The sequence below is a fragment of the Pristiophorus japonicus genome, chromosome 19 (assembly GCF_044704955.1).
Source record: "Pristiophorus japonicus isolate sPriJap1 chromosome 19, sPriJap1.hap1, whole genome shotgun sequence".
Lineage (NCBI taxonomy): Eukaryota > Metazoa > Chordata > Chondrichthyes > Pristiophoridae > Pristiophorus > Pristiophorus japonicus.
Genome location: NC_091995.1, coordinates 4,290,557 through 4,414,349, shown reverse-complemented (window position 1 = coordinate 4,414,349; position 123,793 = coordinate 4,290,557). Strand labels below are relative to the sequence as shown.

The 123,793-nt window shown below is 47.8% G+C and overlaps 5 protein-coding genes and 1 pseudogene across 9 annotated transcripts; 3 read left to right on the top strand and 3 right to left on the bottom strand.

Annotated features, from left to right (window-relative positions):
• Positions 1-16,622: 16,622 nt before the first annotated feature.
• On the bottom strand, positions 16,623-28,030 carry LOC139229644 (E3 ubiquitin-protein ligase TRIM39-like). Its single transcript, XM_070861163.1, has 2 exons — positions 27,758-28,030; positions 16,623-17,360 (listed from the first exon to the last, which is right to left on the bottom strand). The coding sequence occupies exons 1-2, from the start codon at positions 27,825-27,827 to the stop codon at positions 16,840-16,842; spliced, it is 591 nt and encodes a 196-aa protein (XP_070717264.1). The 5' UTR covers positions 27,828-28,030; the 3' UTR covers positions 16,623-16,839.
• Positions 28,031-28,210: 180 nt separating this feature from the next.
• LOC139229639 (zinc-binding protein A33-like) lies at positions 28,211-45,779 on the top strand. 4 transcript variants are annotated; one of them, XM_070861153.1, is made up of 9 exons: positions 28,211-28,273; positions 30,266-30,400; positions 30,497-30,607; positions 40,076-40,653; positions 40,744-40,839; positions 40,933-41,166; positions 43,031-43,053; positions 43,140-43,255; positions 43,455-45,779. In XM_070861153.1, exons 4-9 carry the CDS (start codon positions 40,243-40,245, stop codon positions 43,985-43,987), a joined length of 1,413 nt encoding a protein of 470 aa, XP_070717254.1. In that variant the 5' UTR covers positions 28,211-28,273; positions 30,266-30,400; positions 30,497-30,607; positions 40,076-40,242; the 3' UTR covers positions 43,988-45,779. The 4 variants fall into 4 exon arrangements, with proteins under 4 accessions (XP_070717254.1, XP_070717257.1, XP_070717256.1 ...); XM_070861156.1 differs by lacking the exon at positions 30,266-30,400 and having other exon boundaries at positions 28,248-28,273; XM_070861155.1 differs by lacking the exon at positions 30,266-30,400 and having other exon boundaries at positions 28,254-29,036.
• Positions 41,198-72,570, bottom strand: LOC139229645 (E3 ubiquitin-protein ligase TRIM39-like). 2 transcript variants are annotated; one of them, XR_011587767.1, is made up of 6 exons: positions 72,524-72,570; positions 68,113-68,324; positions 63,101-63,610; positions 54,539-54,643; positions 45,685-45,891; positions 41,198-43,679 (listed from the first exon to the last, which is right to left on the bottom strand). XR_011587767.1 is itself a non-coding variant. In XM_070861164.1 (5 exons), exons 3-5 carry the CDS (start codon positions 63,513-63,515, stop codon positions 45,860-45,862), a joined length of 552 nt encoding a protein of 183 aa, XP_070717265.1. In that variant the 5' UTR covers positions 63,516-63,610; positions 68,113-68,324; positions 72,524-72,570; the 3' UTR covers positions 41,198-45,859. The 2 variants fall into 2 exon arrangements, 1 of the variants encoding a protein (XP_070717265.1); XM_070861164.1 differs by having other exon boundaries at positions 41,198-45,891.
• An 899-nt stretch (positions 72,571-73,469) lies between these two features.
• pfdn6 (prefoldin subunit 6) lies at positions 73,470-83,753 on the top strand. Its single transcript, XM_070861165.1, has 4 exons — positions 73,470-73,594; positions 75,311-75,381; positions 81,091-81,215; positions 83,161-83,753. Exons 1-4 carry the CDS (start codon positions 73,531-73,533, stop codon positions 83,279-83,281), a joined length of 381 nt encoding a protein of 126 aa, XP_070717266.1. The 5' UTR covers positions 73,470-73,530; the 3' UTR covers positions 83,282-83,753.
• A 90-nt stretch (positions 83,754-83,843) lies between these two features.
• LOC139229642 (uncharacterized) lies at positions 83,844-95,544 on the top strand. Its single transcript, XM_070861160.1, has 3 exons — positions 83,844-86,919; positions 90,418-91,521; positions 93,467-95,544. The coding sequence occupies exons 1-2, from the start codon at positions 86,039-86,041 to the stop codon at positions 90,557-90,559; spliced, it is 1,023 nt and encodes a 340-aa protein (XP_070717261.1). The 5' UTR covers positions 83,844-86,038; the 3' UTR covers positions 90,560-91,521; positions 93,467-95,544.
• A 43-nt stretch (positions 95,545-95,587) lies between these two features.
• Positions 95,588-113,537, bottom strand: LOC139230630 (zinc-binding protein A33-like; annotated as a pseudogene).
• Positions 113,538-123,793: the final 10,256 nt, after the last annotated feature.

The following is a 123,793-nucleotide window of genomic DNA, read 5'->3' as shown; positions in this document are numbered from 1 at the left end:
CAGGACCACCGGCCTCTCAAAGCGCTTTACAGCCAATGAGGAACTTTTTGGAGTGTAGTCACTGTTGTAATGTGGAAAACGCGGCAGCCAACTTGCGCACAGCAAGCTCCCACAGACAACATTTTGTTATGTTGATAGAGGAATAAATATTAGCCCAGGACACCGGGGAAACCTCCCCTGCTCTTCTTGGAAATAGTGCCATGGGATCTTTTACATTCACTTGAGAGGGGGTGGGGTTGAAATGTTACATCATTGCAGCCTCGCAGCAGGAGGTGGGAGTTCGTGAGGCCTACAAAAGGCCAAGCTGGAGTCCGGGGATCGGTGGCAGCTTCGCAACAGGAGGCGAGAGTTCGTGAGGCCTACAAAAGGCCAGCTGGTGCAGGTGCAGGGGCAGAAGGTAAACAAAGAAATAGAAAGAAATCGAAAGGTGATGTCACAGCCAAGTGGGTAAGTGATTGGCTGGTGATTGGTGAGTAGTTTTTCTTTTTATTTTCCCTATCAGTAGGTAATCTTTATCATTGTTGTTGCCAAATTAAGTTAATCTAGGAGTTAAGTCATGGCAGGAGAGCTCGGACACGTTTTATGTTCCTGTTGTGCTATGTGGGATCTCAGGGACGCTACTACATGTGTGGGAACTGTATCCGCCTGCAGCACCTGACAGACGGCATTGCAGCACTGGAGCTGCGGGTGTATTTACTCTGGAGCATCCACGAATTAACTGCACAGGCAGCAAATAATGAATATGATATCATTGGCATCACGGAGATGTAGCTCCAGGGTGACCAAGACTGTGAACTCAACATCCAAGGTTAGTCAACATTCAGGAAGGATAGACAGAAAGGAAAAGGAGGTGGGGTAGCATTGCTGGTTAAAGAGGAAATTAACGCAATAGTAAGGAAGGACATTCGCTTGGATGAAGTGGAATCTGTATGGGTGGAGCTGCGAAATACCAAAGGGCAGAAAAGCTAATGGGAGTTGTGTACAGATCACCAAACAGTAATAGTGAGGTTGGGGACTGAATCAAACAAGAAATTAGGGATGCGTGCAATAAAGGTACAGCAGTTATCATGGGCGACTTTAATCTACATATAAATTGGGCAAACCAAACTGGTAGCAATACGATGTATAGGAGGATTTGCTGGAGTGTATTAGGAATGGTTCTCTGGACCAATATGTTGAGAAACCAACTAGAGGGCTGGCCATCCTAGACTGGGTGATGTGTAATGAGAAAGGACTAATTAGCAATCTTGTTGTGCGAGGCCCCTTGGGGAAGAGTGATCATAATATGGTAGAAGTCCTTATTAAGATGGGGAGTGACACAATTAATTCAGAGACTATGGTCCTGAACTGAAGGAAAGGTAACTTTGATGGTATGAGACGTGAATTGGTTAGAATAGACTGGCAAATGATACTTAGAGGATTGACGATGGATAGGCAATGGCAAACATTTAAAGATCACATGGATGAACTTCAACAATTGTACATCCCAGTCTGGAGTAAAAATAAAATGGGGAAGGTGGCTCAGCTGTGGCTAACAAGGGAAATTAAGGATAGCGTTAAATCCAAGAAAGAGGCATATAAATTGGCCAGAAAAAGCAGCAAACCTGAGGACTGGGAGAAATTTTGAATTCAGCAGAGGAGGACAAAGGTTTTAATTAGGAGGGGGGAAATAGAGTACAAGAGGAAACTTGCCGGGAACATAAAAACTGACTGCAAAAGCTTCTATAGACATGTGAAGAGAAAACGATTAGTAGAGAAAAGACGTAGGTCCCTTGCAATCAGATTCAGGTGAATTTATAATGGGGAACAAAGAAATGGTGGACCAGTTAAACTTTGTTTCAGTCTTCATGAAGGAAGACACAAATAACCTTCCGGAAATACTAGGGGACCAAGAGTCTAGTGAGAAGGGGAAACTGAAGGAAATCCTTATTAGGCGGGAAATGGTGTTAGGAAAACTGATGGGATTGAAGGCCGATAAATCCCTGGGGCCTGATAGTCTGCATCCCAGAGTAATTAAGGAAGTAGCCCTAGAAATAGTGGATGCATTGGTGATCATTTTCCAATAGTCTATCGACTCTGCATCGGTTCCTATGGACTGGAGGGTAGCTAATGTAACACCTATTTTTAAAATAGGAGGAAGAGAGAAAACGGGTAATTTATAGACAGGTTAGCCTGACATCAGTAGTGGCGAAAATGTTGGAATCAATTATTAAAGATGAAATAGCAGCACATTTGGAAGGCAGTGACGGGATTGGCACAAGTCAGCATGAATTTGTGAAAGTGAAATTCTGCTGGACAAATCTTCTAGAATCTTTTGAGGATGCAAATGGTAGAGTGGACAAGGGAGAACCAGTGGATGTGGTGTATTTGGACTTTCAAAAGGCTTTTGACAAGGTCCCACACAAGAGATTGGTGTGCAAAATTAAAGCACATGGTATTGGAGGTAATGTACTGATGTGGATAGAGAACTGGTTGGCAGACAGGAAGCAGAGAGTCGGGATAAATAGGTCCTTTTCAGAATGGCAGGTAGTGATTAGTGGGGTACCGCAGGGCTCAGTGCTGGGATGCCAGCTATTTACAATATACATTAATGATTTAGATGAGGGAATTGAGTGTAATATCTCCAAGTTTGCAGATGACACAAAGCTGGGTGGCAGTGTGAGCTGTGAGGAGGACTCTAAAAGGCTGCAGGGTGACTTGGACAGGTTAGATGAGTGGGCAAATGCATGGCAGAAGCAGTATAACGTGGATAAATGTGAGGTTATCCATTTTGGTGGCAAAAACACAAAGGCAGAATATTATCTGAATAGCGGCAGATTAGGAAAAGGGGAAGTGCAGCGAGACCTGGGTGTTATGGTACATCAGTCATTGAAAGCTGGCATGCAGGTACAGCAGGCGGTGAGGAAGGCAAATGTCATTTTGGCCGTCATAGCTAGGGGATTTGAGTATAGGAGCAGGGAGATCTTACTGCAGTTGTACAGGGCCTTAGTGAGGCCTCACCTGGAATATTGTGTTCAGTTTTCGTCTCCTAATCTGAGGAAGGACGTTCTTGCTATTGAGGGAGTGCAGTGAAGGTTCACCAGACTGATTCCCGGGATGGCAGGACTGACATATGAGGAGAGACTGGATCGACTTGGCTTGTATGCACTGGAGTTTAGAAGGATGAGAGGGGATCTCATAGAAACATATAAAATTCTGATGGGACTGGACAGGTTAGATGCAGCAAGAATGTTCCCGATGTTGGGGGAAGTCCAGAATCCGGGGACATAGTCGAAGGATAAGGGGTGAGCCATTTAGGACTGAATGAGGAGAGACTTCTTCACTCAGAGAGTTGTTAACCTGTGGAATTCCCTACCGCAGAGAGTTGTTGATGCCAGTTCATTGGATATATTCAAGGGGGAGTTAGATACAGCTCTTATGGCTAAAGGGATCAAGAGGTATGGAGAGAAAGCAGGAAAGGGGTACTGAGGTGAATGATCAGCCATGATCTTAGTGAATGGTGGTGCAGGCTCGAAGGGCCGAATGGCCTACTCCTGCATCTATTTTCTATGTTTCCCCCTCTCCCCATCACTTACCCACCCTCTCCCGCTCACCGCCTCTCCCTTCTCCCGATCACTGGCCCCTCACTCTCCCCATCACTGCCCCCTCCCGCCCCCCATCACTGCCCATCCCTCTCCTCATCACTGCCCTTCCCTCTCCCGATCGCTGCCTCCAGCCTCTCCCGATCGTTGCCTCCACCCTCTCCCGATCACTGCCCCTCCCTCTCCCCGTCACTGCCCCTCCCTCACCATATCACTGCCCCCTCCCTCTCACGAAGCATTCCCCTAGCTCCTCCCTCCCCGCTCCAACCACCTTCACTCACCCTGCAGCGCCCCTCTGCTCTGCAGTTAAACACCAATTAAAATGAGACAGATCTGATAAGGTTGGGCTCAGAACTCACCTTTGACAAGATCATTGTCACTGGACGCGTGCTTTTCTATTTCAGACTCTGAATCTCACACATCCGGGTCGCTGAACAGACTCAAGAATCGCTTTTGCGAATTATTAATTTGAAATAATTATTACTATGGTTTTTCCTTGGCTGCAGTTTAGGTCTGTCTCTGACCCATGAGGAGTGAAAGTGGATAGACGAATGTCTGGAAGCCATGCCCAGTGTCAGTACTTCCTGATTGAAACTGCTGGACTCATTTTTCTGTGGGCGGATCCAGACCCGGTTCCAGTCACAGGTCACTCTTTGAGTCCCTGGAAGTGCTGTTCACATCTGGATGAAATACTGTAACATTCCCCATCTATGACGTTTCACTTTGCACCTTGGATCAGACTGAGAGACAAATGGGCATTGTGCTGAGCGTGGCGGGCGGGAAGGGGCGGGGAGCGTGGCGAAAGGAGGGGGGCAGCGGAGAGACCAATGATTGGAAATAACTTGATCTTTTGCATAGATTTTTTATGCAATGCCATCATGCAAAATGTTCCATTTGGATCATGATATCCAACATTGGAATGATTGTCGTCTTTACCATCCGATATTGCGGGTCACTTGAGCGGGGAGCAGAAAGGAACATCTGCTCAGCGGATCACACCCCGGTACAGAACAAAAATTCATTTCAACTGAAATGAATGGGATGAAATCAGGCGGTTTCTGTTATCAGCGTACGGTGCCAAGACAGACCCGGAAAAGCACAGACGGTTTACGCTGCTCGGTAGTCACATTTAAGTAAAGACCGAGTACCAATATTTGAAAGTTCAACGAACTGCCCGCTCCCCTCCGCACAGGAGGCCCAAAGATCAGGAGTGTGGGACTGAAGTGCAACCAGAATTTGAGGAGCAACCCCTTCAAATATTGCAAGTGGGGCTGCACCCTTGCACATTCAAAATAAATACGGAACACGGACACCACCAGATTCGCTGCCGACGACAAACCGTCTGGTGAAACACGGTGTGAGATAGAGATCCATAAACTGAACCGTGTTAATGATTACAGCCGCTCACCCTAAAACACAAAGTGCCCTCAATGTCAAGACGCTGTCTGGAAGCCAGGGCCAGTGTCAGTACTTCCTGATTGAAACTGCTGGAGTAATGTTTCTGTGGGTGGAGCCAGACCCAGTTCCCAGTCACAGATCACTCTTTGAGTCCCTGGAAGTGCTGCTCACATCTGGATGAAATACTGTTACATTCACTGTCTATGACGTTTCACTTTGCACCTTGGATCAGACTGAGAGATAAATGGGCATTGTGCTGAGCGTGGGGGAAGGGCGGGGCGAAAGGAGGGGGACAGAGGAGAGACCGATGCTGATTTTAAATTAATTTTAGCAATGCCATCATGCAAAATGTTCCATTTGGGTCATTATATCCAACATTGGAGTGATTGTCGTCTTTACCATCCGATATTCCGGGTCACCTGAGCGGGGAGCAGAAAGGAAAATCTGCTCAGCGGATCACACCCCGGTAACAGAACACAAATTAATTTCAACTGAAATGAATGGGATGATATCAGGTAGTTTCTGTTATCAGCGTACGATCCTCTGTGCCACATTTTTCACTGTGCACTTTGACTAGCAATACATAACACCCCGCCGTGAAAGACTAAAAACTACTTCATTGTAAGCTGGAACATACTTTCATCAATTGTATATAATTTTGGCGAATGTTGAGGTAAATCTGGGAAACATTTGCGTGTTGAAATTCGATGGCGCCGTGCCCACAGAGCGAGCCGTATTGGGAAAGGCAGTAAAAGAGGTGTCCAGGTTCCACAGCTGACACAAGTGTGAGGGCCTTTTGCATCTTTTAACAGATGCTTGATTATCGACCCGTTTGTAAAATTGGGCCAAACTGAACGCAGCCGGCGCTGGGCCAGGTCAGTTCAGGAAGTCTTCATCAGGTAAGGCTTCAAAACAACAAACTAAAACTGCCTCCCGGTAATGATTGGACCAACCCAGATCCACGTCCTCAGGATCGCCCCTCCCTCTCCCCATTACTGCCCCTCCCGCTCCCGATCACTGCCCCTCCCTCACGCCATCACTGCCCCCTCCCTCTCCCCATCACTGCCCCCTCCCTCTCCTGAGCACTACCCCCTCCCTCTCCACATCACTGCTCCCTCCCTCTCCCCATCACAGCCCCTCCCTCTCTCCATCACTGCCCCTCACTCTCCCGATCACTGCCCCCTCCCTCTCCAGATAACTGCCCCCTCACTCTCCTGATCACTGCCCCCTCCCTCTCTCCATCACTGCCCCCTCCCTCTCCCGATCACTGGCCCTCCCTCTCCCGATCACTGCAACCTCCCTCCCTCATCATTGCCCCCTCACTCTTCCGATCACTGGCCCCTCCCTCTTCGAATAACTGCCCCCTCACTCTCCTGATCACTGCCCCCTGCCTCTCTCCATCACTGCCCCATCCTTTCCCCATCGCTGCCCCCTTCCTCTCCCAATCACTGGCCCTCCCTCTCCCCATCACTGCCCCCCTGCCTCTCCCCATCACCGCCCCTCCCTCTCCCGATCACTGCCCCCTCCCTCTCCCCATCTCTGCCCCCTCCCTCTCCCGATCACTGCCCCTCCCTCTCCCCATCACTGCCCCCTCCCTCTCCACATCACTGCCCCCTCCCTCTCCCCATCTCTGCCCCCTCCCTCTCCCGATCACTGCCCCTCCCTCTCCCCATCATTGCCCCTCCCTCTCCCCATCACTGCCTCTCCCTCTCCCGATTACTGCCCCTCCCTCCCCCATCACTGCCCCCTCCCTCTCCTGACCACTGCCCCCTCCCTCTCCCGAACTCTGCCCCCTCCCTCTCCCCATCACTGCCCCTCCCTCTCCCCATCACTGCCCCCTCCCTCTCCTGACCACTGCCCCCTACCTCTCCCCATCACTGCCCCCTCCCTCATCCCATCACTGCCCCCTCCCTTTCCCAATCACTGCCCCCTCCCTCCAAATCCCATCCCCATACACCAGGACAGACCCGGGAAAGTACCGAAGGTTTATGCTGCTCCGCAGTCACATTTAAGTACAGACCGAGTCCCAATATTTGCAAGGTCGTCGACCTGAAATATAAACTCTGTTTGTGTCTCCGCAGATGCCGCCTGACCTGCTGAGTGTTTCCAGCTTTTTCTGATATTTTAGATTTCCAGCATCAGCCGTATTTTCTTTTTGTATTTAAAACTGGAGTAATTCTGACCTTTAAATAGCAGTTCAATTAGCCTGCCCGTGTGTGGTAGGAAATCCAATGGCCGGTGAAATAGATGTACTGCACCCAGATACAAATTCCCCCTCACTCCCCCCAGCCCTACCCATTAATTGCCAGAGGGAGGGTGGGAGGTCACAGCCCAGGAATTTGAGGCTAAACTCCACTGGTTTATATACTGCATCTCCCGATAATCTCACAAGGATCAACTGAGCCGCTGATAACTTTATCGTGGCAACTATTTTTAAATCTGTAAACCTCTGGTCTGTGTGATAATATCTGCTATTTAAAGAGAGTTTAGTATTGTAGGAGGAGACTAGATTGAATTCAGTCAGTAAATTACAGCCACTGAGGTTTCTGTTAACGCCCCAGATGTGCGCTGCTGTGAGGAGCAAATGGGAAAAAGTGACAGCATCTGGATGGTAAGGGGAAACATCTGTTTACAGCAGGGGTGTGGGATCAGACCCTGGAACAGGTTCATCCGGCCCGCGGACTTACCCTCAGAGGCGGACTGACTCTCGGCAAATGTCCCCGAGTGTCCCCGGAACCCCCACCGATGTATTTGGACTCTGCACCTTTCTAAAGCCGGTCTTTCCCGGGGCTCTGAGGCTTTCCCCGAACTCCCCCCTCCCCGCTCTTCAGCCGCCTTCACTCACCCTGCAGCGCCCCTCTGCTCTGCCAATGGCCATGGTGGTAAAGCAGCTGGAGTGACCCGGACAGCGGCAATCCACCTGAGACACGGCGGTGTAGCGCCACCTTCCGCCTGTGGAGCAACATTACAGGCAGCAAGGTCCCCGGGTTCCTGCAGCTCACAGCTCACTTTGGTACAGGGCTGGGACATTATTTGGACTGGAGGGCCACTTAACAAGTTTTGGTGAGCTGTTGGGGGCCGCCCACCAACCTTGCACCAATCGCGGCCGGACGGGCAGCAAATTTAAAGGGACGTGCGTGAAAACAATTAGAGCCAACATTGCACAAACATAAACGTTGCATAAACATAAATTCAGATTGTAGTCAGGTTCTATTTTACACACACAACGGGTGTTCGATACTGCTTAGAAATGGATCAAATATAAAAGTTGATAATGTTGTGGTATCTTTGGTGTCTTTAACTCAGTGCTGTGAAATAGAACTGTTCCCTCTTTAGACCCTGTGTCAGCATCAATTCCCCACCTCAGACATCCTCATGTCCCGCTGCACAGATGACTAATGCCGTTCCAATTGGTGGCAGATGAGAACTCCCCTGTCGTCGTACTCTGGATACAGCGAGAGGAAAGATGCAGCGCGGTAAATGAGTTGTGGCGATGAGCAGCCATGACCCAACTCTAAAATGGATAGGGCATATTCCACTGCGCCGTGCATACTGGGTACGTCCATCCGCCATTGGGGCCCAGACTCGCGGAACGGTCCTTTTCAGATTGGCTCAGGGAGAATCGCTTTTGCGAATTATTAATTTGAAATAAGTATAACTATGGCTTTTCCTTGGCTGCAGTTCGGGTCTGTCTCTGACCGATCAGAAGTGAAAGTGGATAGACGAATATGCAGCTCGAGCTCCTGCTCGCGTACTACTTCTGTCCCATCCAGCGGGCCGGATCGAATGACTTCGCGGGAGGGATATGGCCCGCGGGACATATTTTGCCCAACACTGCTCCAGACCCAACTCGTTACCGACTACAAACGGTCTGGTGACACACGGTGTGAGATAGAGATCCATAAACTGAACCGGCTTTGTGATTGCAGCCGTTCACCCTAAAACACTTAAAGTGCCCTAAAGGTGAAGGAGCTGTCTGGAAGCCATGACCAGTGTCAGTACTTCCTGATTGAAACTGTGGGTGGATCCAGACCCGGAACCCAGTCACAGATCACTATTTGAGTCCCTGGAAGTGTTGTTCACATCTGGATGAAATACTGTTAAATTCATTGTCTATGACATTTCACTTAGCACCTTGGATCAAACTGAGAGACAAATGGGGAGAGGGAGAGGTGGTGATGGGGAGAGGGAGGGGGCGGTGATGGGGATAGGGAGGGAGCAGTGATCGGGAGAGGGAGGGGCCAGTGATGGGGAGAGGGAGAGGGCAATGATCGGGAGAGGGAAGGGTAGTGATCGGGAGAGCGTGGGGGAAGGGCGGGGCGAAAGGAGGGGACAGAGGAAAGACCAATGCTGATTTGAAATACATTGAATTTTTACATCGATTTTTTATGCAATGTCATCAGGCAAAATGTTCCCCTTGAGTCATTATATCCAACATCGGAATGATTGTCGTCTTTACCATCTGATATTCCGTGTCACCTGAACAGGGAACAGAGCGCAATACCTGGTCAGTGGATCAAACCCCGATAACAGAACACAAATTAATTTAAACTGAAATGAATGGGCTGAAATCAGGCGGTTTCTGTTATCAGCGTATCTGTGCAACATTTTGTCATTGTGTGCTTTGACAATCAATACAAAATACCCCGGCGAGAAAGAGTAAAATCTACTTCATTGTATGCTGGATAATACTTTTACCAATTGTCTATAATTTTGGCGAATGTTGAGGTAAATCTGGGAAGCGGGTGCAGAGCGAGCCGTATTGGGAAAAGCAGTAAAAGAGGTGTCCAGGTTCCACAGCTGACACAAGTGTGAGGGCCTTTTGCATCTCTTAACAGAGGGCGTAATGCTTGATTATCGACCCGTTTGTAAAATTGGGCCAAACTGAATGCAGCCGGCGCTGGGCCAGGTCAGTTCAGGAAGGCTTCATCAGGCAGGGCTTCAAAACAACAAACTAAACCTGCCTCCGGGAAATGATTGGACCAACCCAGATCCAAGTCCCCAGGATCGCACCTCGTTCTCCCGATCACTGCTCCTCCCTCTCCCGATCACCGCCCTCTACCTCTCCCGATCACTGCCCTTCCCTCTCCCCATCATTGCCCCCTCCCTCTCCCCATCACTGCCCCTCCCTCTCCCGATCACTGCCCTCTACCTCTCCCGATCACTGCCCTTCCCTCTCCCCATCATTGCCCCCTCCCTCTCCCCATCATTGCCCCTCCCTCTCCCCATCACCACCCATCACTGCCCCTCCCTCTCCCCATCACCATCCCTCCCTCTCCCCATCACTGTCCCCTCCCTCTCCCCATCACTGGCCCCTACCTCTCCCCATCACTGCCCCCTCCCTCTCCCCATCATTGCCCCCTCCCTCTCCCCATCACTGCCCCCTCCCTCTCCCGATCACTGCCCTCTACCTCTCCCGATCACTGCCCTTCCCTCTCCCCATCATTGCCCCCTCCCTCTCCTCATCACTGGCCCCTACCTCTCCCCATCACTGCCCCCTCCCTCTCCCCATCATTTCCCCCACCCTCTCCCCATCACTGGCCCCTCCCTCTCCCCATCACTGCCCCCTCCCTCTCCCCATCACTGCCCCTCCCTCTCCCCATCACCACCCATCACTGCCCCTCCCTCTCCCCATCACCACCTCTCCCTCTCCCCATCACTGTCCCCTCCCTCTCCCCATCACTGGCCCCTCCCTCTCCCAATCACTGCCCCCTCCCTCTCCCCATCACTGCACCCTCCCTCTCCCCATCACTGCCTCTCCCTCTCCCCATCACCACCCCTCCCTCTCCCCATCACCACCCCTCCCTCTCCCCATCACTGCCCCCTCCCTCTCCCCATCACTGCCCCCTCCCTCTCCCCATCACTGCCCCTCTCTCTCCCCATCACTGCCCCCTTCCTCTCCCCATCACCACCCCTCCCTCTCCTCATCGCCAACCCTCCTGCTCCCCAACACTGCCTCCTTCCTCTCCCCATCACTGCCCCATCCCTCTCCCGATCACTGCCCCCTCCCTCTCCCCATCACAGCCCCCTCTCGCTCTCCCCATCACTGCCCGCTCCCTCCAACTCCCATTCCCCGAACCTAGGACATACCTGGGATAGCACAGAAGGTTTCTGCTGCTCGGCAGTCACATTTCAGTAAAGACCGAGTCCCAATATTTGAAAGGTTATTGATCTGAAACATTAACTCTGTTTGTGTCTCCACAGATACCGCCTGACCTGCTGAGTGTTTCTAGCATTTTATGATATTTCAGATTTCCAGCATCAGCAGTATTTTGTTTTTGTATTTAAAACTGGAGTAATTCTGACCTTTCAATTTCATTTCAATTCACCAGTCCGTGTGTGGTAGGAAATCCAATGGCCGGTGAAATAGATGGACCGCGCCCAGGCCCCACTCACTCCCCCAGCCCTGCCCATTAATTGCCAAAGGGAGGGTGGGAGTTCCCAGCCCAGGGATTTGAGGCTAAACTCCACTGATTTATATACTGCATCTCCAGATAATCTCACCAGGGTCAACTGAGCCGCTGGTAACTTTAGCGTGGCAACTATTTTTATATAGATCACTCCGTTAGACTTTGCCATATTTCAGTGTCTCACACCACTGTTTAATTTCAGCTAAATATTTCAGTCATTTCAATCGGTAAACCTCTGGTCTTTGTGATAATATCTACTATTTAAAGAGAGTTTAGTATTGTAGGAGGAGACTAGATTGAATTCAGTCAGTAAATTACAGCCACTGAGGTTTCTGGTAATGCCCCAGATGTCCGCTGCTGTGAGGAGCAAATGGGAAAAAGTGACAGCATCTGGATGGTGAGGGGAAACATCTGTTTACAGCAGGGGTGTGGGATCAGACCCTGGAACAGGTTCATCCGGCCCGCGGACTTACCCTCAGAGGCGGACTGACTCTCGGCAAATGTCTCCAAGTGTCCCCGGGAACCCCCACCGATGGATTTGGACTCTGGACCTTTCTAAAGCCGGTCTTTCCCGGGGCTCTGAGGCGTTCCCCGAGCTCCCCCCTCCCGCTCTTCAGCCGCCTTCACTCACCCTGCAGCGCCCCTCTGCTCTGCAGTTAAACACCGATTAAAATGAGACAGATCTGATGAGGTTGGGCTCAGAACTCACCATTGACAAGATCATTGTCACTGGACGCGTGCTTTTCTATTTCAGACTCTGAATCTCACACAGACGGGTCGCTGAACAGATTCAGGAATTGTTCATTCAAGGAAGCTCCATCTGGCTCCTTCCGAGAGTGAGTGAAGCTGGCGGCCCCTGGGGAAGTGTGGCCAATGGCCATTGTGGGAAAGCAGCTGGAGTGACCCGGACAGCGGCAATCCACTTGAGACACGGCGGTGTAGCGCCACCTTCCGCCTGTGGAGCAATATTACAGGCAGCAAGGTCCCCGGGTTCCTGCAGCTCACAGCTCACTCTGGTACAGGGCTGGGACATTATTTGGGCTGGAGGGCACTTAACAAGTTTTGGTGAGTTGTTGGGGGCCGTCCACCAACCTTCCACCAATCGCGGCCGGACGGGCAGCAAATTTAAAGGGCCGTGAGTGAAAACAATTGGAGCCAACATTGCACACAACATAAACGTTGCATAAACATAAATTCAGATTGTAGTCAGGTTCTATTTTACACACACAACGTGTGTTCGGTATTGCTTAGAAATGGATCAAATATAAAAGTTGAAAATGTTGTGGTATCTTCTGGTCTCTGTAACTCAGTGCTGTGAAATAGAACTATTCCCTCTTTAGAGCCTGTGTCAGCATCAATTCCCCACCTCAGGCATCCTCATGTCCCGCTGCACAGATGACTAATGCCGTCCCAATTGGTGCCAGATGAGAACTCCCCTGCCGTCGTACTCTGGATACAGCGAGAGGAAAGGTGCAGCGCGGTAAATGAGTTGTGGCGATGAGCTGCCATGACCCCACTCTAAAATGGATAGGGCATATTCCACTGCGCCGTGCATACTGGGTACGTCCATCCGCCATTGGGGCCCAGACTCGCGGAACGGTCCTTTTCAGATTGGTTTAGGGAGAATCGCTTTTGCGAATTATTAATTTGAATTAAGTATTACTATGGCTTTTCCTCGGCTCCAGTTCGGTTCTGTCTCTGACCGATCAGAAGTGAAAGTGGATAGACGAATGTGCAGCTCAAGCTCCTGCTCGCGTACTACTCGTCCCGTCCAGCGGGCCGGATAGAATGACTTCGCGGGAGGGATATGGCCCGCGGGACGTATATTGCCCAACACTGCTCCAGACCCAACTCGTTACTGACTACAAACGGTCTGGTGACACACGGTGTGAGATAGAGATCCATAAACTGAATCGTGTTAATGATTGCAGCCGCTCACCCTAAAACTCAAAGTGCCCTCAATGTCAAGGAGCTGTCTGGAAGACATGACCAGTGTCAGTACTTCCTGATTGAAACTGCTGGACTCATGTTTCTGTGGGTGGATCCAAACCCGGTTCCCAATCACAGATCATTTTTTGAATCCCTGGAAGTGCTGCTCACATCTCGATGAAATACTGTTAAATTCACTGTCTATGACGTTGCACTTTGCACCTTGGATCAGACTGAGACAAATGGGTATTGTGCTGAGCGTGGGGGAAGGGCGGGACGAAAGGAGGGGGACAGAGGAGAGACCGATGCTGATTTGAAATAAATTAATCTTTTGCATAGATTTTTTATGCAATGCCATCATGCAAAATGTTCCACTTGAGTCATCATATCCAACATTGGAATGATTGTCTTTACCATCCGATATTCCGGGTCATCTGAGCGGGGAGCAGAAAAAAAAATCTGCTCAGCGGATCACACCCCGGTAACAGAACACAAATTCATTTCAACTGAAATGAATGGGATGAAATCAGGCGGTTTCTGTTATCAGCCTACGATCCTCTGTATCACATTTTTCATTGTGCGTTTTAACAAGCAACACAACACCCCGGCAAGAAAGACTAAAATCTACTTCATTGTAAGCTGGAACATACTTTCACCAATTGTATATAATTTTGGCGATTGTTGAGATAAATCTGGGAAACATTTGGGTCTTGAAATTCGATGGCGTCTTGGATGGAGCCTTTGCATGTTGTCATACACAATCTGATCATTCAGCGAATGTAAACCCTTTGTGTCAAGGGGGTAAAATGTACGGGTTTACCCAGCAATGTGGGCACCATCTGTGTATCTGGGAAAGTCAGTAACCTCATAAAACAGGGTGACGAATAGTTTTTGCCTTGCGCTGAAGTTCACATGAATTCATCTGTCTTTTAAAATGCGTGTGAGATACATCTCTGATCTAATGGCTTCCTTTTAAAATTCGTGTTACCTCAACCAACCTTCAGACAACGCCAGAGGGAGATTAAAACAGGCTCTTTATTGATGTACAGGGTGATTACAATTATCAAAGTCAGTTAATAGATTTCGAGTTTACTTTAATTGAGAAAATTGTTTTACAATATTTACATCAATTATGATGAAAGTAATTGATGTGCAAAAGGAGACATTCAGTAAATGGGCGAAAATAAAGTGTGATCCAATAGTGGGAGCAGGGTTTCAAATCCTTACCATTTACCTGTTTAAAGAAAGAAAGAGTAAAGCAAATAAAAAATACCAGAGAGCTGGTCTGTAAAATCACAGTTTCCTGATAATATTTTCATTCCTGACTCCGAGGTGAATCAGGAAATGTAGTTTCTAAAACTGCCGGAGAACAACACTTTGTAAATGCATTGGAGACTGTAAGGGAGATTTCAGTCCAGCTTAGAGGGCAGCACAGCTCAGACTGGGAGATCCCCATGTGTGGAGTGCAGCGTGCACCGTGGCACAGTAAGCAGAGCACCAGCACAGCCAGTACAAAGCCTGTTTATACTGTGGCTTTCTTTGTAGAAGTCCCTCGACCTCACTTTCCCCGCCTCTCCTCCTGAAGGCACTAACTAGAGGCTCGGGAACAGCAGGGCTGAGCTCAGTTGTGTCCTCACCTGCAAGAGGAGTCACTGGATAGTCCCCGGCCTGGGGCTCTTTTATCTAGAAAGGAGAAGGCTGAGGGAGGGGTGACCTGATAGAGGTCTTTAAAATGATGAAAGGTTAGGGTGGATGTATAGGAGATATTTCCACTTGCGGGGGAGATCAGGATTAGGAGCCATAAATATAAGATAGTCATCAATAAATCCAATAGGGAAGTCAGTAAAAACTGCTTTACCCAGTGAGTGATGAGAATGTGGAACTCGCTCCCCTCTGACAGCCGTAGTATCCCCACCATTGTTCTGTTAATTCAGTACAGGCTGGGGCCCTCCCAGCTCTGCACAGCTCAGTACCACACACACCAGGCTGAGCATTTACCCACTGAGCCATCAGGGCCACACACAGGGAATTCTAAACTCTAAACTGTAATCAAATAGTAGCAACTGATCCAATCAGCACAGAGAGACGTCACAATCATCTCTCTCTCTCGAAATAAACTACAATGGAACCTCGACCGTATGCAATGATGGAGCGGACCACCAATAGAGAGTGGAAATGGGTGGATAATCCAGCACCCCTTACTTACACTGACAGAGTTTTTTAACCTTTGGTTTATTTTGATTCCATAATCAAGTCTCAGTGTCTGCACACAAGATGTTTCCATTTTAAATGCAAAATGCATTTCCTTGAAATCAAGTGTTGGCAACCTGACACTGCTGGTCTCCGACATGAAACTCATTCCCCTGGTGTCCTGAATTGACCTCAATACAGGAACAGTAAATTACATCCGGTACTGGCCATCCAGATAACAACTACTTATCATATTTATTCGTTTTATTTAAACCCAGCCTGACTGCCAACTTTCTTGTAAATTACCGAGATCCAGCTGTAAATTTTTAGACCATTCACTGAAAAACCCACCAAATTACCATGTCAGCTTTGTAAATAAGGGCAAGTTCCATTGGCCAACTCCCCCAGATCCACCAACTGATTGCAGAAGGAATGTTGGCCGGGACATGGGTAAACTGCCTGCCCTTATTTGAATAGTGTCTCCTGATCTTTAATATCCAGTTGAACAGGCAGACAGGGTCTCCAACAATTCAACCTAAAGATGGTGCCTCTAAATAACAGTGACTGCACTTCACTGCGCTGTGACGTGTTTTGGGATGTCTTGAGATCCTGAAGGACTGATATGAATGCAAGCTCCTTCCTTCTGATTGTTTCAGTGTTGCACTGGAATGTCAGCTCAGGTTATGTACTCAGGGGCTTTAATCTTTCTAGGCCCCTGTTTAGTTTACGTCCTTCTTTCTGATCCAATTATCTTTCAGTTCTGCAGAAAGATCTGACCTGAATTGTTAAGTTAGTTGAGTGTTTCTAAATTTTTTGGTATGTCCGCAGTACTGATTTACTCCAGCAGGTGGTGATATTGCACTGTAAAACTTTACAGAGCTTTGTTCAGCTCGCCATCACCATCTCCTGGCTGAAAGCGGCACTACAATGACGTGCAGCCTTTTAAACTTAAGATTTACAAACTCCCCTCTTTTTGAAAAGAGATAGTTTGTGTGTTTCTCATCACCAATGCTGTGTGGTGCTGAATACCTGAGGCATGTGCTCATTTTCAGAGCACAACTTATACCTGCTTTTTAATACAAAGGAGCAGGGCAGTGATGAGAAAGGGCTGGGATGGAGTTGCTGTCGGCTTTTACTTTTTATTTGAGTCTCCTCACATTTTATATTTGTATCGGTTGTATTTACAGTCTCATTGGGATTTTACAAGGCATTATTTGGAAATTACATTTTCTAACAACTGATCCCTGACCTCTGCTCCTGACCCTATCCGTGCGGGGTCAAGTCATTGTGAGGTCATGGATGTCGTGGGCCGGCCTGAGGCCCCGCCCCTTTTACAGACTGGAGCAGATTCTCAGACACTTGTGCTCATCCCAAATCCCAAAGAAAGGATAAAGTTTCTCCGTGAATTTATTCCCAGTGAAGGTGTGGAGATGGGACCGGGTGTCCAAGGCGTAAAATGAAAGTGTCCCGGACTCGTAACTGAGATAAACTCCCACCTTCCCGGGGATCTTACTGACATGGAGAAGGGATGGACGGGAGGAGTTTACAGTAAACCGATCATCCTCCCGCCCGATGGTCCACAATCCATTCTCCGGGCTCAAACTGACCCCTCTCTTCCGCTCCACAGACTCTGCGGCTACTCCCAGAATCCAGCCCCGATTCATTGCCACCTCCACTTCCCAGTAATGTCTCCCCGATGTGAATCCGTCCGATCCCAGCACACAGGGCCGGGCTGTAAACCTCTTCTTGGTGTCAGGGAGATTCCTCCTGGTCCAGGTCCATCTCACACTCTTCAGATCCTCAGACACCTCAAGATATGGATTCGCTGTTTCCACATCCAGGATCACAGAGACTGGGAGAAAAAGCAGAGAGTTAGAGAGATTCACCCGGGATTGGGGGAGAAACTCGCTGGCGATCAGGGGAGGGATGCGCCGGGGATCGGGGGAGAGATGCTTTCACCAAGATCCCCCTTTCTGACTGATTTCCTGTTTCTCAACAGGAGAAAAGAGCCGCCCCGAGGGGAGGAAACGAGAATCTGAGAACAGCAGAAAACACCGGGACTTCCAGCGAGGGAGGTCACAGTTTCTGAAAATCACATTACACCCACCCGCCTCAGCACTGTGGTATTTTGTGGTAATGTAAAAAATAAAATGAACAAAATCTGGAACTGACGCCTCAATGTACAACTGAATACTGTTCCCAGTTTAATGCACCACAAATTGGGGTTTAAATACCTGGGGGGTTAAACACCTTCCATACTCAGCAACAAGAACAGCAACAACTTGTATTTATATAGCGCCTTTAATGTAGTAAAACATCCAAAGGTGCTTCACAGAAATGTTATAATAGAAACATGTGGAAACATATAAAATTATGACGGGATTGGACAGGTTAGAGGCCTGTTGCTGGCGAGTTCCAGAACCAGGGGTCACAGTCTAAGAATAAGGGGTAAGCCATTTGGGACCGATGAGGAGAAACTTCTTCACTCAGAGAGTGGTTAACCTGTGGCATTCTCTGCCACAGAAAGTTGTTGAGGCCAGTTCATTAGATATATTCAAAAGGGAGTTAGATATGGCCCTTATGGCCAAAGGGATCAAGGGGTATGGAGAGAAAGCAGGAAAGGGGTACTGAGGTTGAATGATCAGCCAGATCTATTGAATGGCGGTGCAGACTCGAAGGGCCGAATCCTGCACCTAATTTCTATGTGACGTGCCTACTAGTGCCTGTATCCCTAAAAACAGGTTCAATTTGAAGAGTATCCTCAAACGGGCACATAGAAACATAGAAAATAGGTGCAGGAGTAGGCCATTTGGCCCTTCGAGCCTGCACCACCATTCAATAAGATCATGGCTGATCATTCCCTCAGTATCCCTTTCCTGCTTTCTCGCCAGACCCCTTGATCCCCTTAGACGCAAGGGCCATATCTAACTCCCTCTTGAATATATTCAATGAACTGGCATCAACAACTCTCTGCGGTAGGGTATTCCACAGGTTAACAACTGAGTGAAGAAATTTCTCCTCATCTCAGTCCTAAATAGCCTACCCCTTATCCTAAGACTGTGTCCCCTGGTTCTGGACTTCCCCAACATCGGGAACATTCTACCCGCATCTAAACTGTCCCGTCCCGTCAGAATCTTATATGTTTCTATGAGATCCCCTCTCATCCTTCTAAACTCCAATGTATAAAGGCCCAGTTGATTCAGTCTCTCCTCATATGTCAGTCCAGCCACCCCGGGAATCAGTCTGGTGAACCTTCGCTGCACTCCCTCAATAGCAAGATCGTCCTTCCTCAGATTAGGAGACCAAAACTGAACACAATATTTCAGGTGAGGCCTGTACAACTGCAGTAAGACCTCCCTGCTCCTATACTCAAATCCACTAGCTATGAAGGCCAACATACGATTTGCCTTCTTCACCACCAGCTGTATCTGTATGCCAACTTTCAATGTAGACAGAACTCTGCTCTGCGGACTGTTCCCAGGGACGCACACTGAGACAGACATCATCTGCAGCTGGAGGGCCATCAACTCGGTGAAAGACGCACTTTGGTCTTCCCGAAACTTGCTTGTCTTCCAGAGCAAGGAGATATCCATGGCCGAGTGTTGCAGACTGGCGCAATCCAAGGTCCAGGAGTACGTGCTGAGGGACGCACTAAAGATTGGTGCAGTTGCCGCAAAGGCACGATGGGGAAGAGCCACAGTTTAAGGCCCTTCTGCCATGGTAAACCCAGGGGATGGAATCAGACTCCCCTCGAGATGTACTTGTTAAACTGCTTGTATACATAGAGCACCATGTACTGAAAAACATCTGTGCTGAAAAACATGTGTGTGTGCCATGTATAATGAAAGTCTCTGCACTGTTTAGTAACTCGTAAAGAAATGTAAATGTACCCCCATCCGGTCCGTGTACTGCATTCATCTTATTAGTGCTACATGTAATGTGATTTGTGATCAGGACTGAAATGTATCCTGGAATCTAATGTAAACCAGTTCTCATCTCTGCTCCATGTAATACCCTCATTTGCACAGTACTACATGTAACGTGATTTACGGAATGTACTAAACTGCACCTTGAAATGAAATGCACACTAGTGCATTGTACGGAACGGCTGTCAGCTTCCAAACGAATTGTATGGAATTGCTGACCGCAAGGCACTGAACTATTTTCCAATGTATTGTGAAAATTTTATATGAATAAAGTATATTTTTGAAAAAAAAATCCCTGAAGACCAGTTAAAACAGCAAGCCGTGTGTCCAAACCAGTCAGCAAAAGGGAAGTAATCGCTTGTTATTATAACCTCATTGTAGTTCTGTTATAACATAATTGACAACTGTTGATAATGTGCATGTGTGTGTCTTTTTAAGATAACTGATCACTGCTGCTAATGTGCATGTGTGTATGTTTTTAATAAACCCTTCCAATTGTTTTGAACGAATCGTCTCACCATCAAATATAAACCCAGAGAGATTTAGAAATCCTACATAGGGTAGAATGTGGGAGGCCAGCCAGGAGTGCTTTGGAGTAGTCAAGTCTAGAGGTAACAAAGGCATGGAGGAGACTTTCAGCAGCAGATGAGCTGAGGTAGAGGCGGAGGCGGGCGATGTTGCGGAGTGGAAATAGGCGGTTTTAGTTATGCTGCAGATATGTGGCCGGAAGCTCATTTCTGGGTCAAGTATGACACCTAGGTTGCGAACAGTCTGGTTCAGCCTCAGACAGATGCCAGGGAGAGGGATGGAGTCGTTGGCTAGGCAACGCAATTTGGAGAAAATTTCTGCTCATCCAGTACTGGAGGTCGGACTAGCAGTCTGACAATTTAGAGACCGTGGATGAAGTGGTGGTGAGGTAGAGCTGGGTGTCATCAGGATACATGTGGAAACTGACACTGTGCTTTCGGATGATGTCGCCAAGGGGCAGCACATCAATGAGAAATAGGAGGGGGCTAAGGATAGATCCTTGGGGGACACCAGAGGTTACGATGTGGGAAGAGAAGCCATTTCAGGTAATATTCTGGCTACGGTTAGATAGATAAGAATGGAACCAGGCGAGTGCTGTCCTATCCACGATGGCGGGGAGGCATTGGAGGAGGTCAACCATGTCAAAGGCTGCAGACATGTCGAGAAGGACATGAAGGATTCACTTGCAATTGTCACACACTCAAAGGATATCATGTGACTTTGATGAGCCGTTTCGGTACTGTGGCAGGGGCAGAATCCAGTTTGAAAGGATTCAAACATGAAGTTCCGGGAAAGGTGGGCACAGATTTGGGAGGTGACAACGTTCAAGCACTTTGGAGAGGAAAGGGAGGTTGTAGATGGGGCGGTAGTTTGCAAGGACGGAGGGGTCAAGGGTTGTTTTTTTTGAGGAGACGGGTCATGACATCAGATTTGAAGGAGAGGGAGACAGTACCTGAGGAGAGAGAACCATTAACAATGTCTGCCAACATGGGAGTCAGAAAAGGAAGTTGGGTGGGAATAGGGTCAAGGGAGCAGCAAGTGGGTCTCGTGGTCAAGGGGAGATCAGAGAGAAACTGGAGAAAGATGCGAGTTCAGGGCTAAGGCAGGGGGAGCCTCAGAGGAAGTTTGGCCCGGTGGGCTAGGGGAAGGAAGGGAAGTTGCAGAGGCAGCTGAGTGGATGGTCCCAATCTTTCAGACAAGAAGTCCATGAGCTCCGAGCGAACACGGATGAAATGAAATAAGCATTATTAGTTGTAGGTTTAAGTTTGTATTTTTTTATTTATTCGTGGGATGTGGGCAAGGCCAGTGTTTATTGCCCGTCCCTAATTATCCTCGAGAGGCTTTCGGCCATGTCTGAGGGAAGTTCAGAGTCAACCACATTGCTGTGGGTCTGGAGTCACATATGAGCCAGACCGGGTAAGGACGGCAGATTTCCTTCCCTGAAGGACATTAGTGAACCAGATGGGTTTTTAATGACAATCCGATAGTTACATGGTCACCATTACTGATACTAGCTTTTTATTCCAGGTTTATTTAACTGAATTTAAATTTCCCAGCTGCTATGGTAGGATATGAACTCCTGTCCCCTGATCATTAGTCCAGACCTGCTGGATTACTAGTCCAGTAATATTACCACTATACTACCGTTCCTTGTAACTGTTATCAGTGCATGCCGATTCTTAAATAATCATGCTTATAAAGTAGTGTAACATGCCTTGGGTGGACCCAGTTAGATTTAACATGGAAGACAGAGGCATTGGGCCTGCTTGACCAAATATTAAAAATGCAGACTTTAACAAGCCTTGTTAGCAAAGCGACAACCAGTCTGTGAGAAAAGCTGAGAGAATTCATGGAATTCCAGAGACTGAGATAAGAGACAAGCTTTTCGGCTTTGCTCATTTCATAGAATCATAGAATGACAGAAGCTGGCCCTTTCGGCCCATCGTGTCCATGCCGGCTAACAAGAGGCTATCCAGCCTAATCCCACTTTCCAGCTCTCGGTCCATAGCCCTGTAGGTTACAGCACTTCAGGTGCACATCCAAGTATGGTGTGGGTTTCTGTCTCGACCACCCTTTCAGGCTGTGAGTTCCAGACCACCACAACCCTCTGCGTGAAGAAATTTCCCTTCGAATCCCCTCGAAACCTTCTACCAATTACTTTGAATTTATGCCCGCTGGTAGTTGACCCCTCTGCTAAGGGAAATAAGTCCTTTAACCGACATATCGATTGGTCAAATCAAATCGCACGGGGTAGCCTTGAGGAGGAATTCATAGAATGCATACGGGATTGTTTCTTAGAACAGTATGTTACAGAACCTACAAGGGAGCAAGCGATCTTAGATCTGGTCCTGTGTAATGAGACAGGAATAATAAATGATCTCCTAGTAAAAGATCCTCTCGGAATGAGTGATCACAGTATGGTTGAATTTGTAATACAGATTGAGGGTGAGGAAGTAGTGTCTCAAACGAGCGTACTATGCTTAAACAAGGGGGACTACAGTGGGATGAGGGCAGAGTTGGCTAAAGTTGACTGGAAACACAGACTAAATGGTGGCACAATTGAGGAACAGTAGAGGACTTTTAAGGAGCTCTTTCATAGTGCTCAACAAAAATATATTCCAGTGAAAAAGAAGGGCGGTAAGAGAAGGGATAACCAGCCGTGGATAACCAAGGAAATAAGGGAGAGTATTAAATTAAAAACCAATGCATATAAGGTGGCCAAGGTTAGTGGGAAACTAGAAGATTGAGAAAATTTTAAACGACAGCAAAGAATGACCAAGAACAATAAAGAAAGGAAAGATAGATTACGAAAGTAAACTTGCACAAAACATAAAAAGATAGTAAAAGCTTTTACCGATATATAAAACAGAAAAGAGTGACCAAAGTAAATGTTGGTCCCTTAGAAGATGAGAAGGGGGATTTAATAATGGGAAATGTGGAAATGGCTGAGACCTTAAACAATTATTTTGCTTCGGTCTTCACAGTGGAAGACAAAAACCATGCCAAAAATTGCTGGTCTCGGGAATGTGGGAAGGGAGGCCCTTGAGACAATCACTATCACTAGGGGGGTAGTGCTGGATAGGCTAATGGGACTCAAGGTAGACAAGTCCCCTGGTCCGGATGAAATGCATCCCAGGGTATTAAAAGAGATGGCGGAAGTTATAGCAGATGCATTCGTTATAATCTACCAAAATTCTCTGGACTCTGGGGAGGTACCAACGGATTGGAAAGCAGCTAATATAACGCCTCTGTTTAAAATCACAGATAGATAGATTTTTAACCAATAAGGGAATTAAGGGTTACGGGGAGCGGGCGGGTAAGTGGAGCAGAGTCCACGGCCAGATCAGCCATGATCTTGTTGAATGGGGGAGCAGGCTCGAGGGGCTAGATGGCCTACTCCTGTTCCTAATTCTTATGTTCTTATGTTATGTTCTTTCTATCCACAAATCCAGACCCCTCATTAAGGTATATAAAATTATGAAATCTCCCCTCAGCCTCCTCTGTTCCAATGAAAACAATTCCAGTCTATCTAATCTGTCCTCATAGCTCATCCTCGTAAACCTCCTCTGTTCCCTTTACAGTGCAATCACGTGCTTCCTGTAAGGCGATAACCAGAACTGCATGCAGTATTCCAGCTGTGGCCTAACCAGTGTTTTATACAGTTCAAGCATTACCCCCCTGCTCTTGTATTCTATGCCTCAGCTAATAAAGGCAAGCATTCTGTATGCCTTCTTAATTACCCTATCTACCTGACCTGCTACTTTCAGGGGTCTGTGGACATGCACTCCAAGATCCCTTTGTTTCTCTACACTTCTCAGTATCCTATCATTTAATGTGTATTCCCTTTCCTTATTAGCCCTCCCCAAATGCATTACCTCATACTTCTCTGGATTGAATTCCATTTGCCACTGTTCTGCCCACTTGATTGATATCTTCCTGCAGTCTGCATCTTTCTTCATTATCAACCACACAGCCGATGTTAGTAGCAGCTGCAAACTTCTTAATCATACCCCCTATTTTCAAGTCTAGATCATTGATGTATATCACAAAAAGCAAAGGAGCCCTGCAGAACCCCATTGGAAACATCCTTCAGTTGCAAAAACACCCATCAACCTTTACCCTTTGCTTCCTGCCTCGGAGCCAATTTTGGATCCAACTTGCCACTTTGCCCTGGATCTCATGGGCTTTTACTTTCGTGACCAGTCTGCCATGTGGGACCTTATCAAAAGCTTTGCTAAAATCCATATACATTACATCATACGTTTTCCCTTCATCGACCCTCCTGGTTACCTCCTTGAAAAATTCAATCAAGTTAGTCAGAAAACGACCTTCCCTTAATAAATCCATGCTGACTGTCCTTGACTAATCTTTCTAAGTGAAGATTTATCCTGTCCTTCTGGATTTTTTTCAATAATTTTCCCACCACTGAGGTTAGGCTGACTGACCTGTAATTACTTGGTCTATTCCTTTCTCCCTTCTTAAACAAAGGTACCACATTAGCAGTCCTCCAGTCCTCTGGCACCAGACCTGAAGCCAGAGAGGATTGTGCTTCGCGTAACAACCTGGGATTCATTTCATCTGGACCTGGGGACTTATCCACTTTCAAAGCTGCTAATCATAAGAACATAAGAATTGGGAACAGGAGTAGGCCATCTAGCCGCTCGAGCCTGCTCCGCCATTCAATAAGATCATGGCTGATCTGGCCGTGGACTCAGCTCCACTTACCCGCCCTCTCCCCGTAACCCTTAATTCCCTTATTGGTTAAAAATCTATCTGTGACTTGAATGCATTCAATGAGCTAGCCTCAACTGCTTCCTTGGGCAGAGAATTCCACAGATTCACAACCCTCTGGGAGAAGAAATTCCTTCTCAACTCGGTTTTAAATTGGCTCCCCCGTATTTTGAGGCTGTGCCCCCTAGTTCTAGTCTCCCCTACCAGTGGAAACAACCTCTCTGCCTCTATCTTGTCTATCCCTTTCATGATTTTAAATGTTTCTATAAGATCATCCCTCATCCTTCTGAACTTCAACGAGTAAAGACCCAGTCTACTCAATCTATCCTCATAAGGTAACCCCCTCATCGCCAGAATCAGCCTAGTGAATCGTCTCTGTACTCCCTCCAAAGCCAGTATATCCTTCCTTAAGTAAGGTGACCAAAACTGCACGCAGTACTCCAGGTGTGGCCTTACCAATACCCTATACAGTTGCAGCAGGACCTCCCTGCTTTTGTACTCAATCTCTCTTGCAATCTCTGATAAGCCTCCCTTTTTTTCTTTATCCTCCCTGAAACCAGGGGGCAGGTTATCTTAGATCTGGTCCTGTGTAATGAGACAGGATTAATAAACAATCTGCTAGTAAAGGATCCCCTTGGAATGAGTGATCAGAACATGGTTGAATTTCAAATTCAGATGGAGGGCAAGAAAGTTGGAACTCAAACCAGATATTTCATAACTCTAACAAAAATGCATTCCAGCGAGGAGGAAAGGGTGTAAGAGAAAAGATAGCCATCTGTGGCTAAATAAAGGATGGTATCCAATTAAAAACAAGGTCATACAAAGTGGCCAAAATGAGTGAGAGGACAGAAGATTGGGAAGCTTTTAAAGGCCAGCAAAGAATGACTAAAAAAATGATTAAGAAAGGGAAGATAGACTATGAAAGTAAACTAGCACAAAATATAAAAACAGATAGCAAGAGTTTCTATATGTATATAAAAAGGAAATGAGTAGCTACAGTAAACGTTGGTCCCTTAGAGGACGAGACTGGGGAATTACTGATGAGAAACATGGAGATGGCAGAAACTCTGAACAAACATTTTGTATCAGTCTTTACAATAGAGGACACAAACAATATCCCAACAGTGGATAGTCAAGGGGTTATAGGGGGGAGGAACTTAACACAATCACAATTACTAAGAAGGTGGTACTCAGTAAGATAATGAGACTAAAGGCAGATAAATCCCCTGGACCAGATGGCTTGAATCCTAGGGTCTTAAGAGTAGTAGTGGCTGGGATAGTGAATGCATTGGTTGCAATTTACCAAAATTCCCTGGATTCTGGGGTGGTCCCAGCAGATTGGAAAAGGAGGCAGACAAAAAGCAGGAAACTACAGACCAGTTAGCTTAACATCTGTGGTTGGGAAAATGTTGGAGTCCATTATTAAAGCAGTAGCAGGACATGTGGAAAAGCATAATTCAGTCAGGCAGAGTCAGCATGCATTTATGAAGAGGAAGTCATGTTTGACAAATTTGCTGGAGTTTTTTAAGGATGTAACAAACAGAGTGGATAATGGGGAACCAGTGGATGTGGTGTATTTGGATTTCCAGAAGGCATTTGACAAGGTGCCACATAAAAGGTTATTGCACAAAATAAAAGTTCACGGGGTTGGGGGGGTAATATATTATCACAGATAGAGGATTGGGTAGCTAACAGAAAACAGAGAGTCGGGATAAATGGTTCATTCTCGGGTTGGCAATCAGTAACTAGTGGGGTGCTGCATGGATTAGTGCTGGGATCCCAACTATTTACAATAGATATTAAACAACTTGGATGAACTCAGCCAGGTTTGCTGATGATACAAAGATAGAAGGAAAAGCAATGTGTGAGGAGGACACAAAAAACCTGCAAAAGGACATAAACAGGCTAAGCTAGTGGGCAAAAATTTGGCAAATGGAGTGTAATATTGGAAAGTGCGAGGTTATGCACTTTGGCAGAAAAAAAAATGAAGAGCAGGTTATTATTTAAATGTAGAAAAATTGCAATGTGCTACAGCGCACCAGGACCTGGTGCATTAAACAGAAAAGGTAGTATGCAGGTACAGCAAGTGATCAGGAAGGCCAAAGGAACCTTGGCCTTTATTGCAAAGGGGATGGAATATAAAAGCAGGGAAGTCTTGCTACAGTTATACAGGGTATTAGTGAGGCCAATTACAGTTTCTGTCACAGGTGGGACAGACAGTCATTGAAGGAAAGGGTGGGAGTGAGTCTGGTTTGCAACGCGCTCCTTCCCCTGCCTGCGCTTGGTTTCTGCCCAGATGAGGAGGGCCCAGTGGCAGCATAGACCAACCCACAAGGCGATCTATGGATAGTAGGTGCGTCCGTGCGCACTAGGTCCGTGCAGCAGAGCTTGGTCTCCAGTCGTCTTGGTTAACCCTTGCCACTGGATCAAGACCTAGCTCTGTCAAGCCCATGTGGTGGCTGGTGTGCAACAACAACCCTACATTAAAAGAATCCATTCACAGGCATCTTCCATCCTTTAGTATGCAGTTCTGGACCTAGATTGTAGGGTCCCTCACTGAAACACCTGTGAACTCATCTATTTTTGGTGTGGAAGCAGGTTATCCTCGATATGAGGGACTGCCTAATACTATACTATGCATGCTCTCAGCAACAAGACTCGAGGTACTCAGTGCCCTCTCGGATGCTCTTCCTCCACTTAAGGCAGTCGTTGGCCAGGGACTCCCAGGTGTCGGTGGGAATGCTGCACTTTATCAAGGAGGCATGTTGAAGGGTGGAAGATGCCTGTGCCTGGATTTTTTTTAACGTGTGGTGACCATCGCACATCAGCCGCCACACGGCCTTTACCCAGTGGCAAGGGTTAACCAAGACGGCTGAAGACCTGCTCTGCTGCACGGACCCAGTGCACTCACATATCGCAGTGTGGGCTGGGCCCGTGCTGCCTCTGGGCCCCGATCACATCTCTCTGCAATCTCTCGTCGCTCCTGCTGTACCTGCCCACCTCCAATCAGCGGCCTGGATTATGGTAACCTGGAACTTGCACACTGTTTAAATACTGTCCTTACCGCAGCCACCGCTCAGCAGGTTCCCGGGGATGAAGCGACTGTCCACCTCGCTCACCAAACCCGTTGCCATGACGCCCCGGCTCCCCCCGAGTGAATAATAACAAGAATAATACAAAGTGTGAAATTAAATCCCCCCCGGAGTATAAAAGCAGGCGGCGGCCGCCGTGAGCCGCTCCCACCGGCTCTAACTCGCCGAGACAAGGGCCCAGCGCTGCGTCACTGGCGCTCAGCCCAAACACACTGCCCGAACTCCGAATCCAACTTCCAGTGAGGTCCGGGCCCACCCCGGAAACTAGCCTCCCTCGCTCTGAGTGACAGGCGCTCTGGCCAATCCGCTTCCCCCAGGAGAGCCCCGCCCCGGAAACCCGCCTCGCTCGCTCTGAGCGACAGTCGTGATGACCAATCCGCTTCCCCTAGAGCTCTTCACCATGCCGCCATTAGCCAATCAGCGCCGCCGGGAGGTGGGGTTTCCGGCCATGATTTCGGTTGAAAGAGGCTCGAGCTCGGAACTTGCCGGTTGGGTTTAAATATTTAATGTTTAACGGCCGTCAATCTTTGCCCCTGTGAGCGGGCGCGGGGTGTGTGCTGTGATTGGCGGGGAGGGAGAAAAGAACAACTTGTGTTTATATAGCGCCTTTAACGCAGTAAAAGGTCCCCAGGCGCTTCACAGGAGGCTCACAGATTGTTTTGTCTATTCCGGGGCGGATCTGCGATTGTCACCGAACTAGGCCTCCCACAATATCTACAGAATCCCGGGAATACCCGCAACCTCCCCGGGAATGGTCTTCATCATCATCATCGGCGGCCCCTGGAACCAGGAGAACTTGCTTCCACATGGGTTCACAGATGTTTCAATGAAGGACCTAATATTCCAGTCCTGAACTCCAATTGAAGGGTGGAAGATGCCTGAGCCTGGATTGTTTTAACGTGTGGTGACCGTCGCACATCAGCCACCACACGGGCTTGACAGAGCTCGGCCTTTATCCAGTGGCAAGGGTTAACCAGGACGGCTGGAGACCTGCTCTGCTGCACGGACCCAGTGCACTCACATATCGCAGTGTGCGCTGGCCCGTGCTGCCCCTGGGCCCTCGGCTCGTCTGGGCCCCGTACCCTCAGTCGCTGCACCTCTGCCCCGACCTTCCCGCTCCTCTGATGTACTGGACCCCACTGATGTTGCTGCCCATGCTCCAAACCGCGACCTGGGTTTTGATGACGTCATCCAGTCACCCACCTTGAAGCCATCACAGTCTTGAAGCAGTTCACGCTGGAAGCTGCAGTGGTATGCTCTTTATCCTCCCGAATTGCGGTGGTGTCCTCTCGCAGGTCGGGATGGCCCATGATGTTTCAGGGCCTGCACTGCTCTTTTATCCTCCCAACCTGCGGTGGTGTCCTCTCGCAAGTCGGGATGGCCCATGATGTTTCAAGGCCTGCACTGCTCTTTTATCCTCCCGACCTGCGGTGTTGTCCTCTCGCAGGTCTGGGTGGCCCACGATCAACGAATGACCCGGGGAATGAGTTGCCGTGATCTTGACACTCGGCTTGTATTTATTTCTGTGGTGCCCAACTTTAATATTCTCCTGAAAGTCCCATTGCAATCCAGTTCCAGTTCCATGTTGTGAGTGTGTGATGTGTGTGGCACGGTGGGTATGAGAGGCACTGTTTCTGTGAGTGGGGCTGATGTTGGTTTCCAGTATTTGACACAACTCCCATTTTCAACTATATCCTTTTTCTATTAGCTGCTTTAAATACTTTGGGTGTAATATATTCAAAAAGGAGTTAGATGTAGTCCTTGCTACTAGGGGGAATCAAGGGGTATGGCGAGAAAGCAGGAATGGGGTACTGAAGTTGCATGTTCAGCCATGAACTCATTGAATGGCGGTGCAGGCTCGAAGGGCCGAATGGCCTACTCCTGCACCTATTTTCTATGTTTCTAATATCTACTGTCCGTTTTTCAAATATATTCAACAGAGAATTACATAGATTTTACAGCACAGAGACAGGCCATTCGGTCCAACAGGTTTATGCTCCACACAAACCTCCTCCCACATTACTACAGCTCACCCGATCAATATATCCTTCTGTCCCTTTTTCCCTGATGTAATTATCTACCTTCCCCTTAAATACATCGATGCTATTCGCCTTAACTACTCACTGTGGTAGTGAGTTCCACATTCTCACCACTCTCTGAGTAAAGTGATTTCTCCTGAATTCCCTTTTGGATTTATTAGCGACTAATTTATATTTATGGCCCCGAGTTTTCGACTCTCCCACAAGTGGAAACATCTTCTCTACATCTACCCAATCGAAACCCACAATAACTTTAAAAACCTCCATCGGGACACTTCTCAGTCTTCTCTGATCAAGAGGAAAGTTCCCCAGCCTGTTGTAATCTTTGCTGACGGTTGTACCCACTGAGTTCTGGTATCATCCGTGTACATCTGTGTTGCACTTTTTCCTGTGTTTCAATCTTGCTTTTATTATAACCTCTTTCTATCTGTGTGTCGGCAGCAGTGAGAATGCAGAATGATCAGCAGCTTGTAATTACCTGGGTGTATTTCTTCTGTCCGGATATAGACGCTCAGTCTCTGGCAACTCAGATTTGTATTTTCTAATATTTCAGGAGGAAGCTTGTCAGAAGATGAGGTAGAACTTGCTCTTTACTAAAACTCTGCACAGTTTGGTACAATAGCTGAGAAAAGTGTTTATGGTCAATTTATAATCATTGTTTGATATTTGCAGGACTGGCGAGGACTATACTGATATTATCAGATGCTGCCGTGTCCTTGGAAAAATTCAACGGCCCTTTACAGTGCACACTGTGGAGAGAAATGATATTCACCATTAACCCCGGTAAAACTCATAGGTTCCTATGTTCTGATTTATAACTCACGTTATGTACAATGAACAAATCATATCAAAGACGATTTTTAAGCTATTGCAATGTATCGGGGTTAAAAATGGCGCTGAGTGGAATTAAACTTATTCCTGCAACAAAACCACTTTCTAAAACAGTGCCTCAAGTAGTCAGCTGAAATTTCAGCTCTCCCAATATAACAAATACAGGCTTCCTTGGATGAACCACTGCCTCCAGAGACCTGCAATACTTTGCACACATCATTCTGCTTGAGAACTGCAGGAGACCGGGGGCCGCAGGGCTCCTTGTAGAGGTCAGGGTCACAGTGACCACCAGTGGTCAGAACATTTTTATGGCACTGCCACCTTGTTTGCAGCAGTGGTAGGCTTCAAAATCTCTCCCCACCCCCACCCCAGAGTCATCACAATGTGGAGTGAAGTTCCAGATAGAGTGATGGAGACACAAACCCTGGAATAATTTAATAAACAAGTCTTTGGTACAATGGGATGATGTGAAGATCTCTCTGATGCCTCAAGATGGGCAGAATGGCCTCCCTCATCTGTAATGATCTTGGAAACTTATTTTAGTTCCAATGTATGTTTCCAAGTGTCAGTGGGACTAACTTCCTGTCAATGTCCATAACGACACAGAAATATAACTTTCCAGAGGGACCTCAAAAGTAATCTCAGGATTGCTACGAGGGCCATGTGCTAGTCAGAGTAAGAATCGCAGGATAGCTCAGATGAATATGTGGCTTGAGGAGTGGTGCAGCAGGGAGGGATTCAAATTCCTGGGACATTGGAACCGGTTCTAGGGGAGGTAGGACAAGTACAAACAGAATGGTCTGCACCTGGGCAGGACCGGAACCAATGTCCTAGGGGGAGTGTTTGCTAGTGCTGTTGGGGAGGAGTTAAACTAACATGGCAGGGGGGTGGGAACTTTTGCAGATGTTAAGTCCTAGTTCGGGTGGTCAGCTGCATTCGACAATAATCGAGTCAGATACCTTCAATCTTTACGTCTTTATTGAAGCAGCTTCGGACCTGTTACCAAACTGCCAGCACAGAGTCTACAGATTCCGGGGCAGGCAGACAAAAGGTCTGCCTATCCTCACAGACGCATCCCTTTTATTCTTACAAACCGAAGGAGGTATGGCCTGCTTCACCAATCACAGTGTGTTACTAGGGCTTCATGAATTGACAGCCTGTTTATCTTTAGAACACTTTATGCTTTTATGAGTGGAATAGCCCAGCTTAATCACACGAAGCAAATGTGCACCATATCAAGTCATGGCCATAAACCCTTGTTTATCAGTGATGGTCACACAAGCTACTTTGTCCACTACTTTCTCACGGGAAACTAATTCTGTCTTTTGTTATTTTCTTATTGATTCGTAGAACCATTTTATTAACGCTTTCATGATTCTTCCACCTACATTCACACAGGGAGACAGAGGGAAGTAGAATGGGGGCAGAAGCAAAAGATAGAAAGAAGAAAAGTAAAAATAGAGGGCAGAGAAATCCAAGGCAAAAAGAAAAAAGGGCCACATTACAGAAAAATTCTAAAGGGGCAAAGTGTGTTAGAAAGACAAGCCTGAAGGCTCTGTGCCTCAATGCGAGGAGTATTCGGAATAAGGTGGATGAATTAACTGCGCAGATAGCAGTTAACGGGTATGGTATAATTGGCATCACGGAGCCATGGCTCCAGGGTGACCAAGGCTGGGAACTCAACATCCAGGGGTATTCAACATTTAGGAAGGATAGACAGAAAGGAAAAGGAGACTGGGTGGCATTGCTGGTTAAAGAGGAAATTAATGCAATAGTAAGAAAGGATGATGTGGAATCGGTATAGGTTGAACTGCGGAATACCAAGGGGCAGAAAACGCTAGTGAGAGTTGTGTACAGACCACCAAACAGTAGTAGTAAGGTTGGGGACAGCATCAAACAGAAATAAGGGATGCATGCAATAAAGGTACAGCAGTTATCATGGGTGACTTTAATCTACATTTTGATTGGGCGAACCAAACTGGTAACAATGCGGTGGAGGAGGATTTCCTGGAGTGGTTTTCGAGACCAATATGTCGAGGAACCAACCAGGGAGCTGGCCATCCTAGACTGGATGATGTGTAATGAGAAAGGACTAATTAGCAATCTTGTTGTGCGAGACCCCTTGGAGAAGAGTGACCATAACATGGTAGAATTCTTTATTAGGATGGAGAGTGACACAGTTAATTCAGAAACTTGGGTCCTGAACTTAAGGAAAGGTTACTTCGATGGTTTGAGGCATGAATTGGCTAGAATAGACTGGCAAATGATACTTAAAGGGTTGACGGTGGATAGGCAAGGACAAACATTTAAAAATCACATGGACGAACTTCAGCAATTGTACATCCCTGTCTGGAGTAAAAATAAAACGGGGAAGGTGGCTCAACCGTGGATAACAAGGGAAATTAGGGATAGTGTTAAATCCAAGGAAGAGGCATATAAATTGGCCAGAAAAAGCAGCAAACCTGAGGACTGGGAGAAATTTAGAATTCAGCAGAGGAGGACAATGGGTTTAATTAAGAGGGGGAAAATAGAGTATGAGAAGAAGCTTGCCAGGAACAAAAAAACTGACTGCAAAACCTTCTATCGATATGTGAAGAGAAAAGATTAGTGAAGACAACATAGCTCCCTTGCAGTCGGATTCAGGTGAATTTATAATGGGGAACAAAGAAATGGCAGACCAATTCATGAAGCAAGACACAAATAGAAACATAAAAACATAGAAAATAGGTGCAGGAGTAGGCCATTCAGCCCTTCTAGCCTGCACCGCCATTCAATGAGTTCATGCCTGAAGATGCAACTTCAGTACCCCATTCCTGCTTTCTCGCCATACCCCTTGATCCCCCTAGTAGTAAGGACCTCATCTAACTCCTTTTTGAATATATTTAGTGAATTGGCCTCAACAACTTTCTGTGGTAGAGAATTCCACAGGTTCACCACTCTCGGGGTGAAGAAGTTTCTCCTCATCTCGGTCCTAAATGGCTTACCCCTTATCATTAGACTGTGACCCCTGGTTCTGGACTTCCCCAACATTGGGAACATTCTTCCTGCATCTAACCTGTCTGAATCCATCAGAATTTTACACGTTTCTATGAGGTCCCCTCTCATTCTTCTGAACTCCAATGAATACAAGCCCAGTTGATCCAGTCTTTCTTGATAGGTCAGTCCCGCCATCCCGGGAATCAGTCTGGTGAACCTTCGCTGCACTCCCTCAATAGCAAGAATGTCCTTCCTCAAATTAGGAGACCATAACTGTACACAATACTCCAAGTGTGGCCTCACAAAGGCCCTGTACAACTGTAGCAACACCTCCCTCCCCCTGTACTCAAATCCCCTCGCTATGAAGACCAACATGCCATTTGCTTTCTTAACCGTCTGCTGTACCTGCATGCCAACCTTCAATGACTGATGTACCATGACACCCAGGTCTCGTTGCACCTCCCCTTTTCCTAATCTGTCACCATTCAGATAATAGTCTGTCTCTCTGTTTTTACCACCAAAGTGGAAAACCTCACATTTATCCACATTATACTTCATCTGCCATGCATTTGCCCACTCACCTAACCTATCCAAGTCACTCTGCAGCCTCATAGCAACCTCCTTGCAGCTCACACTGCCACCCAACTTAGTGTCATCCGCATATTTGGAGATACTACATTTAATCCCCTCGTCTAAATCATTAATGTACAGTGTAAACAGCTGGGGCCCCAGCACAGAACCTTGCGGTACCCCGCTAGTCACCGCCTGCCATTCTGAAAAGTACCCATTTACACCTACTCTTTGCTTTCTGTGTAACAACGTGTTCTTAATCCATGTCAGCACACTACCCCCAATCCCATGTGCTTTAACTTTGCACATTAATCTCTTGTGTGGGACCTTGTCGAAAGCCTTCTGAAAGTCCAAATATACCACATCAACTGGTTCTCCCTTGTCCACTGGAAACATCCTCAAAAAATTCCAGAAGATTTGTCAAGCATGATTTCCCTTTCACAAATCCATGCTGACTTGAACCTATCATGTCACCTCTTTCCAAATGTGCTGCTATGACATCCTTAATAATTGATTTCATCATTTTACCCACGACTGAGGTCAGGCTGACCGGTCTATAATTCTCTGTTTTCTCTCTCCCTCCTTTTTTAAAAAGTGGGGTTACATTGGCTACCCTCCACTCGATAGGAACTGATCCAGAGTCAATGGAATGTTGGAAAATGACTGTCAATGCATCCGCTATTTCCAAGGCCACCTCCTTAAGTACTCTGGGATGCAGTCCATCAGGCCCTGGGGATTTATTGGCCTTCAATCCCATCAATTTCCCCAACACAATTTCCCGACTAATAAGGATTTCCCTCAGTTCCTCCTCCTTACTAGACCCTCTGATCCGTTTTATATCCGGAAGGTTGTTTGTGTCCTCCGAACCAAAGTACTTGTTCAATTGGTCTGCCATTTCTTTGTTCCCCGTCATGACTTCCCCTGATTCTGACTGCAGGGGACCTACGTTTGTCTTTACTAACCTTTTTCTCTTTACTTTACTTTCCCTCTGAAAGTATTATGGGACCGAGGGTTTAGTGAGGAGGAACTGAAGGATATTCGTATTAGGCAGGAAATTGTGTTCGGGAAATTGATGGAATTGAAGGCCAATAAATCCCCAGGGCCTGATGGACTGCATCCCAGAGTACTTAAGGAGGTGGCCTTGGAAATAGCGGATGCATTGACAGTCATTTTCCAACATTCCATTGACTCTGGCTCAGTTCCTATCGAGTGGAGGGTAGCTAATGTAACACCACTTTTTAAAACGGGAGGGACAGAGAAAGTGGTTAATTATAGACCGGTTAGCCTGACATCAGTGGTGGGGAAAATGTTGGAATCAATTATTAAGAATGAAATAGCAGCGCATTTGGAAAGCAGTGGCAGGATCGGTCCAAGTCAGCATGGATTTATGAAGGGGAAATCATGCTTGACAAATCTTCTGGAATTTTTTTGCGGATGTAACTAGTAGAGTGGACAAGGGAGAACCAGTGGATGTGGTGTATTTGGACTTTTAAAAGGCTTTTGACATGGTCCCACACAAGAGATTGGTGTGCAAAATCAAAGCACATGGTATTGGGGGTAATGTACTGACGTGGATAGAGAACTGGTTGGCAGACAGGAAGCAGAGAGTTGGGATAAACGGGTCCTTTTCAGAATGTCATGCAGTGACTAGTGGAGTGCCGCAGGGCTCAGTGCTGAGACCCCAGCTCCTTACAATGTACATCAATGATTTGGATGAAGGAATTGAGTTTAATATCTCCAAGTTTGCAGATGACACTAAACTGGGTGGCGGTGTGAGCTGTGAGGGGGACGCTAAGAGGCTGCAGGGTGACTTAGACAGGTTAGGTGAGTGGGCAAATGCATGGCAGATGCAGTATAATGTGGATAAATGTGAGGTTATCCACTTTGGGGGCAAAAACGCAAAGACAGAATATTATCTGTATGGTGGCAGATTAGGAAAAAGGGAGGTACAACGAGACCTGGCTGTCATGGTTCATCAGTCATTGAAAGTTAGCATACAGGTGCAGCAGGCGGTGAAGAAGGCAAATGGTATGTTGGCCTTCATAGCTCGGGGATTTGAGTATAGGAGCAGGGAGGTCTTACTGCAGTTGTACAGAGCCTTGGTGAGGCTTTACCTGGAATATTGTGTTCAACTTTGGTCTCCTAATCTGAGGAAGGACATTCTTACTTTTGAGGGAGTGCAGAGAAGGTTCACCAGACTGATTCCTGAGATGGCTGGACTGACATGTGAGGAGAGACTGGATCAACTGGGCCTTTATATATTGGAGTTTTGAAGGATGAGAGGGGATCTCATAGAGACATACAAGATTCTGACGGAACGGGACAGGTTAGATGCGGGTAGATTGTTCCCGATGTTGGGGAAGTCCAGAACCAGGGGACACAGTCTTAGGATAAGGGATAGGCCATTTAGGACTGAGATGAGGAGAAACTTCTTCACTCAGGGAGTTGTTAACCTGTGGACCTGCCGCAAAGAGTTGTTGATGCCAGTTCATTGGAATATTCAAGAGGGAGTTAGATATGGCCCTTACGGCTAAGGGGATCAAGGGGTATGGAGAGAAAGCAGGAAAGGTGTACTGAGGGAATGATCAGCCATGATCTTATCGAATGGTGGTGCAAGCTCAAAGGGCTGAATGGCCTACTCCTGCACCTATTTTCTATGTTTCCAAATCTAATTTGTTTCTGTCATTATCGCAGTGAGAATATCGAGGCATTGATAGTTTTGCAATCACTTTGATATGATTGATCTTGCTACCACATGCCTGACAATCTATTAAGCACAGAACAGTCAGTGTGAGTGACAGTGTGTTTATCAGGCAGCTGATGAGAACAGGAGGTAATGCAGCCTCTTTGAAGTTTTATGTAACTCAATAATTTACTGACAAGATTATCATCCTATTTTATTCTAGCAACTGTCTCAAATTAATAACGTTAGTGGCCACGACTATAAAAAAATGTGACTTCCATTTATATAGTGTCTTTTACAACCTTATGAAGTGCTTTACCGCCTCAGATCACTTGGTAGAACACAGAAACAACCGCCCAGTGCTAGTCAGTTCTGCAATTTAAACAGAGAAAATTCATCCATTGGGACTGTGCTTCTAAATATTCACTGTGATATTGTAGTGAATAGCAATGCAGTTAGTGATTGACTAGTAACCAGCGCTTCGCCTTCCTGCTTCAGAGTTGTTGTCTGGCATATGTTTTTTTTCTTTTCATTTGTTTTATATGAATTGTTAGATTAATGGGAGTAATAAAGATGGTGAGACCACTCTAAACTCATGTGATTGCTGGTTGAATGCATTTTCATTAAGAACAAAAAAACTCAATGCAGGAATTCTGGAGTGAAATTGGTCTCGGGCACTAATGCAAAATTTCCAGGAAATGGGCAAGTGTAAAACTGCCAACTCACGATCGCCTGATTTGTGCTTCTGCCCAAAGACCAATTTCACCCCCTTCCAGTCTGGTTTCCTGGGAGCGATAAGAACTTGAGCTGAAATTTCCGGGGATCCTCTCGCCAATTGTTCGAAATAGAAGCAGGATATGCAACAAAAATGCAGAGATTTTCTGTATTTAAAAAATTGTGATCATTCAGGAACAATGGTGCAGAGGTATATGCAGATATAATCAATATTATATTATATATAGACAGGTGAGTATTTCGGGTACACACCCTGCAGAGGAACTGGGAACTGAAAGATCAGCAAGGACCTCCGTAGGGCCGGGGGAAGGAGTGGGAGAGAAGAGACAAATGGTAGGAGGAATAAGGAAGCCACATACTCCTGGGGAAATAAGAATCTAAATGGGTGTGGGGAGCAAAGGGATCTAGGGCTACAGATTCACAAATCATTAAAAGTAGCAACACAAGTTAACAAGGCCAGAAAATTCAAACACCAGGGTTCATTTCGAGAGGAATAGAATTGAAAATTGGAGAAGTTATGTTTCACTTGTATAGAAGCTTGGTTAGACCACACTTTCTGTGCAATGGACACAGTTCTGGTCACCATATAACACAAAGGATACAGAGGCCCTGGAGAAATAGTAGAAAAGATTTATCCAGATCTGAGAGGTTATACCTATCAGGAAAGATTAAACAGGCTGGAGCTCTTTCCTCTGGAAAAGTGAAGACTGAGAGGTGACCTAATAGAGATTGTGGTCAAGAGGACGCTGTGATAGTCAGTAACAGAGGGGAGGTAAGGTGTGGGACTATTGTTGAATGGGGAATTGGGGTTGCGTTCACTGGTACCGCAGTCGGATGATTGGATCACGGACACCCGGGGTAGAAAGGGGCTGGCTGGGTTGTCTCCTCCCTTCCACTTCCTCCCCTCCTCTCCCACTATCTCCAACACCTCTTCCTCCTCCTCCTGCTCAGATGGTCACCATATGTCTGGTGGTAGGAGCTGTGCCCTCATGATGGCGAGGATATGGAGCATGCAGAAGACTGTGGTGAATCTTGAGACCCGCTCTGGTGAGTACTGCAGGGCTCCTCTAGAGCAGTCCAGGCAGCCGAAGCATTGATTAAGGATGCCAGTGGTCTGCTCTATCAGATTCCATGTGGCGGCATGACCCTCATTATATGCACACTGCCCACGTGTAGCGTAGCAGAGTCATGAGCCAGGCGGTCAGTGGATAGCCCTTGTTGCCCAGTAGCCGCCCTCTGGTTTGTTGTGGTGGCTCAAATGCTGATGGTACAGCGGGCTGCTGCAGAATGAAGGCACCATGGCTGCTGCCAGGATACCGAGCACTGACCTGCAAGATGTGCTGAGTATGGTCACACACCAGCTGGATATTGAGGGAGTGGGTGCGGTACATCACCGAATTGAGATGTGGAGCCCACAGAGCGACATGTGTCAGTCAATGGCTCCCAGCACCACGGAGTCTGCTATCCCGGTGAAGCTGCCTGCTCGCTCCTCTCTGGCAAGAGAGAATGAAATGTAACTGCCGAGCTGCAGAAACCTGCTGTACATTCCCAGCTAGCTCCGAGGGGAGGGGAATTGGTTAGGAGGGAGTGGGCTGTGATCGGGAGAGGGTCACTTGGACACAGCACAGGAAGGAACATGGGGCACAGAGGATCATACGCTGATCACAGAACCCGCCTGACTTTCCTTCCATTGAATGCAGTAAAAATGTATTGTGGGTTCTGTTACAGGCGTGAGATCCGCCGACCAGATTTTCATTTCTGCTCTCCGCCCATGTGATGCCTAATGCCGGATGGTAAAGACCAAAATCCCCCCAATGTTGGGTATGACGACAGGGATGGAACATTGTGCATCATAACACTGCTTATAAAATCTATAAAATAAAATGCTTTCTTCCAAATCAGCATTCATCTCTCCCCTGCCCTCCTTATTTTCCCCTATTCTGCTTCCCAGCCTCAGTAAAATGCCCGTCTGACTCCCAGTATGACAGTGGGCTCATCCCGAAACTTTACAGACTTTTAAATGCGATTCTATTTCATCCAGATGTGAGCAGCACTTCCAGGGACTCAAAGTGATCTGTGACTGGGAACCGGGTCTGGATCCACCCGCAAAAACATGACTCCAGCAGTTTCAATCAGGAAGTACTGCCACTGGGCATGGCTTCCAGACAGCTCCTTGACATTGAGGGCACTTTGTGTTTTAGGGTGAGTGGCTGCGATCATTAACATGATTCAGTTTGTTTATCTCACACCGAGTTTCACCAGAGGCTGTGCAGTCGGCAGTGAGTTCTGTCTGGAGCAAAGTGCACTGGAATCTCGAGCCCCGTCCATCTCCGCCTCCTCCCTCCCTCTCTCTAACTCCTCCCACTGCCAACACCCCAGGGACTGACACACTCCCGGAGAGGGCTCAGTTATTCCCCTCTGTGCTCTAACCCTGTTTGTCCTTCAAATTGCTCTAGGTTTTGTCTCCCCGTGTAAAAGTCGACGGGACCTACACGAGTGCATAATAATAATTCCGTGAGTATTGCCGTGAACTTCATCGGGAAATCACTGAACTTAAGTGTTCAGCAGCTCAGTAAACACTGTAACTGAGAGCGGATTGAATCAGGAAGTGCTGAGTGTGCACATGGCTTCCAGAACTGAGGCCGAGACATTCACAGAGGATTTAAATTGCCCCATTTGTCTGGATTTCTTCACCGATCCGGTAATACTGGAGTGTGGGCACAACTTCTGCCGCTCCTGTATCACACACTGTTGGGAAAAGAAGGAAATACACTCCTGCCCGGAATGTAGAGAGGAGTTTCCAGAAATAAACCTCAAGGTTAATCGGCCCTTAGCGAGTGTGGCTGAGAAAGCTCGAAAATTAACCCAGAATCTGAAAGAGAAGGAAAGTAAACTTCATTGTGAGGAACATCAGGAAGAACTGATGCTGTTTTGTGAAACTGACAAGAAACTGATGTGTTTCGTTTGTGCAGTTGCGCGGGAACACAGAGAGCACCGCTTCACGCCCATTGAAGAAGCTGTTGGAATCTACAAGGTAAAAGGGAACAGATTTGATCACCCAATTATTTTATCATATTTTCATGGTCTAACACGTTTACTCCGTGATTTTCTCTCCCAAACCCAGGATCAGCTGAAATCTTTCTTAGATTCTCTCACAGAGAAGAAATCGGCGGCTCTCGAAACAGAATTAAAACAGAAACAGCAGATTACCGGAGTTAGGGTAAGGTCTCCCTGAGCTGATTTTCGGGGATCTCGGTTAGTTTTGTTCCCTCTATCGCGGTACATTAATTATGTTTCACATTTCATTTGGTAGGAACAGTCGAGCAGTCTGCAGACCCGCATCACATCCGAGTTCACTAAAATGCACCAGATTCTCACTGAGAAAGAGCAGCATTTAATCCAAGATCTCAGGGAACAAGAGGGGAAGATTGTAGAAACAATGGAGAAAAACCTTCGACAGATTCAAGAGAATTTAAATTCCATTCAGGAGAAGCTCTCAAATTTACAAAAACAGATGGAACAAAACGACGGACTGATATTTCTAAAGGTGAGGATTATATTTCAGTTTATTTCAGTGAAAGTTCACAGTCACAAAATGATCGGAGATAATATTGAAATAAATGCAGCATTTCCCAATAATTCGGATCTGATTTAAACCGATCGATTGTTTTGACTATTCTGGGGCGAATCTGCGATTGTCACCAAACTAATCGGTCTCCCACAATATCTACAGAATTCCGCGAATAGCCGCAACCTCCCGGGAATGAGTTGCCCTGATCGAGACTTAGATTGTAATTATTTCTGCGGTGCCCAACTTTAATATTCTCCTCAAAGTCACATTGCAATCCAGTTCCAGTTCCATGTTGTGAGTGTGCGGGTGTGTGTGTGGCACGGTGGGTGTGAGGGGCACTGTGTTTGTGAGTGGGGCTGATGTTGGTTTCCAGTATCTGACACAATTAACATTTAATCAACTATACCCTCTTTCTATTCTCTGCATGAAATAATTTTGGTCCAATTTCTACTGTCTGATTTTCAAATATATTTTACATAGAATTACAGAGTGTTTTACATCACAGAGACAGGACATTTGGGCCAACAGGTCTATGACGGTGTTTATATTCCACACAAACCTCCTCCCACCTTACTTCATTCTCCCTCCGCCCCCATATCAGTATATTCTGCTGTTCTGTTCTCACGCATGTGTCTATCTCGGCATCATAGGCGGTCCCTTGAATGAGGATGACTTGCTTCCATACCAAAAGGGATGAGTTTATAGATGTTTCAATGAAGGACCTGATATTCCAGTCCTGAAATCCAAGGGTGGAAGATGCCTATGCGTGGATTTTTTAACATGTGGTGGCCGTTGCACATCAGCCACCACATGGGCTTGACAGAGCTAGGCCTTTATCCACTGGCAAAGGTTAACCAGGACCACTGGAGACCTGCTCTGCTGCATGGACCTAGTGTGCACACATATCACAGTGTGGGCTGGCCCGAGCTGCAAATCTAACTCGCCTTTAAATGCTTCTATACCATTCCCCTCAACTACTCCATGTGGTAGCAAGTTCCACATTCTAACCATTTTCTTAACTAAAGAGATTCATCCTGAATTCCCTGGTGGATTTATTAGTGACTATCTTATATTTATAGCCCCTAGTTTTGGACTCCCCACAGCACAAGTGGAAACAACTTCTCTACACCTCCCCTATCCAATCCTTTCATAATTTTAAACACCTCTATCACTGCTCAGTCTTCTCTTCTCTAGAGAATGGTGTTGCTGTCTGTGAACATATGAACATAAGAATTAGAAGTGGGAGTAGGCTATTCGGCCCCTCACGCCTGCTCCGCCATTCAATGAGATCAGGCCTGATCTTCAACCTCAACTGCACTTTCCCGTCCGATCCAAATATCCCTTGATTCCTTTGGAGTCAATCTATCTATCTCAGCCTGAAAATACTCAAGGACTGAGCATCCACAGCTCTTCGGGCAGAGATTTCCAAAGATTCACAACCCTCTGAATGAAGCAATTCCTCCTCATCTCAATCATAAATAGCTGACCCCTTATCCTGAAACTATGATCCCTAGTTCTGGACTCTCCAGCCAGGGGAAACAGCCTCTCAGAATTTACCCTGTAAGCCCCCTTCAGAATTTTATAAGTTTCAATGAGATAAAGATGGTTCAGACTTACCCGTTAGTTGTACTCCTGCAGTTCTGGTATAACTCTTGTAAATCTTTTGGATACTTTCTCCTGTGCATCTATATTATTTTTCTAATATCCTCTTCGTATCTGTGAGTCTTTAGCATTGAGAGTTTTGAATTATCAGCAGCTTGTCACAATCTGGGAGTCATTTGTGTGGTCCGGATTTAGATGGTCAGTCTATCAACTCAGATTTGTGTTTTATTTATTTCAGGAGGAAACCCGTCAGAAGAGGAGGTAGGACATGCTCTTTAATACATAATTTGGTAAAATAACTCAAAACTGTTATGTTCAATTTGTAACCAATTGTTTGATATTTGCAGGATCAGTGATGACGGTTATACACTGACATTATCAGATGCCGCCATGTCGATCGAAAAATTCGCCGGTCCTTTACTGTTTACAGTGTGGAGAGAAATGATGGACACCATTAACCCCGGTAAAACTCATATATGTTCCTTTGTCCTGATTTATAATCTCATAATTTGACTCCTTGTACATAAAAATACCATGGAGAATATCTGTTAGTACTAAGTAGTTGCTGAGGAACGCCCTAATCCCGGGTGAGTCTCCCTAATCGCGGGTGAATCTCTCCAATCCCGGGTGAATCTCTTCAACTCTCTGCTTTTTCCTCCCAGTCTCTGTGTCCCTGGATGTGGAATCAGCGAATCCATGTCTCGAGGTGTCTGACGATCTGAAGAGTGCGAGATGGACCGGGACCCGGAGGAATCTCCCTGACACCGAGAAGAGGTTTACAGCCTGGCTCTGTGTGCTGGGATCGGAGGGATTCACATCGGGGAGACATTACTGGGAGGTGGAGGTGGCGGGGAATCGGGGCTGGAGTCTGGGAGTAGCCGCAGAGTCTGTGGGGAGGAAGGGAGGGGTTAGTCTGAGCCCGGAGAATGGATTCTGGACCATTGGGCGGTACAATGATCGGTTTAATGTAAACTCCTCCCCTCCATCCCCTGTCCCTGCCAGTCAGATCCCCGGGAAGGTGGGAGTTTATCTCAGTTACGAGTCCGGGACAGTTTCATTTTACAGCGCAGACACCAAGTCCCATCTCCACACCTTCACTGGGAATAAATTCACGAAGAAACTTTATCCTTTCTTCGGGACTTGGGATGAGAACAAGTGGCTGAGAATCTGCTCTGGATCTGATCTGGGTCTGTAAAAGGGGTGGGGCCTCAGGCCGGCCCACGTCATCCGTGACGTCACAATGACTTGATCCCGTGTGGATAGGGTCGGGGGCGGGAGTTAGAAAATGTAATTTCGAAATGATGCATTGTAAAATCCCAATGAGGCTGTAAATACACCGATAAAAATATGAAATGTGAGGAGACTTAAATAAAAAGTAAAAGCCGACAGCAACTCCAACCCCGCCCTTTCTCATCACTGCCCCGCTCCTTTGTATTAAAAAGCAGGTATAAGTTGTGCTCTGAAAATGAGCACATGCCTCAGGTATTCAGCACCACGCACCATTGGTGATGAGAAATACACAAACTATCTCTCTTCAAAAAGACCGGGAGTTTGTAAATCTTCGGTTTAAAAGGCTGAATGTTCACTTTTACGGCCGTGCGGGTTATAAAATGGGCGATCGATCCACTAATGCCTGTTTTGTTCCCGGGGGTAGAAGTGAAAATTCACCCCAGAGTGTTTAACGTTCCCTTGCAGGCCATTGTAGTGCCGCTTTAAGCCAGCAGATCTGAGAGATGGAGTGATCTTGACCATCTTTAAAAAAGGGGACAAGTCCGACTGTGGCAATTACAGAGTCGGCCACAGGGAAAGTCGTCGCTAGAGTCTTCCTCAAACGTCTTCTCCCTGTGGCCGAGGAGCTCCTCCCGTTTGATCCTCGCATGCACAATCTTTTAAGGGAGAGAGTTCCAGATTTCCAAAACCCTGTGAATGAATTTTAAAAAAAGTATTCAGGCACAGCAGAGTAAACAGCAAGGATGTAATGTGGGCCTGGATGTCAGAAAGACATCGAGGCGATTAAAGCTGTTCATCCTGTGAAAGAGCTACCCAATTTATTCCCACACACAAGCCTTTTCCCCATAACCCTGCAAATTAGTTCTCTTCAAGTACATGTCCAATTGCCTTTTGAAAGTCCCTCTGGAATCTGCTTCCACCGCCCGTTCAGGTCCCAAATCTAAAAATCTGAAAAAATATCTCCACATTTTCCCTCAAGTTCTCTTGCCAATTATTTTAAATCTATGACCTCTGGCTACCGATCCACTTGCCAGAAGAAACAGTTTCTCCCCGTTTGCTCAATCAAAACCCCTCAGAATTTTGAATACCTCTATTAGGTGTCCCTTTGACTTTTTCTGCTCCAAGGAGAACAATCCCAGCTTCTGCAAGCTCTCCACATAACTGAAGTCCCTCATACCTACTATCATCCTAGTAAACCTCCTTCTTACCCTCTCCAAGACCTTGACATCCTTCCTCAAGTGTGGTTTCCGGAATTCTACACAATACTCCAGTTGCGGCCTAACCAGTGATTTGTAAAGGTTCAGCATAACTTCCTTGTTTTTGAATTCAATATCCCCATTAGCAAAGCCAAGTATCCCACAAGCTTTCTTGGCTGTCTTATCAACTTGCCCTGCTATCTTCAAAGATTTGTGAACCTGCACCCCAGTTCCTTCAGTTCTTGCACTACCCTCAAAATAGCACCATTTAGATTATACTGCCTCTCCATGTTGTTCCCCCCCCAAAGTGCATCACTTCACATTCATCTGCATTAACTTGTGTCTGCCATGTGTCTGCCCATTTCTCCAGTCTGTCAATGTCCTCTTGAAGTCTGCTACTATCCTGCTCACTATTCACTACATTGCCAAGTTTTGTATCATATGATAATTTCAAAATTGTACTTACTATCCCCAAATTCAGGTCATTTATCTACAACAAGGAAAGCTTATCGTGAATGGTCTCGGATTTCTCGCAGATGTGTCTCCATTCTGAGTAAAATATATCCTTTTCCTCATTCAGTTCTTGGACCAAGTTCCATTCCTTTTCATCCAAAATATTGCGCAATGTAGAAAGTTCAGAGTCAATGAGGTTCTGCGATTGATTCGACTGCTCCTGTGAAGACAAAAAAAGTTTGCTAAAGAAGGAAGCAAAACTATCACAGGTCACCAGCACATTGATCACAATGCTTAATAAACACCAAGCCACGCTGCTGAAAATGCACAGGGATAGAGTTCTGTTAGCCGGGCATGGGGTGCATAACACGCTACCCATACATGCACAGCCCACATCGGCCCACTGAGAATTCATCTTCATTTCCAACTATTTACCCCAACTATTTACTGTTATATATGTAAACCTGTAAATACCTTGTTTAACCACCAGAGGGCTCATCCCCTAGAATTCCAAGGGATCCCACAATCCCTTGGGAGCACCTGTATTTAAGGAAGCCTCACAGGCTGGAAAGGCACTCTGGAAACCTGCAATAAAAGACTACGGTCACACTTTACTTTGAGCTCACAGTATCTGGTCAGACTCTTTATTCATACACTACAACTGGCTATGAGATACAGATATCGAACCCCACCGCAACGATGCAGAGAACAGTGGGCATCCTAGAGAAATTTTCGGAGGGAGATGATTGGGAAGCCTTCTTGGAGCGACTCGACCAATACTTTGTGGCCAACGAGCTGGAAGGAGAAGCGAACGCTGCCAAACGAAGGGTGATTCTCCTCGCCGTTTGCGGGGCACCAACGTATGGCCTCATGAAAAATCTGCTTGCTCCAGCGAAACTTGCAGAGAAATCGTATGATGATTTGTGCACACTTGTCCGGGAGCATCTTAACCCGAAGGAAAGCGTTCTGATGGCAAGGTACCAGTTCTACACGTGCAAGAGGTCTGAAGGCCAGGAAGTGGTGAGCTATGTCGCCAAGCTAAGATGCCTTGCAGGACATTGCTAATTTGAAGGACATTTGGAGTACATTCTCAGGGACTTCTTTGTATTTGGCATTGGCCATGAAATAATACTTCACAAACTTTTGACTGTAGAGACCGCAACCTTGAATAAAGCCATAGCGATAGCCCAGGCATTCATCGCCACCAGTGACAATACCAAGCAAATCTCTCAGCACACGAGTGCCGCTACAAGTACTGTGAACAAAGTAATGTTGTTTTTGAATTGTAACATACAGGGCAGGCCTCACATGCCTGCAGCTGCACGTCCGCAGATGTCTGAGTCTAGCATCAAGGGTGATGAATGCTAGCCCGTTAACACCTTGTTGGCGTTGCAGGGGTGATCATCGTTTCCATTCATGCCACTTCAAAGGATACGTTTGCAAGGGCTGTGGAACAATGCGACATCTCCAATGTATGTGCAGGCGAGCTGCAAACCATGTTGCAGAGAAGGACAGATCCACGGCAGATCACGATGAACCAGAGCCTCCGACAGAGGAGGCAGAGATACATGGGGTGCACACATTTACCACAAAGTGTCCCCCGATAATGCTGAAGGTTGAATTAAATGGACTCCCGGTGTCCTTTTGATAAATTGTGGTGCGGCAAGGCCTCAAGGCCAGTCCTAAGTCCCATTCGCATTAAACTGAGAACATACACAAAAGGAACTGATTCCCGTAATCGGCAGTGCTACTGTAAAGGTCTCTTTCGCTGGAGCGGTGCACAAGTTACCACTCTGGGTGGTACCGGGCAATGGCCCCAGGCTGCTCAGCAGGAGCTGGCTGGGAAAGATACGCTGGAATTGGAATGACGTCCGAGCGCTCTCACCCATCGACAACACTTCATGTGCCCAGGTCCTAAACAAGTTCCCCTCGCTGTTCGAACCAGGCATCGGGAAGTTCCAAGGAGCAAAAGTGCAGATCCACCTAATTCCAGGGGCGCGACCCATCCTTCACAAGGCGAGAGCAATACCGTACATGATGAGAGAGGGTTGAGATGGAGCTGGACCGGCTGCAACGAGAGAGCATCATTTCGCCGACTGAATTCTCTCACTCTCTCTCTCTCAGGTTAAAACGCTCGAAGTGCGTTTTTCTGACGCCTGAAGTGGAGTTCCTGGGGAGAAGAATCGCGGTGGATGGCATCAGGCCCACTGATTCGAAGATGGAGGCAATCAAGAAGGCACAAAGGCCACAGAACGTGATGGAGCTGCGGTCGTTTCTAGGACTCCTGAACTACTTTGGTAACTTCTTACCGGGTCTCAGCACACTGTTAGAACCACTGCACGCTTCACTGCGTAAAGGAGACGAATGGGCATGGGGTAAAAACCAAGAAAATGCCTTTATAAAAGCTAGAAAACTGTTATGCTCAAACAAATTGCTTGTGTTCTATGATCCATGTAAGCGTTTGGTAGTAGCTTGTGATGCATCGTCATGCAATGTCGGGTGTGTATTACAACAAGCTAATGAATCTGGGAAATTGCAACTTATGCATCCAGAAGTCTGTCCAAGGCTGAGAGAGCCTATAGCATAATCGAAAAGGAAGCGGTAGCATGTGTTTATAGGGTAAATAAAATGCATCAATATCCGTTTGGGCTCAAATTTGAACTGGAAACTGACCATAAGCCACTGATATCCCTCTTTTCGGAAAGCATGGGGATAAATACTAATGTATCGGCCCACATCCAGAGATGGGCGCTCACGTTGTCCGCATACAACTACGCTATCTACCACAGGCCAGGGACAGAAAACTATACCGATGCCCTCAGTAGGCTGCCATTGCCCACCATGGGGTTGGAAATGGCACAGCCCGCAGATTTAGTTATGGTAATGGAAGCACTCAAGAGCGAGCAATCACCTGTTACCGCCCGACAGATTAGAACCTGGACTAGCCAGGACCCCTTAGTTAAAAAAAAAACTGTGTGCTTCACGGGTGCAGATCCAGTGTCCCATTAGAAATGCAGGAAGAAATAAAGCCATACCAGCGGCGCAAAGAGGAAATGTCTTTAACCCACAGAAGGCAGTCTGCCTGTAATTGGGTAGTGGTACCAAAAAAGAGCAGGGACACTTTCATTAGCGATCTCCACAGTACCCTGCCAGGCATTGTAATGATGAAAGCGATAGCCAGATCCCACGTGTGGTAGCCCGGTATCGATGCGGACTTAAGAGTCCTGCGTGCACAACTGTAACACATGTTCACAGTTAGGCAATGCACCCAGGGAGGCGCCACAAAGTTTATGGTCTTGGCCTGCCAAACAGTGGTCTCGGGTCCTGTTGACTATGGAGGCCCGTTCTTGGGGAAAATGTTCCTAGTGGTTGTAGATGCATACTCCAAATGGATTGAATGTGAGATAATGTCGGCAAGCACGTCCGCTGCCACCACTGAAAGCCTGCGGGCCATGTTTGCCACGCACGACCTGCCTGATGTGTTATATATGTGGACTTGTATTTACTCTGTACAGCCACCAGAGGGCTCATTCCCCGGAGTCACAGGGATCCCATAATCCCTTGGGAGCACAGGTAATTAAGAAGGCTTCACAGGTTGGAGAGGCACGCTGGAGACCTGCAATAAAAAACTAAGGTCACACTTTACTTTGAGCTCACAGTGTTCAGTCTGACTCTTTCTCCATACACAACAACTGGCGACGAGATACAGATAGCGAACCCAAAGATGCAGAGAACAGTGGGCATCCTGGAGAAATTTTCAGAGGGAGATGATTGGGAAACTTTTGTGGAGCGACTCGACTAATACTTCGTGGCCAACAAGCTCGATGGGGAAGAGAGCGCTGCCAAACGCAGAGCGATCCTCCTCACCAACATATGGCCTCATGAACAATCTGCTCACTCCAGCGAAACCCACGGAGAAATCGTACGACGATTTGTGCACACTGGTCCGAGAGCATTTGAACCCGAAGGAAAGCGTTCTGATGCCGAGGTACCGGTTCTATATCTACAAAATGTCTGAAGGCCAGGAAGTGGCAAGTTATGTCGCCGAGCTGAGACGCCTTGCAGGACATTGCGAATTTGAAGGACGTTTGGAGCACATGCTCAGAGACTTTTTCGTACTTGGCATTGGTCACGAAACCATACTTCGCAAGCTTTTGACTGTAGAGACCCCAACCTTGAGTAAGGCCATAACGATAGCCCAGGAGTTCATTGCCACCAGTGACAATACTCAGCAAATCTCTCAGCACACAAGTGCTGCTACAAGTACTGTGAACAAAGTGATGTTATTTTCGAATCATGACGTACAGGGCAGGTCAGGCAAACCTGCAGCTACACGTCCGGAGATGTCTCAGAGTCCATCATTAAAGGTGATGAATGCAAGGCCATTAACGCCTTGTTGGCGCTGCAGGGATGATCATCGTTTCCATTCATGTCGATTCAAAGGATACGTTTGCAAGAGTTGTGGAACAATGGGACACCTCCAACAAGTGTGCAGGTGAGCTGCTAAGCCTGTTAAACCTGCAAACCATCACGTTGCAGAGGAGGATACATCCACGATGGATCATTACGAACCAGAGCCTCAGATAGAGGAGGCAGAGGTACATGGGGTGCACACATTCACCACGAATTGTCGCCCGATAATGCTGAATGTTGAGCTAAATGGACTCCCGCTGTCAATAGAGCTGGACACGGGCACGAGCCAGTCCATCATGGGCAAAAAGACTTTTGAAAGGTTGTGGTGCAAAAGGCCTCAAGGCCAGTCTTAATTCCAGTTCACACGAGATTAATAACTTACACGAAAGAGTTGATTCCTGTAATCAGTAGTGCCACTGTAAAGGTCTCTTACGATGGAGCGGTGCACAGGCTACCACTCTGGGTGGTACCAGGCGATGGTCCCACGCTGCTTGGCAGGAGCTGGCTGGGAATGATACGCTGGAACTGGGAGGACGTCAGAGTGCTATCGCCCGCTGATGACACTTTGTGTGCCCAGGTCTTAAACAAATTTTCTTCGCTGTTCGAACCAGACATCGGGAAATTCCAAGGAGCAAAACTGCAGATCCACCTAATTCCGGGGGCGCGACCCATCCATCACAAAGCGAGAGCAGTACCGTGCATGATGAGAGAAAAGGTAGAGATCGAGCTAGTCCGGCTGCAATGAGAGGGCATCATTTCACCGATCGAGTTCAGCGAGTGGGCCAGTTCCATTGTCCCAGTCCTCAAGGGAGACGGCACCATCAGAATCTGTGCCGATTACAAAGTAACTATCAATCGTTTCTACCTGCAGGACCAATACCCATTACCAAAAGACCTCTGCAATTCTGGAGGGAGGAAAGATGTTCACAAAGCTGGATCTGACTTCAGCCTACATGACGCAGGAACTGGAGGAATCGTCGAAGGCTCTCACCTGCATCAACACGCACAAAGGTCTTTTTGTTTATCACAGTTGCCCATTTGGAATCCGATCAGCGGCGGCGATATTCCAGAGAAATATGGAAAGTTTACTGAAGTTGGTCCCGCATGCCGTGGTCTTCCAGGGCGACATCTTGGTCACAGGTCGGAACACAGTCGAGCACCTGCAGAACCTGGAGGAGGTTCTTAGTCGACTCAACCCCGTGGGGCTCAGGTTAAAATGCTCGAAGTGTGTTTTCCTGGCACCTGAAATGGAGTTCCTGGGAAGGAGGATTGCGGCGGACGGCATCAGGCCCACCAACGCGAAGACGGAGACAATCGCGAACGCACCGAGGCTACAGATGTGACGGAGCTGCGGTCGTTTCTGGGACACTTGAACTACTTTGGTAACTTCTTACCAGGTCTTAACACCCTGCTAGAACCACTACATGTCTTGCTACGAAAAGAGGACGAATGGGTTTGGGGCAAAAGCCAAGAAAATGCCTTTGTAAAAGCAAGAAAATTGTTATGCTCAAACAAATTGCTTGTGTTGTATGATCCATGTAAGCGTTTGGTACTAGCATGTGATGCGTCGTCATATGGCATTGGGTGTGTATTGCAACCAGCTAATGATTTCGGGAAACTGCAACCGGTTGCTTATGCATTGAGGGGTCTGTCTAAAGCCGAGAGAGCCTACAGCATGATTGAAAAAGTGTTACCGTGTGTCTATGGGGTAAAGAAAATGCATCAATACCTGTTTGGGCTAAAATTCGATTTGGAAACTGACCATAAGCCATTTATATCCGTTTTCCGAGAGTAAAGGGAAAAATATCAACGCATCGGCCCGCATTCAGAGATGGACGCTCACGTTGTCCGCATACAACTACGCCATCCGCCGCAGGCCAGGTACAGAAAACTGCGCCGATGCTCTCAGTACGCTGCCACTGCCCACCACGGGAGTGGAAATGGTGCTGCCCGCAGATCTAGCCATGATTATGGAAGCATTTGAGAGTGAGCAATCACCCGTCACTGCCCGTCAGATCAAAACCTGGGCAAGCCAGGACCCCTTATTATCTCTAGTCAAAAGCTGTGTGCTTCACGGGAGCTGGTCCAGTGTCCCAGTGGAAATGCAGGAAGAGATAAAGCCGTTCCAGCGGCGCAAAGATGAAATGTCTATACAGGCAGACTGCCTTCTGTGGGGCAATTGAGTCGTGGTCCCCAAGAACGACAGAGACACCTTCATCAATGACCTCCACAGTACCCACCCAGGCATTGTAATGATGAAAGCGATAGCCAGATCCCACGTGTGGTGGCCTGGTATCGATGCAGTCTTAAGAGTCCTGGGTTCACAGATGTAATACATACTCGCAGTTAAGCAATGTACCCAGGGAGGCGCCGCTAAGTTTATGGTCTTGGCCCTCCAAACCGTAGTCTAGGGTACACGTCGACTGTGCAGGCCCGTTCTTGGGTAAAATGTTCCTTGTGGTTGTAGACGCGTACTCAAGGTGGATTGAATGTGAGATAATGTTGACTAGCATGTCCGCTGCCACCACTGAAAGCCTGCGGGCCATGTTTGCCACACACGGCTCACCCGATGTCCTGGTGAGTGACGACGGGCCAGGTTTTACCAGTGCTGAGTTCAAAGAATTCATGACCCGTAACGGGATCAAACATGTCACATCTGCTCCGTTTAAACCAACGTCCAATGGTCAGGCAGAGAGAGCAGTGCAAACCATCAAGCAAGGCTTGAAGAGGGTAACTGAAGGCTCACTGCAGACTCGCCTACCCAGAGTCCTGCTTAGCTACCGCACGAGACCACACTCACTCACTGGGATCACACCTGCTGAACTGCTCATGAAAAGAGCACTTAAGACAAGGCTCTCATTAGTTCAACCTGATCTACATGAACAGGTATAGAGCAAGCGGCTTCAACAAAGTGCATACGATTATAGCACAAATGTGTACGCGAGATTGAAGTCAATGATCCTGTATTTGTATTAAATTATGGACAAGGTCCCAAGTGGCTTCCTGGCACTGTTGTGGCCAAAGAGAGGAGCAGGGTGTTTCGGGTCAAACTTTCAAATGGACTCATTCAGCAGAAACACTTGGACCAAATCAAACTCAGATTCATGGACTACCCTGAGCAACCCACCTTGGACCCTATCTTTTTTGATCCCCCAACACACACACCAGTGGCAACCAACACCACGGTTGACCACGAAGCACAACCCATCATCCACAGCAGCCCTGCAGGGCCCAACACACCAGGCAGCCCAGCAAGGCCAGCTGCACAGCAGCCCAGCGAGGGCCCAACAAATGATTCAACAACACCAGCTTTCACACCGAGACGGTCAACCAAGGCAAGAAGGGACCCAGATTGACTCACATTGTAAATAGTTACACTATTGACTTTGGCGGGGAATGTTGTTATATATGTGGACTTGTATTTACTCTGTACAGCCATCAGTGGGTTCATTGCCTGGAGTCACAAGAGATCCCATAATCCCTTGGGAGCACAGGTATTTAAGAAGGCTTCACAGGTTGGAGAGGCATGTTGGAGATGTGCAATAAAAGACGATGGTCACACTGTACTTTGAGCTCACAGTGTTCAGTCTGACTCTTTCTCCATACACAACATTATGTCCTTGTGAGTGACAACAGGCCATGTTTCACCAGTGCTGAGTTCAAAGAGTTCATGACTTGCAATGGGATCAAACATGTCACATCTGCCCGTTCAAACCAGTATCCAATGGTCAGGCAGAGAGAGCAGTGCAAACAATCAAGCAGAGCTTGAAGAGAGTAACTGAAGCTCACTGCAGACTCGCCTATCCAGAGTCCTGCTCAGTTACCGCATGAGATCCCACTTGCTCACTGGGATTCCACCCGCTGAACTGCTCATGAAAAGGGCACTTAAGACAAGGCTCTCATTAGTCCACCCTGATCTACACAGGTAGAGGGCAGGCGGCTTCAACAAAGTACATATCATGATAGCGCAAATGTGTCACGCGAAATTGAGATTAATGATCCTGTATTTGTGTTGAACTGTGGACAAGGTCCCAAGTGGCTTCCCGGCACTGCCGTGGCCAAAGAGGGGAGTAGGGTATTTTGGGTCAAACTTTCAAATGGACTCATCTACAGGAAACACTTGGACCAAACCAAACTCAGATTCACGGACTATCCAGTGCAACCCACATTAGACCCTACCTTTTTTGACCCCCCGACACAGCGGTTGAACACAAAGCAGAACCCAACACCTGCTGCAGCCCAGCAGGACTCATCACACTAGGCAGCCCAGCAAGGCCAGCTGCACAGCAGCCCAGCGAGGGCCCAACAAATGACTCACCAAAACCAGCATTTACACCGAAACGATCAACCAGCGACTCACCTTGTAAATCGTTACACTATTGACTTTGGAGGGGTGGGGGGGGGGGGGGGGCGGGAGTGTGGGGGTAGTGTTATATATGTAAACCTGTAAATACCTTGTTTAACCACCAGAATCCCCTGGAGTCCCAAGGAATCCCGCAATCCCTTGGGAGCACCTGTACTTAAGGAGGCCTCACAGGCTGGAGAGGCACTCTGGAGACCTGCAATAAAAGACTACGGTGTCATTTTACTTTCAGCTCACAGTATCTGGTCAGACTCTTTATTCATACACTACATTTACAATCTATATTAACGACTTGGAAGAAGGGACTGACGATACAAAGATGGGAGGAAAAGCAATATGTGAGAACACAAAAAATCTGCAAAAGGACATAGATGTGCTAAGGGAGTGGGCAAATATTTGGCAGATGGAGTATAATGTTGGAAAGTGTGATCTCATGCACTTTGGTAGAAAAAAAATCAAAGAGCAAGCTATTATTTAAATGGAGAAAGATTGCAAAGTGCTGCAGTACAGCGGGACCTGGGGGTACCTGGACATGAAATGCAAAAGGATAGTATGCAGGTACAGCAACTGATCAGGAAGGCTAATGGTATCTTGGGCTTTATTGCAAAGGGGATGGAGTATAAAAGCAGGGAAGTCTTTATACAGCTAAACAAGGTATTGGTGAGGCCACTCCTGGAATACTGCATGAAGTTTTGGTTTCCATATTTACGAAAGGATATACTTGCTTTGGAGGCAGTTCAGAGAGGGTTCATGAGGTTGATTCTGGGGATGAGGGGGTTGACTTATGAGGAAAGGTTGTGTAGGTTGGGCCTCTACTCATTGGAGTTCAGAAGAATGAGAGGCGATCTTATCGAAACACAAGATTATGAGGGGGCTTGACAAGGTAGTTGCAGAGAGGATCTTTCCACTGATGGGGGAGACTAGAACTAGAGGGCATGATCTTAGAAAAGGGACCGCCCATTTAAAACAGTGATGAGGAGAAATTTCTTCTCTCAGAGGGTTGTAAATCTGGAATTCGCTGCCTCAGAAAGCTGTGGAAGCTGGGACATTGAATAAATTTAAGACAGAAATAGACAGTTCCTTAAATGATAAGGGGTTATGAGGTGCAGGCGGGGAAGTAGAGCTGAGTCCATGATCAGATCAGCCATGATCTTATTGAATGGCGGAGCAGGCTTGAGGGGATCTATGGCCTACTCCTGCTCCTATTTCTTATGTTCTTATTTCGTAGATGCTCTCTTGCTGCTCAAACTCAAAATATTCAAAAGAGGTTTTCTTCTGCCTCAGAGAATGCAGAATTGCTTTCATTCTCTCCTGGGATTGAAACTCAGTGAGATCTGAAGATAATTGGCAAATGCAAAAAAAATCCAGGGGGTAAATGAGGAGATACATTTTTATGCAGCGAGTTATGGTGATTTGGAGTGCCCTGTCTGAGAGGGCGGGGGAAGCAGATTCAATCGTAACTTTCAAAAGGGAATTGGATGAATTGTTGAATAGGAGACATTCACAGGGCTCTGGGGTAAGAGCAGGAGAGTGAGACTAATGGGACAGCTCTTTCAAAGAGCCAGCACAGGCACGATGGGCCAAATGGCCTCATCCTGTGCTGTGTGTTTCTATGATTCCAGGTGCTGACAATAGAGGCATGGTGACTGTTATATATATATAAACCTGTATATACCTTGTATAGCCACCAGAGGGCTCATCCCCCAGAGTCCCAATGGATTCCACAATCCCTTGGGATCACAGGTACTTAAGGAGGCTTCACAGGTTGGAGAGGCACTCTGGAGACCTGTACAAAAGACTAACGTCACATTTTACTTTGAGCTCACAATATCCAGTCAGACTCCTTATTCATACATAAGTGACCCCTCCTCATCCTCCTTACCCTCCCATCCCCCCAGTCGCCCGCTTCCACAACACCCCCCCCCCCCCCCCAATTTCTCCTCCTTCTCCTTACCATCATCCCCTGTCCTCAGCCCCCAACTGACTGAGTGACAGGCGCTCCGACCAATCCACTCCCCCCGGAGCTCCTCACCGCGGCGTTACTGGCCAATCAGCGCCGCCGGGAGGCGGGGTTTGCGCCATGATTTGGGTTGCTAGAGGCTCGGGCTCGGAACTTGCCGGTTGGGTTTAAATATTTAATGTTTAACGGCCGTCAATCTTTGCCCCTGTGAGCGGGCGCGGGCTGTGTGCTGTGATTGGCCGGGAGCGGGACAACAGGTCGGTATACGAACAATATTTGTTCGGGTTGGGCTGGTTTCTCCCGAAGCCCAGGCCCGAAATCTCCGGGATGAGAGGGGAGTTGAGGAGAACCTTTTTCACCCAGAGGGTGCCCGAGGTGTGCACAGGGTGCTGGAGGCAGAAACCCTCAGCACCTTTCTCTCCTGCTCCTGGGTCAGCCCAGAAAGTAAGTGTCCAGAGGGACAGAGCTCTGGAAAACAAGCCGGGCCCAATTCTCAGCAAAGATCCACATCCCCAGGAACAGGTCCCCCCCCCCGGGCTGATCCTTGCCCACCCCGGACCCGGGTATGCTCAGGCCCATCTCTGCACCTCCACTGTCACTCTGCTTCAGATAGTGTGTTTCACCAGCAATCCAGCCTTGAACCTCCCTGGTCTGTGTGTCTCAGAACACACCAAGCAGTGCTCGGCAATTCTGAGACCACCTTCTGATTTAGACAGACTCTGCAGACAGGTGGAGCAGATACTTGTATTTCTGTGTGCAGGGTACAAGGAGACAGCACTTTATAATTTATCAAACAGTTTCAACACTTGGTTACAATTATATACTTTGCTTCCTATTAAACTCTGCAGAATAAAACATTTAAAACCAGCTGATCAAACTCTCAAACACAGTTGCAATTTAAAAATGACCTTGATCTGAATATGAAAGACAGACTTGCATTTATATAGCGTCTCTCACAGCCTCAGGATGCCCAAAGCGTTTTACAGCCAATGAAGTATTTTGAAGTGTAGTCACTGTTTTATTGTAGGAAACGCGACAGCCAATTTTTGCACAGCAAGCTGCCACAAACAGCAATCTGATATTGTTGTACTAATGCTGGTTCAGGGATCAATATAAAACCTATATAAAGACTAGTTCGGCCCCAGCTTGAGCATTGGGTCCAATTCTGGGCACTATCGCTCCGGTTACACCAGGCGGGGGCTCTTAAAATCAGCCCCATCAGTTCGGATCCAGTTAAGGATCCAGAGTCTGGAGCAAGGTGCAAATAAAACAAACAGCGCCTTTAGTTTATGCTTCTGGAATGTAATTAAGCACCGAATTGCTTTGTTTTTAATAAATGCCGTTCACAGCTCATTCCACCCAGTAGGTTCCTCTCTACAGTTCACCATTGGTTTGTTTCTTCTCTTCCCCCAGCCCTACAGAGGCCCTCGCTGATCTTTCAGTTCCCAGTTCCAATGCAGGGTGTATTCCCGGAATATTAACCTGTCTTCTCTCTCCACAGGTGATGACCTTGTCCACTCTCTATTCTAAACACTCCATATGCATGAATGTTCTGATCATTTCCATCCCATGGATTTTCCCATGTTTCTGACACTCTCCCCGTTCTCTTTTGATTTCACTTCTATCTGGTGCCCCCTTTTACTTTTCCCTTCCCCCGGGTGGGTATTATTAAATTTGCCATGCCTCAGATGGTCCCCTTTGTCATGTCCTTCCCACTGGTGTTCTGTCTCACCCTAGTTCTTCTCCCCTGCCCCTCTTTACCTTTAACTTCTCAGCTGGAGTCTATGGGCCCAAGTTTCCACACGATAAAAAACGGGCGCCCCTCTGAGCTGGGTGCCCGTTTTTCGCGCCTAAAACAGCGCCGGAAAAAAAACTCGCGATTCTGGAGAGCCCTGCAGCTCCTTGTCTGTTTGGCGTGGCGCCCAGGGGGGCGGAGCCTACACTCGCACCGATTTTGTAAGTGAGAGGGGGCGGGTACTATTTAAATTAGTTTTTTTCCTGCCGGCAATGCTGCGCGTGCGCGTTGGAGCGTTCGCGCATGCGCAGTGTGAAGAAAACATTGGCACTCGGCCATTTTTGTAGTTCTTTGTAGCTGTTTAGTTTTTGAACATTTTTTTATAAAAACACATTGCCATCAGCACTGAGAAGGCTGCAGGAAGCCTCAGAAAGTTGAGGCAGCCGTATCCCGACGACCTCTCCCTTTTGCCGTCGGGAAATGGCTCCTCAATTTCTGAGGCTTCCTGCAGCCTTCTGTCTCCTTCCCTCCCTCCCTCCCTCCCGCCGTCTGGAACGGCTTCCTCCCCCCCCCCGCTGCGTTCGGTCGGTCGGTTGGGTCCCTCCCGCCCGCTCGCTTGCTCGCCGTCTGGACGGCTCCCCCCCCACTGCGTTCGGTCGCTCGCCCGCCGTCTGGACGGCTCCCCTCTTCCCCACTGCGTTCGGTCGCTCGCCCGCCGTCTGCATTCGGTCGCTCGCCCGCCGTCTGGACGGCTCCCCTCTTCCCCACTGCGTTCGGTCGCTCGCCCGCCGTCTGGACGGCTCCCCCCCCCCCACTGCGTTCGGTCGCTCGCCCACCGTCTGCATTCGGTCGCTCGCCCGCCGTCTGGACGGCTCCCCCCCCCCCACTGCGTTCGGTCGCTCGCCCACCGTCTGCATTCGGTCGCTCGCCCGCCGTCTGGACGGCTCCCCTCTCCCCCACTGCGTTCGGTCGCTCGCCCGCCGTCTGGAACGGCTCCCCCCCCCCCCCCGCGTTCGGTCGCTCGCCCGCCGTCTGGACGGCTCCCCTCTCCCCCAATGCGTTCGGTCGCTCGCCCGCCGTCTGGACGGCTCCCCTCTCCCCCACTGCGTTCGGTCGCTCGCCCGCCGTCTGGACGGCTCCCCTCTCCCCCACTGCGTTCGGTCGGTTGGGTCCCTCCCTGCCATCTGGAACAGCTTCCCTGCGTTCGGTCGGTCCCCTCCCGCCCGCCGTCTGGAACGGCTCCCCCCCCCCCCCCCCCCCCTGCGTTCGGTCGCTCGCCCACCGTCTGCGTTCAGTCGCTCGCCCGCCGTCTGGACGGCTCCCCTCTCCCCCACTGCGTTCGGTCGCTCGCCCGCCGTCTGGACGGCTCCCCTCTCCCCCACTGCGTTCGGTCGGTTGGGTCCCTCCCTGCCATCTGGAACAGCTTCCCTGCGTTCGGTCGGTCCCCTCCCGCCCGCCGTCTGGAACGGCTTCCTTCCCCCCCCCCCTGCGTTCGGTCGGTTGGGTCCCTCCTGCCCGCCCGCCCGCCTTCGGGAACGGCTGCCTCATTTTGTGAGGCTTCCTGCAGCATTCTTCCTGGCTGAAGCACTTTCACACAGGTTGGAAGATGGTTTATTTAATCTTTTCTTTGCTTATAAATTTTTATTCAGGTTGGATTTATTTGTATAATATTTGTATAAGTATAAATAAGGATTTATTGTAGAATTTAATGACTTCCCTTCCCCCCCCACCTCGTTCTGGACGCCTAATTTGTAACCTGCGCCTGATTTTTTAATGTGTAGAACAGGTTTTTTCAGTTCTACAAAAATCTTCACTTGCTCCATTTTAAGTTAGTTTGGAGTACGTTTTCACTGTGGAAACTTTGAAATCAGGCATCACTGGCCGGACATGCCCCCTTTTGAAGAAAAAATTCTGTTCCAAAGTGGAACTGTTCTACCTGACTAGAACTGCAGAAAAGAAAATGTGGAGAATTGCGATTTCTAAGATAGTCCGTTCTCCACCAGTTGCTCCTAAAAATCAGGCGCAAATCATGCGGAAACTTGGGCCCTGTGGAAGGACATTAGCGTGAATGAGATGGAATCTGTATGGCTAGAGCTGCGGAACACCAAAGGGCAGAAAACGCTAGTGGGAGTTGTGTACAGGCCACCAAACAGTCATAGTGAGGTTGGAGATGGCATCAACAGGAAATTAGGAATGCGTGTAATAAAGGTACAGCAGTTATCATGGGTGACTTTAATCTACATATAGATTGGGCTAACCAAACTGGTAGCAATACGGTGGAGGAGAATTTCCTGGAGTGTATAAGGGATGGTTTTCTAGATCAATATGTCGAGGAACCAACTAGAGAGCTGGCCATTCTAGACTGGGTGTTGTGTAATGAGAGAGGATTAATTCGCAATTGTTGTGCGAGGCCTCTTGGGGAAGAGTGACCATAATATGGTAGAATTCTTCATTAAGATGGAGAGTGACACAGTTAATTCAGAGACGAGAGTCCTGAACTTAAAGAAAGATAACTTCGATGGTATGAGACGTGATTTGGCTAGAATAGACTGGCGAATGATACTTAAAGGGTTGACAGAGGATAGGCAATGGCAGACATTTACGGATCATATGGATGAACTTCAACAATTGTACATCCCGTAAAAATAAAATGGGGAAGGTGGCTGAAACGTGGCTTACAAGGGAAATTAGGGATAGTGTTGAATCCAAGGAAGAGGCATATAAATTGACCAAAAAAAGCAGCAAACCTGAGGACTGGGAGAAATTTAGAATTCAGCAGAGGAGGACAAAGGGTTTAATTAGGAGGGGGAAAATAGAATATGAGAGTAAGCTTGCAGGGAACATAAAAACTGACTGCAAAAGCTTCTACAGATACGTGAAGAGAAAAAGATTAGTGGAGACAAATGTTCCTTACAGTCAGAATCAGGTGAATTTATAATGGGGAACAAAGAAATGGCAGACCAATTGAACAAATACTTTGGTTCTGTCTTCACTAAGGAAGACACAAATAACCTTCCGGAAATGCTAGGGGACTGAGGGTCTAGCGAGAAGAGGAACTAAAGGAAATCCTTATTAGTCAGCAAATTGTGTTAGGAAAATTGATGGGCTTGAAGGCTGATAAATCCCCCGGGCTTGATAGTCTGCATCCCAGAGTACTTAAGGAAGTGGCCCTAGAAATAGTGGATGCATTGGTGGTCATTTTCCAACATTCTATATACTCTGGATCAGTTCCTATGGACTAGAGGGTAGCTAATGTATCTTTTTTAAAAAGGAGGGAGAGAGAAAACGGGGAATTATAGACTGGTCAGCCTGACATTGGTAGTGGGGAAAATGTTGGAATCAATTATTAAAGATGCAAAAGCAGCACATTTGGAAAGCAGTGACAGAATCGGTCCAAGTCAGCATGGATTTATGAAAGGGAAATCATGCTTGACAAATCTTCTAGAATTTTTTGAGGATGTAACTAGTAGAGTGGATAAGGGGGTGCCAGTGGATGTGGTGTATTTAAACTTTCAAAAGGCTTTTGACAAGGTCCCACACAGTAGATTATTGTGCAAAATTAACACACATGGTATTGGGGATAATGTACTGATAGAGAACTGGTTGGCAGACAGGAAGCAAAGAGTAGGAATAAACGGGTCCTTTCGGAATGGCAGGCAGTTACTAGTGGGGTACCGCAAGGTTCAATTCTGGGACCCCAGCTATTTACAATTTACATGAATGAATTAGACGAAGGAATTGAATGCAATATCTCCAAATTTGCAGATGACACTGAGCTGGGTGGCAGTGTGAGCTGTGAGGAGGACGCTAAGAGGTTGCAGGGTGACTTGGACAGGTTAGGTGAGTGGGCAAATACATGGCAGATACGGTATAATGTAGATAAATGTGAGGTTATCCACTTTGGTGGTAAAAACAGGAATGCATATTATTATCTGAATGGTGACAGATTAGTAAAAGGGGAGGTGCAACGAGATCTGGGTGTCATGGTACATCAGTCATTGAAAGTTGGCATACAGATACAGCAGGCGGTGAAGAAGGCAAATGTCATGTTAGCCTTCATAGTGAAGGGATTTGAGTATAGGAGCAGGGGAGTCTTACTACAGTTGTACAGGGCCTTGGTGAGGCCACACCTTGAATATTATGAAAAGTTTTGGTCTCCTAATCTGAGGAAGGACATACTTGCTATTGAGGGAGTGCAGCGAAGGTTCACCAGACTGATTCCTGGGATGACAGTACTGACATATGAAGAAAGACTGGATCGACTAGGCTTATATTCACTGGAATTTAGGAATGAGAGGGGATTTCATAGAAATGTATAAAATTCTGACGAGATTGGACAGGTTAGATGCAGGAAGAATGTTCCTGATGTTGGGGAAGTCCAGAACCACGGGTCACAGTCTAAGGATAAGGGGTAAGCCATTTAGGACCGAGATGAGGAGAAACTTCTTAACTCAGAGTTGTGAGCATGTGGAATTCTCTACCACAGAAAGTTGTTGAGGCCAGTTCGTTAGATATATTCAAAAGGGAGTTAGATGTGGCCCTTACGACTAAAGAAATCAAGGGATAGGGAGAGAAAGCAACAATGGGGTACTGAAGTGCATTATCATATTGAATGGTAGTGTAGGCTCAAAGGGCCGAATGGCCTACTCCTGCACCTATTTTCTATGTTTCTTTGTTCCCTTGGTGTATTTCTGCCCGTGGTTTAATTCTCCTCTGTCTCTGGGCCCCGATGGTTCTCAATGTTCTTGAGGTTTTTAATTAATTTGACAGGATTCTCTGGAGCAGTTGCCACGAGTTTGTTCCATTGCACCAATCAAACAACACGTCTCACCAACAAGACATTGTCACTCGGTTGTAGCCGCCCTGACCTCAGCTGACATTTGGACCATCTGCACCACCTGTGACTGAAACCGACGGAAGGAGGCAGGCTGAAATTATGGGATGGACCTGTTAGTTACCTTTAACCCTGCAGATTGTCAGCGGTGCAGAGTTTTTCTCACTGAAGATGGGAAAGATTTTCTCAGTGAAAGTGTGGAATTGGGACATGTATTCCACATTGTAAAATGACACCTGTCCACCCTCAAAATCCAGGTACACCCCTATCTTCCGTGGAATCTCACTTGGGGTGAGGGGGGTCCTTGCGGGTGAGGTGAGGGCAAAATATCCACTTTGTGTCAGCCCCACAATCCAGTATCCGGTCTCAGGGCTCGGGGTGAATCCCCCTTTCCTCCCGGCAGACTCTCGGGTCACTCCCATACCCCACCGACTCTTGTTCCCCACCTCCACCTCCCAGTAATGTCTTCCTGAAGTGAATCCCTCCGATCCCAGGACATGGAGCCAGGGATCAAACCTCTCCGGGTTGTCAAGGAGCATCTGCCATTTGTCTCGAAGTCTCACACGGGTCCGGCCCTGAGTCAGGATGAGCCGAGGATGGGCTGTGTTCGGATCCAGAGTCAGAGAGGCTGGAGCTGGGGGAAAGTTAAAATAACACAATCTGTGAATTAGTTTCTTGCTGTGATTTATTCAAACTCTTTCCTTTTTTAAGGGCCCACTCGGGCTGTCGGTTGTATCCATGGAATCTGCTCCCATTCCAGGGGTAGATGTAAGTCGATTTCAGGCCTGACCACCTGGAGATAAAGACCCAAAAACCACTGGACACAGCGCGAGAGGGGAGAGGATGAGAGAGAGTGGGGGAGGGGGGGGGGGGGAGAGTAGGAGAGAGAGGGGGAGGTGGGAGTGGGGGGAGTAGGAGAGAGAGAGAGAGAGAGAAGGAGGGAGGAGCAGAGAGCGCGGGGGGAGGGGAGGAGAGAGCGCGGGGGGAGGGGAGGAGAGAGAGTGGGGGGAGGAGAGGAAAGAGAGAGAGAGGGGTGGAGGGGGAGAGAGAGCACGGGGGTGGAGGGGGAGAGAGAGCGGGGGTGGACGGGGAGAGAGAGAGCGGGGGTGGAGGGGGAGAGAGAGAGAGCGGGGGTGGAGGGGGAGAGAGAGAGAGCGGGGGTGGAGGGGGAGAGAGAGCGAGCGGGGGTGGAGGGAGAGAGCGAGCTGGGGTGGAGGGAGAGAGAACGAGCAGTGGTGGAGGGTGAGAGAGCGAGCGGTGGTGGAGGGGGAGAGAGAGAGCGGGGGTGGAGGGGGAGAGAGAGAGCGGGGGTGGAGGGGAGAGAGAGAGAGTGGGGGTGGAGGGGGAGAGAGAGAGAGCGGGGGTGGAGGGGGAGAGAGAGAGAGCGGGGGTGGAGGGGGAGAGAGAGAGCGGGGGTGGAGGGGGAGAGAGAGAGAGCGGGGGTGGAGGGGGAGAGAGAGAGCGGGGGTGGAGGGAGAGGGAGAGAGCGGGAGTGGAGGGGGAGAGAGCGGGGGTGGAGGGGGAGAGAGAGAGCGGGGGTGGAGGGGGAGAGAGAGAGCGGGGGGGGGGAGGGAGAGAGCGGGGGTGGAGGGGGAGAGAGAGCGGGGGTGGAGGGGGAGGGAGAGAGCGGGAGTGGAGGGGGAGGGAGAGAGCGGGGGTGGAGGGGGAGAGAGAGAGCGGGGGTGGAGGGGGAGAGAGAGCGCGGGGGTGGAGGGGGAGAGAGAGCGCGGGGGTGGAGGGGGAGAGAGAGAGCGGGGGTGGAGGGGGAGAGAGAGAGCGGGGGGGGGGAGGGAGAGAGCGGGGGTGGAGGGGGAGAGAGAGCGGGGGTGGAGGGGGAGGGAGAGAGCGGGAGTGGAGGGGGAGGGAGAGAGCGGGGGTGGAGGGGGAGAGAGAGAGCGGGGGTGGAGGGGGAGAGAGAGCGCGGGGGTGGAGGGGGAGAGAGAGCGCGGGGGTGGAGGGGGAGAGAGAGAGAGCGGGGGTGGAGGGGGAGGTGGTGGAGAGAGCAGGGTGTGTGGAAAGACAGTCAGAAAGTGCTCCACAGACACTGGGAAGTTAGTTGTGGGTTTCTGTTGGTTTCTTTTGCCTCTGACATCCTGTACCACTCTTGACCCACTGTGAGGAACTCTGCAGCCCCAATCTCCCGCTATTCTCATTGCCTGCAGAGGGCATCACGGCCTTAAAAATTAACAAGGAATCAGTGACAGGAGCTCGAATGTGGGTTGGAGACACAGTTGGTGAAATTGGTCTCTGACTGTTTGAGGCGATCGTGAATTATCAGCTCATATCACGCTCTGCTCAATATTCATTTCAATGCACTTCAGTGGGAATTAATGTTGGGTGATTTACAATCGCCCATGTTGTGTTACTACCCAGACTAATTTTACCGCAATCTCTCTGGAAGCGGGCCCCACACACCACTAATCAGCGCTGTCGATGTGTGGAGAGGGAGAAAGCACCAACACCAGGAGAAAAGAGAGAACGGAAGGAAAAAGGTAAAAAGTTAATAAGATAAAAAAAATGAAGAGGGGAACTGAATTTAAAATAAAACTTCAGAAGAAGAAATGGAAATACAAGATTGCTGCAGCAAAAGAAAGAAGAGATACTGCTGAAGAATGGAGGAAAAGAGCTAACAAAGGAGAAAGGGGAGAAAGGGAAAGAATAAAGAATCCAAGAGGGGAACTAGAACAGTGGGAGCAGGAGAATGAAGAAGTTGAGGAAGAAGCTGCGGCCCACATCATGAGCTGAGCAACAGCCTGACCAGGAATACAAGCAAAACTGCAACAACCGGGAAAGCCCCAAATTCAGGGACCCCATCACCCACAGAGAAGGAATCCATCTTCTCCTGGAACCTACACTAGACACGGTCCAGGACAGATAATTGTCCCTGAAGCAAGCCCAGCGATCCCACATTACATGTGGTGACATTGGGCCAATAGGACATGCATCGCCTTCAGTGTGACAATGCAGCCTTCGTTTGCCTGAGGAAGAGAGTGTTTGAAGACTAGGACCTCAAATCTGGCACCAAGTTTATGGTCTACAAGGCAGTATTGATACCCGCCCTCAGACACGTGTACTATATACAGTAGACATCTCAAAGCGCTGGAGAAGGACCACCAGCGCTGCCTCCGCAAATCCACTGGGAGGATAGACTCACCAACATCAGTGTTCTCACTCAGGCTAACATCCCCAGCATCGAAGCACTGACCACACTCTACCAGCTCCGTTGGGCGGGCCACATCATATGCATGCCCGACACGAGACTCCCTAAGCAAGCGCTCTACTTAGAATTCCTACACGGCAAGTGAGCCCCAGGTTGGCAGAGGAAGCATTTCAAGGACACCCTCAAAGCCTCCTTAATAGTGCAACATCCCCACTGGCACCTGGGAATCCCTGGCCTAAGACTGCCCAAAGTGGAGGAAGGGCATCGGGAGGACGAGCACCTCGAGTCTCGTCACCGAGAGCATGCAGAAATCAAGCACCGACAGCGGAAGGAGCATGCGGCAAACCAGACTCCTCACCCATCCTTTCCTTCAACTACTGTCTGCTCCAACTGTGACAGAGACTGTAATTCCCGCATTGGACTGTACAGTCACCTGAGAACTCACTTTTAGAGTGGAAGCAAGTCTTCCTCGATGTCGAAGGGCTGCCTATGATGATGATGAGACTGTTGGAGTGGATTTTCGGACATAGCAAAGCAGGATGGGGTAAGCTACCACTAAATGAACTTTGTACCAAGAAGCCTATCTGCTGTCCCTGATATGAACTCTGCAGCAACAAGTGACTCCTGGCCAGGTGCAGGCCACAGTTTCATAGAAAGCTTTGCAACAGAATAACTAACCACAAAAGAAGATACAGAGGAAGGGCCCCCAAACTCACGCCATGCTATCAGGTTTCACTAGGACTAAAAAGTTGTATGTAAATGAATTGCGTTGCCATATGGATTGATTGGTTGTATGTAAATGAATTGCGTTGCCATATGGATTGATTGGTTGTATGTAAATGAATTTAAATGATTGTATTCCGCCCCCTATAAACTGCTTATAACCCCGCGGCACAAGGCACTCTGGGAGAAGGTGATTCGCAGGTCGCGGGACCTCAACTCTTCTCCCAGAGCTCTGTTAGCAATAAAGGTGTCTCTCTTACTTTACTAGAGTCTATGTGAATTTATTTTCATTAACAAGGACATGCACCAATTATTCCCTCTCCAGAAATCAGAGCCTCAAACCGACCCTCCTGCATGATTCAGAATTCCAGTCCTACCTCTGGGCTCTGCTCATCTTCTCTGATGCACCCTGAGGTAGAAAATGCAGAGCAGAACTATTGCATCAACCAACCTCACCTCTGACCCCACTGATATAAACCTCGAGGGTAGAGTTATCCAACACCCAGTATCACCAGTGAAGCCTTGCACATAGTGTGTGGATGATCAGAAAATCTTGCTTCACCTCTTCCCACTAACAGTCAATCACTTCCCACTATTTTACCTTCATCGACATTATAGGGAGTGAAAATCAGGGCCTTGAAATGTCCAATAAGCCACCTATTGTGTGCAAGGCTCTATCAGTGGTGTTGACCCACAGACAGTTTTGTGAAATGTTTCCAATCTTTCACCCTCATTCCATTTCACCAAGTACCAGGTCACACCACAAAACACTGCAGAATTGGATATAAACTTCAAAAAGGTAAAAATAGTTTCAGGGCCATGGGGAAAGAGCAGGGGTCAGGGAGTGGGACTAATTGGATCGCTCTTTTAACTAGTGGGCCTTTGTGCTGTAGGATTCTATGATTGTAAGTAATTCAAACGTCTGATTTGTGTCAGATACTGGAACTCAACATCAGTGCCATTCACAGCCACAGTGACTGTCACACCCACCGTACCACACACACCCACACACTCACAACATGGGACTGGAACTCGATTGCAAAGTGACTTCCAGGAGGTCTCAGGTATTCCTGGGATTGTGCGGACACTGTGGGAGCTGATTAATTCACTGTGAACAGAACCACCCCGAAATAGACAAAACAATCGGTTTAAATCAGTTTTGAAATATTCAGCAAATACTGCACTTATTTCAGTTATCATCGGTTATTTTGTGACTGAAGTTTCATTGAACTGACCCGTGATATAATCCTCACCTTCAGAAATGTCAGCCCGTCTTTTTGCTCCATCTCTTTCTGTAACTTCGAGAGCTCTTCCTTAATATAATTTAAATTCTCTTGAATTTTTCGAAGGTTTTTCTCCATTTTGTTCCGAGATCTCGGATTAAACGCTGCTCTTTCTCAGTGAGAATCTGGTGCATTTTAGTGAACTCAGATGTGATCCGGGTCTGCAGACTGCTCGACTGTTCCTACCAAATGAGTTGTGAAACATAATTAGAGTACCGCGATAGAAACCTTTGGCATTGTTGTAAGTTAGGAACTGCAATTAAATATATGTGATCTTTATCTAAGGAGAACCAGTTCATTAAATCAGCTGTTTGCTGAGTAGCGGCTGGGGTGTTTTGCTAAGGTTTAGATCTTCTTGATAGTTGCGAGTGTAACTAGAGGGTTGGCAGGGCAGCTCAGTCCCATGGATTGCACATCCTGTAGCATGTGGGAAATCCTGGATGCTTTGCGCAGCCAGGACGACCATGTGTGCAGGAGGTGTCTCCAGCTACACCAACTCGAGCTCCGTGTTTTGGAGCTTGAGTGGCGGCTGGAGTCACTGCGGTGCATCCACGGGACTGAGAGCTACGTGGCTAGCACGTTTCTAGAAGTGGTCACCCCGCAGCTTAAGAGTGTGCAGGCAGATAGGGATTGGGTGACTGCCAGACAGAAGAGGAGGACTAGGCAGGGAGTGCAGGAGTCCCTTGAGTCCATCTCGCTCTCCAATCGGAGAATACCGGTGAAGGCGATGGTGGCTCTGGGGAGTGCAGCCAGAGCCAAGTCCACAGCACCACGGGTTGCTCATCTGCACTGGACGGGGGCGGGGGGGGGGATGGAAGAAGAATGGAAGAGCTATAATGGTAGGGAATTCAATAGTCAGGGGAGAAGACAGGTGTTTCTGCAGCTGCAGACGTGACTCTCGGATGGTATGTTGTCTCCCTAGTGCCAGGTTCAAGGATGTCACTGAGCAGCTGCAGGGCATTCTGGGGGAGAGGATGAACAGCCAGAGGTTGTGGTCCACATTGGTACCAGTGACATAGGTAGGAAGAGGGATGAGGTCGTGTAGGCAGAGTTTAGGGAGCTAGGAGAGAGATTAAAAAGCAGGACCTCAAAGGTAGTAATCTCCAATTACTCCCAGTGCCACGAGTTAGTGAATACAGAAGTAGGAGGATAGAGCAGATGAATACAACTCTTTTGGGGGGGAACAAAATGAACATTAGATCAAGTGCCCCCCCCCCCCGATCTGGGGGACACTCCAGACACTTTTAACTGCCCTCTTTTTTCTTTTTTTTGGGGGGTTTTATTTTTGTTTTTTTTGTGTTTTTTTGGGACATTAAAATTACATAATTTACAAGTGCCCCCTATAAAAGGGGAGGGGGACACTAAAGCCCCGGCAATTAAAACAAATTAAACTTGAAAACATGTAAAATCAAATTAAAATTTGGTTGCCGGGGGTGATGATGCACTCCAGTCCCTCCGGCGCCCACCTCTCGAGCAAATGAATACATGGCTGAAGAGATGGTGCAGGTGGGAGTGCTTTAATTTCCTGAGGCATTGGGACTGCTTCTGGGGGAGGTGGGACCTGTACAAGCCGGACCGGTGCACCTCAACAGAGCTGGGACCAATATCCTCGCGGGGGAGTTTGCTGTTGGGGAGAGTTTAAACTAGCTTGGCAGGGGGATGGGAACTTGAAAATAGATTCAGTAGGGAGAGGAGTAAAGCTGGAATTAGAAAGCAAAAATAACGAAAGAGAGTTTGAAGGAGAGGAAACGAGCAGGAAAAAAAGTAAAAAAACAAATTTAAAGGACTCAGCTTTTGTATCAAAATAGATGAGTTGACGGCTCAAATTGAATCAAATGGGTATGATCTGATAGCCATTACAGAGACGTGACCAGGACTGGGAATTAAATATTATGGGGTATTTGACAATCCGGAAGGTCAGACAGAAAGGAAAAGGAGGTGGGGTAGCTCTATTGATAAAGGATGGGATCACTGCAATAGTGAGAAATGATATTGGCTTAAATGATCAGGATGTTGAAACAGTTTGGGAGGAGATAAGGAATAATAAGGGGAAAAAGTCACTGGTGGGCGTAGTCTATAGACCCCCTAACAGTAGCAACTCTGTTGGTCGGAGCATAAACCAGGAAATAGTGGGGGCTTGCAAAAAGAGAACAGCAATAATCATACATGATTTGAACCTCCATATTGATTGGACAAATCAAATTGGTCAGGGTTGCCTTAAGGAAAAGTTCATAGAGTGCATAAGGGACGGATTCCTTGAGCAGTATGTAACGTAACCAACCAGGGGGCAGGCTATCTTAGATCTGGTCCTGTATAATGAGACAGGATTAATAAACAATCTACTAGTAAAGGATCCCCTTGGAATGAGTGATCATAGCATGATTGAATTTCAAATTCAGATGGAGGGTGAGAAAGCTGAACCTCTAACTAGCGTACTGAGCTTAAATAAAGGAGACTACAAAGATATGAGGGCAGAGTTAACGAAAGTGGAGTGGGAAAATAGATTAAAGTGTAGGACGGTTGATGAACACTGGCATACATTTAAGGGGATATTTCATAACTCTCAAGAAAAATATATTCCAGTGAGGAGGAAAGGGTGTAAGAGAAAAGATAGCCATCCGTGGCTAACTAAAGAAATAAAGGACTGTATCCAATTTAAAAACAAGGGCATACAATGTGGCCAAAACTAGTGGGAGGACAGAAGATTGGGAAGCTTTCAAAAGCCAGCAAAGGATGACTAAAAAAATGATTAAGAAAGGAAAGATAGACTATGAAAGTAAACTAGTACGAAATATAAAAACAGATAGCAAGAGTTTCTATAGGTATATAAAAAGGAAATGAGTGGCGAGACTGGGGAATTAGTAATGGGGAACATGGAGCTGGCAGAAACTCTGAACAAATATTTTGTATCAGTCTTCACGGTAGAGGACACTAACAATATCCCAACAGTGGATAGTCAAGGGGCTATAGGCGGGGAGGAACTTAACACAATCACAATCACTAAGGAGGTGGTACTCAGTAAGATAATGGGACTAAAGGCAGATAAATCCCCTGGACCTGATGGCTTTCATCCTAGGGTCTTAAGAGAAGTAGCGACAAGGATTGTGGATGCATTGGTTGTAATTTACCAAAATTCCCTGAACTCTGCGGAGGTCCCAGCAGATTGGAAAACTGCAAATGTAACGCCCCTATTTAAAAAAGGAGGCAGACAAAAAGCAGGAAACTATAGACCAGTTAGCCTAACATCTGTGGTTGGGAAATTGTTGGAGTCCATTATTAAAGAAGCAGTAGCAGGACATTTGGAAAATCAAAATTCGGTCAGGCTGAGTCAGCATGGATTTATGAAGGGTAAGTCATGTTTGACAAATTTGCTGGCATTCTTTGAGGATGTAACCAACAGGTGGATAAAGGGGAACCAGTGGATGTGATGTATTTGGACTTCCAGAAGACATTTGACAAGGTGCCATATAAAAGGTTACTGCACAAGATAAAAGTTCACGGGGTTGGGGGTAATATATTAGCATGGATAAAGGATTGGCTAACCAACAGAAAACAAAACAGTCAGGATAAATGGTTCATTCTCGGGTTGGCAATCAGTAACTAGTGGGGTGCCGCAGGGATCAGTGCTGGGACCCCAACTATTTACAATCTATTAACGACTTGGCTACTTTACACTCGGTCCCTTCTTCTAAGTTTTCTGACGATACAAAGATGGGAGGAAAAGCAATGTGTGAGGAGGACCCAAGAAATCTGCAAAAGGACATAGACAGGCTAAGTGAGTGGGCAAAAATTTGACAGATGGAGTATAATATTGGAAAGTGTGAGGTCATGCACTTTGGCAGAAAAAAATCAAAGAGCAAGTTATTATTTAAATGGAAAAAGATTGCAAAGTGCTGCAGTACAGCAGGACCTGGGGGTCCCGGTACATGAAACACGAAAAGGTTAGTATGCAGGTACAGCAAATGATCAGGAAGGCCAATGGAATCTTGGCCTTTATTGCAAAGGGGATAGAGTATAAAAGCAGGGAAGTCTTGCTGCAGTTATACAGGGTATTGGTGAGGCCACACCTGGAATACTGCGTGCAGTTTTGGTTTCCATATTTCCATATTTACGAAAGGATATACTTGCTTTGGAGACAATTCAGAGAAGGTTTACTAGGTTGATTCCAGAGATGAGGAGGTTGATTTGTGAGGGATGGTTGAGTAGGTTGGGCCTCTACGCAGGCCCGAGAGAGGGTGGACCCAGGCCCGAGGGAGGAGGGGTGGACCCAGGTCCGAGAGAGGGGGGGGGGGTTTCCAGGGCCAAGAGAGGAGGGGACCCAGGCCCGAGAGCGGGGGTGGGGGGACCCAGGCCCGAGAGAGACAGCGGAGAGAGCACTCACTCTGATGGCTGAAATCTTTTGTTGCTGCTGCTGCTCCCGTTCCCTCTTCTATCCACGGACCTTCCTATCTGCTGCCGAGTCCAACAGTGATCTGTTTACCCTGTAATGAACATAAGAACAAAAGAAATAGGAGCAGGAGTCGGCCATTTGGCCCCTCGAGCCGCTCCACTATTTAATAAGATCATGGCTGATCGGATCTTGGGCTCAGTTCCACTTCCCTGCCCACTCCCAATAACCCTTTATTCCCTTATCGCTCAAAAATCTGTCTTTCTCCACATTAAATATTCAATGACCTAGCCTCCACAGCTTTGTGAGGCAGAGAATTCCACAGATACACGACCTTCTGAGAGAAGAAATTCCTCCTATCTCCGTTTTAAATGCACGGCCCCTTATTCTGAAACTACACCCTCTAGTTCTAGATTCGCCCACGAGTTGAAACATCCTCTCTGCATCTACCTTGTCGAGCCCCCTCAGGTGGGGGTTCAGATGCGTCCGGGCGGTTCAGGTGGGTCTGGGGGGGTTCGGTGGCTTCAGGGTGGTTGGGGGTCTGGTGGGTTCAGGGGACGCTGGGGGATTCAGGAGATTTTGGGTCCAGGGGGTTCCGGGAGAGGAGGTTGGGGGTGTTCGGTGGGGTCTGGGGAGTTCAGGGGGGGTCCGGGGGATTGAGGTATAGTCTAGGGGGGTTCAGATGGGTCCGGGGGATTCAGGCGGGCTTGAGGGAGGGGGGGTTTCAGGTGGGTTGGGGGTTCAGGTGGGTTTGGGGAAATTCCGATGTCATGTGGTGGAGCTGCGACGTCATGTGGCGCTTGGCCGGGGTCACGTGGCCCTGTCCCGGGCTCTGTGACGTCAGGCCAGGAGGGTGGCAGGGTCACATGGCCCTATCCCTGGGCTCGCTGACGTGCAGCAGGGGGCGGGACCGGGGAGAGTCACGTGCGGCCGGCCGTGCTGTGACGCTGGGGCAACGGGGGTCAGGGGTCAGGCCCGTTGCTCAGGTGACGGGAGAGAAGATGGCGGAGACGGTGCAGCGGAAGCTTCAGGCGGAGCTGGAGAAATACCAGGCGCTGCAGAAAGGCGGGTCCGCGGGCAAAGCGGGGGGCGTTCCGCGGCTTCTGCTTTGAGGGGGAGAGAGGGTCTGGGCGGGAAGTGTGTTGGGGGAGTGAGGGAGTGAGCCGGGACCCCGGGGAGAGGAGAGGGCGCGAGGGTCTGGGGATCCGGGCCCAGTGAGTGTGGGAGAGAGAAGGCCGGGTGTGGAGAGGGAGAGAGGGACGGTGCTGGTGCTCTCCGTGTTGGTGGACGGTGTGTTGGGGCCCCAGGGTGAGATGGGTGGCGGTGTTGGTGCTGTTTGTGGGGCGGTGAGCCGGGTGGTGGGGGAGGGAGAGGATCCAGGCCCGGGGGGAGAGGGCCGAATGTGGGGGGCAGCGGCTCCGGGGAACCGGGCCCAGTGTGTGTGTGGAGGGGGGGGAAGGGGAGAGACGGTCTGGTGGTGGGGCTATGCCAGGTATCTCCGTGTCGAGGGAGGGCCCCAGGATGAGACGGGGGGCGGTGTCTGTGGGGCGGGTGGGCAGACAGATTCTCCTACATCTTTTTATCTTTTAAGCAAACACCAAAAAGTGCGAAGTGAGACACTTTGGAAGCAAGAACGAGGAGAGGCAATAAAAACTGGTGTACAATTCTAAAGGGGGTGCAGGAACAGAGAGACCTGGGTGAATATGTACCCAAATCATTGTACGTGGCAGGGTAGGGTGAGAAAGTGGTTAAAAAAAGCATCAAAAAGAAAGACTTTGATTTCTACACCACCTTCCATGACCATCGAGCGTCTCAAAGCGCTTTACAGGCAATGAATACTTTTGGAGTGTAGTAACTACTGTAATGTGGGGAACACGGCAGCCAATTTGTGCACAGCAAGCTCCCACAAACAGCAATGTGGTAATGACCCAGATATCTGTTTTTTTCTTATGTTGATTGAGGGATAAATATTGGTCCCAGGACACCGGAGATAATTCCCCTGCTCTTCTTTGAAATAGTGCCATGGGATATTTTGCGTCCACCTGAGAGCAGACAGGGCTCGGTTTAACGTGTCAACCAAAGACAGGGTCCTGCGCTTCATAAATAGAGGCATAGAGAACAAAAGCAAGGAAGTTATAATAAACCTTCAAAAAATACTAGCTTGGACTTAACTGGAGTGTTGTGTTCAATTCTGGGCACCACACTTTAGGGAGGATGTGAAGGCCTTGGAGAGGGTGCTGAAAAGATTGACGAGAATGGTTCCAGGGGTGAGGGACTTCAGTTACATCAATAGACTGGAGAAGCTGGGGTTGTTCTCCTTAGAGCAGAGAATGCTGAGAAAAGATTTGATAGGTGTGCTCAAAATTATGAGGGGTCTGGACAGAGTAGATGGAGAGAAACTGTTCCCATTGGTGGAAGGGTCGAGAACCAGAGGACACAGATTTAAAGTAATTGGCAGAAGAACCAAAGGCGACACGAGGAAAAAAAATGTTACGCAGCGAGTGGTTATAATCCGGAATGCACGGCCTGAAAGGTGGAGGCAGACTCAATCGTGGCTTTCAAGGGGGAATTGGATAAGTACCTGAAGGAAAAGAATTTGCAGAGTACGGGGAAAGGGCGGGGGAGTGGGCCTGGCTGAAGTGCTCTTGCAGAGAGCTGGCACGAGCTCGACAGGCCGAATGGCCTCTTGTACTGTAACCATTCTATGATTCTGTGCTGGCGGCAGTGTGTGGGGTCGGGTGTGTGGGTGTGTATTTAACTCTTTCTTCCTTCCCCTTCCAGATCTCAGTAAATGCCTTTCCGCAAGGCAGAAGCTGGAGGCCCAGGTGACAGAGAATACGATAGTTAAAGAGGTGAGGAGCCAGTGCTGGGTCTGTCTGTGGTCCCTCCCCCCGCCTTTTCCGTTTGCACGACAGTTGTGTTCAATGCGAGCTGTCCAATGGGAATGGCTGGCTTACGGACCCATTTTATTGGACAACACCTTCCACATGCCGACACCATATGGGGCAATACTTGGTGTGGATATTTACTGAAACGCCTGCCACCATCTTCTGACCATGGCAGTGGAACACTCACAACCAGAGTAGAGTTGTGAGAATGTTGCCAGGACTGGAGAATTTATGCTGAGGAAAGATTGGATCGGCTGAGGTTGTTTTCTTGGAACAGAGGAGGCTGAGGGGAGACCTGATTGAGGTGTATAAAATTATGAGGGGCCTGGATAGAGTGGATAGGAAGGACCTGTTTCCCTTGGCAGAGGGGTCAACAACCAGGGGGTATAGATTTAAAAATTGAGGGGAGATGTCTTCACCCAAAGGGTGGTGGGGGTCTGGAACTCACTCTCTGAAAGGGTGGTAGAGGCAGAAACCCTCACCACATTTAAAAAGTACTTGGATGTGCACTTGAAGTGCCGTAACCTATAGGGCTACAGATTGAGAGCTGGAAAGTGGGATTAGGCACGGACAGGATGGGCCAAAATGGCCTCCTTCCGTGATGTAAATTTCTATGGTTCTATGAAACACTCTGCTTTTCATCTCATCACTTTACAACCAATCCACAAACAGATTCAACTTCACATGCACACCACAAATGATTCTGAAGATCACAAGTCCAACATCAGACTCGGTTACTACTCCTGAAAAATGCAACATGCCACATTTGGGTTCCCAATTGTATTTTTGTATCTGGGATGTGGGCATCACTGGCAAGGCCAGCATTTATTGCCCATCCCTAATTGCCCTTGAGAAGGTGGTGAGCCGCCACCTTGAACTGCTGCAGTCCGTGTGGTGAAGGTGCTCCCACAGTGCTGTTAGGGAGGGAGTTCCAGGATTGTGACCCGGTGACGATGAAGGAACGGCCGATATATTTCCAAGTCAGGATCATATGTAACTTGGAGGGGAACGTGGAGGTGATGGTGTTCCCATGCGCCTGCTGCCCTTGTCCTTCTAGGTGGTAGAGGCTGCGGGTTTGGGAGGTACTGAAGAATGCGTGGCGAGTTGCTGCAGTGTATTTTGTATACTGTACACACTCATTCTGTTAATGACTTTCTCTGGTCGCTTGCTGCCGCACACCCTCACACTCCCTCCTGTAAAAGGGGGTGATGGGGGGTGATGTTTGATCCTGAGGACACCGTTGTATAACCCGCCATTTATTCCCCGTATCCACGATAACTGGTAAACAAAGGGTTGTTACACTTCTCTCTTCCCACCTACCCTGCGAGCCTCCACTTAGTAACCCGATCGGGGCACTGGGGAGGAGCACGAGTTGAATACTGGCTGTTGGACAAATTTTAGACTCATGATTCAGTCCGGACCATCTGGGGGGAATCGTTTGAATTGTTTCAGTTAGTCCCATTCTGTTTACTATTTTTGTTTCAATATTGGGTGAAATTATTTGGTTCCATTCTTATCTATATAATCATAGCCAGAAAATCTCCTGCAATGGCTTCTCTTCCCACCCCTGCATTGTTACCTCTGGTGTCCCCCCACGGATCTATCCTTGGCCCCCTCCTGTTTCTCATCCACATGTTGCTCCTTGGTGACATCATTCGAAAACACGGTGTCAGTTTCCACATCTACGCTGACGACACCCAGCTCTACCTCACCGCCACTTCTCTCCACCCCTCCGCGGTCTCTGAATTATCAGACTCCTTGTACTGGATGAGCAGAAATATTCTCCAATTAAATATTGGGCAGACCAAAGCCATTGTTTTCAGTCCCCGCCACAAACTGCGTTCCCTAGCCACTGACTCCATCCCTCTCCCCAACCTCTGTCTGAGGCTGAACCAGACTGCTCGCAACATTGGTGTCATATCTGACCCTCAAATGAGCTTCTGGCCACATATCCACGGCATCACTAAAACAGTCTGTTTCCACCTCCGTAACATTGTCCGCCTCCGCCCCTGCCTCAGCTCAGCTGCTGAAACTCTCATCCACACCTTTGTTACCTCTGGACTTGACTATTCCAACGCACTCCTGGCTGGACTCTCATTCTACCCTACGTAAACCAGAGATGGTCCAAAACTCGGCAGCCCGTGTCCTAGCTCGCACCAAGTCCCGCTCACCCATCACCTCTGTGCTTGCAGACCTACATTGGCTCCCGGTTAATCAACGCCTCGATTTCAAAATTCTTATCCTTGTTTACAAATCCCTCCATGGCCTCGCCCCTGCCTATCTCTAATCTCCTCCATCCCCACGAGAAGTCTGCGCTCCTCTAATTCTGTCCTCCTGAGCATTCCTGATTCTAACTGCTCGACCATCGGTGGCCATGCCTTCAGCTGCCTGGGCCCCAAGCTCTGGAACTCCCTGCCTAAACCTCTCCACCTCTCTACCTCTCTTTCCTCCTTCAAGACGCTCCCCACCAAGTTCATGGTCTGCAGGGCTGTCGCAATACACACCCTCCTGTATGGCTCAGAGACATGGACCATTTCCAGTAGACATCTCAAGTTGCTGGAAAAATACCACCAACAATGTCTCTGCAATATCCTATAAATCCCCTGGGAGGACAGACGCACCAACGTTAGCGTCCTCAACCAAGCCAACATCCCCAGCATTGAAGCACTGACCGCACTTGATCAGCTCCGCTGGGCAGGCTACATTGTTTGCATGCCAGACACGAGACTCCCAAAGCAAGCGCTCTACTCCGAACTCCTTCCCAGCAAACGTGCCAAAGCTGGGCAGAGGAAATGTTACAAGGGCACCCTCAGCCTCCCTGATAAAGTGCAACATCCTCACTGACACCTGGGAGTCCCTGGCCAAAGATCGCCCTAAGTGGAGGAAGTGCATCCGGGAGGGCGCTGAGCACCTCAAGTCTCATCGCCGAGAGCATGCAGAAATCAAGCACAGGCAGCGGAAAGAGCGTGCGGCAAACCTGTCCCACCCACCTTTTCCCTCAACGACTATCTGTCCCACCTGTGACAGGGACTGTGGTTCTTGTATTGGACTGTTCAGCCACCTAACGACTCATTTTAAGAGTGGAAGCAAGTCTTCCTCGATTCCGAGGGACTGCCTATGATGATGAAAATGTGGGCAAACTCTAGGCAGATGCAGTATAACGTGGATAAATGTGAAGTTATCCACTTTGGTAGGAAAAACATGAGGACAAAGTATTATTTAAATGGTGATGGCTTGGGAAGTGTCGATGTACAGAGGGACCTGGGTGTCCTTGTACACCAGTCATTGAAAGCAAGCAATTAGGAAGGCAAATGGTATGTTGGCCTTCATTGCAAGAGGATTTGAGTACAGGAGCAAGGGATGTCTTACTACAGCTATACTGGGCCTTGGTGAGACCGCACCTGGAGTATTGTGTGCAGTTTTGGTCTCCTTATCTAAGAAAGGATATACTTGCCATAGAGGGAGTGCAGCGAAGGTTCACCAGACTGATTCCTGGAATGGCAGGACTGTCTTATGAGGAGAGATTGGGTCGACTAGGCCTGTATTCACTAGAGTTTAGAAGAATGAGAGGGGATCTCATTGAAACGTATAAAATTCTGACTAGCTTGGATAGACTGGATGCGGGGAGGATGTTTTCCCCGGGCTGGGAAGTCTAGAACAAGGGGTCACAGTCTCAGGATACGGTGTGGAAAATTTAGGACCGAGATGAGAAGAAATGTTTTCACTCAGAGGGTGGTGAACCTGTGGAATTCTCTACCACAGAAGGCTGTGGAGGCCAAGACACTGAACATATTTAAGAGGGAGATAGATAGATTTCTAGAAACAAAAGGCATCAATGGGTATGGGGAAAAAGCGGGAATATGGTGTTGAGATAGAGGATCAGCCGTGATCGTATTGAATGGTGGTGTAGACTCGAAGGGCTGAATGGCCTACTACTGCTATTTTCTATGTTTGTATGTTACCTCTTTGACCAAGCTTTTGGTCACCTGCCCTAATTTCTTGTGTGGCTCGTTATCAAGTTTATCTGTTTTGTCTTATACCATTGTTGTGAAACGCCTTGGAACGTTTTACTACGTTAAAGGCGCTATATAAATACAAGTTGTTCAATAGTGAGTGCTCTCTTCAGGCTTGTCTGTGTGCAGGAATGGTGTTGTCATCCCTGGGTTTACGGCAATATCATTTACTGAGCCTCCAATTCTCGGCCTCCAACTTCCTGCAGTCAGAACCCTGGTCTCAAAGCAGCTGCTGACAGTAAAAGTGACCATGAAGCTGTTGCATTGTTGTAAAGGGTAGCTGTGCTTTCAGCAGCCTGGGCCCCAAACTCTGGAATTCCCTCCGTAAACCTCTCCGCGCCTTTCTCCTCCTTTAAAAACCTCCCTCTTTGACCAGCTTTTGGTCACCTGTCCTGATATCTCCTTCTGTTGCTCGGTGTCAAAATAGTTTTGATTGAGAACATTCTTCTTGAGCGCCTTGGGGCATTTTTCTACGTTTAATGCGCTATGTAAATACACATTGCTAAAAACCCAACTGGTTCACTGCTGTCTTTCAGGGAAGGAAATCTGCCGTCCTTACCCGGTCTGGCCTATATGTGACTCCAGACCCACAGCAATGTGGTTGACTCTTAACTGCTCTCTGAGGTGGCCCAGTGAGCCACTCAGTTGGGCGATAATTGCCGGCCTTGTCAGTGACAGCCCGCACACTGAGATTTTTAAAAGGTTACAACAGCAGCTTGTATTTATATAGCGCCTCTAACGCAGTGAAACATCCCAAGGCGCTTCACAGGAGGATTATGCGATTAAAGTTTTGACACCGAGCCGCGTAAGTAGAAATCAGGGCACGTGACCAAAACCGTGGTCAAAGACGTAAGTTTTAAGGAGGTAGAGGGGTTTATGCACGGAGTTCCAGAGCTTGGGGCCCAGGCAGCTGAAGACACGGCCACCGATGGTTGAGCGATTATAATCAGGGATGTTCAGGAGGGCAGAATTAGAGGTGCGCAGAGATCGCGGGGCGGGGATGCGGGAGGTTGGGTTGTGGGGCTGGAGGAGATTATAGAGATAGGGAGGGGCGAGGACCATGGAGGGATTTGAAAACCAGCATGATAATTTTGAAATCGAGGCGTTTCTTAGGAAGTCAATGTAGGTCAGCGAGCACAGTGGGGTGATAGGTGAGCGGGACTTAGTGCCAGATAGGACACGGGGCAGCAGAGTTTTGGCTCACCTCTGGTTTACAGAGGGTAGAATGTGAGAGTCCAGCCAGGAGTGCGTTGGAATAGACAAGTCTAGAGGTAACAAAGGCATGGATGAGGGATTGAGCGGTGGCTGAGCTGAGGCAGGGGGTAGAGGTGGACGATGTTAGAGGTGGAAACAGGCGTTTTTTTTTAATTGCTGCGGATATGTGGCCGGAAGCTCAAATACGACACCTAGATTGCGAACAGTGTGGTTCAGCCTCAGTCAGAAGTTGGGGAGAAGGGATAGAGTCGGTGGCCAGCGAACGCAGTTTGTGGTGGGGGAGATTGCCGTTGTAAGTGTGACACACTGTCGCACCAACTCAATCTGCTCGTTGGTAACTCTGGCTCGGGGTTAGGTTTGAATCTGCTGATGGAGGGGAGGAGGGGAAGGGGACAGTGTGTCGGCTTCCTGTTTATTATCCCTGCTTATTTTCTCTCTGCCTTAGGAGTTGGACCTCTTGGATGCAGAGAACACCGTTTTCAAGCTGATCGGTCCCGTTCTGGTCAAGCAGGACCTGGAGGAAGCGAAGTCCACAGTCGCTAAACGCTTGGAGTACATCAACGGAGAAATGTTAGTCACCTCGCCTCTACTGCACTGATAAACGGCTCATTTACCGGTTGGCAATCACTAACTAGTGGGGTGCCACAGGGATTGGTGCTGGGGCTGCAACTACTTACAATCTATATTAATGACTTGGATGAAGGGACCGAGTGTACTGTAGCCAGATTTGCTGATACAGAGATAGGTGGGAAAGCAATGTGTGAGGCGGACATACAAAATCTGCAAAAGGATATAGGCAGGCTAAGTGAGTGGGCAAAAATTTGGCAGATGGAGTATAATGTGGAAAAGTGTGAGGTTATCCACTTTGGTAGGAAAAATAAAAAAGCAAATTATTATTTAAAAGGGGAGAGATTATAAAATGCTGCGGTACAGAGGGACCTGGGGGTCCTTGTGCATGAAACACAAAAGGTTAGTATGCAGCTACAGCAAGTGATCAGGAAGGCAAATGGAATGTTGGCCTTCATACAAGGGGGATAGAGTATAAAAGCAGAAAAATCCTGCTTCAACTGTACAGGGTATTGGTGAGGCCATATCTAGAGTACTGCTTACATTTTGGTCGCCTTATTTAAGGAGGGATATACTTGCACTGGAGGCTGTTCAGAGAAAATTCAGAAGATTGATTCTTGAAATGAAGGGGCTGGCTTATGAAGAAAGGTTGACCAGGTTGGGCCTATACTCGGAGTTTAGAAGAATGAGAGGTGATCTTATCGAAACATATAAGATTCTGAGGGGGCATGACAGGGTAGATGCAGAGAGGATATTTCCCCTCGTGGGGGAATCTAAAACTAGGGGGCGTTATTTCGGAATAAGGCGTCGCTCATTTCTTGAGGAATTTCTTCTGAGGGTCGTGATTCTGTGTAATTCGCTACCCCAGAGAGCTGTGGAGGCTGGGTCATTGACTATATTTAAGGTGGAGATGGACAAATCTTTGAGCGATAAGGGAGTCAAGGGTTATGGGGAGCGGGCAGCGAAGTGGAGTTGAGGCCAAGATCAGATCAGCCACGATATTAAATGATGGAGCAGGGTTGAGGGATCAAATGGCCAACTCCTGCTTCTATTTCTTATGTTGTTGTGACCACCGATTCAGTCCAACATCCTATACCATATGACGGTAACGTTTTAATTATATAGCAGTAGGGCTGCCTTAAAAACAAAGTAAGCACTGCTCTTGGTGATTCCAGGTGATCTTATTCAGCGTGATACCTGCAATCTGACATGCCTACAATTCATTTTACACTTTCAATTTTGGCTAAAGGTTCATCTGCTGAATTTTCAACACACCTGTCCTTTCACTTATCTTTTACTCTCTCCTATGTTTCCCACACCATCCCTGACCCCTGTGCCATTCCTTATCTTGCATGGCTCCCTGGATAGCACACTCTCGCCTCTGACTCAAGGTTGTGGGTTCAAGCTCTATTCCAGAGATTTGAGCCCATAAACCAGAGCAGTACTGAGGGAGCGCTGCATTGTCGGAGGGGCAGTACTGAGGGAGCGCTGCATTGTCGGAGGGGCAGTACTGAGGGAGCGCTGCATTGTCGGAGGGGCAGGACTGAGGAAGCGCCGCACTGTCGGAGGGGCGGTACTGAGGGAGCGCTGCGCTGTCGGACGGGCAGTACTGAGGGAGCGCCGCACTGTTGGAAGGGCAGTACTGAGGGAGCGCCGCACTGTCGGTGGGGGCAAAACTGAGGGAGCGCCGCACTGTCGGAGGGGCAATTGAAGAAGAACAGAGTTATGGACAATACTTATCCCTCAATCAGCACAACAAAAACAGATTATCTGGTATTATCACATTGCTGTTTGTGGGAGCTTGCTGTTTGCAAATTCGCTGCCGCGTTTCGCACATTACAACAGCGGCTACACTCCGAAAAGTATATCACAGGCTGTAACGTGCTTTGTGGGGTCCGGTGGCTGTGAAAGGCGCTATGTAAATGCAAGTCTTTTCCCCTGTTTACAGAAAGCGGTACGAAGGGCAGATGAAGGAGCTGGAGAAGAAATCGGAGCAGCACAGGGAGACGCTCGGCAAGCTGCAGCAGGACTTCCAGAAAGCCCAGGGGAAGGTCCCCATCAAAGTGTGATCCCCCCCACTCCCCCACTCTCCTATCCAATCCCCGCTGTCCCCTGCACCCCCCCCCCCCCCCCCTTACCCCATGTCCACACCAGGATTTGTAACCTTTCAATGATCAATGACTCACTCCTGGTTTTGAGGAGACTTGGTGGGCAGGTTTGTGGAGGAGAGGCCCTGTGGAAAAGGTATTAAACGGGGGCCATGGCTTAATCCTTCACGCTCCGGGTCTTAAGGAGTTAAATCGCCTCTGAGAGCAGTCACGGTGGTTTTTGTTTTTTGCTTTCTTTTTAAGTGTCTTGAACTCCGGGCAGAAGTGGCTGTCTGTTTATCCGAGCTCACTCTTCTCCAGTTTGCTCCGCACTCTGCTCCACGGGACGCTGTATGATGCGGAAAAAGAGAGTGAGTGTGATTGTTGAATGTGCAACGGGACTCGCCCAACGTGTTCCACGCCTCAAAAAAATAAAAATTTCTGACAATTTTCATCCGCGCGCGTCTGGCGTGGTTTGTCTGCTTTTTCTCCCATCGTCAATGTGTGAGGACACACAAAATCTGCAAAAGGACATAGACAGGCTAAGTGAGTGGGCAAACATTTGGCAGATGGAGTATAATGTTGGAAAGTATGAGGTCATGCACTTTGGCAGAAAAAAAATCAAAGAGCAAGTTATTATTTAAATGGAGAAAGATTGCAAAGTGCTGCAGTACAGCGTGACCTGGCGGTACTTGTGCATAAAACACAAAAGGTTAGTATGCAGGTACAGCAAGTGATCAGGAAGGCCAATGGAATCTTAGCCTTTATTACAAAGGGGATGGAGTATTAAAGCAGGGAAGTTTTGCTACAGTTGTACAGGGTATTGGTGAGGCCACACCTGGAATACTGTGTACAGTTTTGGTTCCATATTTAAGAAAGGATATACTTGCTTTGGAGGCAGTTCAGAGAAGGTTCACTGGGTTCATTCTGGAGATGAGGGGGTTGACTTATGAGGAAAGGTTGGGCCTCTACTCATTGGAATTCAGAAGAATGAGAGGTGATCTTATTGAAACTTACAAGATTATGAAGGGGCTTGACAAGGTGAATGCAGAGAGGATGTTTCCACTGGTAGACTAAAACGAGGGGGCACAATCTTAGAATAAGGAGCTGCCCATTTAAAAGTGAGATGAGGAATTTCTTCGCTGAGGGTTGTAAATCTGTGGAATTCGCTGCCTCAGAGAGCTGTGGAAGCCGGGACATTGAATAAATTTAAGACAGAGATAGACAATTTCTTAACTGATAAGGGATCAAGGGGTTATGGGGAGTGGGCAGGAAAGTGGACCTGAGTCCATGATCGGATCAGCCATGATTGTATTAAATGGCGGAGCAGGCTCGAGGGGCCGTATGGCTTACTCCTGCTCCTATTTCTTATGGTTCTTATGAACCCAGTGAGCTTCCTGCTTGTAATGTTGCTCCACAGGCGGAAGGTGGCATTACATGGTGGTGTTTGAGATAAATCAGTGCAACAACTCGACTGCCAAATTTAGTTATTAAATGCTGCCCCTTGGCGACATCATCTGAAAACACGGTGTCAGTTTCCACATGTATGTTGATGACACCCAGCTCTATCTCACTACCACTTCTCTCGACCTCCTCCATGGTCTCTAAATTGTCAAGATTGCTTGTCTGACATTCAGTACTGGATGAGCAGAAATTTTCTTCAATTAAATATTGGGAACACCGAAGCCATTGTCTTTGGTACCTGCCACAAATTGTGTTCCCCGGCCACCGACTCCATCCCTCTCCCTGGCATCTGTCTGAGGCTGAACCAGACTGTTGCAACCTAGGAGTCAATAGGAGCAGGAGTAGGCCATATGGCCCCTCGAGCCTGCTCTGCAATTTAATACTGTTGTGTATCTGTAAAGCATGCACTCCCATGTTCTGCCACCAGGGAGCTCATCCCCTGAAGTCCCAAGGGATCCCAGCATCCCTTGGGATCACTGTATTTAAGCCGGCCCCTAAGGCCTGTACCTCACTCTGGAGTGTCTTAATAAAGACTGAGGTCACTTACTTTAACCTTCCTGTGTGCAGCCTCATCTGTGTTAGGAACACACTAACTGGCGACGAGAATACGAATCCAACGCAAAGATGCAGCAAACTGTGTGCATCCTGGAGAAGTTCTTGGAGAGTGAGGACTGGGAAGCCTATGTTGAACGGCTAGACCAGTACTTTGTAGCCAATGAGCTGGACGGAGAAGGAAATGCTGCAAAAATGGAGAGCGGTCCTGCTCACAGTCTGCAGGGCACCGACCTATAGCCTCATGAAGAATCTTCTGGCTCCGGTGAAACCCACAGATAAGTCGTATGAGGAGCTGTGTACACTTGTTCAGGAGCATCTTAACCTGAGGGAGAGCATGCTTATAGCGAGGTATCGGTTCTGAAGGTCAGGAAGTGGCGAGCTACGTTGCCGAGCTAAGGCGACTTGCAGGACAATGTGAGTTTGATGGCTACCTGGAGCAAATGCTCAGAGACTTTTTTGTACTGGGCATTGGCCACGAGACCATCCTATGAAAACTTTTGACTGCAGAGACACTGGCCCTCAGTAAGGCCATTGCAATAGCACAGGCGTTTATGACCACCAGTGATAACACCAAACAAATCTCTCAGCACACAAGTGCTAGCAATGTTCATAAATTAACTGGGACTGTGTTTATGAGCAGAAATGTACAGGGCAGAATGCACGAGTCTGCAACTGCCAGCAGGCCTCAGGTGACCCAGATGACTGAGTCCCCAACAAAGGATGAATGCAAAGCAATTCACACCTTGTTGGCGTTGTGGAGGTTTCCATTCAGCCTATTCATGCCACTTGAAAGGGTATATTTGCAAGAGCTGTGGAACAATGGGGCTCCTCCAACGAGCTGCAAGCTCTGCAAAACCTACTAACCACCACGTGGCAGAGGAAGATTGGTCCATGGTGGATCAAAGCAATTTCGAGCCTCAGAGAGAGGAGGCAGATGCTGAAGTACACGGGGTGCACACATTTTCACCGAAATGTCCACCTATGCAACGCAAGGGCATAATCTCCCCAATGGAATTCAGTGAGTGGGCCAACCCGATTGTCAGGATTTGCGGCGATTATAAAGTAACTATTAATTGTTTCTTGCTACAGGACCAATACCCGTTACCTAAGGCAGATGACCTATTTGCGACGCTGGCAGGAGGCAAGACGTTCACAAAGCTCGACCTGACTTCGGTCTACATGTTGCAGGAGCTGGAGGAGTCTTCGAGTCACCTGCATCAACACGCAAAAGGGACAGTTCATCTACAACAGATGCCCATTTGGAATTCGGCTGCATTGATCTTCCAGAGAAACATGGAGAGCCTACTCAAGTCGGTACCACACGGTGGTATTTCAGGACAACGTGTTTGTCACGGGTCGGGACACCGCCGAGCACCTACCAAATCTGGAGGAGGCCCTCCAGCGACTGGATCATGTAGGGCTGCGGCTGAAGAGGTCGAAATGCGTCTCCATCATGGCAACAGAAGTGGAGTTTTTGGGGAGAAAGATCGCGGTGGACAGCATTCGGTCCACAGACGCCAAGACAGAGGCTATCAGGAACGCGTCCAGGCCACAGAACGTCACAGAGCTGCAGTCGTTCCTGGGACTCCTCAAGTATTTTGGTAACTTACTACCAGAGTTAAACACCCTTTTAGAGCCCCTACATGTGTTATTGCGCAAAGGTGAGAACTGGGTATGGGGAAAAAAACAAGTATTTGCTTTTGAGAAAGCCAGAAACATTTTATGCTCCAACAAGCTGCTTATATTGTATAACCCATGTAAAAGACTTGTGCTAGCATGTGACGCGTCATTGTGTTACAACAAGCTAACATTGCGGGGAAGTTGCAACCTGTCGCCTGTGCTTCCAGGAGCTTGTCTAAGGCTGAGAGGGCCTACAGCATGATTGAGAAAGCGGCATTAGCGTGTGTGTTCGGGGTAAAGAAAATGCATCAGTACCTATTTGGCCTCAAGTTTGAGTGGAAACCGATCACAAGCCCCTCACATCCCTGTTTGCTGAAAACAAGGGGATAAATACTAATGCCTCAGCCCGCATAGAAAGGTGGGCACTCGCGCTATCAGCCACAGGCCAGGCACCAAGAACTGTGCAGATGCTCTCAGTCGGCAACCATTGCCCACCACGGGGGTGGAAATGGCGCAGCCTGCAAACTTGTTGATGGTGGCGCAGTCCACAAACTTGTTGATGGTCATGGAAGCGTTTGAAAATGATAAATCACTTGTCATGGCCCGCCAGATTAGGACCTGGACCAGCCAAGATCCTCTGCTGTACCTAGAAAAAAACTGTGTACTGCATGGGAGCTGGGCCAGCATCCCCGTTGAAATGCAAGAGCTAATCAACCGTTCCAGCGGCGAAAGGACAAGCTGTCCATTCAGGCAGACTGCCTGTTGTGTGGTAGCCGTGTAGTGCTACCAAAAAAGGGCAGGGAGACATTTATCTTGGATCTCCACAGCACACACCCGGGTATAGTAATGATGAAAGCGATAGCCAGATCCCAAGTGTGGTGGCCCGGTATCGACTCTGACTTAGAGTCCTGTGTACGGCAATGCAGCGCATGTGCTCAGTTGAGCAACGCGCCCAGAGAGGCACCACTAAGTTTGTGGTCCTGGCCCTCCAGACCATGGTCAAGGATCCATGTCGACTATGCGGGCCCGTTTCTCGATAAAATGTTCCTGGTGGTGGTGGATGTTTTTTCAAAATGGATTGAATGTGAAATAATGTCGGGAAGCACCGCCACCGCCACCATTGAAAGCCTGAGGGCCATGTTTGCCACCCACGGCCTGCCTGACATACTGGTCAGTGACAATGGGTCATGTTTCACCAGTGCCGAATTTAAAGAATTCATGACCCGCAATGGGATCAAATATGTCACCTCAGCCCCGTTTAAACCAGCCTCCTATGGGCAGGCAGAGCGGGCAATACAAACCATCAAACAGAGCCTTAAACGAGTCACAGAAGGCTCACTCCAAACCTGCCTGTCCTGAGTACTGCTCAGCTACCGCACAAGATCCCACCCGCTCACAGGGGTGCCCCCGGCTGAGCTACTCATAAAAAGGAGACTTAAAACCAGACTCTCGCTGGTTCACCCCAACCTGCAGTTTTCACCCTCTTGTAGATTTGGACAGTTTTACTGTGAGATCGGCCCAGAGCGAGGTGGTTTTACTCACAAATAAACTTGTTCCACAGGGAGTGTGGCTGTGATGGAAAGTTTCAATGTGATGTTCTCTTGCCCTTCTGATACTCTCCTGTATAATTGGCCTATTTTTAAAATTTCATTTGTCTGGCAATGTTGGATTAATGAAAATATTCAGCCACTGTCCAGATTTGTTTTGAACTAACCATTTACCAGAGGGAGTATAATTTGCGTGCCTGCTGTGTTGAATCCATGGCTCTTGTGCATAATACTCGACAGGGGACCATAAGAACGTAACATAAGAATTAGTAGCAGGAGTTGGCCATACGGCCCCTCAAGCCTGCTCTGCCATTCAATAAGATCATGTCTGATCTTTGACCGTAATACCACTTTCCTGCCTGATCACCATATCCCTTGATTCCCCCAGAGTCCAAAAATCTATCGATCTCAGCCTTGAATATACTCAGAGACTCAGCATCCACCACCCTTTGGGATAGAGAATTCCAAAGATTCACATTCCTCTGTGAAGAAATTCCTCCTCATCTCAGTCTTAAATGGCCGGCCACTTATCCTAAGACTATGTCCCCTAGTTCTAGACTCTCCAGACAAGGGAAACAACCTCTTAGTATCTACCCTGTCAGTCCCCCTCAGAATCTTGTGTTTCAATGAGAACAACTCTCTTTCTTCTTAATTCCAGAGAGTATGGGCCCAATGAACATTTGAGAGGGGGGGGGGGTGGGTGGTGGGGAGAGGAAGGGGAATGGTGAGGCGGAGGAGGGATGCAAATAATCCCCATAATATAATGGGTAATCCTATTCATGGGTTAAAGACAATCTGTGCATGGGATCTTCTGTTTTGTGTGAGGGGGCTGTCCTCTATTGTAAGTGTGTATGTGTATGCTTCAATTAGTGTAAAGAATCTGCTCATAGCCGGAGTATGGCTAAGAAATGATGCTGTATCAGGACTATCTCAGTCACACACTGTCGCTGACTTGTGTCTGACAGTTTCTAGCAGAGGGCATGTCATGCTGCAATAATGGTGTGTGTTAATCCCATAGAAAGACTCGCATTTATATCGCACCATTCACGAGCTCAGGACGTCCTGGAGCGCTGGGATTGGGACAGTCATGCCACTTACTGTGTGTTGATGCAAAGCAGTTTGAGATTGATGGCGAGGGGAGATGTGCAGAGTAACTCTGAAGATCAATAGTTTTCATTGACCGTGGGCCAGGAGAGAGTTTGACTCCACTTCAGCTTTGCACCAGCTGCAACAATTATGAAGTGAAGTTAAAACAGTTGGTCCAGCTAAGAATTTCTTTTAAAATTCACTGTTAAAATCTTTCTAATTTGAGCAGAGCCTTGACTCTGTTGTCGGCGCCTAGAATCATAGACACACATAGCACAGGAGGAGGCCATTCTGCCCATCGTGCCTGTGCTGGCTCTTTGAAAGAGCTGTCCCATTAGTCTCACTCCCTGCTCTTTCCCCAGAGTCCTGTGAATGTCTCCTACTCAACTATTTATCCAAATCCCTTTTGAAAGTTACTATTGAATCTGCTTCCACCGCCCTTTCAGCCAGTGCATTCCAGATCACCATAACTCACTGTGTAAGAATGTTTCCCCTCATTTCCTCCCGGGAATGTTTTTTGTGAATTATCTTCAGACCTCAGAGTTTCAATCCCAGGGGAAAATGAACACAACCCTACATTTTCTGAGGGAGAAGAAAATCGCTTTTCAAGATTTTGAATTTAAGCAGCAAGAGAGCATCCCCGAAATGAAGGTGAATTCTCAGTGGGCCGATGTGGGCTGTGCCTGTATGGGTAGTGTGTTATGCATCCCATGCCTGGCTAACAGAACTCTATCCCTGTGCATTTTCAGCAGCGTAGCTTGGTGTTTATTAAGCATTGTGATCAATGTGCTGGTGACCTGCAATAGTTTTGCTTCCTTCTTTAACAAACTCTTTTTGTCTTCACAGGAGCAGTCGAATCAATCGCAGAACCGCATCGAATTTTCTAAATTCCGCAATATTTCGGATGAAAAAGAACAGAGCTTGGTCGAAGAACTGTGAGGAAAAGGATATTTTATTCAGAATGGAGACACATCTACAAGAAATCTGAGACAATTCACAAGAACCATTTCTTGTGTATAAATGACCTGGAGTTGGGTATTGAAAGTACAATTTCGAAGTTTGCAGCTGATACAAAACATGGCAACATGGTAAATAGTGAGGAGGATAGAGGCAGATTTCAGGAGGATACAGACAGACTGGTGAAGTGGGAAGACACGAGGCTGATACAATTTAAGTGTGAAGTGATGCACTTCAGGATGAACAACATGGAGAGGCAGTATAATCTAAATGGCACTATTTTGAGGGGGTGGAAGAGCAGAAGGAACTTAGGTGCCTGTTCACAAATCTTTGTAAATGGAGATTGAATTCAAAATCAAGACAGTCATGCTAAACCTTTACAGATCACTGGTTGGTCCTCAGCTGGAGTATTGTGTAGAATTCTGGGCACCACACTTGTGGAAGGATGTCAAGGCATTGCAGACGGTACAAAGGAGGTTTACCAGGATGACATGAGGCATGAGAGACTTCAGTTATATGGAGAGATTGGAGAATCTGGAATTATTCAAATTGGAGCAGAAAAGGTTAAAGAGAGACCTAATCGAAGTATTTAAAATTGAGGGATTTTGGTAGAGCAAGTAAGGAGTAACTATTTCCTCGGGCAAGTGGGTCAGTAACCAGAGGTCAAAGGTTTAAAATACTTGGCAGAAGAACTATAGGGGAAATGAGAAATGTTTTCACACACAGGGTTGTTAAGATCTGAAAGGCACGACCTGACAGGCTGGTGGAAGCAGATTCCACAGGAACTTCCAAAGGTAATTGGACATGAACTTCAGGAGGACTCATTTTCAGGGTTATGGGGAAAAAGCTGGGGTGTGGAATAAATTGGCAGATCTTCCAAAGACCCCGATGGGCCAAATGGCCTCCTCCTGTGTTGTATGATTCTAAGCTCAGCAAAGGTTATCGTACGCAGAGATGGAATTGAATGAACAGGACGCATTCACCTTGCTCACGGTAATGCTGTTACTTTGGTCTCTTTAAACTCCTCTCATTGCATTTAAGTTTTAAACAGATTACCCTCGTTATTGTTGGCCCTGGCATTTCTCAATCCCAGAGTATGTGAAACGGGCTCATTCTATGGATACTGCTCCAAAGGCTTCTGCTACTTTCATTCCAGTCCCATCAGCCACTCACCATAATCGAGTCAAAATGTGGTTCACTAAAGCAATGGGCCGGGGAGCAGTCGTGTATCATATTTATCAAACTAGATTCGGAATCACTTTGGTATACACTTGGTTGGGTGAAGGAGACATTAACATAACCCTTCCTGCTTTCCCAGTCCCTTCTCATCTCTTCATAGAGTAAAGTGCCTTCCGCCTTATTCTGATCAGACGGTGTGTAGTTAATGGTGTAACTTTGCACTACACATGGACTCTTTAATCTCAGAGGTGTCTTTGACATCCAGGGCCATGTCACATCCTTCCTGTCTTAATACTTTTTAAAAATTAATTCACAGAAAGGATCATGGAAATCTGGAACTCTCTTCCTCAAAAGAATGTGAATGCTGGTATCAATCGATTCAAAATTTTCAAAACTGAGATGGTAGATTGTTGTTGGTTAAGGGTATCAAGGGATATGGAGCAAAAGTGGGTAAATGCAGTTGAGGTACAGATCAGCCATGATCTAACTGAATGGTGGAACAGGCTCCTCCTGTCATTGTGCACCATCCTCTGCAGTCAGCCATGTTTATAATATTCCCACAACACTGTAGTTCCCGAGTGCTACAGTAGCCTCGTGTTTTGGAATTGCTTATTCCTGATGCATTCAGCATTCCCGTCTATACAGCTTACTGTAGATGTTCCCATCTTTTGGTCCCCAGTTTACCCTTGTTAATGTTACCTGGTTCTGTTATATCACCCACCTGCTGGCTAGCTTCCACTCTGTAATCAATGCCATGTGGATCACCTTTCCTCCTGGCCTTCTCCCTCCTATCCAATGTAAATGCTTCTTGCAGCTACTTCAACATTCCTGACAAGTTCCATTGTTTTTATTTGGTTATCACTCTCCCATTTTTTGTCAGAATAACAACACTATTTACTTTCCAAAGACCCAGTATTATTTTCGCAGCAGATTGATGGACAGTTATTCATATTTACGAGTTGTTTTACAAACATCTTTCTCACCAAAAACAGGAAGTATAACAATGGAAATTGCCTTGATTTTCTCAGCCATCCTTGCATGGGTGGGTTCGGAGCTCTTACAGGATTTCTTACATTGTCATTTGGCCCTTCCTGCTCCTCCAGTACCTTTTGTCATTTATCTTCAATGTGCACAGACCTATCTCCAGGTAACCAACTCATCATCATCACCACCCACCTCCCTACAGCCAGAATCTCCCTGCACCTTTGTCCTAACCATGTTCTCTGGCTTCTGAACTACTTTTTCCTCCATGACTTGGTTTTCTGCATTTGGCGTTAGTGCTTGATCGAATTGAATGGTGGAACAGGCACGAGGGGCTGAATGGCCTACTCCTGTTCCTATGTTCCTGTATCTGCATATTGTATCTTTACAAGCGTTCTTCCTGCCGTTAGTGTATTCTCTATTATCTTACGTGCTCGGTTTCCTCCAGCACTTACTTCTGATTCTCCCCAGTGACTCGCCCTCAATATTGAGTACCAGCCCATCCACTTCACTAAACTCTGACTCAATTAATCCAATACTATCCACTGGCCTTTGTTAATTAGCTTTACAATCGTTTCCTTCCATTAGTTTCCGTCCGCTCCTCTCAAAGGCCCAAACCTTTTCCTCAGGTTTTGGGCAGCTGAGATCAGCGAGTTGCTCCACACTTTACTATTGACTCTCGAGCTCTTTCATGCTGCAAAGTCGAGCCTTGTTTAGTCTGTTTGAGCACTGCCAGCGGTCTGCTGTGCGTTAACATTTGTGTTTCTGTCTATTTCAGGAGAGTCCGCCCGAAGAGCAGAGGTACGACACGCTCTCCATAAATAACGGAACAACATTATAAAGTAGGATATTGAAGAGCTGGTTTTATTTTCTGCTGTTCAATATTTCATATTTACATCATTAGTGAAGACGACCATCAGCCAAACATAGCAAAAGGCAGCCTGTCTCTGGGAGCATTTAAAGGGCCCACCCAGTATAGAGTGTACAGACATGTAATGGACATTCTCAACCCTGGGACGGAGGGCCTTTCCTGTTTTCTTACTGAACCTGCAAAATCCTCAATAAGAGGGCACATCTTAAGAATACTAGACACGAGTACAAGAATGTAAATATTATCCATACCCACTTCAAATAACAAAATAAATAAAATGGCGGCATTTGATGTCTGATTCATGATTTACAATGCAACAATCAAATAATAATCACAACTATTTTAGAAGCATTTGGCCAATATAATTCATTCAGTAGAAAGAAACGGTGATCTAGATCATTAACTTGTAACAGTTGGTTCTTTCATGGCTTAAAACTGAAAAAATAATGCACGAGTATATTCACAACTGATTTGGTCAACACTTTCAATCAGCTGCTGACTCCCCTAAGCCTTTCCCCAATAAACAAGGCACAAGTCAGGAATGTAATGGAATACTCTCCACTTTCCTGGATGATTGCAGCTCCAACAACACTCAAGAAGCTCGACACTATCCAGGACAAAGCAGCCCACTTGATTGGCACCCACCCACCACCTTAAACATTCACTCCCTCCACCACTGTCGCACTGTGGCTGCAGTGTGTACCATCATCAAGTTGCACTGCAGCAACTCCCAAACCCATGACCCCCACCACCTAGAGGGACAAGGGCAGCAGGTGCATGGGAACACCCTCATCTCCAAGTTTTTCTAAGTTACACACCATCCTGACATGAAAATATATCAGCCGTTCCTTCCATCATCGCTGGGTCAAACTCCTGGAACTCCCTCCCTAACAGCACTGTGGGAGCACCTTCACCTCACGGACTGCAGCAGTTCAAGGAGGTGGCTCACCACCCCCTTCTCAAGGGCAATTAGGGATGGGTAATAAACTTTGCTGGGTTTCTGAGCAGCTTCCAGCATGTATTTGAACAGCTCCTGGTTTGGCTGCTCAAGGTACCCTCACGCTGCCCATTTGTACCTCAGACTTGCAATCAGGGTCCTCTGTACGTCATTTCCAGGCGATTATCGCTCCGGTTACACCAGGCAGGAGCTCTTAAAATCAGCCCCATTAGTTCAGGATAGGAGCAGGAGGAGGCCATTCAGCCCCTTGAGCCTGTCCCGCCATTCAGTGAGATCATGGCTGATCTGTATGCTAACTCCATATACCCGCCTTTGGCCCATATCCCTTAATACCTTTGGTTAACGAAAATCTATCAATGTCAGGTTTAAAATTAACATTTGACCCAGCATCAATTGTGGTTTGTGGAAGAGAGGTCCAAACCTCTACCACCCTTTGTACAAATGTTTCCCAACTTCGCTCCTGAAAGGCCTGGCTATAATTTTTAGACTATGCCCCCCCTCCCCACCCACAAGTCCTAAACTCCCCAAGCAGTTTCTCCCGATCAGTTAGTCTTAATATCTTGCAAACTTTGATTAAATCACCTCTTAACTTCTAAATTGCAGGGATGGGTAAAATAAGGATCCAGAATCTGGAGCATGATGCAGATTTTAAAAATAGTTTTGTTCATGTTTCTGGGATGTAATTCAGCCCCAAATCATTTTGATTTTAATCAATGCCGCTTCTATTGTGCAGTTTACTAACAGCGGTTGGCAGCAGAGGTGTTGCACTAATTCATCTCAAACACCTCTACCGTCTGTGGAGCAACATTACAGGCAGGAAGGTCACCGGGTTCCTGCAGTTCACAGCTCATTCCACCCAGTGAGTTCCCCTCCACAATTCACCATCCATTTGTTTCTTCTCTCGCCCTGTACCTGGCTCTCTTTTCACCCCCGCCCGCCCGCCTCACACACGTTCTCTTCTCTCTCCCTCCCCCCGGCCTCTCTCTCTTCCCCTCCCCCACTATGACTGAGACCGACACCCATCAGTTTGCAGCTGGCAGGAGGCAGGGTGAAATTATGGGATGGGCCTGTTAGTGACCTTTAACCCCGCAGATTGTTAGCAGTGCGGAGTTTATCCCACCATCATTCGATCCCGCACTGAAGAAGGGAAAGATTCTCTCTGTGAAAGTCTGGGTGAAAGTGTGGAGATGGGACATGTTGTCCGCATTGTAAAATTACACCTGTCCGCCCTCATAGTCCAGGTACACCCCGATCTTCCGGGGCTCCACACTCGGGGTGAAGGGGAACTTATAGGGGGTGGTAACGGCAAAATAGTCACTTCCGGGTTCCAGCCCCACAATCCAGTATCCGGTCTCAGGGTTAATGGTGCATTTCCCTTTCCTCCTGGAAGACTCTCGGGCCACTCCCAGACGCCACCGAGTCTAGTTCCCCACCTCCACCTCCCAGTGGTGTCTCCCTGATGTGAATCCCTCCGATCCCAGGACACAGGCCCAGGATTCAAACCTCACCGGGGTGTCAGGGAGCGGCTGCAGTCTGTCTCCGAGTCTCACACGGGTCCGACCCTCAGACAGGATGAGCCGGGAATGGTCTGTGTTCGGATCCAGAGTCAGAGAGGCTGGGGCTGGGGGAAAGTTAAAGTAACAGTCAGTAATTTAGTTTTTTGCTGTGATTTATTCAAACTCTTTCCTATTCAAAAGCCCACTCGGGCTCTGCATTGTGATCATGGAATCTGCTGCCGCTCCAGGATTTACGCCTTGGGTTCGATTTATATTGTTTTGTCTCCGACTCAGAAGAGAGCGGGGGGGGGAGCGGAGGGGAGTGAGAGCAGGGGAAGCGGGAGGGGAGCGAGAGGGGAGCGAGAGCGGGGGGAGCGGGAGTGGGGGAGGGGAGAAAGAGCGGGGGGAGTGACGGGGAGCGAGAGCGGGGGGAGTGACGGGGAGCGAGAGCAGCAGGAGCGGGAGCAGGAGCGAGAGCGGGGGGAGTGGGAGGGGAGCGAGAGTGGGGGGAGCGGGAGGAGAGCGAGAGCGGGGCAAGAGCGCGGGGAGCGGCGGAGAGCGAGAGCGGCGGGAGCGAGAGCGGCGGGAGCGGGAGCGGAGGGGAGCGAGAGCGGGGTGAGTGGGAGGGGAGCGAGAGCGGAGGAGTGGGAGGGGAGCGAGAGCGGGGGGAGTGGGAGGGGAGCGAGAGCGGGGGAGCGGCGGGGAGAGAGAGAGCGGGGAGAGAGAGAGCAGGGGGAGAGAGAGCGGGGGGAAAAGAGGGGAGCGAGAGCGGGAGCAGGAGCGAGAGCGGAGGAGCGGCGGGGAGAAAGAGAGAGCGGAGGGAGAGAGAGCGGGAGGAGAAGAGGGGAGCGAGAGGGGGGGGAGCGGGAGCGGGGGAAGCGGTGGAGAGAGAGAGCGGGGGGAGCGGTGGAGAGAGAGAGCGGGAGGAGCGGTGGAGAGAGAGAGAGCGGGGGGAGCGGAGGGGAGCGAGAGCCGGGTAGTGGGAGGGGAGCGAGAGCGGGGGGAGTGGGAGGGGAGCGAGAGCGGGGGAGCGGCGGGGAGAGCGAGAGCGGGGGGGAGAAGAGGGGAGCGAGAGCGGGGGGAGCGGGAGGGGGAGCGGTGGAGAGAGAGAGTGGGGGGAGCGGTGGAGAGCGAGAGCGGGGGGAGCGGTGGAGAGCGAGAGCGGGGGGAGCGGGAGCAGGAGGAGCGGGGCGAACGGAGGGGAGAGGGAGTGGCGGGAGAGAGAGCGGGGTTCGGGGAGGGGGGAGAAGTGAGCGGGGTTGGGGGAGGGGGGAGAAGAGAGCGGGGTTGGGGGAGAGGGGAGAAGAGAGCGGGGTTGGGGGAGAGGGGAGAAGAGAGCGGGGTTGGGGGAGAGGGGAGAAGAGAGCGGGGTTGGGGGAGGGGGAGAAGAGAGCGGGGTTGGGGGAGGGGGGAGAAGAGAGCGGGGTTGGGGGAGAGGGGAGAAGAGAGCGGGGTTGGGGGAGGGGGAGAAGAGAGCGGGGTTGGGGGAGGGGGGAGAAGAGAGCGGGGTTGGGGGAGAGGGGAGAAGAGAGCGGGGTTGGGGGAGGGGGGAGAAGAGAGCGGGGTTGGGGGAGAGGGGAGAAGAGAGCGGGGTTGGGGGAGGGGGGAGAAGAGAGCGGGGTTGGGGGAGGGGGGAGAAGAGAGCGGGGTTGGGGGAGGGGGGAGAAGAGAGCGGGGTTGGGGGAGGGGGGAGAAGAGAGCGGGGTTGGGGGAGGGGGGAGAAGAGAGCGGGGTTGGGGAGGGGGGAGAAGAGAGCGGGGTTGGGGGAGGGGGGAAGAGAACGGGGTTAGGGGAGGGGGGGAAGAGAACGGGGTTGGGGGAGGGGGGGGAAGAGAACGGGGTTGGGGGAGGGGGGGAAGAGAACGGGGTTGTGGGAAGAGAACAGGGTTGGGGGAGGGGGGAAGAGAACGGGGTTGGGGGAGGGGGGGGAAGAGAGCGGGGTTGGGGGAGGGGGGGAAGAGAGCAGGGTTGGTGGGGAGAGAGAGAGAGAGAGAGAGAGAGAGAGAGAGCGCGGGGTTGGGTGGGAGAGAGAGCGGGATTGGGGAGGGGGGAGAGAGAGCAGAGTTGGGGGGGAGAGAGAGCGGGGTTGGGGGGGGAGAGAGAGCGGGGTTGGGGAGGGGAGAGAGAGCGGGGTTGGGGGGGGAGAGAGAGCGGGGTTGGGGGGGGAGAGAGAGCGGGGTTGGGGAGGGGAGAGAGAGCGGGGTTGGGGGGGAGAGAGAGAGCAGGGTTGGGGGGGAGGGAGAGCAGGGTTGGGGGGGGAGAGAGAGCGGGGTTGGGGGGCAGAGAGAGAGCGGGGTTGCGGGGGGAGAGAGCGGAGTTGGGGGGGGAGAGAGCGTGTGGTTAGGCGGGGGAGAGAGATCGGGGTTGGGGGGGGGAGAGCGCGGGTTGAGGGAGAGAGCAGGATTGGGAGGGGGAGGGGGAGAGAGCAGGATTGGGGAGGAGAGAGAGAGAGAGAGAGAGAGAGAGAGCGGTGTTGTGGGAGGGGGAGAGAGCGCTGTGTTGGCGGGGATGGGGGGGGGAGCGGCAGAGCGAGTGAGGGGAGGGAGAGTCAGCAGGGTTGGGGGGGCGAGAGAGAGAGAGAGAGAGAGAGAGCGTGATTGGGAAGAGAGAACGCAGGGGAGCGGGAGACAATGCGAGGAGAGCCAGTGATGCGGCTGCCCCCGATGCCTGAAATGTGATCCAACCCAATTACTGTTTGAACTACAATCATAGAATCTCACATCACAGGAGGAGACCATTCATCCCGCAGTGCCTGTGCCGGGTCTGGGAAAAAGCTGTCCCATTCAGTCCCACACTCCAGCTTTTAGTTCCCTTCAAGAACATGTCCAATTGCCTGAGGAACGTTCCTGTGAATCTGCTTCCACCGCCCTTTCAGGGAGTGCATTCCAGATCATAACAACCTTCTGTGGGAAACAATTGATTCTCAGTTCCCCTCTCGTTCTTTTGCCAATTATTTTCAATCTATGACCTTTGGTTAGAGAACACTTGCCTGAGGAAACTGTTTCTCCTCATCTCCTCCATGAAAACCTCTCAATTTTAATACCACCATTAAACCTGCCCTAATCTTCTTGAGGCTATCCCTAACTTGTTGTAGACTCTGTGACTGTGTTAAGCCTCTATAATGTTTCGAATCTTTAAACTTCAGTAAGTTCACCCCAACCCCTCCCTTATCCAGGGCAAAAGCTCCCTGATTCTGCAGCCTCTTCTCTTGACTAAGATGCCCATTTTCACCGATCGGATTAGTTGCTCTCCAATGCCTGCATGTCTTCCTGATAATATGTTGATCAAAATGTTACCCAGAACTTCAGATGGGGCCAGACTGCTGGTCTCTACAAATTCAGTCTCACATCCTGAGACCCATGCTCTATCCCTCTGGTTACACAGATCTTGAGACCCGTGCTCTATCCCTCTGGTTACACAGATCCTGAGACCCGTGCTCTATCCCTCTGGTTACACAGATCATGAGACTCGTGCTCTATCCCTCTGGTTACACAGATCATGAGACTCGTGCTCTATCCCTCTGGTTACACAGATCCTGAGACCCGAGCTCTATCCCTCTGGTTACACAGATCCTGAGACTCATGCTCTCTCCCTCTGGTTACACAGATCCTGAGACCCGTGCTCTATCCCTCTGGTTACACAGATCCTGAGACCCGTGCTCTATCCCTCTGGTTACACAGATCCTGAGACCCATGCTCTATCCCTCTGGTTACACAGATCCCGAGAACCGTGCTCTATCTCTCTGGTTACATAGATCCTGAGACCCATGCTCTATCCCTCTGGTTACACAGATCCCGAGAACCGTGTTCTATCCCTCTGGTTACATAGATCCTGAGACCTGTGCTCTATCCCTCTGGTTGCACAGATCCTGAGACCCGTGCTCTATCCCTCTGGTTACACAGATCCTGAGACCCGTGCTCTATCCCTCTGGTTACACAGATCCCGAGACCCGTGCTCTATCCCTCTGGTTACACAGATCCCGAGACCCGTGCTCTATCCCTCTGGTTACATAGATCCTGAGACCCGTGCTCTATCCCTCTGGTTACACAGACCCCTTTACTGCTCTGGCTCACAGTGCTGATGGTTTCAGACACTTACCCAGAGGGACCCACAAGAAAGCAAAATATGAAAATGGAAAGGCTCCTGGGATTAATGACCGACAATATGATAATTTAATCCGGGGTCTAGGAGCGTATTTAGCGGCTTCTCATCTGGATTTATAAATCAGGAAAGGAATATAGGAGATTTACCAGGGTTAATGGCATCTATCATTTCTCTCCACGCTGTGTACTGTAAAGGGCTGTTGAACTTTCCGATAGACAGGGTGCCATCTGTTGCTGATAGCGTGTTATCTTCCTCACTAATCCTGTAAATATTAAACATTTGATGTTATAATTTGACCAAAAATACTTTTCTGACTTATTTCCCCAACTGTGCAGAGTTTCAGTAACGAGCATATCCTACCTCCTCTTCCGTTGAGTTTCCTCCTGAAATAAGGAAAACACAAATGTGAGTTGACGGAGACTGACCGTCTATATCCGGATAGTAGAAATTACACCCAGATTGTTACAAGGGGGAGGATAGTAGCAGACTCTGGGAATGCAGTGACAGACTGGTGAAATGGGAGGACACAGAGCGATGAAACTTCGCACAAAGTGTGAAGTGATGCTTTTTGGAAGGAAGAATGAGAGGCAATATAAATCGATTGGTAGTTTTAAATGGGGTGCAGGAACAGAGAGACCTGGGGGATCACACACGCATCTGTGAAGGTGGCAGGGCAAGTTGATAACGATGTTGTAACACCATAATGGAAGATTAGCTGTGTAAATAGTACAGAGTAAAATGCAAGGAAGTTATGCCAAAACTTTAAAAAATCACTGTTAGGACTCAGCTGGACTATTGCGTCAAATTCCAGGCACCACGCTATAGGAAGGATGTACAGGATCTGGAGAGGCTGCAGAACAGGTTAGCCGAATGGTATCAGGAATGAGAAACTTAAATTATGCGGAAAAACTGGAGAAGCTGGGATTATTCTCACTCGAGCAGAGATGTTTTATGGAAGATTTAATAGAGTTGTTCAAAATTATGAACCTAACATAGCGTAAATAAGGAGAAAATGCAGGAGGGTCCAAACCAAAGGACTCGCTTTTCAGTTAATTGGTTAAAAAAAAAGGGAGGTTTTTTTTTTAAGCAGTCAGTTGTCATCATCTGGAATACTCTCACTGAAAGGGTGGAGGAAGCACATTTAACTTACATTTCAAAAGGGAATATGATAAATAATTGAAAAGGAAAAAAAATGTAGGGCTATGGAGAAAGAGCTGGGGAAGTGGGACTATTTTGATCGCTCCTACAAAGAGCCAGCAGAGGCACGATGGACTGAATGGTCTCCTTCTGTGCTGTAGGATTCTATGATTGTAAGTAGTTGAACATTCTGATTCGTGTGTCAGATACTGCAACATAACATCAGTGCCACTCACACACACAGTGACTGTCACACCCACCGTACCACACACACCCACACACTCACAACATGGAACTGTAACTGGATTGCAATGGGAGTTCCGGGAGATATTAAACTATGGGGCAGCACAGAAATAATTATAAGCCAAGTATTATGATCACAGCAACTCATTCCCATGATTCTACAGATGGTGTGGGACTGAGATCTTTCCATGTAGATAGCAGAACCGCTCACGATTAGAAGCACCAATTGGTTTGAATCAGTTTTGAATTATTCAGCAAATGCTGCATTTATTTCAGTTATCATCGGTTATTTTGTGATTGTGTGAAGTTTCACTGAACTGACCCACAATATAATCCTCACCTTCAGAAATATCAGTCCGTCTTTTTGCTCCATCTGTTTCTGCAACTTTGAGAGCTCCTCCTGAATAGAATTTAAATTCTCTTGAATTTCCCGAAGGTTTTTATCCATTGTTTCTAGAATCTTCCCCTCTTGTTCCCTGAGATCTCGGATTAAACGCTGCTCTTTCTCAGTGAGAATCTGGTGCATTTTAGCGAACTCGGATGTGATGCGGGTCTGCAGACTGCTCGACTATTCCTACCAAATGAAATGTGAAACATAATTAATGTACCGCGATAGAGGGAACAAAACTAACCGAGATCCCAGGAAATCAGCTCAGGGAGACCTTACCCTAACTCCGGAAATCAGCTGTTTCTGTTTTAATTCCGTTTCGAGAGCCGCCGATTTCTTCACTGTGAGAGAATCTAAGGAAGATTTCATCCGATCCTGGGATTGGGAGGGAAAAATCACAATAAAAGTGTTAGACCATGAAAATGTGCTGAAATAACCAGGTGATCCAATCGGTTCCCTTTTACCTTGTTGATTCCAACAGCTTCTTTAATGGGCATGAAGCGATGCTCTCTGTGTTCCCGCGCATCTCTACAGATCACACAGATCAGTTTCTTGTCAGTTTCACAAAACAGCTTCAGTTCTTCCAGATGTTCCTCACAGTGACGTTTACTTTCCTTCTCTTTCGGAATCCGGGTTAATTTTCGAGCTTTCTCGGCCAGACTCGCTAAGGGCCGATTAACCTTGAGGTTTTTTTTCTGGAAACTCCACTCTACATTCCGGGCAGGAGTTTGTCTCCTTCTTTTCCCAACACTGTGTGATACAGGAGTGGCAGAAGTTGTTCCCACACTCCAGCATTACCGGGTCGGTGAAGAAATCCAGACAAATGGGACAATTTAAATCCTCGGCTTGCTCTGTGGAAGCCATGTTCACACTCAGCACTTCCTGATTCAATCCACTGTCAGTTTGGATGTTACTGAGCTGCCAAACACCTTCAGATCAGCAATTTCCCGATGAAGTTCACTGTAACGCTCAGGGAATTAGTATTATTCACTCATCTATGTCCCATCGATCTTTACACAGGGAGATAAATCCTAGAACAGTTTGAAGGACAAACAAGGATAGATCATGGAGGGGAATAACTGAACCCTGGCCGGGAGGGTGACAGTCCATGGGGTGTTGGCAGTGGGAGGAGGGAGAGAGGGAGGGAGGAGGTTGGGATGGCCGGGATTCCAGATTCCAGTGCACTTTGCTCCAGACTGAACTCACTGCCGACCACAAACCCTCTGGTGACACACGGTGTGAGATAGAGATCCATAAACTGAATTGTGTTAATGATTGCAGCCGCTCACCCTAAAACACAAAGTGCCCTAAATGTCAAAGGGTGATATCAGGTGACAGGTCCAGAGCAGAGCTTTAGAGGGACTGTATCTGTGAGGTTCTATTGGATCTGCTAGAAAGAAAGAACTTGCATTTATATAAAGCGCTTTAATTACTTTTGAAGTGTTGTCACTGTTGTGATATAGGGAAGCACATCAGCCAATTGAGCACAGCAAGCTCTCACACACAGCAATGAAATAAATGACAGGAGCATCTATTTGAAGTGTTGGTTGAGGGATAAATATGAACCAGGACACTGGGGAGAACTCCCTGCTCATGTTGGAATAGTGCGATGACAGACTGGGCGGCAGTTTAAGGTCTGACAGTGCAGTGCCCCCTCACTAATGCACTGGGATTATGTGCACAAATATTTGAGGTGAGACTCGATCCGACGACCTTCTGACCCAGAGGTGAGAGCGCTGCCCCTGAGCCACAACTGACACCTACCCCTGGGGCAGAGGCAGTTACCCACCTGCTTCTGGAGTGTTTGTTTGCAGAGGAAGTCTGGAGAGAAGATGCAGTGGATTTTCTGTCGAGAATGTGGAACTTGCTGCCACAAGGAGTGGTTGAGGGACAGAGCATTGCTGCATTGAAAGGGAGGCTTGAATTCCAAGATTACTTTCTATCGTACAGAATGTATTTAGAGCTTGTTTATATATGTTTGAGTAAATATAGATCATTTTTGGAAGCAGAAAAAAATCTCGGGATACTCAAACTGTGTATCGGGGATTTTGGGATCTGTGGATTCACATCTGAGGCAGTGCTGCCCTCCCAGTCCCTGATAAAGAGGAAGTACATTACAGGGAGTGGGGGTGGTACTGTGGGACAGACCAGTGGAAAATGAAAGGGGGGTAAATCGATATCCTATTGGGATTGGTCTTTAAATCTTCCTCCGACAGGAAGGACTCTCCCCCATCACCAGCATGGTGGGACTGCTGCCTTCCACACAGAGGCACCTCTGACCCCGGCTGCTGTTCCAACTTCAGAGTCATTTGCACCACTTGGGTGGAGATTAGAGATAGTAAGGGGAAAAAGTCACTGGTCGGCGTAGTTTATAGGCCCCCAAATAATAACTTCACGGTGGGGCGGGCAATAATCAAGGGAATAATGGAGGCATGTGAAAAAGGACCGACAGTAGTCATGGGGGATTTTGACCTACATATCGACTGGTCAAATCAAATCGCAGGGGGTAGCCTGGAGGAGGAATTCATAGAATGCATACGGGACTGTTTCTTAGAACAGTATGTAACGGAGCCTACAAGGGAGCAAGCCATCTTGGATCTGGTCCTGTGTAATGAGACAGGAAAAATAAACGATCTCCTCGTAAAAGATCCTCTAGGAATGAGTGATCACAATATGGTTGAATTTGTAATACAGATTGAGGATGAGGAAGTTGTATCAGAAACGAGGGTACTATGCTTAAACAAAGGGGACTACAGTGGGATGAGGGCAGAGTTGGCTAAAGTAGTCTGGAAACAAGGACTAAACGGTGGCACAATTGAGGAACAGTGGAGGACTTTTAAGGAGCTCTTTCATAGTACGCAAAAAAAATATATCCCAGTGAAAAAGAAGGGCGGCAAGAAAAGTGATAACCAGCCGTGGATAACCAAGGAAATAAAGGAGAGTATCAAATTAAAAACCAATGCGTATAAGGTGGCCAAGGTTAGTGGGAAACTAGAAGATTGGGAAAATTTTAAACGACAGCAAAGAATGATTAAGAAAGAAATAAAGAAAGGAAAGATAGATTACGAAAGCAAACTGGCGCAAAACATAAAATCAGATAGTAAAAGCTTTTACCGATATATAAAACGGAAGAGAGTGACTAAAGTAAATGTTGGTCCCTTAGAAGATGAGAAGGGAGATTTAATAATGGGAAATGTGGAAATGGCTGAGATCTTAAACAATTATTTTGCTTCCGTCTTCACAGTGGAAGACACAAAAACAATGCCAAAATTTGCAGGCCACAGGAATGTGGGAAGGGAGGACCTTGAGACAATCACTATCACTAGGGGAGTAGTGCTGGACAGGCTAATGGGACTAGAGGTAGACAAGTCCCCTGGTCCTGATGAAATACATCCCAGGGTATTAAAAGAGATGGCTGAAGTTATAGCAGATGCATTCGTTATAATCTACCAAAATTCTCTGGACTCTGGGGAGGTACCAGCGGATTGGAGAGCAGCTAATGTAACGCCTCTGTTTAAAAAATGGGGCAGGAAAAAGGCAGGTAACTATAGGCCGGTTAGTTTAATATCTGTAGTGGGGAAAATGCTTGAATCTATCATTAAGGAAGAAATAGCGGGACATCTAGATAGGAATAGTGCAATCAAGCAGACGCAGCATGGATTCATGAAAGGGAAATCATGTTTAACTAACTTACTGAAATTCTTTGAGGATATAACGAGCATGGTGGATAGAGGTGTACCGATGGATGTGGTGTATTTAGATTTCCAAAAGACATTCGATAAGGTGCCACATAAAAGGTTACCACAGAAGATAAAGGTACGCGGAGTCAGAGGAAATGTATTAGCATGGATAGAGAATTGGCTGGCGAAGCAGAGAGTCGGGATAATTGGGTCCTTTTCCGGTTGGAAATCAGTGGTTAGTGGTGTGCCACAGGGATCAGTGCTGGGACCACAACTGTTTACAATATACATAGATGACCTATAAGAGGGGACAGAGTGTAGTGCAACAAAATTTGCAGATGACACTAAGATTAGTGGGAAAGCGGGTTGTGTAGAGGACTCAGAGAGACTGCAAGGAGATTTGGATAGGTTAAGCGAATGGGCTAAGGTTTGGCAGATGGAATACAATGTCGGAAAGTGTGAAGTTATCCACCTTGGGAAAAAAACAGTAAAAGGGAATATTATTTGAATGGGGAGAAATTACAACATGCTGCGGTGCAGAGGGACCTGGGGGTCCTTGTGCATGAATCCGAAAAGGTTAGTTTGCAGGTGCAGCAGGTAATCAGGAAGGCAAATGGATTTTTGGCCTTCATTGCGAAAGGGATGGAGTACAAAAGCAGGGAGGTCTTGCTGCAACTGTATAAGGTATTGGTAATGCCGCACCTGGAGTACTGCGTGCAGTTTTGGTCACCTTACTTAAGGAAGGATATACTAGCTTTGGAAGGGGTACAGAGACGATTCACTAGGCTGATTCGAGAAATGAGGGGGTTACCTTATGATGATAGATTGAGTAGACTGGGTCTTTACTCCTTGGAGTTCAGAAGGATGAGGGGTGATCTTATAGAAACATTTAAAATCATGAAAGGGATAGACAAGATAGAGGCAGAGAGGTTGTTTCCATTGGTGGGGGAGACTAGAACTAGGGGGCACAGCCTCAAAATACGGAGGAGACAATTTAAAACCGAGTTGAGAAAGAATTTCTTCTCCCAGAGGGTTGAGAATTTGTGGGATTCTCTGCCCAAGGAAGCAGTTGAGGCTGGCTCATTGAATGTTTTCAAGTCACAGATAGATAGATTTTTAACCAATAAGGGAATTAAGGGTTACGGGGAGAGGGCGGGTAAGTGGAGCTGAGTCCATGACCAGATCAGCCATGATCTTATTGAATGGCGGGGCAGGCTCGAGGGGCTAGATGGCCTACTCCTGTTCCTAATTCTTATGTTCTTATGTTCTTTACCCGGCTCAACCCGGGAGTCCCCCTGGAGTATGTGTAGGAATGGTTGGGAGGGGAATGGGGAAACGAAGAATGGCTGCACCGGCTCTGGGAAGCCTCAGTTCCGCTGGTGTAAATTTCAGATACAATTTCATGTGTTTTTTAAACGATCACTTCGCACTCAATGTTAAATGTCCCCCGCACCACTCACAGCAACACCAGGTTCCAGAGATCAACGGGTGCCACTTGCACCGAGTGTTGCTGTGGGACAAATGACTGTAAATATATCTGGTGATGTACTTCTGTCCTTTGAATATCATTTCAATCGGCCTGTCCGTGTATGGCAGGAAATCCAAAGGGTGGGAAAATAAGTGGGCTGTGTCCAGAGCCAAATCATTCTGGTGAATCTGCGCTGCCCCAGACTCTGCCATTTAAAGAAACATTAGCTGGTGGACACCATTGAGGTCCACGGTGACCACGTCTGCAATAAGTGATGGCTGCTCGAGGAACTTTGGCTCCGTATTGATGAGCTTGAGTCCGAGCTTCAACCACTGCGACACATCAGGGAGGGAGAGAGTTATCTGGAGGCTGTGTTCCAGCAGAGAGTCACACCCGTTAAGTAAAATAATTCAAATTTGGTCGGTGGTCAGGGACAGGAGGGTGTGACTGTGAGTGAGGCAGGTATGGGAATCCAGCCCTTGCTCTTGTCCAATAGGTTTGAGGCTCTTACTCCCTGTGTGGACGAGAGCAGGGACTGCAGGGAGGATGATCAAACTGACCACAGCATCGTGGGACAGGGGGCCATTCAAGTTGGGGGAGTAAAAGGAAATGTGGTAGTGGTAGGGGACAGTATAGTTAGGGGGATATATACTGTTCTCTGCAGGTGAGAGCGTGAGTCCCGAACACTATGTCTGGTGCCACAGTTAAAGATATCTCCTCTGGGCTGGAGATGAACCTGGAGTGGGAGGGGGAAGATCCAGTTGCCGTGGTTCACGTCGGTACCAATGACATAGATAGTAGAAAGAAAGAGGCTCTGCTGAGGGAGTATGAGCAGCTAGGGACTAAATTAAAAAGCAGAATCACAAAGCTAATAATCTCTGGATTACTACCTTCTTCACGAAAAAATTTGCAGAGGGTAAATAGGATCAGAGAAATGAATGCGTGGTTCAAAGACTGGTGTGGGAGGAATGGGTTTCAATTCACGGGGCAGTGGCACCAGTACTGGGATAGGAGGGAGCTGTTCCGTCGGGACGGATTTCATTTGAACCAGGTTGGGACCAGTGTCCTGGTGAATTGAATAACTAGGGCTGTAGATAAGGCCTTAAATTAAATAGTGGCAGGGGGAGGGATACAGTGCGCGGAAATGTAAAAAGTCAAAGGGAAAGCAGAAGGCAAAGTGCAGGGTAGCGATAGGGGTAATGATAACCAGAGTGAGACAGGAAGGGACAGAGCGTATATACATAAGATAAAATTAAAAGCTCCATATATGAATGTACAAAACATTCGTAATAAAATAGATGAGTTGACAGCACAAATAGAAATAAATGAGTATGATCTGATAGTCATTACAGAGACGTGGTTGCAAGGTGACAAAGACTGGGAACTGAATTTTCAGGGGTATCTGCCATTTCGTAAGGATAGGTGGAAAGGAAAAGGAGGCGGGGTAGCTCTGTTAATAAGGGATGAGGTCAGTGCAGTACTGAGAAATTATATTGGTTCAGAATATCAAGATGTAGAATCAGTTTGGGTAGAGACAAGAAATAATAAGGGAAAGAAGTCACTGGTGGGAGTGGTCTACAGGTCCCAAACAGGGGCTGAGGGGGGCACAGAAGGTGGGGGAGCAGGGAAAGCTGGGGGCCGGAGAGGACAGAGGGAGGGGGGCAGAGAGAGCAAGGGGAGGGGGGCAGAGAGAGCGGGGGGAGGGGGGAAGAGAGAGTAGGGGGCAGAGAGAGCTGGGGGGAGGTGGGGCAGAGAGAGTGGGAGGAGAGGGGCAGAGAGAGCGGGAGGAGGGGGGCAGAGAACGGGGTGTGGAGGGGGGCAGAGAATGGGGGAGGGGGGCGGAGGGGAAGAGATTGATTGTAAATTATGTTTTAGCAGCTGTTTCCAAAGGCCACAGGAACATACTGCTGTGAATAAAATATTTTGCAGGAATGACAGAGCCCACCACAAGCGATGCGATGGAAATAGATACACAGCAATTCCATCCGAAGGAGAAACTTACATTTCTAATGTTCCTAACAAATGTCTCAAATTAATTCACATAATGTATTACTTTTGAAGTGTGTTTTTTGCTGTGATACAGGGCAGGGTGTCCAATAGGGCAGTGCATCCAAATTAGACTTCCCCTCTCCCCAGCCCTCACAATTCCACTCTCCAAGGCCAGGCAGCTCAGTCCTATTTGGATTTACACTTTTTGCAAGTTCTCTTATCAAACTCTCTCTTGAAGCTGCTGATACCCTCAACCAACTAAGCCTTCCTTACTTCCCATACCCTCCGCATAAAGTAGTTGGGTGTGATTTACATCTCACAATCGCCCGGATTTACACCGTAAACGGAGCAGTAAGGAGTCAAAAATCACCCGCAGTGCTTCCCACCTGGTTCACACTAAGGCCCGCCTGACAATTATGTGACAGCCGTGAAATAGGAATCCAGCGCTCCCGCACTAAACATGGGGGAAGCCTCATTAGTTTATGCAAACTGGATCCCATAATGTACATGGGACCCCAGTGCAATCTTGGTCTTCCATTGGACGGTGCATGAGCTGTGCAAGTCTCACCCAGTGGAACAGTCTGTAGAATGGCCCAACCTGTGGTCCTTAAAGGGATCGCTGGAATCCCCACAGGGAATGATGCAAGGAGTTAGTTCCGTCCGGTGTCCTGGACAATATTTATCCATCAACCAACATCATGAAAACAGGTTATCTGGTCATTGTCACGTTGCTGCTTGTGGGAGCTTGTTGTGCACAAACTGCTTGTGGCATTTACTACATTACAATAGTGGCTACACTTCAAAAACTCTTCGTTGGCTGTAAAGAGTTTACGGATGTCCTGAGGTCGTAAAAAGTCCGATATAAAAACAAGTTCTTTCTATTTGCTCCCCTTTGGAACAGTTTCTCTGTGGCGGGGGGTGCATGAATTATCCTGCCCGCTCCTCGGCATTGCCCATTGCCACACCCACACCCCGCCCCCCCCCCCCCGCCCCGCCTGCATTTTCCTGCCATTTTCTCAGTTTGAACACAAGAACATAAGAAATAGGAGCAGGAGTAGGCCATTTGGCCTCTCGAACGTGCTCCGCCGTTTAATAAGATCGTGGCTGATCTGATCATGGACTCAGCTTCACTTCCCTGCCCGCTCCCCATAACCCTTTATTCCCTTATCATTCAAAAATCTGTCAATCTCTGCCTTAAATATATTCAATGACCCAGCCTCCACAACTCTCCAAGGCAGAGAATTCCACAGATTTACAACCCTCAGAAGAAATTCCTCCTCATCTCAGTTTTAAATTGGCAGCCCTTTATTCTGAGGCTATGTCCCCTAGTTTTAGTTTCCCCGATGAGTGGACATATCCTCTCTGCATCCAGCTTGTTGAGCCCCCTCATTATCTTATGTTTTGATAAGATCACCTCTCATTCTTATGAACTCCAATGAGTATAGGCACAAATACTCAACACATTTTCATAATTCAACCCCCTCATTTCCAGAATCAACCTCGTTAACCTTCTCTGAACAGCCTCCAATGCAAGTATATCCTTCCTTAAACACGGAGACCAAAACTGTACGCAGTACTCTAGGTGTGGCCTCACCAATACCCTGTACAGTTGTAGCAAGACTTCTCTGCTTTTATACTCCATCCCCCTTGCAATAAAGGCCAACATTCCATTTGCCTTCCTGATTACTGTCTGTACCTGCATACTGTGTGTTTCATACACAAGGACCCCCAGATCGCTTTGTACTGCAACAGTTTGCAAATTTTCTCCGTTTAAATTATAATTTACTTTTCTATTTTCTCTGCCAAAGTGGATAACCTCACATATTCCCACATTATACTCCATCTGCCAAATTTTTGCCCACTCACTTAACCGGCCTATATCCCTCTGCATATTTCTAGTGCCCTCCTCTCAATTTGCTCTCGCATCCATCTTTGTATCATCAGCAAACTTGGCTACATTACACTCAGTCCCTTCATCCAAGTCATTAAAAAAACATAGAAAATAGGTGCAGGAGTAGGCCATTCAGCCCTTCGAGCCTACACCGCCATTCAATGAGTTCACGACTGAACATGCAACTTCAGTACCCCATTCCTGCTTTCTCGCCATACCCCTTGATCCCCCTAGTCGTAAGGACTACATCTAACTCCTTTTTGAATATATTTAGTGAATTGGCCTCAACAACTTTCTGTGGTAGAGAATTCCACAGGTTCACCACTCTGGGTGAAGAAGTTTCTCCTCATCTCGGTCCTAATGGCTTACCCCTTATCCTTAGACTGTGACCCCTGGTTCTGGACTTCCCCAACATTGGGAACATTCTTCCTGCATCTAACCTGTCTAAACCCGTCAGAATTTTAAATGTTTCTATGAGATCCCCTCATTCTTCTGAATTCCAGTGATATAGATTGTAAATAGTTGACTCCCCAGCACCGATCCCTGTGGCACCCCATGTTACTGTTTGTCAACTGGAAAATGGCCCATTTATCCGGACTCTCTGTTTTCTGTTAGCTCGACAATCCTCTATTCATGCCAATATATTGCCCCCTACCCTGTGACTTTTATCTTGTGCAGTAACCTTTTATGTGGCACCTTATCGAATGCCTTCTGGAAATCCAAATACAGCACATCCACTGGTTCCCCCTTATCCACCCTGCTCGTTACATCTTCAAAGAACTCCAGCAAATTTGTCAAACATGATTTCCCCTTCATAAAACCATGTTGACTCGGCTTGATTGAATTATGCTTTTCCAAATGTCCTGCTACTGCTTCCTTAATAATCGAATCCAGCATTTTCCAAACTACAAATGCTATGCTAACTGGTCTATAGGTTCCTGTTTTCTGTCCGCCTCCTTTTTTTAAATGGGGCGTTATGTTTGCGGTTTTCCAATTCGCTGGGAACTCCCCAGAATTCAGGGAATTTTGATAGATTACAACCAATGCATCCACTGTCTCTGCAGCCACTTTTTTTAAGACCCTAGAATGGAAGCCATCAGGTCCGGGGGACTTGTCCGCCTTTAGCCCCATTATTTTACCAAGTACTACATCTTTAGTGAGGGTGATTGTATTAAGTTCCTCCCTCCCTATCACTACGTTGTTGTAGACTCTGACTGTGTCAAACCTTTGGATAATTAACTTCTCTCTCCGGTTTCGGATCATGAATACTTCAGTAAGATCACCTCAAGCCCTCCCTTATCCAGTGCAAAAACTACTGACTTCCAGATTAAACACGGACATCAGTGATCACTTAATATGGGGTCTGGGAGACGGTTTAGGCCCTCCTCATTGAGATTAATAAATCAAGAAAAAGGAATATGAGAGATTTACCAGGGTTAATGGCTTCCGTCATTTCTCTCCAACCTGTGTACTGTAAAGGCCCGTTGAACTTTCCAAGAGACAGGGCACCATCTGCTACTGACAGTACTTTACCGTCGTCACCAAACCTGTAAATATTAAAGTTGATGTTATAAATTGCCCACAAACGGGGAATGGTAGCACAGTGGTAACATCACCAGACTAGTAATCCAGATGCCTGGACAAATGATCCAGAGACACGAGTACAAATCCCACCACGGCAACTGGGGAATTTAAATTCAGTTAATTAAATAAATCCGGAATAAAAAGCTAGTGTCGGTAATAGTGACCATGAAACTACCGGATTGTCATAAAAACCCATCTGGTTCACTAATGTCCTTCAGGGAAAGAAATCTGCTGTCCTTACCCGGCCTGGCCGATGTATGACTCCAGACCCACAGCAATGTGGTTGACTCTTAATTTCCCTCTGAAATGGCCTAGCAAGCCACTCAGTTATACACAACTGCTACGAAAAACAATAATCAGAATAAAACCGGACGAACCACCCGCCATCGACCTCGGCACCAGCTACAGACACGACAACAGTAAATCCAGCCCAATCGAGCCTGCAAAGTCATTCTCACCACCTGGGGACATGTGCCAAAATTGGGAGAGCTGTCCCACAGGCTAGTCAAGCAACAACCTGACATAGTCATACTTACAGAGGCATACCTTTCAGCCAATGTCCCAGACTCCTCCATCACCATCCCTGGATATATTCTGTCCCACCGGCAGGACAGACCCACCAGGTATGGTGACACAGTGGTATATAGTCGGGAGGGAGAAGCCTTGGGATCCTCAACATTAATTCTGGACACCATGAAGTCTCATGGCTTCAGGTCAAGCTTGGGCAAGGAAACCCCTGATTACCACCTATCGCCCTCCATCAGCTGAGAATCAGTACTCCTCCATGTTAAACACCACTTGGAAGAAGCACTGAGTGTAGCAAGGGCACAGAATGTACTTTAGATAGGGGACTTCAATGTCCATCATCAAAAGTGGCTCAGTAGCACCACTTCTGACCGAGCCCTGAAGGACATAGCCGTCAAACTGGGCCTGCAGCAAGTGGTAAAAGAACCAATACGCGGGAAATCCTACTTGACCTCATCCTCACGCATCTACCTGTCGCAGATGCATCTGTCCATGACAGCATTGGTCGCAGTCATTGTGAAGATGAAGTCCCGTCTTCACACGGAGGTCACCATCCATCATGTTGTGTGGCATTACCACTGTGCTAAATGGGATAGATTCAGAACAGATCTAACAGCTCAAAACTGGGCATCCATGAGGCGTTGTTGGCCATCAGCAGCAGCAGAATTGAATTCCACCACAATCTGTAACCTCATGGCCCGGCATATCCCTTACTCTACCATTACCATCAAGCCTGGGGACCAACCCTGGTTCAATGAGGAGTGTAGAAGAACATGCCAGGAGCAGTACCAGGCATACCTGAAAATGAAGTGCCAACCTGGGGAAGCTGCATCACAGCATGCTATAAAGCGAAAGCAGCATGCTGTACACAACATTAAGCGATCCCAGAACCAATGGATCAGATTAAAGCTCTGTAGTCCTGCTACATCCAGTGGTGAATGGTGGTGGACCGGTAAACAATTAGTGGGAGGAGAAGGCTCCATGAATATCCCCATCCTCAATGATGGCGGAGCCCAGCACGTAACTGCAAAAGAAACGGCTGAAGTGTTTACAATCATCTTCAGCCAGAAGTGCCGAGTGGATGATCCATATCGGCCTCCTCCTGAGGTCCCCACCATCACAGAAGCCAGTCTTCAGCCAATTCGATTCACTCCACATGATATCAAGAAATGGCTGAACACACTGGATACAGCAAAGGCTATGGGCCCTGACAACATCCTGGCTGTTGTGCTGAAGACTTGTGCTCCAGAACTAGCCACGCCTCTAGCCAAGCTGTTCCAGTACAGCTACAACACTGGCATCTATCCGACAATGTGGAAGACTGCCCAGGTATGTCCTGTCCACAAAAAGCAGGACAAATCCAATCCGGCCAATTACCGGCCCATCAGTCTACTCTTCATCATTAGCAAAGTGATGGAAGGGGTCATCAACAGTGCTATCAAGCAGCACTTACTCACTGATAACTTGCTCGCTGATCCACAAGGACGACTAGGTTCCAGACCTCATTACAGCCTTAGTCCAAAGATGGACAAAAGAGCTGAATTCCAGGAGGTGAGATGAGAGTGACTGCCCTCAAAATCAAGGCAGCATTTGACCGAGTGTGGCATCAAGGAGCCCTAGTAAAATTGAAGTCAATGGGTGAAAACTCTCCACTGGCTGGAGTTATACCTAGCACAAAGGAAGATGGTAGTGGTGGTTGGAGGTCAATCATCACAGCCCAAGAACATCACTGCAGGAATTCCTCAGGGCAGTGTCCTAGGCCCAACCATCTTCAGTTGCTTCATCAATGATCTTCCTTCCATCATAATGTCAGACGTGAGGATGTTCGCTGATGACTGCAGTGTTCAGTTCCATTCGCAACTCCTCAGATAATGGAGCAGTCCATGCCCGCACACAGCAAGACCTGGACAACATTCAGGCTTGGGCTGATAAGTGGCAAGTAGCATTCGCGCCACACAAGTACCAGGCAATGACTATCTCCAACAAGCGAGGGTCTAACCACCGTCCCTTAACATTCAATGGCTTTACCATCACCAAATCCCATACCAACATCCTGGAGGCCACCATTGACCAGAAACTTAACTGGACCAGCCACATACCTAAAGCCTTTCCACCATCTACAAGCCACAAGTCAGGAGTGTGATAGCATACTCTCCACTTGCCTGGATGAGTGCAGCTTCAACAATAGCAGCTTCAAGAAGCTCGACACCATCCAGGACAAAGCAGCTCGCTTGATTGGCACCCCATCCAACACCTTAAACATTCACTTCCTCGGTACACACTGCACCGTCGCTGCAGTGTGTACCATCTACAAGATGCACTGCAGCAACTCGCCAAGGCTTCTTCAGCAGCACCTCCCAAACCTGCGACCTCTACCAGCTAGAAAGACAAGGGCAGCAAGCACATGGGAACACCACCACCTCCACGTTCCCCTCAAAGTCACAAATCATCCTGAGTTGGAAGCATATCGGCATTCCTTTATCATCGCTGCGTCAAAATCCTGGAACTCTCTCCCGAACAGCACTGTGGGAGTACTATCACCTGCAGTGGTTCAAGAATGTGGCTAACCAACATCTTCTCAAGGGGCATTTAGAGATGGGCAATAAATACTGGCCTTGCCAGCGATGCCCACATCCCTTGAACAAATTAAAAAAAACTTTTCCAAGCAGAGTTTCTGTAAAGAGCATGTCCTACCTCCTCTTCCGACAAGCTTCCTCCTGAAATAAATAAAACATAAACAGCGAGGGCAGTAAAAGACTTCAGCAGGATACAGACAGGCTGGTAAAATGAGCAGAGGGCAGATAAAATTTAAACAGAGAACTGTGAAGTGATGCATTTTGGAATGAAGAATGGGGGGAACCAATGTAAACAAAATGGTACAATTTTAAATGGGGTGCAGGAACAGAGAGACCTGGGGGATCATATTCACAAATCTTTAACATAATTGGCAAAAAAAGAAAGTGTTTTTTTAAACAATGACTTGTGATGAACTGGAATTCACTGAGTGAACGGGTGGAGGACGCAGATTTAACAGTAATTTTCAAAAGGGAATTGGAAATCGACTTGAAAAGGAAAAAAATGCAAGGATAAGGGGAAAGAGCAGGGGGAGTGGAGTTCAGAAGAGTGAGAGGGGACCTCATAGAAACGTTTAAAATTCTGACGGGTTTGGACAGGTTGGATGCAGGAAGAATGTTCCCAATGTTGGGGAAGTCCAGAACCAGGGGTCACAGTCTAAGGATAAGGGGTAAGCCATTTAGGACCGAGATAAGGAGAAACTTCTTCACCCAGAGAGTGGTGAACCTGTGGAATTCTCTACCACAGGAAGTAGTTGAGGCCAATTCACTAAATATATTCAAAAGGGAGTTAGATGAAGTCCTTAGTACTCGGGGGATCAAGGGGTATGGCGTGAAAGCAGGAAGTGGGTACTGAAGTTTCATGTTCAGCCATGAACTCGTTGAATGGCGGTGCAGGCTAGAAGGGCTGAATGGCCTGCTCCTGCACCTATTTTCTATGTTTCTATTTCTATGTTTCATATCCCTTTCAAAGAGCCATCCCGGACACATTGGGCCTTTTGTGCTGCAGAATTCTGTGATTGTAAGTAATCGAAAAGTCTGATTTGTGTCAGATACTGGAAGTGAACATCAGTGTTACACAGACACAGGGACTGTCTCACCACACACGGCAACTCATTCCCGGGAGGTAGCAATGTGGGAGCCGGTTAGTTCAGTGACAACAACAGAACCGCCCCGGAATACACTAAACAATCGGTTTAAATCAACTTCGAAATGTTCAGCAAATGCTGCATTTATTTCAGTTCTCATCGGTTATTTTGTGACTGTGTGAAGTTTCACTGAACTGACCCACAATATAATCCTCACCTTCAGAAATATCAGTCCGTCTTTTTGCTCCATCTGTTTCTGCAGCTTTGAGAGCTCCTCCTGAATAGAATTTAAATTCTCTTGAATTTCCCGAAGGTTTTTCTCCATTGTTTCTACAATCTTTCCCTCTTGTTCCCTGAGATCTTGGATTAAACGCTGCTCTTTCTCAGTGAGAATCTGGTGCATTTTAGCGAACTCGGATGTGATGCGGGTCTGCAGACTGCTCGACTGTTCCTACCAAATGAATTGTGAAACATAATTAATGTACCGCGATAGAGGGAACAAAACTAACTGGGATCCCAGAAAATCAGCTCAGGGAGACCTTCCCCTAACTCCGGAAATCTGCTGTTTCTGTTTTAATTCCGTCTCTAGAGCCGCACATTTCTTCTCTGTGAGAGAATCTAAGGAAGATTTCAGCCGGTCCTGGGATTGGGAGAAAATGACAGAATTAAAGTGTCAGAAACGAGCGTACTATGCTTCAACAAAGGGGACTACAGTGGGATGAGGGCAGAGTTGGCTGAAGTAGACTGGAAACAAGGACTAAACGGTGGCACAATTGAGGAACAGTGGAGGACTTTTAAGGAGCTCTTTCATAATGCGCAACAAAAATATATTCCAGTGAAAAAGAAGGGTGGCAAGAGAAGAGATAACCAGCCGTGGATAACCAAGGAAATAAAGGAAAGTATCAAATCAAAGACCAATGCGTATAAGGTGGCCAAGGTTAGTGGGAAACTAGAGGATTGGGAAAATTTTAAGCAACAGCAAAGAATGACTAAAAAAGCAATAAAGAAAGGGAAGATAGATTACGAAGGTAAACTTGCGCAAAACATAAAAACAGATAGTAAAAGCTTTTACAGATATATGGAAATGTGGAAATGGCTGAGACCTTAAACAATTATTTTGCTTCTGTCTTCACAGTGGAAGACACAAAAACCATGCCAAAAATTGCTGGTCATAGGAATGTGGGAAGGGAGGACCTTGAGATGATCACTATCACTAGGGAGGTAGTGCTGGACAGGCTAATGGGACTGAAGGTAGACAAGTCCCCTGGTCCTGATGAAATGCATCCCAGGGTATTAAAAGAGATGGCGGAAGTTATAACAGATGCATTCGTTATAATCTACCAAAATTCTCTGGACTCTGGGAAGGTACCAGCGGATTGGAGAGCAGCTAATGTAACGCCTCTGTTTAAAAAAGGGGGCAGGCAAAAGGCAGGTAACTATAGGCCGGTTAGTTTAACATCTGTAGTGGGGAAAATGCTTGAAACTGTTATTAAGGAAGAAATAGCAGGACATCTGGATAGGAATAGTGCAATCAAGCAGACGCAGCATGGATTCATGAAAGGGAAATCATGTTTAACTAACTTACTGGAATTCTTTGAGGATATAACGAGCATGATGGATAGAGGTGTACCGATGGATGTGGTGTATGTAGATTTCCAAAAGGCATTCGATAAGGCGCCACACAAAAGGTTACTGCAGAAGATAAAGGTACACGGAGTCAGAGGAAATGTATTAGCATGGATAGAGAATTGGCTGGCGAACAGAAAGCAGAGAGTCGGGATAAATGGGTCCTTTTCCGGTTGGAAATCAGTGGTTAGTGGTGTGCCACAGGGATCAGTACTGGGACCACAACTGTTTACAATATACATGGATGACCTAGAAGAGGGGACAGAGTGTAGTGCAACAAAATTTGCAGATGACACTAAGATTAGTGGGAAAGCGGGTTGTGTAGAGGACTCAGAGAGGCTGCAAGGAGATTTGTATAGGTTAAGCGAATGGGCTAAGGTTTGGCAGATGGAATACAATGTCGGAAAGATCATCCACCTTGGGAAAAAAACAGTAAAAGGGAATATTATTTGAATGGGGAGAAATTACAACATGCTGTGGTGCAGAGGGACCTGGGGGTCCTTGTGCATGAATCCCAAAAGGTTAGTATGCAGGTGCAGCAGGTAATCAGGAAGGCGAATGGAATGTTGGCCTTCATTGCGAAAGGGATGGAGTACAAAAGCAGGGAGGTCTTGCTGCAACTGTATAAGGTATTGGTAAGGCCGCACCTGGAGTACTGCGTGCAGTTTTGGTCACCTTACTTAAGGAAGGATATACTAGCTTTGGAAGGGGTACAGAGACGATTCACTAGGCTGATTCGAGAAATGAGGGGGTTACCTTATGATGATAGATTGAGTAGACTGGGTCTTTACTCCTTGGAGTTCAGAAGGATGAGGGGTGATCTTATAGAAACGTTCAAAATCATGAAAGGGATAGACAAGATAGAGGCAGAGAGGTTGTTTCCATTGGTGGGGGAGACTAGAACTACGGGGCACAGCCTCAAAATACGGAGGAGACAATTTAAAACCGAGTTGAGAAAGAATTTCTTCTCCCAGAGGGTTGTGAATATGTGGAATTCTCTGCCCAAGGAAGCAGTTGAGACTGGCTCATTGAATGTTTTCAAGCCAAAGATCGATAGATTTTTAACCAACAAGGAAATTAAGGGTTACGCAGAGAGGGCGGGTAAGTGGAGCTGAGTCCACGGCCAGATCAGCCATGATCTTATTGAATGGCGGAGCAGGCTCGAGGGGCTAGATGGCCTACTCCTGTTCCTAATACTTATGTTCTTAGATTGTCGGCCGTTAAACATTAAATATTTAAACCCAACCGACAAGTTCCGAGCGCAAGCCTCTTTCAACCGGAATCATGACTGCAAACCCCGCCTTCGGGCGGCGCTGATTGGCCAGCGGCGGCCCGGTGAGGGCTTGGGGGAAGCGGATTGGCCGGAGTGTCTGTCAGTCAGAGTGAGGGAGGCGGGTTTCTGGGGCGGGGCTCTCCTGGGGAAGACGATTGGCCGGAGTACCTGTCACTCAGAGTGAAGGAGACAGGTTTCCGGGGGCCTCAGTGGGAGTCGGACTCGGAGCTGGGGCAGTGTATTTGGGCCGAGCGCCAGTGACGCCGCGCTGGGCCCTTGTCTCGGCCAGTTGGAGCCGGTGGGAGCGGCCAACGGCGGCCCCGCCTGCTTTTAATACTCGGGGGGTTTATTTCACATTTTGGATTATTATTATTATTCACTCGGGGGGCGCTAGGGCGTCATGGCAACGGGTTTGGTGAGCGACCTGGACAGTCGCTTCTTCCCCGGGAACCTGCTGAGCGGTGGCTGCGGTAAGGGGAGTATGTTGCGGAAGAGGGTGACTGAGGGGTGGGAGGGTAAGGAGGATGAGGGGGGTGTCACCATGTCTCTATTGTCAGCACCTCGAATAGAAACATAGAAAATAGATGCAGGAGTAGGCCATTCGGCCCTTCTAGCCTGCACCGCCATTCAATGAGTTCATGGCTGAACATGCAACTTCAGTACCCCATTCCTGCTTTCTCGCCATACCCCTTGATCCCCCGAGTAGTAAGGACTACATCTAACTCCTTTTTGAATATATTTAGTGAATTGGTCTCAACAACTTTCTGTGGGAGAGAATTCTACAGGTTCACCATTCTCTGGGTGAAGAAGTTTCTCCTCACCTCGGTCCTAAATGGCTTAACCCTTATCCTCAGACTGTGACCCCTGGTTCTGGACTTCTCCAACATTGGAAACATTCTTCCTGCATCTAACCTGTCGAAACCCGTCAGAATTTTAAACGTTTCTATGAGATCCCCTCTCATTCTTCTGAATTCCAGTGAATACAAGCCCAGTTGATCCAGTCTTTCTTGATATGTCAGTCCCGCCATCCTGGGAACCAGTCTGGTGAACCTTCGCTGCACTCCCTCAATAGCAAGAATGTCCTTCCTCAAGTTAGGAGACCAAAACTGTACACAATACTCCAGGTGTGGCCTCACCAAGGCACTGTACAACTGTAGTAACAACTCCCTGCTCCTGTACTCAAATCTCCTCGCTATGAAGGCCAACATGCCATTTGCTTTCTTAACCGCCTGCTGTATCTGCATGCCAACCTTCAATGACTGATGTACCATGATACCCCGGTCTCGTTGTACTTCCCCTTTTCCTAATCTGTCACCATTCAGATAATAGTCTGTCTCTCTGTTATTATCACCAAAGTGAATAACCTCACATTTATCCACATTATACTTCATCTGCCATGCATTTGCCCACTCACCTAACCTATCCAAGTCACTCTGCAGCCTCATAGAATCCTCCTCGCAGCTCACGCTGCCACCCAACTTCGTGTCATCTGCAAATTTGGAGATACTACATTTAATCCCCTCGTCTAAATCATTAATGTACAATGTAAACAGCTGGGACCCCAGTCCCAGCACATAACCTTGCGGTACCCCACTAGTCACTGCCTGCCATTCTGAAAAGTACCCATTTACTCCTACTCTTTGCTTCCTGTCTGACAACCAGTTCTCAATCCACATCAGCACACTACCCCCAATCCCATGTGCTTTAACTTTGCACTTTAATCTCTTGTGTGGGACCTTGTCGAAAGCCTTCTGAAAGTCCAAATACACCACATCAACTGGTTCCCCCTTGTCCACTCTACTGGAAACATCCTCAAAATATTCCAGAAGATTTGTCAAGCATGATTTCCCTTTCACAAATCCATGCTGACTTGGACCTATCATGTCACCTCTTTCCAAATGCGCTGCTATGACATCCTTAATAATTGATTACATCATTTTACCCACTACCGATGTCAGGCTGACCGGTCTATAATTCCGTTTTCTCTCTCCCTTCTTTTTTAAAAAGTGGGGTTACATTGGCTACCCGCCACTCCATAGGAACTGATCCAGAGTCTATGGAATGTTGGAAAATGACTGTCAATGCATCCGCTATTTCCAAGGCCACCTCCTTAAGTACTCTGGGATGCAGTCCATCAGGCCCTGGGGATTTATCGGCCTTCAATCCCATCAATTTCCCCAACACAATTTCCCGACTAATAAAGATTTCCCTCAGTTCCTCCTTCTTACTAGACCCTCTGACCACATTTATATCCGGAAGGTTGTTTGTGATCTCCTTAGTGAATACCGAACCAAAGTACTTGTTCAATTGGTCTGCCATTTTTTTGTTCCCTGTTATGACTTCCCCTGATTCTGACTGCAGCGAACCTATGTTTGTCTTTACTAACCTTTTTCTCTTTACATATCTATAGAAGCTTTTGCAGTCCGTTTTAATGTTCCCTGCAAGCTTCCTCTCGTACTCTCTTTTCCCTGCCCTAAACAAACCCTTTGTCCTCCTCTGCTGAGTTCTAAATTTCTCTCAGTCCCTGGGTTCGCTGCTATTTCTGGCCAATTTGTATGCCACATCCTTGGCTTTAATACTATCCCTGATTTCCCTTGATAGCCACAGTTGAGCCACCTTCCCTTTTTTATTTTTACACCAGACAGGGATGTACAACTGTTGTAGTTCATCCATGCGGTCTCTAAATGTCTGCTATTGCCCATCCACTGTCAACCCCTTAAGTATCATTCACCAATCTATCCTAGCCAATTCACGCCTCATACCTTCAAAGTTACCCTTCTTTAAGTTCTGGACCATGGTCTCTGAATTAACTTCTTAATTCTTCATCCTAATGTAGAATTCCACCATATTATGGTCACTCTTCCCCAAGGGGCCTCGCACAACGAGATTGCTAATTAATCCTCTCTCATTACACAATACCCAGTCTAAGATGGCCTCCCCCCTAGTTGGTTCCTTGACATATTGGTTTAGAAAATCATCCCTTATGCACTCCAGGAAATCCTCCTCCACCGTATTGCTTCCAGTTTGGTTAGCCCGATCTACATGCATATTAAAGTCACCCATGATAACTGCTGCACCTTTATTGCATGCACCCCTACTTTTCTGTTTGATGCCCTCCCCAACATCACTACTACTGTTTGGAGGTCTGTACACAACTCCCACTAACGTTTTTTGCCCTTTGGTGTTCTGTAGCTCTACCCATATAGATTCCACATCATCCAAGCTAATGTCTTTCCGAACTATTGCATTAATCTCCTCTTTAACTAGCAATGCCACCCCACCTCCTTTTCCTTTTATTCTATCCTTCCTGAACGTTGGATACCCTTGGATGTTGAGTTCCCAGCCCTGGTCATCCTGGAGCCACGTCTCTGTAATCCCAATCACATCATATCTGTTAACATCTATTTGTAACAGTTAATTCATCCACCTTATTATGGATACTCCTTGCATTAAGACACAAAGCCTTCAGGCTTGTTTTTTTAACACCCTTTGTCCTTTTAGAATTCTGATGTAGTGTGGCCCTTTTTGGTTTTTGCCTTTGTTCAGACACACACAGCACAGGAGGAGGCCATTCTGCCCATCGTGCCTGTGCTGGCTCTTTGAAAGAGCTGTCCCATTAGTCTCACTCCCTGCTCTTTCCCCAGAGCCCTGTGAATGTCTATTATTTATCCAAATCCCTTTTGAAAGTTACTGTTGAATCTGCTTCCACCACCCTTTCAGGCAATGCTTTCCAGATCACCATAACTCGCTGTGTAAGAATGTTTCCCGTCATTTATCCCCATGATTTTTTTTTTGACAGTTACGAATTATCTTCAGAACACACAGTTTGAATCCCAGGAGCAAATGAACATGATCCCACAATCTCTGAAGCAGAATATAACTTATTTTCATGATTTTGAGTTTAAGCAGTAAGAGAGCATCTCCGAAATGAAGGTGAATTCTCAGTGGGCTGATGTGGGCTGTGCCTGTACGGGTAGCGTGTTATACACCCCATGTCTGGCTAACAGAACACTATCCCTGTGCATTTTCAGCAGCGTGGCTTGGTGTTTATTTAGCATTGTGATCAATGTGCTGGTGACCTGCGATAGTTTTGTTTCCTTCTTTAACAAACCTTTTGTTTTCTCAGGAACAGTCGAATCAATCGTAGAACCTCATCGATTCTGAATTTTCTAAATTGTGCAATATTTTGGATGGCAAGGAACAGAACTTGG

What these genes read in the sequence shown, in the direction of transcription:
- LOC139229644 (XM_070861163.1), bottom strand. Translation starts at nt 27,827, where the DNA reads ATGGCAACGGGTTTGGTGAGCGAGGTGGACAGTCGCTTCATCCCCGGG. An exon ending in CCTGCTGAGCGGTGGCTGCG is followed by an intron (nt 17,361 to 27,757) that starts GTAAGGACAGTA and finishes TTTTTCTCCCAG; the next exon opens with TCTCTGTGATCCTGGATGTG.
- LOC139229639 (XM_070861153.1), top strand. Translation starts at nt 40,243, where the DNA reads ATGGCTTCCAGAACTGAGGCCGAGACATTCACAGAGGATTTAAATTGC. An exon ending in GAAACCCGTCAGAAGAGGAG is followed by an intron (nt 43,054 to 43,139) that starts GTAGGACATGCT and finishes TGATATTTGCAG; the next exon opens with GATCAGTGATGACGGTTATA. An exon ending in GATGGACACCATTAACCCCG is followed by an intron (nt 43,256 to 43,454) that starts GTAAAACTCATA and finishes TTTTCCTCCCAG; the next exon opens with TCTCTGTGTCCCTGGATGTG.
- LOC139229645 (XM_070861164.1), bottom strand. Translation starts at nt 63,515, where the DNA reads ATGCTCCTTGACAACCCGGAGAGGTTTGATCCCTGGCTCCATGTCCTG. An exon ending in GACAATCTGCAGGGTTAAAG is followed by an intron (nt 54,644 to 63,100) that starts GTAACTAACAGG and finishes CTTTTATTGCAG; the next exon opens with GTCTCCAGAGTGCCTCTCCA. An exon ending in GATTCTGGTGGTTAAACAAG is followed by an intron (nt 45,892 to 54,538) that starts GTATTTACAGGT and finishes TTGTCTTCACAG; the next exon opens with GAGCAGTCGAATCAATCGCA.
- pfdn6 (XM_070861165.1), top strand. Translation starts at nt 73,531, where the DNA reads ATGGCGGAGACGGTGCAGCGGAAGCTTCAGGCGGAGCTGGAGAAATAC. An exon ending in AGAATACGATAGTTAAAGAG is followed by an intron (nt 75,382 to 81,090) that starts GTGAGGAGCCAG and finishes TCTCTGCCTTAG; the next exon opens with GAGTTGGACCTCTTGGATGC. An exon ending in GAGTACATCAACGGAGAAAT is followed by an intron (nt 81,216 to 83,160) that starts GTTAGTCACCTC and finishes CCCTGTTTACAG; the next exon opens with AAAGCGGTACGAAGGGCAGA.
- LOC139229642 (XM_070861160.1), top strand. Translation starts at nt 86,039, where the DNA reads ATGAATGCAAAGCAATTCACACCTTGTTGGCGTTGTGGAGGTTTCCAT. An exon ending in GGGACTCCTCAAGTATTTTG is followed by an intron (nt 86,920 to 90,417) that starts GTAACTTACTAC and finishes TTGTCTTCACAG; the next exon opens with GAGCAGTCGAATCAATCGCA.